The sequence below is a fragment of the Seriola dumerili genome, unplaced genomic scaffold (assembly GCF_002260705.1).
Source record: "Seriola dumerili isolate Sdu_G_001 unplaced genomic scaffold, Sdu_1.0 BDQW01000068.1, whole genome shotgun sequence".
In the NCBI taxonomy this organism is placed as follows: Eukaryota; Metazoa; Chordata; class Actinopteri; order Carangiformes; family Carangidae; genus Seriola; species Seriola dumerili.
The window spans coordinates 5,629,466-5,745,821 of NW_019174323.1; the positions used below are offsets into that span (position 1 = coordinate 5,629,466).

General features: G+C 40.7%; 7 protein-coding genes across 8 annotated transcripts; 5 read left to right on the forward strand and 2 right to left on the reverse strand.

Moving 5' to 3' along the window:
• Positions 1-4,607: 4,607 nt before the first annotated feature.
• Positions 4,608-13,777, forward strand: trim8 (tripartite motif containing 8). Its single transcript, XM_022743008.1, has 5 exons — positions 4,608-5,560; positions 10,711-10,806; positions 10,945-11,210; positions 11,348-11,463; positions 11,577-13,777. The coding sequence occupies exons 1-5, from the start codon at positions 4,955-4,957 to the stop codon at positions 12,275-12,277; spliced, it is 1,785 nt and encodes a 594-aa protein (XP_022598729.1). The 5' UTR covers positions 4,608-4,954; the 3' UTR covers positions 12,278-13,777.
• Positions 13,778-19,843: 6,066 nt separating this feature from the next.
• On the reverse strand, positions 19,844-24,260 carry LOC111219600 (ADP-ribosylation factor-like protein 3). The gene is made up of 7 exons (XM_022742315.1): positions 24,227-24,260; positions 24,055-24,134; positions 23,408-23,551; positions 22,637-22,753; positions 22,470-22,520; positions 21,089-21,274; positions 19,844-20,982 (listed from the first exon to the last, which is right to left on the reverse strand). The coding sequence occupies exons 1-7, from the start codon at positions 24,258-24,260 to the stop codon at positions 20,935-20,937; spliced, it is 660 nt and encodes a 219-aa protein (XP_022598036.1). The 3' UTR covers positions 19,844-20,934.
• A 4,306-nt stretch (positions 24,261-28,566) lies between these two features.
• sfxn2 (sideroflexin 2) lies at positions 28,567-35,474 on the forward strand. Its single transcript, XM_022742726.1, has 11 exons — positions 28,567-28,734; positions 30,621-30,791; positions 30,886-30,984; positions 31,825-31,900; positions 32,405-32,490; positions 33,082-33,142; positions 33,229-33,295; positions 33,386-33,435; positions 33,517-33,566; positions 33,685-33,732; positions 34,642-35,474. The coding sequence occupies exons 1-11, from the start codon at positions 28,580-28,582 to the stop codon at positions 34,739-34,741; spliced, it is 963 nt and encodes a 320-aa protein (XP_022598447.1). The 5' UTR covers positions 28,567-28,579; the 3' UTR covers positions 34,742-35,474.
• An 841-nt stretch (positions 35,475-36,315) lies between these two features.
• timp2 (TIMP metallopeptidase inhibitor 2) lies at positions 36,316-50,330 on the forward strand. Its single transcript, XM_022742844.1, has 5 exons — positions 36,316-36,719; positions 44,086-44,186; positions 44,283-44,391; positions 46,532-46,656; positions 48,174-50,330. Exons 1-5 carry the CDS (start codon positions 36,590-36,592, stop codon positions 48,369-48,371), a joined length of 663 nt encoding a protein of 220 aa, XP_022598565.1. The 5' UTR covers positions 36,316-36,589; the 3' UTR covers positions 48,372-50,330.
• Positions 50,331-62,478: 12,148 nt separating this feature from the next.
• LOC111219919 (cytohesin-1-like) lies at positions 62,479-80,653 on the forward strand. Its single transcript, XM_022742769.1, has 12 exons — positions 62,479-62,610; positions 67,982-68,064; positions 71,999-72,063; positions 72,798-72,864; positions 74,793-74,911; positions 75,515-75,708; positions 76,400-76,548; positions 77,175-77,287; positions 77,931-78,009; positions 78,138-78,209; positions 79,515-79,669; positions 79,745-80,653. The coding sequence occupies exons 1-12, from the start codon at positions 62,583-62,585 to the stop codon at positions 79,821-79,823; spliced, it is 1,203 nt and encodes a 400-aa protein (XP_022598490.1). The 5' UTR covers positions 62,479-62,582; the 3' UTR covers positions 79,824-80,653.
• Positions 80,654-82,678: 2,025 nt separating this feature from the next.
• On the reverse strand, positions 82,679-107,992 carry pgs1 (phosphatidylglycerophosphate synthase 1). Its single transcript, XM_022743136.1, has 11 exons — positions 107,877-107,992; positions 102,670-102,880; positions 100,856-100,933; positions 96,613-96,712; positions 96,341-96,530; positions 93,540-93,718; positions 91,719-91,918; positions 90,175-90,466; positions 89,589-89,737; positions 89,339-89,469; positions 82,679-83,300 (listed from the first exon to the last, which is right to left on the reverse strand). The coding sequence occupies exons 1-10, from the start codon at positions 107,990-107,992 to the stop codon at positions 89,350-89,352; spliced, it is 1,635 nt and encodes a 544-aa protein (XP_022598857.1). The 3' UTR covers positions 82,679-83,300; positions 89,339-89,349.
• A 3,240-nt stretch (positions 107,993-111,232) lies between these two features.
• Positions 111,233-113,546, forward strand: LOC111220086 (suppressor of cytokine signaling 3-like). 2 transcript variants are annotated; one of them, XM_022743045.1, is made up of 3 exons: positions 111,233-111,400; positions 112,255-112,600; positions 112,711-113,546. In XM_022743045.1, exons 2-3 carry the CDS (start codon positions 112,472-112,474, stop codon positions 113,266-113,268), a joined length of 687 nt encoding a protein of 228 aa, XP_022598766.1. In that variant the 5' UTR covers positions 111,233-111,400; positions 112,255-112,471; the 3' UTR covers positions 113,269-113,546. The 2 variants fall into 2 exon arrangements, with proteins under 2 accessions (XP_022598766.1, XP_022598768.1); XM_022743047.1 differs by lacking the exon at positions 111,233-111,400 and adding an exon at positions 112,140-112,151.
• The last annotated feature ends 2,810 nt before the right edge of the window (positions 113,547-116,356 follow it).

Consider the following 116,356-nt stretch of genomic DNA (forward strand, 5'->3'; position numbering starts at 1 on the left):
CTCTTGTTTCTCTTCAGATCGTATAAATCTTTCGCCTTTTACTAAAGATTTCCGTGGAGAGGAACACTAAGAGTTTTACCTAATTTTTTGATGCTCTGCTTCATGCGGAGCTTCCTTACCGTGTAGAAAAGCAATGAAATCAAATGCGCCATTTACTCTATATCGCCATGTGTGTCGTTTCGTAGGGATCTCTGACGTCATGCAAACGTACGCAGCGAGAACTTCACGAGATTTATGCAGCTGCAAGACCTCATGACCGGTAGTAGAAATTGCCAGGGCCCCAGCAATGGAGGAGGGCTCTTACGATGATAAGCAATTAGTACTGTTGGCTGAATGAATGGTTTCACAGTTGATTTTTTTTATCCAGATAGATAGATAGAGTTTCTGCTTGGAAGCTGTTTCTCATTGTTTTAATATTTTATGTAACATATTTTATGTAACATGGCTAGTTAGCTAATATAATAGGTAGCTTGCTGATAAATGTGTGTGAATAATGTGTAAACAAATGTGAATAATCTACTTCGTTTTTAGCTCCAGTGCTTTTATTTTTGACACTTAAAGTACATTTTGTTGATAATACTTCTGTACTTTTACTTAGGCAATTCTGAATGCAGGATTTACCTGTAACAGAGTATTTTCGTGATGTGGTATCACTACTCTTAAAAGGTTAGGGTTAGAAAGGATCTGAATACGCCCTCCACCACTGCGGGTATGTGATGTCATTTTGCTATTCAAGATTTCATAACGCACCTAATTTCTTTTCCAGCTTGTTTCCCTGTATCACGTTATTAACTGTTGTGACCATTAAGTGACCCCAATCCCTGCTAGTTTTAATGAACTCTAGACCCATGTCTACGGACTGCTCCTTTAAAGTCAGAGGGAACATTACAGGATTATTACAGTTATATTTCTTGCAACACCAACATGGACTACACACGCGCGCGCGCGCACGCACGCGCACACACACACACACACACACACACACACACACACACACACACATACACACATACACACATGCAGTGTTGTCCCAGAGGAACATGATGAGCGCCCAGGCCATTAACAGATGCAGTAAGCCCTTTAAGTATGAATCCCTGCCCTTCCTCCCCGGTTCATCCCTCAGCTCCTCCCGGTTAAAACGTGACACACATCAGTTGTGTGACAGGTCACGTGACGGCCGTAGCGTTGATCCGGAAGGAGGGAGGGGAGGGAGGAAGGAGAGGGAGGGAGGGAGGGAGTGAGGAAGAGGAGGAGGAGGAGGAGGGGGAGGAGGGGAAGGAGGAGGAGGGGGCGGCTGATGTTGCCGAGAAACTGCGTCAGGTCAGCCGGAGACAGCCTGAATCATGCAGGAAACTCTCCGCATAAGCTTCAAAATAAAGCTCAGAACAAAAGAAAAAAAAAAGGTGCTCAGCTTTGTCCCTAGTTTGTTTCTCAATCATTGGACTCATTGTCTTTTATATTTAAGATGTTAGTTTTCATGAAGGATTATATTTGAGTCACAGATATAAACCACTGTTTTCCTACAAAGTAAAAAGAACAAATTTGAAAAACCCAGCAGGAAGTCTTATTACTTTAGACCTCTCCAAAATCCTTAAACCTGCATTAATTAACAGGTTTGTATGAAATAACTTGTAAAGGAAGATTATATGACTGCACTGACAGTGAGTCATTAACCAACTCCATATTATTTTTGTTCTTCCTTGTTTAGCTCTTTGTTTCAGTCTTAAAAGTCTCAGCACTGTTCCTTGAAAAGCTTCAGTGGGCCGCCTTCTGCTTTTAATATATCCATTGTCTGCACAAATAACTGAATCAAAACACATGCATCTGTTGTCGTTATTAATGTCAGCAGTACTGCAGTGTTCATAAAGCATTTCACTCTGCATATTTCAGCCTCTTTTCTCAAAATACTCTGATTACAAAGTGAAACTTTCACTGTGAAGTTATACAACATTATTTCCTTCCATAAAGCTTTAAAAAACTTGAGGTCACAATCCATATGTATAAAAAAGGAGCATTAAAAAACAAGATTAAAACCTGCTATCACCCTCAAATTGATCGACTTGTCAAATATTAGGAGTAATATTACATAATGACTCTGAGTCTGAGTTATTAAACTTTTCTGACTTCCTGAGGATTTATTTCCATCAGTAATGTTTGTGAACACAATAGTAAAACTTTGTGAGTAAACTTATCATTTTTTAAAGAGTATTTAATGAGAAACATTGTACAATACAACCATCTAAAATTTGTATAATACTTATGTCCATAAAACATCCTTAGTGCTGCAAATATCTGCCACTAATACAGTTTAAAATGACCTTAAGTAACCGATCCACTTTATGAGTCCAGTCTGTCTGACATCCACAGTAATATATATGAGAGCCTCTAATATTGTTTATAGTTACATACTATTACGTATATGTCAAACCATTTAGTCACCCAGCAGTAATAGTTTACTTATAATACCTATAATAAAGTAATTTTCAATATTGCAGATAAAAACACATATTTAATTCCAGGCTTTTTGATGGCTCTCAACATGTTGGCATGGAAGAATTACCGAACAGGCCTACAAGGCGCAGGCCCAGTCTGGACCTGAGCCTCTGTATGATGTGATCGTTAGCAATTCATGTTTGACAGTCACAAGGCTAAAAGACAGTAAAATGATAACAAAGAGACAAAAAACAACCACAAACAGACACAAAACCACCATAAAGATATACAAAAACATCCACAAAATGACAAAACGACCACACAGAGCACTGGGCCTTCAGTGCTACTAGTCCCTTCACTATGACACTCGCCCTTATAACTGAGTATTTTTACAATGTGATATAGATACTTTTACTTTACTAAAAGATCCGAGTGCTTCTCTCAACACTACTATCTATCTGTCTGTCTATGACCACTGTATGTGCGTTCAAGCACGGTATTTTATTTTGAAAACCGTAACCGGATGTCCTGTATTGTACTGTCTTTCTTGACTCTGGTTTGGAGACCAGTCCAGCTCGCCTGCATTCCTCCTCTCTCCAAAGCCTGACCGATAGAGACAGAGAAAGAAAGGAGGAGGGGGGAGAAAACACAAATTATTATTCACAACCGTGTTGGATTTTTATGAACCACGGAGTCGACTCGCACCGGACGCACCGACCAGATCAGGCCACGAAAAAATAACCACGTCAAGACTGCTGCTTTGGACCTATAACACCGATTAAAAAGGCGTGTTTTTCTTTCATAATGACGGGACTTTGCATTGATGTTCCTGTGTAGGTCAGCTATCGAAAAGCAGCTTTGGTGAAACAGCCTACAGCCTTTCCACGGCGGATATCTCCTCTTTTTTTTAATGAGGATTTACAAGATGGCTGATGACAGCTAGCCCTAACAAGGACAGAAAAGCGACGTCCCCTTTAAGATTAGCAGGGTGTATTTTTGTATTTTTTATCAGTTAAATTTACAAATATGGCTGCTTTTAAAAATAATGACTGTAGCCTTCATTAGCAACGACCGTCCTTGTCGGGAAACGGTGCCAATCTAGTGTTTATCTGTACCTGTGCTGTGGTAGAAAATGGTGAGGTGACGTCTGAGGTAATTTACACGATTTAATCGAGATAAGGAAGTAGATAAATATGTTGTTGGCTAAAGGCTGAGGCGACAATAGGTGAATACGGTGGAGACCGAAGTAAAAAAAAAAAGAGAGGCCAGAGCTGAGTAAAAATACTAAAGATATTTGATAGATGTGTCGGAGGGGGGAAACCAAAAGGCTCTGCAACAGCAGCCAACATTCCTGCGGATCCTAAAACCCTTTGTTTTGTGCGCAGGAGCCGGACTCGACTATTAAAACGATTAACTATGCAGTAAACAGCCTGGAAATGATGGCCCGGGTATGATTTTCTGTTTAATGAGATTATAAAGCCTTTGTTGTCGACAGAAAACTGGTAGAAAAGAAAAGCCGAGGCCTTGTGTACAGATATGCGAGCTGTGCCACATAGCAGGCGTTATTCATCAAACAGAAATGTCGCTGTTATGTCAGATTGAAGGGCTGGAGGTGCCCGTGTTGTTGATCTGACCTGTGAGACAGTCTTTCTTGTCTTGTATGTATTATTAAATTGCTGGTGGAGGCTCCTCGGATACTTATTTATGATTCAGCGGACAAAAGCATTGCGCTGCGTTGTGATTATTCAGAGAATCAGGCGTCCTTGAGGTCCTGATAAAAACAGATTCAGGTTTTTTTCTTTAAAACAAACAAAAAAAAAGCTCCGTGTGTGTATGTGTGTGTGTGTGTTTGTGTGTGGATAGTAATCAGGGTGTGGACTCGAGCAGTCCTTTCTCATGCTTTTCATGCTTCGTTTGTTGGTCTGAATTGGTCCACAGTCAGTCATAATCCGACGTTGAAGTGAAGCAAGCTCTCAAGGTAAGGGCCTGAGCAGGCAGCAGAAAATGATCAAGTGTCTTTTCATGCAGAGATTGATTCACCTCATGATCATGTTAAGTAATTGTGTAGATATTTAGTTCTCTGTGCCTTGTTTGCATTTGATGGTTTACCTGTAGCTGACAGGCTTCCTGTAGGCCTATAAACACACAGAAGCTGTAAAGGCAGGCCCTGTGTGTGTGTGTGTGTGTGTACGATTTAGAGGAAATTAAAGCACCGTTTACTGTAATCTGTATAACGTCAGCCCCTGCTGTGTGTGTGTTGAAAACACCCAAGGTGTTGTCATCCTTGCCTGAAGCCTTCTCTGGTCAATTTTCTGGAATTTGCCTTCATGCTGCAGCAATAAGCAATACTCGTCATCTGTCAGGGAGACTCGTCTAATTTGGTCACAAGGGTTGAAATATACAGTCTGATCTTTCAGGACGGCATCGAGTCTGTTTTTATCTTTTTCTCAAGACTCACTTTGAGAGTGTCAGGTTTCCTGTGAGGCCTAGAGGTCTGGAAGAAGTGGAGAACAGTTAGTGTATGCCTGCCTGCACCATGATGGCCTCTGACATGGCTGAGACGTGGAGGAACTGTTTTGAGGAGGAGCTCATCTGCCCCATCTGCCTGCACGTGTTCTCAGATCCCATCCAGCTGCCCTGCAAGCACAACTTCTGCCGGGGCTGCATCAGCGAGGCCTGGGCCAAAGACTCCTCGCTGGCCCGCTGCCCTGAGTGCAATCATGCTTACACGCAGAAGCCCAGCCTGGAGAAGAACCACAAACTCTCCAACATAGTCGAGAAGTACAACGCCCTGAGTGTGGAGAAGGCTACCACGCCGGCGCTGCAGTGCATCCTCTGCCGCCGAGGCCCACCACTCCCCGCAGTGAAAGTCTGCCTGCGCTGCAACGCCCCATGCTGCCAGTCCCACGTTCAGACACACCTGCAGCAGCCGTGCTCAGCCCTGGGGCACCTGTTGGTAGAGGCGGAGGCGGTGAAGGCCTGGACCTGCCCGCAGCATGACGAGTACAGGCTGTATCACTGTGAGGCCGAGCAGACAGCGGTGTGTCAGTACTGCTGCTTCGCCCGCTGCCACCCCAGCCACGGCCACGCGGTCACTGATGTGGAGCTGAGACGCAACGACATTCGAGTAAGAACAATTAAATCTTGTGCACATAAATTAAACACAAATATACTTGTTCATGCACCTCTTGTTTCTGCTCAAGGCATAGTGGCCATACTCTCACAAAGGGGGAGAGACAGCCAGTGGATGTCGGAGATCTTCCAATAGAGCTGAAACCATAGTCGATTACTAAATTATCTGTTTTTTTTAAAGCAAAAATATCAAAACTTCTCTGGTTCCAGCTTCTCAGATGTGAATATTTCCTCTCTTTCTTCATCCTCTATGATATTAAACTGAATATGTTTGGGTTTTTGACCGTTTATCAAACTAAACAGGACATTTAGAGACTTCACCTTGGGCCCCAGGAAACTGTGACAGATTTTTCTTCTGTTTACTGACATTTTATAGACTAAACCATTAATTGATCAGTCGGAACATAATCAGTAATTTAATCAATAATGGAAATAGTCATTACTCCCATCCCTATTTGCAAGAATTTGTGATCAATAAGGTACCAAAATGTAGCTCTGTGCATTCACAACAGCGTCACACAAGCCAGTGAGGTAATTTTTCAGCCACTTTGTAGTCGTCAAGCAAACGTCACCAGAACAAAGGACATATTTTAATGTCATTCTTTGCCACATTAAAGACACAAAGTGGAGATTTTTTGAGTACAGAGCTTTCAGGACCTTTTCTCAGTCGTTTATGTATTTGCTTAATCACTTTACTCAGTCAACAACAGAATCCCCCATTTTAAGAAACAATTGCATTTTGAGTGTTTTTAGAGGCTGTGTTAGAGTCTATCTTGTGCATTTTTCAGTTGTGATCCACTCCAGCCTCCGTTCTCATCTGTTGGAATGACAAACAATGCAGTCGAGGGTGGAACAATGAGGGGCCCTCAGAGGGCCTTATCTCCCCAGCACAGGTGCATCCTAGCTCAGGGATCGCCAGTTGTGAAGGGGGGGTGGGGAGTGGAGTCGAGGGGAAGGGGGATTAAAGTGATTCGTCACTTGATTCTGCGGTCTACTTGGGTTTTTTTTATTTTTTTATTAACCTCTTCTCTTACTTGGGGTTTGGTGCTCGCAGTCATCATTTCGAGTTTAGTCAGAGAGAGGAAAGTGAAGGCTTTACTGCTGACTGACTCATGCAGTCCACCCAACACCCTGTTTAGGTGTCAACTGTGTCGTGGAAGGGTGCGTTTCCTGTTGGTAATGCTATGACTCAGCTTTATGTATAGTTAATCGGTCACCTGGGGCATAGGAAGGGTTGGGTGGGACCTGGTCTGAATTTAAAAGCTGCATTATCAAAATCCTTCACATCTACAGCTTTTACATCATTATCCATAATCGGGCTGGGCAATAAGTCGAGCCTGATTAATTCTGGATTTTTGACCCTGATGCAGCTATCAGTAATAATCTCTAAAAAGAAAAATCTCATGTGAAATCAGAAAATATTCATTTTTTGGCATAAACACGAAAGAAAAAGATCTTTTAAATTTTGATATAACAGACTGTGCGACCAACATGTTGAGTGGGACATTTTACAGTTGAAAAATAAACAAACTATGTTATGGCAACTAGGGCAGGGTCGATATATCAGCTGATATTAGCTCACCACAGATAAATCTCAGCCAGTAAGTGACAAGAAAATACAGCACAGACCCACAGAGAAGTCCAAGAAAACTGATGTACGTCATTCTTTTATCATCAATTAATCTGATTATTATTTCCTTGACTAATCAAATAAATGTCAGAAAAGAGGGGAAAAATGCTTAGTGTAACTTCCCACAGCCCAAGGTGACGGCCAACAGTCCGAAAGTCCAAAGAAAAGCATAAAATCCTGACGTGTGAAGCTGGTATCAGCAAATGTTGACATTTTTGACTTAAAAAAATGACTAAAATGATTATCAAAATAGTTGAAAATTAATTTTTTGGATTGAGCTATTGATCAATCAACTAATTGTTTGTTGAGTTTTGTTTTTAAAACAACCTTTGGTAATAATAATTATATGCAGATACTGGTATATAAGGCAAAAATGTTGGCAGTGCTGATCTGTCGGTCGGGCTCAAGTGATTACCATCTCTTATGGACTTTCAATGGAAATTGTTTCTTGATGACTAAATTCAGCCGTCCAAATCAATGCTTCTGAGGAATGTTTTTTGGTTTTGTTTTGTTGGAAGTAAGTTTTCTCTGATATAACAGGAAGGGGTGCAACTCACAATTAACTTCATTATTGAAACAGCCAAGTGTGAAACACAGTTCCTTGCATTTCACTTTGATCATTTAAAATCTTTCCTTCCATTTGCCACAATGTGATATAGTGCTTGTTTTACAGCCACCTCGTCCACATCCATTATTTGTGTATATGTCACAGATAAGTAAGAGTAAATTGCAGGTTTGAGGTAATTTAGAAATGTTATCACCATGTCACAATTACATAGTTAATCCATCAGAGAAAACTGAGTTTATTTTCAATGATAAAATTTGTCTTGGTCATAATGTTAAAAAAAAAATCTAAGGATTGTTTGTGAATGTTATGTGTTAATGTTAAAAATATTATATTATTATATAGCCTATATATCGATATCCAATTTTTTAAAATTCCCAAATGTCCACATCATTATCAGCCTCAGATATCCACCATCAGTCGGGCTATAACATTCACGACCAGCATAAAAATAAGTACAGTTTAATGAATTAAAAAAGATCAGTAAACCATATGAGTTGATTGATGAGCGGCTGTTGTGAGGTGATCGTTTACTAACTAAACTGACGACACTTTCCCTGGGGAGCTGTGTGTTTTGATATCAGAAAAATAATCTTATTGCACAGTGACATTGATTTAAGTCACATCAACCCAATCCATTAATTTGTTCTAGGTATTAGTCCTCATGGTAGTGATGACTACTAATGCATCCTCCATGTTGGATGTGATAAAGGAATGTAGAGTGGACCCCCACCTCCACACACACCATCCTCCAGCCACTGCTCTGCTCTTCACTTCCGTCAGCCCCCACCAATTTCACCTCACTCCTCACACCATCCACCAGCTACCCCAGGCAAGGACCGACCTTCCCTCTGGCCCTGCTCTCCTGCTCTGGTGCTTCTGATGGAAAAGACACTGTAGTGAAATGACAGCTAAAGAGCGCCCTCCCCTCTTTATACCCCCATCTCCCTCCCTCCCCAAAGGTATCCCATACATTCAGTTGCTCCCCCCTCTGGGAAGCTTCAGTTCCTTCGACCCTGTTTTTCCCCTGGCTTCTGCTCGGAGCCTAACTCAATCAATCAGCACAACCAGGTCACAGTCCTGGATCTAACCATGCCGTGTGTGTGTGTGTGTGTGTGTGTGTGTGTGTGTGTGTGTCTGTGTGTGTGTGTGTGTGTGTCTGTGTGTGTGTGTGTGTGTGTGTGTGTGTGTGAGAGAGAGATATCTAGGGCAGTGGTTCCCAACCATGTGCCTCTGCTGGGGCCCAGGAGTATGCAGGTTTTCATTCCTATCAAGCTCTACAGCAGCTGATCACACTGGGAACTAATGATAAAATCAGCTGCTGTTTGGTTGGAATGATTGGATTGTGATGATGATGACGGTGATGATGGTATGCGAACAGGCTTCCAGCCTGTGAAAAACAACTGATTATTGACTTGTGGGATTAATGGCAGATTCAGTTTTTTAAGCCACGCCAGCAGCTGTTGGTTTGCTCATTCCACTGTGTTGGTCCAAAGTGAAATATCTCAACGACTCTTTGATGGATTGGCACACAATGTTGTGCAGACATTCATGCTCCCCAGAGGATGAATCCCACTGACTCTGGTCTTCCCTTGACTTTTCATCCAGCACATCCCTCGAGGTTTACATTTTTGTTTTTGAATGTTTTAAAATGTCTCAGTCTGTTGGATTAATCGCCATGAAATCACTTCATTTTTCATCTAGAGCCATCATCAAATCAGAAGTATACTTTGTCCAATACTTTGCTTCAGAAAGGCAGTAATCATTACTGATCAATTAACTAATCAGTTAACGTATCTAAATGAAATTAATCTGCAAATATTTCAATAATCGTTTCAGGCATTTCACAAGAAAAACCGTGAAACATTTTTTGACATCTTTTAGACTAAACTAATAATTAAAGAGAAATTAATTGTCAGATTTATCATTAATGAATGAATAATTCATTGCAGCCCTAATTAGATTTACGACCAACTACCTGCACACGTACTGACATTGCCGTCAGCCTGAGCTTTACTTTGGAGCTAATTTTTTGTGCTAATTAGCAAATGTTAGCATGCAAACACACTACACTGCAAAATGGTGAACATGGAAAAGTTTCCACCTGCTTGGCCTCAGCATAGTCACTGTGAGTATGTTAGCACGCTAATGTTAGCATTTAGCTCAAGGCATTGCTGTGACTAAGTGCAGGCTCATAAAGCTTCTACCATGGCTGTAGACTCTTGGTGTTGTTTATTAAAATCTGTATCACATTATTTTGCTCTGTACCATCTAATCAGTATGTTTCTCTGTCATTAAATGTCAAGCTAGCATTGCTCATATCTCACATTAAATATTAATCACATGAAGGATTAGCAAATCTGTGTCAATGACATTCCTGCTATCAGACTTACACAACGCAGGGAGCGACATAAAGGATTGTTTTGTTTTTTATTTATCTTGGCCACCAGCTGCAGCCGGATGGGCATCTCCGTTTGGCCCGAACAGCATTTGCTAATGTTCACATGCCATCATCATCCCAAAAATAACAAGTGTTGTTGCCACAACATTGCCATAGCTCACAGAGCAGCCTCGACTCTGTGAATACATGTGCATCTTTTAGAAATGAAGTGTAGGACAGAGGAGAGGAGGTGCACTGAGGGGGGAGCAGAGAGAGCAGAGCTGCTGGAGCTTTTTCTGCCTCTGCATGCCCATTTATCTATCTCTGCTCACTGCCCCCAGCTCCCCCCACATTAGTCCTCACTCACTAAAAACACAAAATAGCTGTTGGTTGCTATGACAGCATCCCCCTCCCTCCTCCCCCGCGGGGGATTGTGTGTTGGATGGAGACTAAATTAGCCAGCTCCCGGATCCTAAGACCTCAGGCATGGGGAGGGGATGCTTGTGGCTAACAGAGGTCACAACTTCACAAAGCTAAAGAGTTTCTCTCTTTCTGTTTCTCACCTCACAGCAAAGCCTGTTGAGACAGCAGGAGCGCGTGGAGGAACGAGTGCAGGAGATCGAAGAACAGCTCTGCAAACTTGACTCTGACAAGTGTGTGGTGGAGGTATGTTTTTTTTGCGGCGCGCTCTGTGGGCGTAAATGCATCTACACACATTTTCAGAGGTTCTACACGGTGTTACATAAGGCAAGATCAATTTTGAGTGGATTGGTGTGTGTGTGTCCGTGTTTTGTTTCCCTACAGGACAGGGTGTGTGAGCTGAAAGAGGAGGTGCGCCTGCAGTACCAGCGGATGCACCAGCTCCTGGAGGAGGATCTCGGTCGGACACTGGAGGCTCTGGACCGGGCTCAGGCTCGGTTCTGCCAGGATAACGCTGCCCAGGTTTTGGCTCTGGGAGAGCAGCGCCACGAGGCTCAGAAGCTGCTGAGCTCCATCCACACGGCCTTCAGTAAGGCAGAGGAACTGAGCTTCATGAAAAACACAAAACCTGTTAAAATCCTCACAGACAGGTGAGAGACAAGTTGTTGTTGCTGGATTCTTAAAATGGACGTTGTACTTCTTTGTCTGAGGTTCTGTGATATGCAGGTGACGTTTCAAGGCAGACATCTTATCTTGTATTTTGCATGTCTCTTGGCACTTGCTACAGGTCTCAGGCATGTGTGGGCAGCAGTCTCCCTCCTTACAAAGTCGGGAATCTAAATTCTAAACTATTCCTTTCCGAAATCTCAAAAAGAGAGAAGAGCTTGAAGAGAACGCTGGAAGGTAAGGATCTCAAACACACTTAATAGGTTTGAAAGCAGGGCATGACAGTCATGAATGTGTTTTTATTTTAATCACCACTTACCGCCTCTTATTTCACACCTTGTCTTTCTCAGCTCCCCTCACCCCTCCCTCGACCTTCCTGCAGTCTGTTCCTGCGTATCCCAGCGGTCAGAGCTCTGGCTCTGGAGCAGAGAAACGGAAACATTCCACTGCCTTTCCAGAGGGAAACGGGAGCGTCGGAAAAACCGCCGCTCCAGGTTTCAAGGACTCCTCCTCCTCTTCGTCATCTTCTTCCTCATCTTTAGCTAAGCAGCCCTACCTGGGCTCTGGCTCGGCCTCCGGAGAAGGCCAGTCCACCAATCAGCAGCCGCTAGGCCCCTGCGGCCCGCCTCACATCAGCGAGAGCGGCGGGACAGGAAGCGGAAGCGGCTCGCTGACTAACCATCATTCAGGCTCCGTGTTCAGCTCCTCGCACTTTGCTCCTGGAGGCAGCAGCTCCTCGCACTCCTCCCAGCAGGCCGTGCTGCCTCAATACGGCGGCCGGAAGATCCTGGTGTGTACGATGGATAACTGCTACTGCTCCGGAGTGCCCTCGGTGTCGGGCCACCGCAGCCATCCCCCGTACCCACGCTCGGGCTCCTTCCCCTGGGTCAGCGCCCAAGACTACCCCCCTCCCCCCGGTCTGGCCTCTGGAGGTCCGTCCATGCAGGGCTTGGCAGTGAGGGACTGGATAGACGCCTCACAGACACACAGACATGCAGATTTCTACGGGCTGTATGGGCAGCCCTCTACAAAGCACTACGTCACCAGCTAACAGAGTAGAGACACACACACATACACGCACACACACATACACGCACACACACACACACTTGGATATAGAGACAGGCACCAAAATAGCACACCTTTACTGACTTATCAACTGGAAAAAACACAATGCAGTTATACTATACACACATTAAAATAAATGTTTATATCCAAACACAGACCTAGAGCATGTACACACATTCGGGGGCAGGGTTGATCTCTTTGTGTTTTTATTTTCTTCCTCTCTTTATTTTCAGTCAGTGTTTCATGTAGTGTATTATACGTAAAATGCATAAACAGCCAACCGCTCACTCTGGCACAACTCAGCTCAGCATTTTACACTCAAACAAGAAATAAGAGAGGCGCAAGAGGAGAGAATGAGATGCATCTTTTTATTTATAGAGCAGAAGATGGATTGAGAGAAAATGAACTTTTAATAGAAAATCTTCTCATGCCTTCGTGGCTTCTCACTGAGGCTGAACGGAAAACAGATAATACCGTGCAGTGTTGAGCTTTCCAGTTTAGCACCTCATGTTTCTCTGATATAATCACCCCTCCAGTTGTACTGAGGTCAGTTGCCTTATGTTGTTAGCATCATATTTTTTCTCTGCCCAGCTGACTTAGTTTGATAGATCCTTTAAAGAGGGGCCGCGGTCCCTTCATGTCTCTTGATTTTTATCATCATGGCATTTCTTCCTTTCTTTGCTGAGTTCAGGGATGGATCGTACGGCTTGAACACAAAACGCTCTTCCATGGAACACCCACAATGCACTTGTGGACGCCTTGTTATGCCTGGACTACAGATGCTTACCCACAGAGGGACACTAGAGCTGCGTCTGAAGGGCTGGTTGACCCAGGCCCTCCGAGTTTTCTGGGAATTCGCCCCTTATTCCTAGCACTCCTTTACTGCTGCCAGGCTTCCCACAGGACAGAAAATCTTCTGACAAAGACTGTTTCCATTTATTAATTACTATGACTTTGTGTTATTTGGTACAACCGTAGGTTTCATGATTGTCTAGAGAGACTCTGATTATGGAGAAAAAGACAAGACTGGACAGACCAAACCAATCAAGCATCTGGAGGATCTGATGATGCTGTAATTGTACTTCCTGCAGGGCAAAGATGTCACTTCCTCTCAATAAGCACACAAGCTCTTGGCTTCCTGTTTGCAGCTGAAAGCATGCAAGGAAGAGTTTTTTTTTGTTTGTTTTTTTTAAGCACTCAAAAAGAAGAACAATGGTGGAAAAAAAAACTGTATGCAGTTTTAAAATGAGTGTATGAAAGAAAAGAAGGGTGGGAGGAATTTTTTTCATGAACTTTTTCTAAAAGAACGAGACTGGACTGCGAGATGTAAGCAATGGTTCGTCATCCTAAAAAGGAGCTGTTACAACAGTCAACATAAAGAGAAAAAAAACAACATAAAAGTATCTTTTTTGTAAATATTTTGTGAAATGGAAAAATTACAGACGTGATTTGGAGAAGGGTTCCAAATAAACAAACAAATTTAAACCGGTCTCTGCTGTCAACTCTGTATGTGCAAATCCCATTTTCTCATGTTCTTTAAAAGGATAGAGGTGGCAATTGTCAATCTTTTTGTTATTGTCCCATGAAAAGACCAAAACTCACAATGCTTTAATACTTCCATTGGCGGCCACTGTGGCTCTCAGCTCCAAACCCAATGGTTTCTTCTGAAGATATAAAGTATCAAAAACTAGTCACAAATATTTTTTTAAAAGTCTCAGTAATTGTCTCAAATAGCTGAGAACTGTAGTTTTTAGCGAACATTACTCAAACAGGAGTATTATAGTGCATTTGTTGGGGACTATTTTCAGTTGCTGATTAATACATATTTGGCAGTGGAGAAGTTATTGTAGTGCTTTCTCCTTATTTTTAGTTCATTATCACAGTATCAGACTTTAAAGTGCAACATGGCTCTCTCCCACTGTGTACAGCTTGTGGACGCTGTGATCAATATTGATTTATGGCCTGCATCACAAATGTGGTATCGCGTCCTTTTTCATCGGATGGAAATGTTATGTGACCGTACATTGATGCTGCATTCACGTCATATCAGCATTATTCTGATTACAAGTTTTCCACTTGTAAATAGCAATCATGTCAAAATCAAACTCACCATTTCAAGTGGGAAACTGACTTTTCAAAAGCTCTGGGAAACCAAGCAAACATGGATGCCCCATACCAAACGAAGTCCATTGTTTGACATTCAGGAAATAAGCTTAATCAAATTGATCTAGTGTCATATTGTCATTATAGTCTTGCTGAATTACAGTGGCGACAGTACTTGTTAGTTGGATCAATTCATTGTTGGTTTTGGTCTTTTCATGGAATTTATTTACAATAACAAAAATCACCAAACTTATTTTTTGATATTTTCCACATTTCCACAAAAACAGCGTTTGTGCTCTGTGTTTGTTTTTCCGTTCTGCACAGTCATCTGCTTACTCTCCATATGACTTTCAAAAGAGAAAAAAAAAACGACATCCTCCTACAATCTCTGCCGTTCCTTCTTAAACATTAAAAACAATCTGTCAGGCTGCCTTTTTCTCAGTTTGACATTTCCTCTAATGGTGTATTTATTCATCTTAAAAGACACATTAATAGGCGGAAAAACCCATTTAAACAAACTTTTAAATATCTGTGTCCACCCAGTGCAAACAGGGCTCATGAGTATATGTGGGTGGAGGCCTGCAGAGAGAAAACAGGATGGAGAGAACAAATCTTGAGATGAGTAGTCAGTGTGTGTGTGTGTTCCCGTGTTCCCCTCAGCCTGATTAAGCTGTTGCATTACTGCTTCCCCCTACCCAGCACTTTGAGCCTCAACCCCATTCAGACTGCAAGGACGATCCAGTTGAGTGAGTGAATGGGGAATGGGAAATAAAACCAGTTCAGGTTTGTAGATGGAGATTTAAAATATGTTGATGAAATGAAGCTTTTTCTTTCAGGAAGAACATGTGACATGCTCAAAAGTTCCAGAGCAGCTACTCAAAGGAAAGGTTTGACATTTTTAAGCTGTTGAAAGCTCCAACACAGCTACTACATGAACTTCAACTCCTGTTTCCTAAGTCAAGAATTTACTTTCAATCTCAAGGTTTTTAGATGGTTTTGTGTGACACAGTCATTTACATGTGTGAGTTTGAGTTTCTGAACGCCAATTCTTTTCCTCTAACAACAACCAGTGGTTAATGTACACGTAAAAACAAACATTTTAATCATATTGCCTTCTCTCGCTCCACCCTCGTCTTCCTCCCACCTCCTTCCCCTCTCGAGCTGGTGGAGGCAGAGGTCTGATGTGCTGCCTTTTTTCTCACGTCAGCAAACCTCAGCAGAGACACAGGCAGCCAAGAACTGTGGGGTCGGAGGTGCAGCATAAATTACAGCGCTGCTTTTCTATCTTTCCCACTCTGACACACACACACACACACAACACACACATATTAACAAACACTCCCCCCTCTCTCCCTCTCCTGACACACACATTTTCTCACACTTGCACACACAGCTGCTGAACAGCTGTCTGATCCATGAGAAGAGAGAAAGTAATCTGGTCGCCTACGTCTCCGATATGTATCTGACACACAAACACACACTGTCTGGCTCCTTTAAATTACGCCCCCACGCGCACACGCGCACACACACACACACACACAGTGGGGAAAAGCTTTTACTAACTGATAAAACGACCACAGAACTTTTTGTTCTCTCATTTTGAGGTTTCAACAAACACATGTAGATAAAACATGGACCAGAAAACAAAATGGACTCTTTGACCTTGCAGACTATATGCTTCTCAAAGCTCTAATCCATTATACGAATGGTGCGGCATTATGGGAAATACGCTTATTTGCACTCTCACAGAGATAGATGAGAGAATCGATGCCTCTCTCATATCCGCTGTGGTGTAGCCCAAAAAATCTGGGCCCCTTCCCCTTTTAATACATCATAATAAAAAATATAAATTAACACCTGTACAAATACTTTAATGAACAAGTGACACATGCATCTGCAGTGGCTGTTAGGATAATCTATTATATTGGAGCGCCTAAAAGACTAATATTGTCATAGACACAAGAAATGCTCTGACAAACTAGCCGACAGTTTTGTATAGCTAAAAAATATTATAACAAAAATACAAGTAGAAAAAAATATAATTAAAAACAGACTTTTAATTCCAGGCTTTTTGAGGACCCTGCATGTCTGTAAATTAGGCTACCACTGGCAGCTGATTAGCCTAGCTTAGCAGGGGGAACGGTTAGCTTAGCTCTGCCTGAAGCCTGCTAGCACCCCTAAAGCTCTGTAATTAACACATCATAACTTTTTGTACAAAAACAAAATAAATGAGACATAACATGTCCATTAGTGAGCTTTACATTGGTGTCGGTAAGCAGCTATTGTTAGTGTGGGACTGTGCCAGGCTAGTTGACCTGTGTTGTTCAGACTGAAAGTTAATTCTTGACATTGGAAACAGCAAACAAAACAATCTGCCCGCTATGCCCATTAAATGACTAGTTCAACATTTTGAGAAATACACTTAGTCACTTTCTTGCTGAGTCAGATGAGAATATTGATAGCACATACGTCTGTACACTAAACGTTGAAATTACAGCTAGCAGCCTGTTAGCTTAATTTAGCTTAATTTAGCTTAGTGAAAAGATTGCAACAGAGGGAAACAGCTAGCCTGGCTCTGTCTGTATTTAGGCAAAAAAAAAATCTGCATTACATTGAATATTTAACATGTTATTTTTTTTTAATTCCCTACAAAAACCAGCGTAAAAAGACATGGTTGTGTGGGTGTCTGGGTTTAAAAGTGCTGGTAGGTGGATTTTGTTTCCTTTCAACAGAGCTAGGCTAGCTGTTTCCCCTCATTTTCAGTTCTTATGCTAAGCTAAGGTAACCAGCTGCTAGCTGCAGTTTCATATTGAGAGTGCAAACGAGAGTGTTATCGATCCTCTCATCTAACTCTCAACAGGAAAGTAACAAGCGTATTTCCCAAAATGTCAAACTGCTCCTTCAAATGCCTTTATGTCTTTAAATGTGACTCACAGGGTGCATCACACTTTCCATAGCGCTTTGTCAGAATTAACAGGGAGTTAAGAGCCACAAATGAGGAACAATACGAGTACATTCTGCCTCTGAGGAGAGGAAGACTGGACAATAAGAAGCTTTGTGAGAAAAAAAAGAAGAGGCCGTTTGCAAGTCTCTGAGGCCTTCTAAATCAGTCGCATACAATGTTACGCAAAGTAAAACACAGCACATCACTGTTCCTAGAGCAGGAACACACTGTTTGACATGTGACACCTCCAAATGTCTTCTTACTGGCAAATATTTATGACTTGAAAGTAATCTTGAGTTCACAATAAGCCTGTAGACGCAACTTTATGATGCTTCGAGAAGCTTTAAAATTATTTTTCAGCTGTAACACAAACAAATACTGACACATCCAGATAATAATCTGGGCCTGACAGACGTGGAGGATTGTTTGGTCTTTGTGGAGGTATGTGTTCTACTGAGTGCCATTCTAGTTGGTTTGTTAGTGTGAGAAATATTAAAATGTATGTTGCATTATTAAGAGAGTGTTGTTTATTATTTGTTTATTATTTGTTCTTTAGTATTATGATGATTACTGTTGCTATGCGTTGGGGAGCGCTAGGGTGAGACTCAAGGCAGTCACGCACACATAGGGAGACACCAGAAGAACAGGATGACAGGTGACCGCCTCAGATGTTTAAAGTAAGAAACAACTCCTAACAGGGTGAAGAGGCGGTTACAGGAAAAGGGAGAGTAGGTTTTTTTCTCTAGGTGAGGACAGCTCAGATGAAGGAGGCACTGTGCCAAGAGGCTGGGACCAGCCTGTGCACCAACGAAGGGAGAGCTGAGTCTAAACCATGGTTTCTCCCCAACCTTTTCACCAATCAGATAGTTACAAAAATACATACAAAACTCTGTGTAACTGCTAAGATAGACACTCTTCTCTGGGACGTTGGCCACAGCTAACTGCTTGCAGACTGTGGTTTTCAGATCAGAGGAGATCCATGTACATGCTGATTTTGATTCTTTAATAGCAAATAAATATTTGTTTAAATGGATAACTTTGAGTGGAGAACTCTTATTGCAAATAAACGAATGCGCTGACATTAGTCAGTAGGATTACACAAAAAAGTACTGAACCGATGGTGGAGGGACTCTGACCTGAGTTTGTAAGATGATGATACATTTTCTATGTAAAATTAAAGCAACTACTACAGGTGATAAAATGTAATGGAGTAAAACGTGCAATATCTCCCTCTGACGTGTAGTGGAATAAGAAGTGTGAAGTAACATGAAGTGGAAATACTCAAGTGGAGTACAACTAGAGTAAAGTGTACTTAAGTACAGTACTTGAGTAAAGGTACATTCAAGATATTTGATATGATCTGAGCTGCACAGCTTCTGCTGCTCAGCTGCAGACCATGAGGCTCTCACCCAGGCAGGAGGATACAACGCCACCTGTCTGAAACTCCAGAACAAACCAAAATTGTTTTCAAATTAAGTGTAGTGCAGCTTTTATTCTGTTATGCCTGCCTCAGAAAGAAGCTGGTACAATTTGTGATACAAAAATTAAAAATAACCCTTTAATGCACTGATGTGGAAAGTGCTGCTATCACGTCCATATTGGCTGATGTCGTAATCTTTTCTGATGCTGTTAAATGTTCACTTGCATCCATAATGTTTGGTAAGAAATAACTGACCTGTATTTAAGTTATGATCAGCTGACGAAGACACAAAACAATAATATGTCATTTAGAAGTTAAACTTTGTTTGCATAGGTCAGTGGTTCCTGACCTTTTCTGCCTGTGAGATCCTTTTATACACACTGATGTCTACATCTAAGAGTTGTGAGCAGTTCAAAGACTGATTTTCCTACTCAGAGTCTCAGATTGTCTAATTTGGATCATCAGCAGGCGTTTTAGGATGGAAAACTGCAGTGTGTTAAGTTTGTAGAGTTCATTATGGAGAAGAAATAGTAAAACTCTTGGCACAAGGTCCACTAAGAGCATATCATTAAAAAAACAAGTTATAGGTTTTGCTAATCTTATTTCTGCCTTGGAAATCATTTTCATCACGACTGGTAAAAGTGAAAATACCTGTCATTTATGTGTTAAATTTGCTTTTGACTGTTGACATATAGGATTTGTCAGTGAGACAGCATGGCCTTCACTTTTGACAAGTGTGTTTAGTTATTGTATAGAATGTGGCCTTTAATTGCACTGTTTTTGTGATTTATGTGAAGTGGCTGCTGCATTATTATCCATCTATTGTATCTATCTACCCATCTAAGCTCTGCTCTCTCCCCCAGCTGCTGTCTCCGACAGAGGCCTCTCCACACAGGCTCAGTTGCTGTCATGAACAGCTGACTCCACCTGCTACGGGTGTGTGAGCGCTAGTGCCTGGTTAGATTAACAAACAAAAAAAAGTTGCCCTACATGGTCTGAATGAACTGGTCTGTTAGTGCAGGAAGCAAGTTCATTCAATAATAATAATAATGAAACTTTTTTTTAATCTTTTTATTCACATATAGTACCTTCAATTCTGGACAGATTACATTCAAGAATATCAAAAGGACACGCCTAAAGAGTGAATTCCCTCACTAATCCAAAGAGCACAAAGAAATGCATTGGGACATACAGTACATACGGTATACCTCTGTTAAAAATCTGCCAGCATATATTACATATGCAAACATTATAGATTACACAGTACAGCAGGGTAACATATACTCTATAACATATGCATAACGTAACATATGAACACAGGGCCAAGCTATTTACAGTTGATCCAAAAAATGTAGTTCCTCTTAACCTTTTAATTTCATCTTTTTTTTTATACATATTAACATGTACAGTATTATGCTTTAGTGGGGAGAGTCGGACCTTTTCTCCAACATCCTTGAAATCACACACACCACACCAGTCGTTGTTTGAAAAGCACTCTACACTCTACTTCACCATAAATAAAACAATTACAAAAATATACCTCACTTCAAACAGAGCCATAGCAGGAAAAGCGCTTACAGCCATCATGGAATGATAAAAAATAAAAACAACAATACATGTCAACCTGTAGGAAGGAGATGGGAGAAAAAGATGATGGGAGATGGGAGGGGCGGTTGGAGGTTGGGTGGAGGAGGCTGGTTTCCTGGACAGCGAGCGATAGAGTTTAAAGAACAAGCTGGAATTCCAATCAAAGACAGCAGTTTAATGGGAATGTTTGAGGTGGTGACAGGCTGTGGATGGTGGCTGGGATTGGCTGGGACACTGATGCTGACGTGGGTGGAGTGTGGAGGAGCGGAGGGGGGTTGATTTCCTGGCATGGGTTCCCTTTGAAGGCAACCCCCCCCCCATCCCTCCCTCTTCTTTGTAGAGGCCAACGTAGGAAGATGTGTTGAGATTAGTAAACATCAGCGATACAGGAATGTAGGGGGTTAAAAACTCCAAGTCCATGTTGGATTAGTAGTGTGTTTACATTCACAGGTATATCCCATCGTACTAAGGCTCAGGAGGGTACAATGTGTGATAGTGTGTGTGTGTGTGTGTGTGTGTGTGTGTGTGTGTGTGTGTGTGTTTGCTGCTGCTGTTCCTCCTGAGTAGCAGAAGACTAGAAGCAAAGCTATTTTTTCTTGGCGTTGACGCTCTTGCAGACCCAATTCATGCCCTCCTGAAAGTGGATTTAAGAGGAACAGCAGCACAGTGAGAACAAGGGAATAAAGGCACAGAGAAAAAACCCTCATGTAAAAAAAAAAAGAAGGAAAAGCTCGACTCACCTGAATCCCCTCACCAGTGAGGGCGGAGCAGGACTGGATCTGCCACATGCGATCCCGGATGGTGTGCAGATTGAGACCCTCTGCGATCTCAGAGGCCGGGGCGGCTGTCAGCAGGTCCTGTTTGTTTGCAAAGATCAGAACTGGAACGCCGCTTAACTTCTCTTCATCCAACAACTCAGCCAGCTCCTGCAACACACACACACACACACACCCACACACACACACACACACACACACACACACACAGTCAATAACTGTCAGTTATTCATAAAGAGACACACACAAATACTATCACAGAGAAGAAATGACTTCAGCAATGCATGTTAATAAAGAACAGAGCTGCAGACTTGAGATGTGAAACTTAGATTCTAGTCATGGGCAAGTCACAACAACGTGATTCCTGTGAGACTTCATGAAACCTTGATTGGGCGTTAAAGCAAAAAAGATTCAAATGTCATCTTTTGATCTCGTAAAAAAACAATGAAAGAATAACAGCAACAGGTTTGGCCACACATCTTCATTGAAATGACTTGATTTCTCAGTTGCATAAATATCACCATTAACAAGTCTCACATTTGACTTGTAATTTGCTTCTAAAGACCAGAACCTTGACTTGGATTTGCCCCAAATGACTTCAAAACAGCTCTGATACCCACAAGGAAAACAAATATATGTGACAGTAAAGCTGTAACTATAATTTGATGAACACAAAATTAAGCAGCAAGAATTCAGATAAATCGACTAATTGTCTTTTTCTTTTTTCTTTTTAGCAAAAATGCCAAATCTTCTCTTGTTCCAGCATCTCAAATGTGAAGACTTTCTTAATATCTACTTCACAATCTTATTGACAGTATGAAAGTTATCAATGAAAACCAATAGGGATGATATAACCTTGAGTTATTTACACAGTGTGTAAATTTATTGACAACTACATCACATTTTTGTCACTACTTCCCAGCTGTATATAACAATAATTCAGAATAATATCATTAATCAATTATTAAACACAATCTCGATAAGCAGCAGAAACTGGATAGACAAATGGGTGGATGGATTAACCAATTATAAAATTACCTATTTATTTAATATATGAATTTCACATGAGGTGTGGAACAATAATACTGGAGAATTTTCAGACAGTTTTTGGTAAACTCACATACAAACAGCTGCCTACAACAGAGTACAAAAAATATATATTTGTAACATTTTTTAAAGACTTTATTATACCTATTTAAAGCCTTATAAGGCCTTTTCTACAGAGAACAAAATTCATTGCTTTTTAAGACTTTTGAGGACTTGCAGATATTCTGAAAAATTTGAAGACACCACCTTGCTCTGGTATGGAAAAAATCATTCATTCAGACACCATGCCAGTACATACCTGACCTGTTTCCTCAAACCTCTTTCGGTCAGCACTGTCAATGACATAAATCTGAAACAAATTGGACATTTTCTCTGTTAGTATGTTCAGCAGGTCCTCAGAGCAAATGTATAAAACAGTGACTTCACAGCTTCTTTGCTGTGTCTGGTGAGTTAAAATCCACTCACCAGCACATCTGTGTTTTCAAAGTAGTTTCTCCAGTACGGCCTGATCTTCCTTTGGCCCCCAATGTCCCAGACATTCAGTTTAAAACCCTGAGACTGGACGCTCTTAATGTTGAATCCCTGGACAGAACACAAAAGTGGATTAAGCAACTCCTGGTTCCAAAAAATCATACATCTGCCAAGGAGTGACGCTCCCCAACCTTGTTGTGTTATGTTTGCTCCAATAAAAGGCAGTATACAGTACTGTCCAAAAGTTTTAGGCAGTTTAGAAGTTTATTTTGTTATCCATCATGCAATCCCATCAGGGAGGTGTCTGATCGGTCTTAAATTTATTGTGCAGCATGACAACAGCCCCAAACATACAGCCAGAGTCATAAAGAATCATCTTCAGCAACAAGAAGAACAAGGAGTCCTGGAACAGATGGTCCGGCCCCCACAGAGCACTGATCTCAACATCATGGAGTCTGGCTGGGATTACATGGAGAGACAGAAGACACAGAGACAGCCTAAATCCACAGAAGACCTGTGGCAAGTTCTAAGAAGAACAACCTACCTGCCAAGTATCTTTAAAAACTGTGCACACGTGTATTGGAGCTGGTGCTTTTTTTAAAAGATGGTCAAATCTAATATTGATTTAATTTTTTTGTGTTTACTGCACCTTGTAAGAAGCTAACTGATAATTTAGAAATATGCATTCATTGAAAACATCATCACTTTACTTTAAGTGCTTAAAAGTTTTGTTCAGTACTCTTTGTGTGCGCCTTTCCTCCCCACCTGTGTAGGGGTGATGTGGCTGATGTCCTCGGATGCCAGCTGTTTGAGCAGGGTGGTCTTCCCGCCGTTGTCCAGACCCAGCAGCAGTATCCTAACCTCCTGGTCTGGTGTGCTCTTTAGCTTACGCAGGATGGACAGCAATCCCTGCCACAAGAGGTGAAATAGGATACAATGTTGTAGTGTTATTTTGCTGGAGGGGGGGGGGCACCATTGCAGAAATCTTCCTCCCGTGCACCCTGACTCCTCACTTACAGGCCGTGCAAGTGCATTTCTAGTCCTCACTATGGCTTTAGATGATGAGCAAGCACTCTCCTACCGGTGCCAACACATGAGAGCAACAACAGGTCCTGTGGGCATCCCGTCACATCATCTTTATTGTTTTTTGTGCCTCAAGGGGTAGTTGTTTCGAAACATGGCTCGCATATGGGAGCTAAACACAGCTAACGTGCTAAGCTAATCTCCCCTGATAACTGAACGAAGCAACAAGGCAGCTTTTGCAGTTGAATGCTTTTCTCGGTAAGCTGCGTACAAAGATAGTTATTAAACTGGAGATAAATGCAAGTGAACGACGTTTAATGCGAATATTTGCACACTTGGAGCTCGGTATTTACAGTTAAGGGCTAATTATTGGGATAAATTAAACTCACCATCTTGTTGCCTTCTCTCCTGGAGACGCCGCCGAGGGTTACTAAGGGGGGTGACGTCAGACGCACAGTTACGTACAAAACTCGAGCTCATGCTGCATTCACGTACTGTTGGCCAGTGGGAAGAAGATGAAAATAGCAGCTCGTCTGTCGTCCTGTCTGTAGTTTCTTTCACCAGATACTGTCGGTATCAGGGTTTCCCGAGACATGACGACACACTGTTGTCAGAAACTGCTGTCAGTTACAGCAAAATAAAATCCAATATTAAGACTATGTCGCCAATTTTTATAAGAGCTATTAAATGTTTGTTTGAATCTGGTTTCATTTGGTAAGGAACTGCTACAAATACATAGCACAACAAAAGAAACAGATTTAGACTAATTATAAGTTGTATCCACTTTAATGAATATAATGTGTGAACACACCCAAGTGGTTAATAATGGATGTTTTTCATGCTCTTCCCATTTTGGCGACATTGGATAACTTGACGTGAACGTTTTTCCCCACTAAGATATTCATATTTACGACTTAAGAGCTAAGACATGAAAGCGGCATATACCCCAAGTATGGTGGACAAGTTTAACTAGCTGCATGTGAAATGTTTCAAATGTTGGCTAAGAAATAGCTCAACATTTCATGTTCTGGGCTGTTCATGCCCAGGAGACATGAGTTATTGCTCATAAATTCAATACCATGCTACTCCATAAATTTGTTTAATTTCCACCTGAGACGTCGAACAAAGCCGCTTTACTGGCAAATAGTCCGTTTGCTAGCTAGTTAGTACAATAGTTACTAGCAGCAAACGTTGAGTCAACATGTGAACCGTGTCTCTTCTATGTTTTTATTTTAGTCCCTGAAGGGAACCTGGAGTATTCGTCAGCAGGGAGCTGCCCCGGCTCGTGATTGGAAGACGGCATGCCACGTGCACATTTCTTTACTATGCCACATTGAGAGCATTTGGTTTACCTGACAAGCTACGTTGCACTGTGTTAAAGCGTCCTACAAAAGGTAAGTGTTCAGGCTTTATCTGTACAGTCTGCAGCCCGTGTGTCGATGCTCTGGTTCGTGTTTGTTTCTTTCTGCTGTTTGCAGAAGCCGGCTGCCAACCCGAGTAATGTTGCATCACTCTGCCTGCTCCGACTGACATGTCTTAACTATCTTTTTCTTTTTTTATTGAACACAACACCTCACTCTGTCCACATATCTATCTGCTACATCAAATGCATACGTAAATTTACACCTTTTCTGCACACACAAGCTTAAATCCCCTTTTAACTAATCAGCTGACAGTTATCCAGATGTATTCAGATGTTAGCTTAGCTCTGGCCTGCAGATCCAGTTTGTCAACCTCAAGCAGCTTATGTTACAATAGTACTGTGCTTAAGTGCAAATCTGAGGCACATGTACTTTACTTGAGTATTTGCCACTTTATGATTTGAGTCCACATCATTTCACAGGAAAATGATCTACTTTTTATTGCACTACAGTTGTCTGACAGCTGGTGTACATACAAAACATTTGAAGAAAATATTACCCGTTGTTAGAGCTTATACTACCAGCAGTGTATGCAATTAGAGCTGAAACTTTTAGTTGATTGACAGAAAATTAATGGCAATTATTATGGTAATTGGTAATTTTTCATGTAAAAATGCCAAAAGTTTGATCAGCCACTCAGTTGTGATAATTTGCTGCTTTTGCTTTATTATTATTTTAATAATTGTTGTTCCTCTTAGATCATTTTGAGGTTTGAGCTGTCAGTTGGACAAAACAAGTATGAAGGTGCCAAGTAGGGCTGAAACTAACAATTTTCATTATCAGTTGATCTTCCATCTTATTTTCTCGATTAGTCAATTCATTATTTTGTCCATAAAATGTCACAAATAAGTGAAAATGCCCATTATAATTTCTCAGAGCCAAAAAGTATGTCTTCAAATGTGTTGTTTAGCCTGACCAACTGTTTAAAAAAATATCATGGATAAAATTACATAATCTAACAATAAGCAGCAGACCCTTATATTTGAGAAGTTGGAACCAATGAATTTTTAAAATGATGTAAAACGATTAATCAATTATCAATGGAATTGCAGATTCATTTCCTGTCAATCACCTTAATGTAGGAGTTTTGATGCCAAGTATTATGAAGGTGTAATTATGATCATGATGGCTTTTCTCAATATTTTCTGAACCAAACAATCAATAATTTAATCTAGCTGTCAATTAATTTTCTTTTGATTGATTGATTGATTGATTAATTGTTTCAACCCTGCTTTCCAGATTCCTGCATCAGTTTACTAATAATGCACCAGTTGACTGATATATTTTCAGTTGCAGGTCTGTGAACAACAAAGCAAACAACCTGCAAACTGTCAAATGTATCAGTCAAGGTTTGTTCATTGTGCTGAAACAGTTTGTCAACAGACAGAAAATTGATTTTGAAACTTTGAACTAATTTATTAAAGGGGATATTTGTGAGTTTTGCATATTGCTACACAGCCAACCTTCATGTCAACAGCTGTTTACTTACCAATTTTGGCAAGAGCTTCAGCCAACGTTGCATTTACAAGACGAGTTAATGATATGGGCCATCTGGACGCTACAGTGACTCGGTGTGAGAGAGTGATGAGACGGGCTGACAGGGCTAGCTGGATAGCATGCTAACTTCAGTAGAAGAAATGAAATGATAGAAATAGAAGCACACCAAAATGCCTGCTTTCATGCTAAACATTTGCTGGTTTCAGCTTTTCAAATGTGAGGATTTGCAGCATGTTTTTGTTTTTAATATCATTGTAAACTGATTATCTTTGGGTTTTGGACTGTAGTTTGGACAAAACAAGCAATTTTACAGACAAAATGATGAATCTGTTGAACAAAATCAGTATTCAACATGTTAACTGACAATGAAAGTAATCATATGTTGCAGCCCTACTACATCGGGGCTGCCTGTTCATACAGTGTTTCCTCCTGATGACCCAGTTTCTCAACAGGGAGCTTCATCCTATGCATCCTGTCCATCCTAGTCTTTGTTGACATATTGTTATGGATATGTCATGGTATTTAGGGCCAGTTTGACTCTTGGCCCATGTTCAGTGTTCTCCACAAGGTTCTGCAGGCCTTTACCCTACTTTCTAAACAAACAGCTCCAAGAACAATCCAGTTCCAGCCGGACTGAGCCTTCAGAGAGCACTGATATACTCCTCTCCTCTCCATGTGCCCTTTATTGACAGAAGATTAAACACCGCAGGACAGGTTTCTGTTGTTGTGAGATTTGTTTTCACATAATTCCTACAGTAAATAATTAGTAATGTAGTGATAAATACGTACAGTGGGATGTTAAAGCTGCAGTCAGCAGTTTCTGGTTCCTCCGGTTGGATAATTGGAAGCTAAATGCTGCAGCAGCAAAAACCCAAAATGACAAACTGTGGAACCATTTACCAGGAGGTGGTCAATGATTTCTAGTGGAAGTGATAATTTTTAGGGAGGAACAGGAGTTTATGTTTGTCTAGGGATATGTTGGATTTGAACCCAAGGGCGCCTGTTAGCAAACAGCAATTTACAACAACTTGGGAGGCAGCTACAGCCAAAAAACTACAACTTGGTGCGGTGAATAATATATAGAACAACAGTATCTCAAAGACCACTCTCACAGGGTTCATAATACTAAGAGCTGCAACTAGTAATTTTCATTATTGTTTAATCTACTAATAATGAATCATTAAGTTTATAAAATGTAAAGGTGAAATTGAAAATTCTTGGAACCCAAAGTGATGTTTTCAAAATGCTTGTTTTGACCAACCATCAGCCCAGAACCCAAAGATATTTGATTGACTGTGACAAAAAAAAAGCAGCAAATCCTTGGTGTTTTCATCTTTAGTGTTTTTCTTTGAGAAATGCCTGAAACAATCGATTCATCAAAATAATTCCCCCTTTTTTTTCTTTTCTTTAATCAACTAATAGATTAATTGACTAATTGTTGCAGCTCTAGGAATCCATCGAGTTCTGTAGCTCCACGAATTAAAATAAGCTGCCTTTAGGGCTGCACTGATTATTTTCTCAATTCACTGAGGAATCGTTTTGTATCATAAAATGTCAGAAAAATAGGGAAAAATGCTCTATATAAAAAAAAAAAATACATTTGATAAAGTAATTATTAGTTGCAGCCCAAATACCTGTTCACCTGGACTCCATAATTTTACTGTCTTCAAATTGAGGATGACAATATGGGGTTCAATTATTTGTTGCAGCTCAACACACACACCCACACACACACACACACACACACACACACACACACACACACACACACACACACACACCTTTGGGTAAGCCTGTGGGCATTGGAGTTCAAAGGTAAAGTAACCTGTCTCTCTCTGACAAACATCTGTTTTTTTCTCTCCAGGTTTTGACTGCAGCTGCCGAGTAACCTTCTGCAGAGTGAACAGAGGCCAACCACAGGCTTTTAAATTTTTAATGCATTAAGTTGGGACTCTTTGGAACTTTTTTTTTTTTTTTTTTTTTTTAAATAACCACAATGGCTTTGAGTTCATTTGACATCGATGCACCACAATGGGATCAGTCTACGTTTATGGGCCGACTGAAACACTTCTTCAACATCACCGACTGTCGAACAGCGCTCTTGCCTGACTCGCGCTTAGATGAAGCCAAAGCTTTAGTAGAAAGCTGCAGGTAAGAAAATGTCAAACAGATAAAATCAAACTGAGAATACTGTCACACAAACTGTAACTGTCTGATTGTTTATGACGATCCTCATGCACATGTTGTAGCTTTTTGAAGTCAATATAAAACTGAGTGTTTTTTGTATTTCCAACAAATCCAGCAGAGTGAGAGGTCTTCTTTCTAGTGGATCGATGGCTTTCCCCCAACTGAACTTTCATTCATGTCATACCAATAATTTAAGCTCATAAACTTTGTATTTTGGAACCATGATGTTCAGTATTTGGATCAAGAAGCTGATAAGAAAAAAAGGTGTGTGAGATCAACTATTCTACACTGTTTAATCATAGTATGTGTGTGGGGCAGTGTGCGCCCTACTGTCAGTGTGGATGGGGTCAGGGTCAACATTGTGATGACTGTCAGCCATCAGCAATGGACGATGGCATCGGTGATTGGCCGAACCCTAGACAGACATACAACAGAAGAGCAACTGGTGCATCTGTTTACAGCGCAGCCAAACAAACTCATGTTGTTTTGATAAAGAAGTCAGTCAATCATAATAGAGTTTCTCAGTAGGAGGAACTATTTATGGCGCACCTGGTTCTGGAAGTCCTGTTCATTCTTCCCATAGAAAATATTACATGACTCACAATTGGAGTTCAGTCCTCATTCCGAATGATTAACAACTAATTACAAAATATCTGATTTCTTGGACAAAAAGTCAAGGCTACACACTTGTGTACATAAAATTTTCAGTGAAGGAGTTAACTAGAACTCCCATGGTGTGTTTGGTGTGATATACCACAGCGATGGCTCCTGAGGTTCATGGGTATTGTAGTATTTAAACCATGTCGCCTTATCAAAATGACAGACAAAACATGATTTCTCAGAAACAAAATTAAAATAATTAAAATGGATGGCACATAAACATATAGGCTCATTACATTATCTGGGACTGGGAGCGTCCCAGGATACTGTGTTAAGTAACATTAAGGATATCAATATATGGGGATACAGAACAGGGTAAAAACACTTCTGGGACTAGCAGCCTCTCCCCCTCTGTTGCATCTGTGATCTGATTACATGCTGCACACTTCGCCTGCAGCTCTTCATCTAACAGCTCACTGTGGCTGTTCCTTCTTGTTTTATTACTCCCTGCAATATTTTAAACTGATCTGCTCTCAAGGAATGCAAAAAAAAAAGAAAAAAGAAAGATGTCTGGTTTCTGTAGAAACATTTTTGATGATGATGAATGATTGCAGTTGGTTCTAACTTTGATAACATATGTCATTTTTCCTGTGATTGATTCAGAATAAAAGCCAACCTGTGTTGCGCCTGGTTCAACGCTTTTAGTGAAGCAGTAGCAGTAGGATGCTGGATTTGCAATAACAGTAACAGCTCTTATACGGTGCAGAGAGAGTGAACAGTAAACAGTGAGGCTGACGTCAACAAGCTAAAATTAAAAAACAAAATGCTTGATTTCATGCTGCATTGTTTGTTTGTGAAACTTTTGTGCCCATCTAGGGAATTTTAATCCTGTGTGGGAGTGTTACAGAACTCCATTACTAACAATAGAGGATATTATAAGGAATTACAGAATGTAAAAACATTTAAAGATGAAATGATTTGCTATAGACGAAACAATCTGATCAAATGAATCCCCTGATTAATTGATAATGAAAATAATCAGTAGTTGCAGCTCTCGACAGAGGCATAAAAAAGGTGCAAAGTAAGTAAAGTCTGTTGCAGGGTGGATTTTCCCTGGAGTCACCTGCAAGATTCAACATGAAAAATGAGCCAAAACTCAAAAAACAGGCTATGCAAGAACGTTTCTGCAGGTAGTTGATGGTATGAAAATGTGAGGGGGTTCACTTAGGTGTGTTTTTGATGCTCTCCAGGGCAGGATCCATCCCTCCCGGCACTACAGAGGAGCAGCTCCACTACGCTAAGAAGCTGTACGACTCGGCCTTCCACCCTGACACAGGAGACCGCATGAACCTCATCGGCCGTATGTCCTTCCAGGTCCCTGGAGGCATGGCCATCACCGGCTTCATGCTGCAGTTCTACAGGTGGTGAAGAGCAAACAGGATGAGCTGCATTTTACCACATGCTGCAGTTTCACAGAGGAAGCTTTTGAGGTTTCATAACTGTGTGTGTTTTTAGGACAGTTCCTGCTGTGGTGTTCTGGCAGTGGGTGAATCAGTCCTTCAACGCTCTGGTCAACTACACAAACCGTAACGCTGCCTCCCCGATCACTCCCAAGTAAGACCCAGTAAGACCCCATCAACACTTGTAACATTAAGTGTCTCTTATCTAGATAAAAATCCACATGATCCACATCTTTCCTTTTTCATTTACACATACATACCTCTCCATTGTTTATCACAAATTGCAGTCAGCCTTGGTTTTCCTGGACTACATACAAATCAGGGTCGGCTGCTTGAGCCCAGGGGCTGTTGGTAATGTACCAGAAATTGTTTAGTAAAAACAAAAACACCAGAAAAACAGGAAGTTCAACAGTATTTCTTCTTGTTTTTACACAAATAACATAAAGTGAGGTGCTTCAGGTTAGCAGTGATGAGTTCCTACCAACAGTCCGAGGACATTAGACATTAGACAGGGGTGGTCATAATGTTCTGACTCAGTGTCAGTGTGTCCTATCCCTGAGTGAGTGTCTGCAAAGATGACCCACTTGTAGTGCATCCATAGGAGTCACCTGTGTGTTACAACACTGAGGCTAAACTGCTTGTGTTGTTACTGAACTGCTGAAGTGAAGTGCAGTGAAGTTATCATTCTTCTTATGTTTTTCAGCCAGTTTGTACCAAACAGCTTCAGGCGCATTACCACCACCCTCTGGGCTGGAGTAGAACTGACTCTGATTTGCATGTGAAAACCAGCTGATGCAGAAACATATATGTGGCTAAATATAAAATAAATGTTCATTAAATCTAATCTGGATATGACAAGTGTGAATGGGTCTTTACTGACTGTATGATCTCTAAGCTCAGTGTTTACATTCAGTGAATGTGGATGCTTTAGGAAAAAAAAAAAAAACATAATCTGAAAACAGCTTTTGTCCTGTGTCACTGTCGTGTCTCTCAGGCAGATTGGAGTCGCCTACATTACAGCAACCAGCACAGCGTTAGCAACAGCAGTCGGACTCAACCTATACACAAAGGTACAAACACCCGCTTACTGTTTCCTGCACACGGTCTCCTGAGAGCTTAGTGTTTTTAAGGAGTCATTCTTCAAATCTAATTTATCACCGAACTCATCGGGATAATTAGAAACAGTTAATCACGCAGGTGTGTTTCCTGTCTCGTGTTAGCAGCAGGAAAAGTGCACTGAAAAAACCAGGGTAGCACAAAGACCAGATCAACTGATGTTGAGCTGGAAAATTCATTCTTCACCTTTAAAAACAGTCTGACTTCAGGATCCACTTACTTCCTCTTTTCTGGAGCTTTTGCCTGCATCTTATGGTCTTCCTCAGCAGATATAGATAAGAGGGGCTACAACATACTTGTAAATTTAGAGAATATACATAATATAATATATTATATATATAATATTTCTTTGGGATGTTTTCAGTGCCGGTCTGCCGTTTCATCCATATTTGGATCAGGGATTGTGTCGTTTACACCTGCCTTATGTTTCTGTTTTCTGTCTCCACTTTCTCCTGCAGAAAGCTCCTCCTCTTGTGGCTCGCTGGGTCCCGTTTGCAGCGGTGGCAGCAGCCAACTGTGTTAACATTCCTATGATGAGGCAACAGTGAGTCTCTCCTCTTTGAACTCCTAAAAAATATGTATATGTGCAGGCAGGGATCACTGTACGTTGGATGGTGCAGATTTCCTTAGTGAAATCAAAGTGAGTCTCTCAGAGCAGCCGTCCTGGGCAGCCCCAGTCACAGCACACGGTCGCATTTCCTGTGTTAGATGATGAAACGAGGTGTTCATGAGGATTACTGGGCTTGAAATAGTGGTGAGACACGTTTGGCACTGAGTAGGTGTTTTTCTTATTTTTAGGGCTGTAATTGGGTGTGTGTGGAGGCCAAATCTGTATATAACGTCTCCAAAAATAAAATAAAGTTAAACGTAAATATAGGCTTTTTCTTTTTTTAGCCACTCAAGCGGCTTGGCAACGTTAGTCACTTGATCATGGACATATAAGTATACATGGATGTACCTTTTTTATATACAGTGTATACTCGTGTGTGAGACTAAAGGGGCACTCCACCAATTTTACATGTCAAAGTCAATGTATTAGTCATAGGGAATACTGAGACTGTAATGACACCGCAAAGTTTTGTTTTCAGTTTTCCTTCGATTTTCTGTTCAATATCATTTTCTCTCTGTTTCTCAGGGAAATTCTGAACGGCATCGCTGTCACAGATGAAAACGGGAACAAACTGGGTCACTCTACGGTCAGCACTCTTTGTTTTTTATGTATTTAAAATAAATGTACAAGCATTTTTTTCTTCACAAAGTCCTTTGTTTATCTCCTCTACAGAAAGCAGCAGTAAAAGGCATCACACAGGTGGTCATCTCTCGGATCACCATGGCCGCACCAGGAATGAGTACGCAGAGAATTTTCATTTCATGAATATTTTATTGAATTCTTCAAGTTATCCTTGTCCTCTCTTAACGTTTCTCTTCTCCTCTGTCAGTTGTCCTCCCCATCATCATGCAGAGGCTGGAGAAGTACAAGTTCATGCAGGTCAGACCTTTGTCTTCACTGCTCAGATCCTCAACATGAATATGTGCATCTGTTATTAAGTCTTTTTCTGTCTCTTCACAGAGAATCACTTTCCTCCACGGACCAATTCAAGTGATGATGGTTGGCGTGTTGTAAGTAGAAAGGGTCACAGCGTTCACAGGAATTTTAATGTCCTCACAGCATTTAACGGTAGAAAAAAAAAACTAACTTTGTTCTATGGTTTTGTTTTGTTTTTTTTTCTTTTTGAAGTCTGATCTTCATGGTGCCGGCTGCCTGCTCCCTGTTTCCTCAGAGATGGTAATGAACCTGTTTCTGTGCTTTAACCTGCTCACACATGTAGCTTATAAACTTAATGGTGCATTTAAGTCACACTGGTTTTCAACAGCCTGGCTTCTTTTTCACATATAAGTTTGAGTGGCACAAGTTATCTGTGATTTTTTTTTTTTAATTCTACTATTTAATTTGTTTTATTCTATTTTAGGTTATTTTTATCTTATATTTTACTTTGTTTTAATCATATGTGTCTGTCTTTATTGCCTTGTGTTTCTTTTTTTTTAATCTCATCTTAATGCCTTTATGGCTTTATATAAAGCACTTTCAATTGCCTTGTTGTTGAGAGGTGCTTTACAAACAACTTTGTGTCGTCTGACTGAACCGAGGTTTAAAGACGAAAAGATTTAGCTCATTTCTGATATTTGCATTTTGGAATTTAACTTTGTGTGGACATAGTCTGAGATGTTTGGGAAGAAGAAGATTAGATTATTGTCCGGTCGAATAAGAGTCAATTTGTAAATTAGTTTAAAATACAGTGGCGTCCAAAAGTCTGGGACCACTTTCCCATTCAAGTGATTATATAGTATCTTGTAGTAATGTATAGTATCTTATATTTAAAATTTGGATTTTGGAACACGAGCTGATGGGGTGCAGTAATTTGGTTTGTAAACCTAAAAATGTTTTTGAATGGGTTGAAGAGACTTTACTGTGTTTCCTAATTCTACTAATGGATGTAGTCTGAGAAACTCATGTCCTCTCCAACTCATTAGTAATGATAAGGACAGTTTGTTTAGTCTGAAGCATTCTGTGTAAGCAAACAAACCAGCATTAGTTTGTTTAATCTAACTAATTCTGACTGTGCCCCCCCCCCCACTCCCCACTCCCCCTCTCCCTCTCTCCATTTTCCCCTTCCTCACAATCTTTCTCTAACAGCTCTATGGCCGTGTCGAAGCTGGAGCCGGAGCTGAGAAACTCCATCGTGTCTCAATATGGAGACAGCGTACAACAAGTTTACTTCAACAAAGGCCTCTAAGCCTGAGAGCGATGATTACTGTGACCTAGTCGACACACAAGAGCACATACATGTGTGTTTGTGTCCTTTGTCGTGTTTTTCTAATTGTTAGTCATGATGAAATACTTATTAGCTTCGTTATCATCAAAATGGTGCTTATCGATCAGTGGGATTTTTGATCTTTTTTATCTGATTCTACTTCTCTTTCTTTGGGGTCAAATGTTTTCTTACGTTAGACATGACGGATAAAAGGGGCATTGTGTACTCCTGTTGAGAAACCAAATGATCTCCTCTCAGGAACAGCATGTTTCTTTGCCAGATTAGATCTCTGTTAGTTTGTCTTTCATGGTGTGACTCCTCTGTAGTTGTTTTCTTTGCCTGTTTAGTGTCTCAATGTTGGAAAATGCTTCTGTCTGCCAAGCCTCTTTACAATCTGTGCCTTCTACATAGTGGCAGGAGCAACAACGCTGCTGGATTTTCTGTGTTTTTGTTGGTTCATTGGTTCACTGTGAAACCAGATAAATACTTCTATGCACAGATTAAGTCTGAAATTGTCATGCAGTGTGGTGTGAGAGAAACCGTCAGATGTTGTAGTTGTGTGGTTAAAGGTGGAGGATACTGCCCTCTTCTGCCAGAACAAAGGTAGATGTTTGACTTGTTTGCATGATTTATCTCAGAGGTTTGCCATTTGGATCATTTCATCATGTAAACTCTGACTAAGCAGGAATAAAACCACACAAATATTTGGAATATAGAAGTCTGTAGTGTTGTTTTCTTTAATTCTGTTTGTGATAAAAATGAAGCACATTAAGTTTTGGCAACATTTAACAAGGGTGAAGAGGTTGTCAGGTTTAATTTTAGGTTGTTTTTGATTAAACCTTTGGAGAGACTGAGTCATAATTTCAGCAGCTCCCAGACAGAATAAGGGAAAACGGCAAACTCAGCATCTGCAGTGACTTGACTTATGTGAGTCACATGGACGTTGGGACCATACTGGATGTTGATGCAGCTTTAACACTGTAACAATAACCCGAAGAGCTCTGCATATCCAGTCAAATAAACACTGTTGCTACTGATCCACAGAGAAGACACAAGTACAGCATGTCCAGATGTGCATTGGACATTTACCCTTAGGTAAAGGACACACAGGTGTGTTATCAGTTTATCCTGAGAAGGTCATGTTCATGGATGGAGAGGATGCAGGTGGAAGTAACTTATGTGCAGAAATGTAACAATTGAATTCACACTACATCTACTTCACCTTTTAAAAATGAACATTTGACATTATGTAAAAACAACCCAGGTAACAGGAACCTTTAGGGAACATCTTTAAATATTACAGTTTGGTTACCTTTATAAAAAAAATAAATAAATAAATAAAAACAATTTAATCGTGTATTTTAGTCGATTTAATTGATTTTATTTTTTGCGAACTTGCTCTAAAACAGACGTCAGTATCAGGGACCTCTTGGCCCTCAGACTGAAACGGCCCAGCTCCGGTTGTTACAGACGGAGGACGCAGCGCCCTCTTCCGGTCAAGCCGTCACCGCCTGGGGGAGGAGTCGCGCGGGCAGCTTTATAAAACCGCCTCGACCCCAGAAAGGAAAACACTTCTGAAAAGACAGACACCAGCTGACACTGACCAGAACATCTCCGGGGCCCACTGAGCTCACCGTGTAACCTCACCTTTACCGGAGCTGACCGAGCAGACAGTCCGGTGCTGTTGACGTCGCCAGGTCTCTGTCGGTTAAAAAAAAAACTAAGGGAGGGGGACGCTGTTCCCTGCCACTGGATCTAGACTGCAACGTATCTGCGCAGCACACAGCAACGACGAGGCTGAAAAAAACATCGCATCAGTGTTTAAACAAAATGCCGTTTTCCGTTAACGGCATCCTTTGCACGCTCGCGCTGCTGGTCCTGTGGAGGGCGGAGGAGCTCGCGGAGGCTTGCAGCTGCGCTCCAGTACATCCGCAACAGGCGTTCTGCAACGCCGATGTAGGTGAGTACAGCACCGGAGACTGTTGTTGTTGTTGTTTACCTAGCCCATGTTGCACCAGGCTCCGGCACGGATGACCGGAGCTACAGCGGTGGTTTGCAGCAGCTCGGCCCGCCTCCCGTGCTCGCTGAATGGGCTCACACTGGCTGCTGGAAACCGCTGGAAAGCCTGAAGGTGGAGGGTGTTGCTCCTCAAGGCCATAGCCCAGACAGTTTGCATTGCATTCAGACTGCACACTTGCAGACACGCATTTTTTGTCATGTCATGTTGACAAGAATAGACCTCTAAAATACCCAAGTAGCCATTTGGGAAACAAACATATTTTTTTGCATGCTTTGAAGGGACACACATTCACAAACACATGCTCATTTCAATGTAAAGTCCCCATAACATTAATTTTGACATAACATAAGGAGTTCAAATTCCAGCCAGAGTGCTCACTGATAAGTTAATAATGACCTAAATGAACTTTATGGTAATTATCTCATCTGATTTCACTGTAATATCTCAGTTTAAACCTCTACAATCCACTATAAGGGAACTACATTGTTGTATCTCAGGGTGTAAGTGCACTATGTTTGTGTAAGCCAGTGTAACAACCAGGAAGGAGTCTGGTACCATCACTGTACATAATGTCTCAGCTCTCAAGCAGAGTGTGTGTTTACCAGGCTTCACCCTCGGCAGCTCCGGGACGAAGCAGCAGCGTTCCTGGCTTTCGCAGGGCAACGTGGCACAAGAGAGGAAAAGAGACAAGGAGGGAAAGAGCAGAGAGGAGGACAAGGGATGGAGAGAGTGAGGAGAAATTTCAGGAGGGGGGGATTGAATCTCAACCACAGAATATGTCACACCGCGAGCTTTCCTCCTCCTTTTTTTTTTTTTTATTTCCATTCCTGCCTTGTTTCTTCCTGCGAGGGGTGGTGCTGGGAGGAATTACAGGAATGCTGCTGGGATTTTCCCAACTTTGGGACACGCTCACACACACACACACACTCACACTCACACTCACAAACACACTTTCACAGTCCTCATAGACAACTGTGGGCCTGCTGCCATGCATGGTGCACTCTCTCACACACACACAGTGACATCTGGCTGTCAGTTCAGGGCGTGTTTCAGAGGAAAAAGTAATAAAAGTCACGGTCGAAGTCAAAATATGCATGGTATCCTTGAGAATGAGAGAGTTCAAGACCACACTACTCTGGCTGCATCTTCCCTTCCTTCTTTTACACATGCACAAGTGTGTGCATGTGTGTATGTGTGTTTGTGGATAAGATGTATATCTGTGTAATTTCATATTGCAAAATGACACCTTTGCTTTCAGGTGTGACTCAATCTCTCGCTGAGGTGGCAGGTCATCAGAGACAGGATGTCTCACAGCAGAGGTGTATTTGTGTTTCATGTGTGCTCATGTTGTTTTTAAAGGGTGTGTGAGTCAATAAGGCTTTCGTCAGCTCTCACAGAGATGAGCGGAGGATGATGCGCATTAAAGGCCACGCAGACCACTAAAACGGCAACAATGGCAAATGTCATTGTCCGGCGATGATTTCAGGGCGGATCTGAGGATGACACCGTGGCTTTGGCGGGACTGTGGAGAGAGGAAGGAGAAGCAGGGCTGAGATGGGTTTAGCAGGTTTGCGAAGAGCAGAGAGTCAGAATAGAGTTGGTTGGTTGTCTGGTTGCCCAGAATGTGCATGTAGGCAACAACAAAGCGACACTGTCAACAGTTATGTGGCCTGACAATTGAGATTTTGTTTGGGTGAAATGGGATCCCACTCATTGCTTGTTCACACACTATGTGTACTTGCAGAAACAAGCAACTTGTGTGTGTGTGTGTGTCTTAAGTGTGTGTCACCTTCTGTTTTTCATGCTAGCCGATGCTCTAGGTCAGACCACAGGCCGTAAAAATCGAGCAGTGTCATACACTTACCACACAATTACACACGCACATATGTACAGAGACAAACATCCTCTTTTCATATAAAGCCCACAAAGGGGAACTTCCCCACAGCCCTGCCCAGTCAGACTGTCCTGAGGCTGGGCACTGTGGAAGACCAGCGTCACCCTGCTGTCTGCAGGAAAACAGCAGTGGACATGCAACAACACATGCACACTGACCCTGCATGTCTATATTTCCATAAATGGAGACATGTTTTCTTCATGAAAAGTACTTAGCATGCATCATAAGAAAAACAGTGTCTCGAAAAACCAAAACCTCAAGTTGCTCTGAAAATAAATCAGACTGTTTTGGAGGGTGTTTGAAGGAGCCTGTTGGATGCAACTGGATTACTTTATATCAGCTGGTATATGTATTTGAAGTGTGTTCGCATAGACGTTTGTGCAAGGTTCCCTCCAACACGGTTCATAAAAACTTGTCAAAATGACGAAGGCCAAATATACTGTATTTTACAGTTCATCAATAAACTTGCTTATCAGTGAAAACAGTGAAAGGATAACAGTAAAACTTGAACAGTAAACTTGGAAACTGGAAATTAAAGCTACACTCTGATATTTTTATATCAACAATGAGTCAGATGTGCAGGAGATCAGTCATAGTGACAAACCCACAGATAGTTGTTATGCTGTTGCATTTCTTCTCAGGTCTATGGAGCGCTTTTGGCATCTTTCGGCTAATTGTTTTTGTTTTCCAACCTGCAAATGTACTAGTTTGATTCGTTGTCACCGCTCTCATCGCTTACGTTTTCAGTAGCAGCAGCAGCTGTTCTCAGAGAAAAACCCACTGTACACTGACCGCTCAGCAACAAAGAGCAGACACACACAGCTGGTGACTAGCTGGTGAACATAGCGGAGCATTTAGCAGCTAAAGAGCCAGATATTTCCCTCAGGAGTTAGCAGAGACCAAAACAGAGCTAAAAAAGGAGAGTGGATATCATACTGAAACTCGTCAGGTTGCCTGTAACACAACTTAATGCTTACATTGCTCTGTAACTGGCCTGTGTACATAGGCAACTTTTTGCACATCAACTTAAAAGGTGGTGATATATCAGTGTTGTGTTTACATCTTGTTCCACTGCCCCCAAGTGGCCAAAAAATCAGTTAATGCTGCTTTAAGTATTACCGCAGGCTGAACAGTTAGAGTAGTTGATGTACAATGAATTCACAACAATTTTAAGTAGGCGAGAATGTCAGACATTCAGTAATTCCTGCTTCTCAGATTCGAGGATTTGCTGCTTTTCTCTGTTTTGTATCATTGCAAAATGAATACACAAACACATTTTATAGAGCAAACAAGTTGTACATTAATCAAAAATGGAAATAATTGCTAGCTGCAGATCTATAATATTATCAGTAATATAAATAGAAACACAAATAACAGTATATTACACTTAACTTATGAAAACTAAGGAACAAATAAGCACAAAAACACTTTTATGCCTTTTTGCCAAAATCAATATATCTGTGAAAAGTTAATATTGGTCGATAATATTATCCTGTTGATGTGCTGGTCTGACTCTTAACCGCCCATCATCTTGGTTGTCAGTCCGTCTCCCCTATACTAACAGCAGTGCAGCTCCAGTACCTGTATCACGAAGACCTCACGGAGAAAACCAGAGCTGTCTTTCTTCTCTGCTGCACAGGTCTTCATACAGATGTTGCCAGAGGTTCACAAGCGCCAGCCGAATTGTGTTTGAAGGCGCTTCGTCTCTGTTCAAATGACAGGTTAAACAGAGGGCCCACATACGTCTGGAGCTCAACAAACCACACCAGGAAAGTCGGAGATGATTTGGTGGTCGCTGGAGTATGAAAAAAGAAATGGATAGTCATGCGGTGGATTGAACTGGGGGGGGCACTTAGGATGTGGTGTGTGTGTGTGTGTGTGTGTGTGTGTGTGTGTTCATATGGGGTTTGCATGGAAAACATTGCGTAGTGCAACTGATACGCATGTATAAGTCATTAAGCGTCGCCCTGGTCGGGAGGGTAGGGGAACAGGCGAAATTTGGGTCAGCTGGTGGTTTATGGAGGGGGCTCCTGGTTGCTGATTGACTGCTGGTGATCAGACGACTTCGGGATCAATCTGCGGTGAAACTCGGCCGCCTGCAGGCCCCCACGGTAGTCGTGCTATTTTAGCATCACGCTGTGTAGTCTGCTGTCTCCGCAACACGCTGTTTAGACTGCACAGGATCATCTGCTCTGGCTTTATTGCAGGGGGAAACTGAGAAGTAAACATGTCTGCAACACCGAGGTAGACAGATAAGCTCTCATAATAGCAATCCATTGTGAATAGCAGGGTAATTTCCCCTCAGTATTGTGTCCTGCTGCTGATTCTTTGCTCATTAGTTTGTGGCTCAGAATGAGGTCAGGAAATGAGAGCGGAAAAACTGAGAGGAATGCAGGAGAGAGCGCCAGCCAGGTATACTGCTGCGTGTGTGTGTTTATGTGTGTACTCTGGCTGCTGCTGCATATTTGCATAAGCATCAGAGTGGAACCTAAATGCAGAGGTTTGCTTGTGAGAAACTGGGGTTGGTTTCTCTGAAGCACTGAATTACTCCATAAATCCATTTATCAGCGCTGATAATGGTTCCATTTCTGTATCCTCCCCCGAGTTAATAAAAAAACCTGGGCGTGTTAATCTCTGTATCAACTAATGACTTTTATCTCCTCCTTTTTACTAGAAGTAAATCAAACCTTCAGTTAGTCATTTGTCTAAACTGTAATCTGTTTTAGTTCCTTGACGTTAAGTTGTTTATAACTTTTGTTACTAAACCTGGATTTTAAAAAAAAAATGTTTTGCCACTTGGGGGCAGCACAACAAGCTGTAAACACAATATTGACCAATTATCACCAGTTATCATCAGTAAGTTGAAAGAAGTTTAGACCAGCAGCAGACTGGAAGCAATATTAGCATTCGTTTTGACTAGTGTTTGTGGGCACCTGATGAATATAAGGGACAGATAGAATACATAAACTAATGTTTATAGTTGTTCCAAACAGCCTCTAAGGCAGAGCGATGGAGAGGATGGGGACGCAGCATTGTTTAAATATGGAGATAACACTTTTTCTAGCAGGAAGACATTCATAGTGTTTCATTAGTTTTTCACATGTACAGTTACAGAGACAGTTGTGTAACAAATGTTTCAGAAAATTATAGAAATCATGTCGGGCACCTTCCCTCCAATCTGAAGTTGAAAGCGGAATGGTGAAAGCACTTCTGCTGGAGTACACTGGCATCTTCATTCTTTTTTTAGCTCTGTTTTTGGTCTCCACCACCAGCTTCTGAGGGAAATATCTCTCTCTTTAGATGCTAAATGCTCCGCGGTGTTCACCAGCTAGTCGCTGACTGTGCTTGTTTGGTGCTGAGCAGGTGGCGTACAGCAGGTTTTTAGAGCCTTTTCTCTGAAAACAGATGTCTGCTGCATCCAAAGAGTGAGAACAGACTAAACCAGAACAGTGTCAGGCCATCAAACCAAAACAAGCAGCTGAAAGACACTAAAACACTGAGAGCTAAGAGAAACTGCATTTGGGTGATAATTCTCTGTAGGTTAATCATTATAAGTGACCCACTTCACATTACATGCAGTCATTTCATTCATTGTTACTTTGAAAATATTGATTTAGAGCAGCTTTAAAGCTGCAGAATGCTACACCTCAATGGATTCAATTAAGAATTCAGTTTCAGATTTGATCAAATTCAGTTTCCTGCACTGCTTCAATAAAGACCATCTCCAATAATTAAGTTATTAGATATTTATACATTGTGTGACCAAAAACGTTATTTGAATGTGTATTGGAAAATAGTGATGAGCACTTTTCACCTATTTCTGGATTGCTGTTTTATGTCAAAATGAATACTCTCTGGGGTTTTGGTTTGTTTGGCAAATTTTTTTCTGGTATTTTATTGACTAAATGATGCATTGATAATGAAAATAATCATTAGTTCCAACCCCAAGTGCTGCCGTAGTTACTTGTGCAGAAAAGCATGCATCTTGGACCAGGGGGAAGAATGACAAAGGGAAAAGGAAGTAAAGAGGGAAGGAGCAGAAAAACGAGAGACGTTATAAACTCTGGGAGCCATGAACCCCCATATTTGTGTCTGCTCCAAACCATAAACTGAACCCAAGGGTGTAAGAGCAACAGCAGTAGACTGTGTGTGTGTGTGTGTGTGTGTGTGTGTGTGTGTGTGTGTGTGTGTGTGTGTGTGTGTGTGTGTGTGTGTGTGTGTGTGTGTGTGTGTGTGTGTGTGTGTGTGTTTATCTACGTGTCCTCTGTTCCTGCTTATTTTATGTTTTTTTTTTTTTTTCTCTCTCTATTGCTCATATTTTCCATTCTGAATAAATGTCCTAAGCATAGCTGAAGCTTGATGTAGTCTGTCAGGCCATTTAAACACACTACACACACACACACACACACACACACGGTGAGAAACTTGCCTCTGGCCAAGTCTTTCTCTGTATATCAGCTTCCAAGTTGTATTCTTATTCCTTAATTCTGCTCCTTTGACGGTTTCCTGGTCATGTTTGGAAGCAGGACTGTTTGTGTTGCAGGCCAAGCACCAATGGAAACCTTTAGTTTGGGTTTTCATTGACTGGACTTCTGTAGATGCTGAAGCTCATGTTGTTGTCAGTGCCATGCCTCAATGTGGTATGTGCACATGAGACTTCAGGCAGCTCTGGTTGTTGTTGTGGCTGCTCTCCATCTGCCCTTTTTTTAGCCTGGGAGGTGGTGGATAAGAATCTGGGGCCTTGGTGATGATTCACCATCCTCAGCTCTCAGTGGAAGCATGTCATGAGGTTATGATCATATCTTCAGAGCGCTAATGATGAGTTGAGTCGGGGCGCAACTGACGAATTGTCTTTGGTTCTGAACTGTTGGTCGGATAAAACAAAACATTTTGAGACACCAACGTGCGGTTTGGGGAATTGTGACGTGATTTTCACTATTATTTGATTCTCAACCAAACAACTGATCAAACAGGAAAACAATCTGTTCATGAATCAATAAGGAAAGTAATTTCTAGTTCCAGCCCTGCGTATCTTATTATATTTAAGGCTGCAACAATTAGTTGAACGACAGAAACACAATGATTATTTTTTATAAACAAACCACTGTTTAAGTCTCTTTTTAAGCAAAGCTGCCAGAAAATTGCTGTTTCAGCCACTTAAATATGAGAATTTCCTGCTTTTCTCTGTTTGATATTTTTGTGAACTGAATATTTTGGGGCTTTTGACTGACGGTCAGACAAAACAAGACATATGAAAATGTGACCTCGGACATTTAGAAACCCGAATGAATAATTTTTCATTATTTTCTGAAATTTTGCGGACACATTGAGAAAATAACCAGCAGACTGACGATGAAGGTGTTTGTTAGCAGCAGAGATCTGACACCATGTTCCTCTCTGTTTCCTCAACAGTGATTCGAGCAAAGGTGGTGGGAGAGAGAGAGGTGGATTCAGGGAATGATATCTACGGGAACCCCATCAAGAGGATCCAGTATGAGATCAAGCAGATCAAGGTAAGAACAGTAGTAATTTAGTCAAGAGGGTTTTATGTTCAGACTCTGACTCCTCCCTCCTGACCTCTGACCCCCCTCTCTGTGGTTTTGTTCCAGATGTTCAAGGGGCCTAACCAGGACATTGAGGATGTCTTCACTGCCCCTGTGTCTGCTGTCTGTGGTGTCACCCTGGATGCCACTGGCAAGAAGGAGTACCTGATCTCAGGTCTGTATATAATAAATATTTGTTATAATTTGCATCAGCTTCTCAAATGAGAGGAATTGCCGTTGGTTTGCTTTTTGACTGTTAGTCAAAATAACAAATATTAATGCGTTACTTTGGGCTTTGGTAACATCTGATTGGTAATTATTAATTTCTGACATTTTGCATCTTAAGCAAAGAACTGACGTGTCTGAAAATGCTCAATTGAAGAAGTGTCCTGGTTGTCCAGTGGTCTAGAATGCAAACCATGTTAACTGTAACACGCCTGGTTTAAGGAGATTGTGACGTTAAAATGTGTGTTTTAATGTCTGATCAAGTAAATGGGAAAAAAAGTAAAAGTAAGATTCAACATACAAACAAAAAGTGAGAGAACAGATAGACAGACAGATTGAAAAGCATCAGAATTTCACAGACAGATAATCAGATATGGACCTGCAGGTATAAACAGCTGGGCAGACAAACACGAGGTTGTATAAAGACTAGCGTGCCATTTTGTGTGTTGGAGGAGTAACTGTTTATGTTATTATGGGTAATGATACGCTGCCGACTACACTGTGGAAACTGGGAGTGACCTTGTCTGTCGTCTCGGGCTCTCGGGAGATGTAAATGTACGAACGGTTTAGCTCGTTCTCCCTGCTCGAGGTGAGGTGACCGTGAAGTGAAAGTATAATATTTCACTCTGCAAGATAATACCCTGAAAGAAGCATTTTCTAGTTGTCTGTATGTGCTGTGCCTTAGTGACTGTCTATGACCTTGTATTCACATTTACTTTCACAGATGTATTCTTGAGGCTGCCTTTTTATATCTGCATAGCCTTTCTCACACTCTACTGTGATTAGTCGTATGAGCCATTTTTGTTAAGTAACCTTAAAGCAGCTGTAAGCAATAATTTTATATAAACAATAGATAGCTTTGAAGCAAATTTTGCCTCACTCCCACCACTCTCATAGCATCATTTTCAGTCACAGTAGGCAGTTGTTTGCAAGGAAAAAGCTCCATTAACCCACTGTACACTACCTGCCGAACAGCAGAGAGGCAAAGTCAGTGGCTAGCTGCTAAACAGAGTGGAGTATTTAGCACCTGAAGAGTAAAATATTTCCCTCAGGAGTTGGTAGAGACCAAAAACAGAGCGAAAAGCGAGTGAATATAGGTGATTGATTCATGAAGTGGGGAAAAACACAGCTCTAAATTAATGCTGATGTTGCTCCATATTGACTGGATGTGTAAAAAAGCAGCTGTTTGCTCGTTTCATTTTGTTTGGTAGCACCGTTCGTCAACTGAAAAGGTGATGATCTGCCAATGTTCCGGCTCTCCACCAGAGGGTGAATAATCAGATTTCCAAAAATGTCGGACTAATCCTTTAGCACTTGCACGCTAAATCTGGCTGGTATTGTGATTGGAGAGCAGCACAGGCCGTCAGCATCAGAATGAGACATAGTACAGCCAGTAGAGGAGACACAGAGGACCATGATGTCATGCATGCTCTGGTTTCCCCATCGCAGACAGAGATGCACCCGCAAACACTCGCCCCTAATTACATAGAGTTGTAAGGAGAGGAACTGCTGAAGCCAGCATTTCCTGTCTCTCCCAGACTCTTTTTTTTCTCAAGATGTAGGACAAGGGCAGTGAGAAAGAAAGTTAACTTTCTGCCGAGCAGGGCATCTTTTGAAATGACTCATCCTCTCTTTAGTTTGAAGGGTTAACAGTTGGAAGGCTTGCAGTGAAACATGAGTCAGTCCCGTCTGGGAGGACATCCTGTGAAGACTTCAACATGTTGAGAGTTGCTCTGCAGAGAGATAGTGGTGAAGTGAAGTACAGAGTAGATCTGTAAACCCAACTCGAAATATCTTCTTGTTTTGACTGCTTCGACCCGTGCGTGAAACATAAACTCCAGTTTTTCATGAGGACAGGTGGTCTGTGTTGATGCCTGTAGGCACCAGTCTGAGAAGTAACAGATTTTATCAGTTTTACTTGTGAATCTAATCTTTATATTTTGTGACCTTTTGTCCAATGAGAACATGTCTATTGATGCATCAGGAGCTGGGTGTTGGTGTTCTATTGTATGTATGATCTTGTTATGTCTGAATTTTCTGTCACATGTCTGTCATTGTGACGCTTTTATCGTTGTTTTGTTCCTCTACAGGCAAGGCCGAGGCCGGTGGGCGCATGCATGTGACCCTCTGTGATTACATCATGCCCTGGGACTCCTTGAGCACCACCCAGAAGAAGAGCCTCAGCCAGCGCTACCAGATGGGCTGTGACTGCAAGGTAAGGCGGTGGAAGGCCCTGTGTGTGTATGGTTTATCTCCCAGACTCAAAAAAGAAAAACAGGCTCCAGTTATTTCCCGTCTGGGGCGCAAAACCAGACATAACAGTCGAAACGAGATGAGACATGAGGCAGAACAACAACAAACAGCCATCTTTTATTCAGTCAACATATACTTCTAGGGACTATTTCTTGACCCAGCGCAGCAAGTGGAGACCTAATAAACATCCAAGAAACCACAACTTGTTTTTGCACTTGTGTTTTTGCGTAGATTACACAAACAAGATACAACATTTTAATTAGCTCTAGGCTCTGGGGAAAAAAATTGAATGAGCAAATTTCTCAAAATGTTGAACTACTCCTTTAAATCATAATTTTGACAGATATAGATGGTATTTTATGTTCCTGTACATCAGACAACAATTAACATTTGAGAACTTCTTCCAATAAGTGACAAAAATGTTTTTTTTGTTTTTTTTTTTTTAGAAAAACATGTAATTTCTTAAAACTATAATCCATAAATCCTTTCTCTCTCTGGTTGATTTGGTGATACTCGTGGTTACTGGTGGTAACAGCGTGCCTGGTTAATACAACAGCAAACACCTTGAGCAGCACTTTTGTGAGAAATACAACTGTAGAACAACGGGTGTATCAGTTTACAGTGCAGCCAAACAAATGAATGTTGCAGTTGCAGCCAGCATTAACAAATACATTGTATTTCCTGTGGTTGTGTCACAATAAAAGCCCCCCATGGTTTTGTCAGTTAAGCGCTTTCAGTGTGAAGCAGCGACAGTAGAATAAACCATTTGAATTAGCAGTAACACGTGATTGAGCAGTAAACAGAGAGGCTGTTCTATGTATGAGATCTGTGAGAGAATTATGCTGGGTTACATTCGTGCTTTAGTTTCCTGTGAATCCTTGGTCTTCGGTAGGCAATCTGAATCCATCTCCACCTTTACCAATGAAATTATATATAGATAGATAATTAATCAATGTAAATACATTGAATGGCTATTATGGCAACAAAGCAGACCATAAATAGTAACAAAAATGGCATTTGATTCCATGAAAGTTTTGAGGATTATAACTTTAAAGTAAGGTATCAAGGTCGTCCTGTGGCCTGATGGTTAAGGCACATACCACAGCTTGATTCCTGGCGGGTTGACCTTTTGTTACCTGTTTTCCTGTTGTAAATCAGCCATGATTTTATTCGATCACTCAGAAAACAGTCAGCAGAGGCTCTCTTCTGACCTCCAGAGAGACGCCTGAGAGAGGAGATGTAAAACTACACTGAGATGGTTTTTTGGTTCTTAAAACTACAAACATATCTTCGTATGGATCAACACTTGAAATAAAACACAGGAAATGTGTAAAATAACCTTTAAAGTCCTAAATATTTCAAACAATACCCAGCCTAAACAATAAAAATGAAATACACTAATGTCAGTGCTCGACTTAAAGTCCCTGAGCAGGTTATACAGTATACAGTATAGGGACATTGTTTTGTGTGTTTCTGCAGATTGTGCGCTGTCCCTCTTTGCCCTGCGAGATCTCGGCTCCCGAGGAGTGTCTGTGGACGGACCTGATGATCGAGAAGCAGGTGCACGGGCGCCAGGCCAACCACTACGCCTGCGTGAAGAGGGCGGACGGCTCCTGCTCCTGGTACCGCGGCGTCGCACCGCCCAAGAAGGAGTTCCTGGACGCAGAGGACCCTTAGTCGCTTGACGCATGCCTGACTGCCCACTGCACAGCCTGACGAAAATAAATGTAAACGATTCCATTGAAATGAAATATAACAACATCAGGCAAAGTGATTTTTGATAAAAAAAAAAAAAAAAAGCAAAGCTAATGTAACTGAAATTACCCGCTGGTCTGAAAACAATCTCTTTGTATTTGTTGTCTGTAAGCATTTCAGTCAGTTTAAGCAACATGAAGCCACTTTCAACCTCAAAATTGCTCAACATTAACTGACTGAAGAGGCTCAGAGGTTGTTCTCAGACACAGCGTCTCTGTAAAAAAACAAATAAAATAGCATCATGAGAAATAGACTGGTCGAGTGATGATGTAACTTCCTCCTGAGGCTGGCGTCAGGAGGATATAAATTCTCGTTGAGACAGAGCACTTCCTGCCCGGCAAAGCTCTTTAACAGCTCTGCTCTCCGACTCCGCAATCAATCCCCGATCTACGATGACGATCATTCGTTACCCATTGTGTTTCTACTTTTATTACCTCATTCTCCATTTTATTCCAAAGCCAAATTCCAAGTTGCCTTTTTTTAAATGATTGTCTCCCTCTCTGCGAACACTATTAGTTACTGCTTCTCTCATCTTCTCTGCTGGGAACTGTTTGGCCGCCGGTGACATCGGACGCCCACGGCATGTTTTTTACTGTTTCTTTAAAAAGAACATGATTCATCTCGCATGGCTGATATGTTCTGGTTTCATTCGGTGAAAATCTTTTTCTTGTAGTGTTTTCTTTTTCTTTTCTTTTTTTCAACAGCAGCCTGTGACCGTCACAGGCCTCACTGGACCAGTCTATGCTGTGTGAAGATGAGCGCTCTAAATTTAAACCTGCTCGTGAGGTAAAAACAACACCTCGCCACTTGCCCCACAGTCCAATCAGAAACATCCCAAAATTTCTCACTCTTCCTCCTCCTTTCTTCTTCTTCATATTCTCACCTCTCTCCCTTGTTATCCCCACTATGTAGCTGTACAGTACCTATGCATATACTTTTGTTGTTACTTGATAATTATTATTTACTGCATTAGAACTAGATTTGCACTTTTTGAGGATGAGTTCCAGTAAAGACAAGAGCCTGAACACTCTGATGTGACAGTTATTATCTTTCGCCCAGACCGACAGATCCACCTCAGGTGCAGATATTTCGCCTATTTTGAGTGCTTTTGGTGATCCATATCCACAAACGCAAGCTTATTCTTGCTATCTTTGTCATAACAGATCAAATAGTATTTGCAGTGAAAGAAAAACAAAAACAAAAAAAAAGTGGCGTGTGCGAGGTTCGGATATAAGGGATCTTTTTGCAGATTTTATGTGTGAAAGAGAAACAAAAAGAGCTCGTGGGATGTTATTTCAGTGTCTTTGTATTATCTGTTGATTGTAAATGCAAACAGCAGTTTTCATGATTTGCCAATATACTCTCGCAGACATTTCATCTCATGAGTAATAAGGTCTTTACACGCTTAATGTTAGCTTTGACTTGTCTTTCCTGCTCCTCCCAGTTATTAATGAAAGCTTTATCGCTGTCCTAGAAAGCAAGTTACTCAATCAAAGTTTACAGTGCTGTTTTATACACCTCAAGCTACATTAACAAAAAAATATATATATGATGGAGTATTAGAGGCATAATTTAAAAGTAAACTCTTTCCATTTTCCATTACTTTGTATTTTTTCAGTGTTATTATTATACCTGTCATGATTTTTGTGTGTTCTCGCTGTCTATGTCTACGATGTCTTTAGCTGTAGTGTTGAGTTGAGAAGGTCCTCTTGCGCTGGAATAACGTGAGAGTGAGAGAGATTAATCCTTTTTGGAGAGAAATGAGAAATGGGTACCTTGTGTGAATAGAGGACTGTGCATGTGTTTGATGCTTTGTGTAAGTCCGGGCGAAGGACAAAAATATTCAGTATTATCAAATAAAAACCACACGTTTGAAAGAATCAGCGCTGGCTGTGTGAGTCATTTGAATGTTGGTGTTCGCTGGTGCGTTTTGGGTTTTGGGTGAAGTGATGCAGGCTTTGTTTTTTTTGGGATCGCATTCACTCCAAAAGACCCAAAATAACTACAATAGCACATCATGAAACTAATACTATCAATGCAGACATTTGTTTTTATTATGAAATGTTATTTCACACTGCTTCTTTTTTACAATAAGAGATTATTTCTCGTCATGTTTGCAGCTCTAGGGATGGCAGTGTCAGTCTGTCCGTCACATCCAGACTGAAATACCGTTCGACTGTTTGCCTTGATTTTCTTTTCTTTTTTTTTTCTTTTTTTTACAAGCATTTATGGTCCCCAGGCAAAAATCATAATGATTTGGTGATCCCCTGACTATTCCTCTAGCGCCACCATGAGGTTGACATTTGTGGTATCAAACCAAAACATTTATTAGGATGAATTGTAATACCTCAGGTGATCCTCTGCTTTTGTAAAGTCAATATTTCAACATGTCCAATACTTTAAAACCTAAGCCTTGAAAACAAATGAGATTCTCATCAGCTGTACTTAAATGCTAATTACCAAATGTTAGCATGTTGATAGACTAAGACAGTAAATATTATACTTGCTAAACAGTAGTATTTAGCTTGAAGCAATGTTGCAATCTCTTATTGCATGCAAGAGGCAGCACGTGATTGGCTGCAGCTTTGCTTTGAAAGCATTTAGTGAACAATCATGATTGACAATCAAACCGTGATGAACATAGTGCATTATATATTATTATCTATACAATATAGTGGCGTTATGAAATAAAATAGTCACCATGGAAATTTGTGGAATGACTATCTGACAGGCCACAGAGCCATGCCTCTAGCTGGCATATACAATGAACTCTTATTGTGAAAAGAAGCAGTAAGAAATAACATTTGATAGTGATGAGACGAGTTTAAAAAATACATTGGATTATTCCACTATTGTATGGTGTATAAATAATAACAATAAAAGTAATATAAATGCTGTACTTATATAATTATTCATTCCATAATGTCTTGTTTATTTTAAATCTGCACAATAACAACCACTATAATCCTTAATGACTTGCAGTAATAAAAAGTTCCTGCCCACAGAACACATCCTCTGGAGGACAGTTTCTTAATTTTTCACATTTCATGGCATGTCAGATTTGACCTCCAAACTTGTATCATATTGGTATGTTAAGCATTTGAACTTGACCTTCATTTGGATGCTGTTAATTTCTCACTTTGGATGTGAGAGCGGAGTGGAGAGGCTGTGTTGGGAGCAGGGCAGACAAATACGCTTAAATAGATGTGGTAATCGACTCAACTAGGAAAATATTTGAGAAATGTGCAGGCTGAGCCCAGACCGGGCGGTTTTGTCATCTCTGTTCATTCTCTCCTCAGTAATGTCAAACAGGATCATAATAATCATCCGGTGTCAGAGGGGAATTCACTTCTTCCTACATGGAGCTTTAATTTGGACACTCTGAGGTCAGGTCGTTGTTGTCATGAGGGAGAGTGTAAATTAAATCAGAAGTATATTTAGGTGAAGTGGACTGATGCAGGGTGTCGACGGCTGCCCTTTGTCACTTCTCTTAATATGTTTTTGACTTCTCCCTTTGTGTATGAAACCAGTTGGGAAACTCTGATTACGTGAGGTCCCTGAAGCGTTGCTGCAACCTCTGATTTGCAATCTTGGTTGCCCAAGACAGAGACGGCAGACAGGAAGTTTTCATCCACACAAGCGCAACAATTGTGAACAAATGAATTGTGAACCAAAAAAAAAAAAAAAAAAGTAAACCATTATCAACATAATGTTTGACCAAAGGCAGCAGAAAGTCTTTATGACAATTACTCCCCTGTATTCATAAATATTTAGCCGTTGATATATCTGGTGACATGCTTCTGATGAGCTGAATGAGGAGATGAAGTGAGTATGATGTTGTATTACTGGGTGGTGACACCTTTTAAGTAGTAAAGTAGAGCCACATGTGGCAGAAAAGGATGAATTTGACCATTTAACACCTTAACATCAAAATAACTTTAAAGACTTTAAAGAGTCATATTTGATGGTTTAAAGACATTTTATTTTTCTATATATACCATGGCAATAGCAAGACGATGCAGTTAATTAGGCTACTGGTAAAGACAATAGAATTTTGAATGATAGAGATGTACGATGATGTGACATGACTTGGTCAAAGTTTTTGCTAAAATACTTAGAGGCAATAATGGACACAGGTACATTTATGGCATAAAGAGTTTGAGGACAGTGACAGTGAGAATTATCAATTTAAATTAAACTAATACATGATCAGAAGGCTGAATCTTCCAAAATATTCCCCACAAAAAGCATAATTCATACAGCAGAGATTTAAAGCTCATTTCAAACTCACAGGATTTCATATTCCCGTACTAAACCATAATGCATCGGTTGTCTTTCTAACCTGCTGACATAAAAGCATATCACTCAAATTTGGTCCAGTATAGCTGCACTGTTATGTTCCTGGTGTAAGTAATTTATACATTTGCACAAACACCGTCCCTTGTAGTTTTGATGCCGCCCAGTGGCCACCAGAGGACACAGCAGCTTCTTCAAAACAAGGTTTCTTCTGCTTATCTGACCCCACGCTTTGAAACAGGAAGGTACAGCAGTTGTATTAATGTAGCACATTTAATTACAAGAAAAGATACAACATAGCACAGTACAATACAAGGTAATGCAACAATAACAAGAAGAAAAACGCAAGAAATCTAGAAACAAATCTTAACCCTTGAAAAAAGTTAGACACAGCTGAGACAGATCTCAGGTCGTTGCCGTTTGCTCCATAATTACAGGAGCAAAAAAGATGAAAAGTCTTCACAATTCATCCTCTGGGGACCATGACTAACCAGGTTTTCATCCAGACATAGTGCTAATTTTAACCGAATTTTGAGAAAAATCCGCAAAAGAAAATGTGAATTAATACATTGTGTGCCATTGAACCATGGTAGAAGAAGAGGATACAACAAGTTGACGTAACTAAAAGAGTGCCAGTAAAACTACAAACAGTGGTTCATCGTCTACCTCCATCTGTAGTCTTTAGCTCAGTCACACGCGTCATATATGTCATGATTTTACTTGCTAAGCCTGTTGCACTTGGTCACATTTTGCTTCTGTGGACACAATAACTTTTCCATCTCAGCCAAGGATAAAATAAGGATTACATTTTTCTTTGGTGATATTTCAAGCTGTTTCCACTCAGGGTTTTTTCTTATGTACAAATTGAAAAAATGTGTAAAAACAGGTGGATAGAAACCCACTTAATGTCTTGACCAACCTTTCACAGCAGTCCACTCAGTAGTTAAACATGTTGGTGCAAGAACTCAGAGGAAGTCAGTAGGATTCATCCTCTGGGGACCATGAATGCCTGTACAAAAATTCATGGCTGTCCATCCCTCAGTTGTTGAGATATTTCAGTCTGGATCGCAGTGGTGGACAGTCCGACCAACATTTCCATCCCCAGAGTGTTGTTGGTTAAAAACACTTAACTGATAATAAAGTTGTGATGTATACAACATGTGGCTGATCCCACCCACAATCTCTACGCCACATTTGCTGCAGTTCTCAGGGGTTTAAACAAGGAGCACAGTCATTCTTATGAGATGTTACTAATGTGAATCATAACTGAAGCAGCTGTCGGAGAAAGAAACTCCCCACATTACACTGATGTCTCCAGATAACTGAGCTGAATTTTCCTTAACTTGTGAGTCTGACTGTCATGTGGAGTCATAGCTCAAGGATGCATCACTACACTCACAACACCTAAGGAATTCACACAATAAAGGTCAATAATTTAAATATGAGGACACACAAATTGGATCATTTTGTCTTGTTAGTGATCCAACGGCAACAGTCTAGTTCCTCTCATCACCAGATCTGGACTTTTAATACACTTCAATCTAATGGATTACCATGAAACTAGATTATTATCTTTTTCTATGTAATGTTTTTGGGTTCCATTTTTCTCTTACAAGGTCCTTTGCCTCCAATCCTCTTTTCTTTATATTGTCTTGAAAAAAAAACATGACTGAATGTAATGGAAAACACTTAAGATGTTTCAAAGGCCAATTCAGTGATGCTTTGCCTCACTTGTTAAAGTTTGTTTGAGATATTTTTCCTAGCCAAAGGTTTATTCTCTTAGATACCTTCAGGTCAGGACACTCCATGCTATATCAAATACTACAATCAAATCTCCTCTTTTGAAAGCATCAGTCCTCTCATTGCTTTGAAAAGTGAAATGTTCTCCCTTAAACACTAAAGCAATATTACCTAAAATGTATAATAAGTTATCATAATTCTAGCTCTCAGTTATTGAGACTTAGAAGGATGGTTTTCAAACCTTTTTCTCAAATATCTGTTGGTGAAAATACACTTGATCTCCTGTGTATCAGTTTAATTCATTTTATTTGACTTGCTGAGAAAATATGAGATGTGGGCAGCAGTTCATGAGCCTGGAAATCAGTCTAATGGGTTATCTTAAACCTGAAAAAATTCGCATCATGTTTAGCATTCTTTGAGAGTTTACATTCTGGTTTCGACCTTGTCTTTTAACTCTGAATTCCTCTCACCAGACTCCATGGCAGACAACTTCTCTCCTGTTATCTGATTCATTTTAGCCAAGCTAGTGGCTAAAACTTCACGCTTACATTTGTGGTTTTCAGTGAAATGTTAGCTAACTCTGGTACTGTACATTAAATGGTATGTTTAATATAGTACATGGTTAGCTGAACTGCATATTCCTATTTTATTATTACTAACTGAATAAATTTGTTTTAAAGAAAACAGGGTATGTCAACATCACCTTTTAAATAGAGGCAGACGATACCACAAATTTTATGCGTAATACTATGGCCATAAACACCCATACTACTTTTCATTGTTAAAAATAGCTATTTACTAACAAGTAAGGGAGATAAATATGTTATATATGATTTATGACGTGAATGCATTACTTCTGAATATATTTTAACTACCACCAAATAATTTACCAAACATGAGGGATTTCTTAGAGATCTTACATGATGAATATATTTGTTTGTTTGTTTGTTTGTTTGTTTGTTTGTTTGTTTGTTTGTTTGTTTGTTTGTTTGTTTGTTGGCTTGTTTGTTTGTTTGTTGGCTTGTTGGCTTGTTGGCTTGTTGGCTTGTTTGTTTTTGGTTGGTTGGTTGGTTGGTTGGTTGGTTGGTTCCCAAACAAGATTTTATGTGGGTAGTATTGATATTTTGGGGATCGACCTGCCCACCCCTACTTTTCAGTTAATACGGCATGTTAGCAAACAGTTACTTATTTACACGTCCAGCAGCTAAGCAGCAACATTATCATTCATTTGGAGTCATGTTTGCACCTGATGAATGTAACATTCATTCTCTTTTAACTCTGTTTTTTGTCTCAACCAACCCTTGGCAGCTGTGACTGTCTGATATTTTATAATGATGGTTGGTGTTTAGAGCTTTTTCACATGAAAACAGTGTTAAATTGACACCATGAGAACAGTGATAGTGGACCAAAATAGTGTGGCTGTGGGCCAGAAAGATCTTTTTTTAAACAGGGGATTATACATGTATATTTTTATACATTTTGATATCACTTCCCACTCAGTGAAACGGAAGCTGCCTCCTGCATCAGTTTAAATAATGAGCAGCAGCAGACAGTGCAACACAAGGAACTTTAACCCAACTGCATATATCATCAAAATATATCGGAAAGGTCCATTTGTGGGCAGTTTGTCAGCATCACTGCCCGATGAAGCCTGATGCTGTGGAAACACACTTCCTCTCTCTTTTTTTTTTTTATTTCATATGCAAATCACATGAAAGTTCACTGGCGCTACTTACATCGTTCCACCTACTCTTCCTCTGTTTGTCAGCACCACCTGCCACCTGTGACACTAGATATACTCATGTATTTTTATAAGTATACAGTGGGGTCTAAAACTCTTCCCATTTAAGTTGATAGGAAAGTAGCCTGGTCAAATAATTTTGGACCCCACTGAAGCTCTGTATTGTATTTTTGAGTTTGAAACTTATAAAGCCACAAAATGCATCTTGTTAGTGAGATTAGGGAAACATTATGGTCATGATCTCAAATGCAAGATGTAAATTCATCTTGTAAAATTGCACATAAATATAATTTTCTACATGTATTTAATTTTGTTACATTTGTCATAATAAAATAATACTATGTGTAGTTTTGTATAATTGTTGTTCTCACCTAGAGACAGAAAGAACAGACGCTCTGGGAAAGATGAAAACACTGTGGACTGAAAAGTGGCTGAAAAAGTTCGAGAGTGGAAAGGGTCAAGTGCAACGGAAAGAGGTCGGCTCTACAGAGAGGGAAGGGGGGCGGAGGGGGGGGTGAGGATCAAAGACACAAATAGATTTAATGAGTTAAAGAGAAAGCGAGAAATCCAGTGATTCTCATGGGAAATGTAGCACATGTGAAGGTGTGGGGGCCAGCGGAGAAATTCAAAGAACTAGAAGGGAAGTTGTATCAGAAGAGGGGAAATGTTTCCACACTCACTCACACACAGTGTTTGCCTGAATAGTGGCACTGGTCCTTTATGGCAGATGCAGAATATATTTAGCTCTAGAAGCTGTACGCAGGCCTATAGATGAGCCTCTCTAACAACTGCTAGCATTCTTCACACCTTTTAAACAGTAAGTTGTTATACATGACATGAAGATCATGATGGGAAACCCTTTCATCATAGTTACTGCTTCTACTACTGCCACTGCTGTTAACTAAATGGCTACTGTTGACATTACTGCTACCTCTTCAGAATACTATTTAGGAAATATCATTGACCTTAAATAAAGCACTGTGTACTGGGGAAGAGCTGTGCAATATGTTTTAAATTTGATGGACTTGTATTGAAGCTCACTCCAGTTGGCTCCTTGCTGTCTGTGCATTCTCAAAGTAAAAAATTAGCTGTTAAAAAAGATGATAAAAATGTTACTGCCATGGCTGAATTAACATTCCTCCCACTCTCTCCTCATTGTTTATGGTGTTTCTATAATTGAATACTGCCTGGACCCTGGTGTGGTGTGTGGTATTTTCAATATAACACTGAAAGACAAAGGGACCCTCTTCAAGAGGAGGCCTTATGACTAGAAAATAAAACAGAGGACCCACATCAAGGCCCTCTCTTGTCATGTCAGTTGATACGGTACTGCTGCATGCTTCCAATGAAAAATAAAAATAATTTTAAAATATCAGTCAAATGACCACAAACCAGCTGACACACAGTGAGCCTTGGGATTTATGAGGCTGCGGGACAGTTGCCTAACGTGCCCAGTCGGCCGCTGCTACTTTTATATTGAAGGCTACCACGGGTATCATTACTGCTACTGCTGCTATTATTAAGATCTTTAACTGCAGTAGGTGGAATTTTTTTTGTTTGTTTTTGTTACATGTCACTTGAATCAGAATCAGCTACACTGGTCAAGAAAGTATTAAGATTATACAGCATATATAGTATATACAGTAGTATGTTTTTCTACTAGTGATACTAACTGATAATTGATTGTTTCTTTCTCTATAGGGTCCATCTATACTGTTTAATGTTTGTACTGAACTTGTTAATGACAAATTCACATAAAATTGAACTTAAATTAAATACAAATACGTTCACATACATTTTCATTGAAGGACTTTTGCTTGTTAATGAGTATCTTTAAACTGTACTGTTACTACTTTTTCTCACTTAAGCGTATGAATATATGTGATATGTGATATGAAGTAAGTGTCTGCATTTGAATGAGTGTGTGTTTGCTCAGCTCTGACTAAATTAAACTGGGCTCGGGGGGGTGTGTGTGTGTGTGTGTGTGTGTGTGTGTGTGTGTCTGTGTGTGTGTGTGTGTGTGTGTGTGTGTGTGCGTGCGCGTGTCTGTGTGTATGGGGGCGTGAAGCAGGAGGATACAAGGTTGCGTGCATGTGTGTGTGCATTTGTCATCACTTCCAAGAATACATCAACAACTGTTCAAAATAACACAGCAGTGGGTGTGTGTCTATATGCAGTATGTCTGTTCTTTTATGTGTGTATTTATGAGCATTTTTACGTGGAGAATGTTTTTTTTTTTTTTTTTTTCACTTCACAGACATCCATCAACAAGTGTTTCAAAGTGACAGTTTTTTTGTGTGAACAGTAGTGGTAGTGTGGAGTGTGTGAGGCTGAATTCAGGAGTGAGGTCAAGTGTGCGAACATGAGGCAGGAGGGAGGAGAGAGAGTGAGAGTGGAGAGTGTTTTTTTTCTGAGAGTCTGTCAGAGTCTGGTGGCAGTCGGAGGAGAAAACACTGAAGCTCGGCTTATTCAATCAAGCTTCTCCCTGTGACCAGAGCTGGAGCCTGCGGCTGCTTCGGTCTTCTTTTAGTCAAGTGTGATGCCGTCTTAAGGGGGAGTAAAAGAACAGAGATGCTGAGAGGGTACTGTTAGCCTGAAATGCTTGTTTTGTCACAAACTCCTGAATTCACAGTGTTGTGATGGGGACTGTCAGTGAGCTGTGTGCCTCTAGTTTCCAGGCATTTCTCTGTCCTACTGTACGACCAGGGGCACCTGCTGCAGCCACAGGTAAGCACTCTTAAGAAAATACACTTGAGCTTATGAATAATTCTGGTATACCTTGATGAGCAGAGTCATTTTTAAGCTGTTTGAACAGGCTTTCTCTTACATTTGTATTTAACTCTCTGTCTTTAATTCTTCTCTAATCATATTGTATTTGTAGTAACATAACTTTATTTATAAAGCAGTAGAAAGTGTTGATGTGACACAGTGACACAGTCTATGTCTATAGACCATCACATTTTTTTAAAAAGAATTTCTTAAAACCTTGAATGATTAATATTTTCAGTCATTTACAGGCGTACAGACTTTCAATGAAAAATGACTTGAAATAAAAATCACTTTATATGTAAATAGAACATATTATAGTTACATTTTATACATATTTCTGCTGCATTTGTGTGTGTTTTTTTTTACAACATTGAGCTGTTCTGTAATAGTATTTTGAGTTATTGTGAAGAAAGCTTTGTGAATTTTTATAGACGCCTGTGTTAAAATTCATGTGTTTTGGGTCTCTAGCAGCTTTATACTTTGTTAAATTGACTAAAGGAGAGGTCAGACTTATAGCTGAGTTTGTGCTGAAAACAAGGATACCACGCATGTGGGGTACAGGAACGGTTTAAAAGGCAGAAATGAATGCACGGAAAGCCGTCAAAAATTAACCAAGAAGGTTGAACTTCTAATCACTTATCATCATTTTTAATTTTACAAGTCTTTGTTGGTTTTATGTTGCTTTTGTGTGACTCTTGACGGCGTATAAATGACAGACAAACACAGCGAGACATGGAGAGCAAGACTGGCACAAAGTGCTATCAGTGTTCAGTTGCCGTGGTGATTTGTAGTTAGGTTATCAAGACACAGAGCGCTGTGTAGTTTGTGTGAGTTTGTGTGTGTGTGTGTGTGTGTGTGTCATGCTGTGTTTTTGACATTTCTCTGGTCATGTACACACATGAGTCAAGCAAACTGTGTGTGTATGTTTGTGTGTGTGTGTGTGTGTGTGTGTGCGTGTGTGTGTGTGTTTGTGTGAGATGGTGGGCTTGATTTGAGAACATGACGCACACCCATCATCCTCTGGTCCAGGATCCTCCTCTCCAGTGGGTGCTTTAGTGACATAATCTCCATCGCTGCCCACTGTTCTCCCTCTGCGCAGGTGCTTTCGTACTGTATTTCATACTGCTCATTCAAAAGCCATCGTTACACAATGAAAGCAGCCAGGTTATTACCATTTGCAATACCGCTTCATGACTTTTCTTTCGGGAGCTGGGCTTCCCCTTCTCTCTCCATGTAATTTCCTTTGCTTTCTTCTTTATTGTTTTTAAGCCTCAAGGCCTCAACAGCAACAGTGATGTTTTTCATAGATGAGCCCTTTAGCTGTGAGGTATAGATTTCCTCGATCGGCTATAGTGGCTTCCTTTGAGAATGGTTAACAGCTCTACATTCACCATTTATCTGGAAACGTATCGAAGCGCTGGTTCAAGTTCTCACTCATCTTTATTCGTGCAGATAGTTTTGGTTTAATTTGCCCAGGTTTTGAGATGCCTCCACCCCTATACAGTGGGGGTGGAGCCACTTCTCTTTCCATAAGCAATGTTATTCTGGATAATCCACAGACCTCACTGTCAACAGTTTTCATTTGAACTGCTTCCTACCAGGGAAAGGTCGCCATGAAAACTGTTTACGGGTTGATATTTACTAAAAGGGGAAAAGAAACATGTCTTTTATGTGGGTGAGACGACCCTTTAAACTGTTAAATTGCAACCGCTCTTCCTCATCCCTCCCATCCTGTTTTCGGTGTGTCCAAACTCTGAATAAAGCAGTGATTCAAACGCGCAGCTGCAATCCTTTGCCCTCCTTTCCTCTATCCTTCCCTACATCCTCTCTTCTCCCTTCCTCTTTCCCCTCACACACAAGCCATCCATCTCTGATCTCAAACCTGCTTCCTCAAGTCTTCACACCCATTTGGATAAATATGTTTATCTTCAGCAGGTGGGGGGATATTATTTTAGAGATAATTAAATTTAATTTCACATTGTGTCATGTATCCTCTTCCTGTTTGAAGGGAGAAACTTATGTTGCTGCCAAGTCTTTCATCATTTCAACAGGGTGGAGTGCTCAAACCTGAATCATTTACACATATTTGCAGGCCAAAACACATTAAAACTAAATTTATGAGATGATACACATACGCAGAGAAATACACACACACATCTATAAAAACAGAGACGTACTGATTTAAGCATGCAAACTCATAAACACATTTTTTTTCACTTTCTATTTCTCCTTTTCTCTCTACACACATATGCTTTCACCATGGTATTAAAAATAGCCAGAATGAAATACTAAATCAAAAATGATTAGATTTTCAAATTAGATATTAATTGAGATATTGAGATTTTAAATCAAAATTATGACTTGGTACTTCAGAACTGGGAGATAATAAGACGTCATTTTGAGTTAAAAGGCATAAAATTGACTTAAGAAGTAGAAATTTTGACTTTATAGTTCAAAGTTTTGTCTTTCAAAATTGTGCAAACACATAAACACATTTTGTGCAAGATGTTGACAGTTGAAAGTCAAAATACTGCAAACTTTTCTTTACACATGCTTATTGAAACTGTGTCTGCCTTAGAGTAAAAATAGCTGAGAAGTTGACAGTCAAAATGATGAAATACTACGTCAAAATTACAAGACATGCTGGCTGAAAACAACATAGCAGCCAGATACCACTCCTATGAGATATTCAGTGTTCAGAGTTATCATAGTGAATTCTAATATATTTATTGGCCTAGTATATTTGCATTCTATGCTGCCTCCTCCTTTTGGTTTTCAGAGGCAAATACACTGTTTATTCCATTACATTTATTTGGCAGCTATGGTAGCTGGTTAATTTATATTACAAAACATCACTGCAGATGAAACTAACAGTATATAAAGAGATAAAAATGAGCTCCACCTCAACCAGCCACAACAGTCATGTAGTAAGCTAAGTATCCAACTACTGTGGGGGTCTTTTCCTTCTTCATCTGGGAGTTGTCATCCACTCTTCTGTCAGGTCTTCAAGTTCTAGGGGTATTTTTAGGCTGTCTAGCACACACAGCATGTTTATGATCTACCCACAGATTTCCAGTGATTGTTCAAGTCAGGGGACGGTGAGGTGGATTTTGAGGTCTGCTTTGGACCTCTTTTCAATGTCAGTTTCTTGACTGACTGCATGACATTTGCATTCAAAATTTAATGAAATCCATTCTTGCATTTCCTGTGCCACTGACTGCCACACAACCACAAAGCAGAATATTTCCATTTCCTTGTTTAACAGCTGGCAAAGGGGGGTTACTAATCTGTTTGCTGCAGAAGTTGTGTTGACTTTCTTTCACTTCAAAACTCAACAAAACATGTAATGTTTCCAGGATAGATAGATAGATAGTTTGTTGGCTGCTCTCTGATTGGCTGCTACTGTGGAAGCCACGCCCACGCCATCCTGCTCCAGCACCGGCTGTCTCTGCACAGACAGTTGTCATTAACTGCCAGTCTAACGGTAACTGACTGACAAAGCACCGAGACATTTCGACCTTTAAAGTTACTTTAAAGTGGAAAACAATAACGTTATCCTATTTCCAGCGTCGCCCAGCAGCAGAGTCATGGTCTTAAAGTCGGAAGACGGAGTTGGTGAGTTGCCTGACCCGCTTTAGTTACGTTACAGCAAGTAGGGCTAACTTAGAGGCTAACCAGCTAACGTAACTTTAACTAATGCTACGTAACTGAAGTAAGCACGTAGATGAATAACAGGTAGTTTCGTGTGTTTTGGCATTTAATTACCTATATAAATAGCGTAAGCAACAAGTCCTCATCTGACTGATTTGTTAATGCTCTTTGTCAGTCTTCATTAACTGGCACAAGGGATCCATTCTTATTAATCTGGATTGAGGCCAGACCTCATGGGGGTTTGTGCTTATTGTGCAGCACTTAACAATTCATGTGTCTATAAATACAGTCAATGCACCCATTTATTGGTCAGAAATGAAGGAATTGCCCTCTTAAATGCTTAGGCGGTTTAGTTGACTTGGGTGCAGGGACTTCTGTGCTCAGTTTTCTAATTTATGTGGCCCAAGAGTTGGATACTGTCAGCGGTACGAGACTCCAAAAGGTCACCACAGAGAGGGAGAATTTGCCACAAAAAAAAAAACCCATAACTAACTTTAGTTCGGCTTCCTCACAGCTGCACTGGTGTTTCCTCTAACATTTTGAACCACTCTTACAGGATGTGCTTTTTCACTGAGGTATCTGATTCTGTCAGCTGGGAAATATCTGTCAAAATAGATTACAAAATCTTTTTAAAATGAGAGTCAGGTGTGAAAAAGTTAGAAATTAACATATATTGGTTTTAAGGTAAATTGGCAAAATATCAGAGCTAGTAGTACAGATAGCTTTTTCCCCACTTCCCAGTGAGTGGTGCCTTATTTTTAAGCATAGTTCAGCCCCAACACTGGTTTTGTTCGCCTTTTCCCTGACTGATACTGTCTTCACTTTCTGTCCGTCACATAAGGATATTTTCTGTCTCGGGGCACATTTTGTTCTCCCCGTTTCATCCCTTGTTGGATTTGTTTCAGCTTTCTTGCTTATTGGACTTTTGAGCCTTAAGGCTGTATGAATGCGATCAGTCACCAGGGAGTTTACCATAACCACAGGATTATATCACTTGGTTGAGCTTGTTATCCTCAGGCCAGGGAACATTGGAAGGGACAATTATCGCTTTGTAAACACTGAAGTGGACAATTATTGCCTTGTTAATGGTGCCAGAAGCTGAAATTCTCCATCTGTAGAAGGACAAATAATTTTCTAGTCATAACCACACTGCTTTGCCTTGGGTCCTGGGTCAGCTGCCATCCTGTTGTTGGTGTGTGTTCATTCCTACAAGAAAACACGTGTGATGAGCAGAGAAACAACTACTGATTTAATTCTTTACCATATTTCATTTTGAAGACGTCTTCACCGTATTTAATTTTGCACCTCCCCACCCTCTTTCTCCCTTGGACACTGGTGGCCACGTGGGGGAGCCTGTGTTTGATGCTCTGCTCATTGATGGAGGCAGGAGGGAGGAGTCAAGATGGACAGTGGGCGGGGGGGGGTGAGAGAGAGAGAGATGAGGGTTCAAGGGTTTCCCCCTCACACACACACACAACTAACACACTCAGGAACACACTTGTCCTCATCCTCATTTAGCTGCAGGCCTGCTCCCCTCCTCTTCCCTCTGCTGGAATGAGTGCCTGAGGATTAAAGAGGCAGGGAGACCAGAGGACCACAGGATTGGGATTGGGATTGGGAAGATCAGGCTGGACTGGATTAATACTGTGCTGTTGGAAACACGAGGCTGGACTGCAAGAAAGAGGCTGTTTTGTACTGGAACTGGTGACTGGGTTAGACAACTTTCTGGACTCTGGAGCTGGAGTGAGACTCAAACACTGACTACTAAAAACTAAATTAATTGAGTGTTTTCGGCTGCACTGGGACCAGTGAGACTGCTGGTGAAGCTTCTCAGCGCACACACGCTTTCTCTGGTATGAAACTCAGAATTATGACACAAATGTGTAGGTGTTCAGTGCGTCATCATTACTTCTGCATTAGAGCTATTTTGCAGAATGTACCCTGAATGAGTGCCCGTGTGTGTGTCGTCATGTCTTCCTCAGAAACCTCATGAGAGCCGGAAACCCAGTCAGAATGTACGCTTTGGTAACTGCTGATAGATCAATATGGTTAGGTTTTTTCCGTATGCCATTACATTTTTCAGAGGATGTGATGTGTTGCATAACTTACAAAGCGGAGAGTGGAAGTAAGATAGAGAGTGAACTGTAGGTCTGGATATGTTGTTTGCCCTGAGCAACTGGTCATCAGCAGTATTGCTATGACAAGGTGTCCCATTACTTGAGAACACAAACACACACTCTGTGACCTCTAGACTATGCAGAGCAGCTGATTGAGGAGCCTGAAGACGCATGTTGTCATTTATGTCAGAAAGGGAATGTTTTTGTGTTTGTTTGCTTGAGAGAGATGATGATATGACAGTGTTTCATGAATCCACTTGCTGTTATTTCCTCTCTTGATAAAAAGCCAGGGGGAGGAAGTGAGGGTGAATGCCAGTTTCACTGCCTCCCTGCTAACAATGGTGTGTTATATTCTTGTCCTCGGGTTTATAATAAGAGCTACTCCGGCCTACTTAAAGCTTTCTCTCTGGGCAAGGGGCATGTGTGTAATGAGCGAGTGCGTCACTGTCTGTGTTCGCAGTATGTAAATAATACCAGTATTCAAGGCTTCAGCACCTGTCACGCCACACTGGACTTTACTGAATTTGCCTTTAGTCAGAGGTGGAGTACTGTAGTAGGAATAATGAGTTTTCTTATAGATATCCTTTTTTGGGTTGGAAATTCACCCTTTTGCACAGACCTTTACCCAAAAAGTTGCAGTTTTTAATTAACAAATTAGTTTCAGGATGAAATATATCATTCTAAATGCTCAAGTTGACCTAAAACCCTTCTTAATGTCTTGATAAACCTTGATACATTTGATTTGATTTTATTGTTTTTTTTTTCACATGTATGACGAGTTTGGTTTGATTTGATGCATAAAATGGAAATCAATGGTAGTGCACTGCTTTGTTTTAGGGCTGCAACTAAAGATTATTCTCATTATAGACTAATCTGTTGATTATTTTCTTCGTATATCCATTTAACAGTTGGTCTACAAACTGCCAGGAAATAGGGGAAAACCCTTGAATCATTTCCCCAGAGCCCAAGTTTATGTTTTGAAGTTTCTTGTTTTGTCTGAAAAAGTTTCCAAAATCCAAAAAATATTCACTTTCCACTAATAGAAGACAAAGAAAAGCATTGGAGGAGCTAGAACCAGTGAGTGAAGTGGGGACGTTTTTGAAAAATGACTTGAAATTATTAAATGATAAGGTAAATTTTTGATCAACTAATTGACTAATTTGGCTTCTACTCAGTTTGATAATTTTATTGTATATGGGATTTTGCATATATTAAATCTGCAACATTGTGATGCCTCAATACTTTACCTTACTTGCACCTCTTCTTCTTTAATCCCTTTGTTTCCCTGAATTGGTCTAGAGGTTGACACTGAGTCACTTGGTCATGATGGCAAAGTGAAATGAACAGTTAACTTGAATCCCTCAGCGTGACTCCTCTAATGAGGCTGACAAACAGCAGCAGCAGCACAGCTTGACTCGCCCTCTGTGGCTCCTTGTTACTTTAGCATAAATTTTGCCTTTTCTTCATGTTTATCTCCAGTTATATAGCATTTAATATGCTTAAGAAAATAGCCATAGAAGAAGCTTTATCATGAAGCACCCAGTGGAGAGGAGCTGATATTTATTGTCGATAATGAAGAGGTATGATATTTGCAAATAATCATATGTAAAACATGAAATATGCAGATCAGCTCACTAACTCTTTGGACTGCGTTCCCTGTCTTATCGTTCTTTCCTTTTTTTTTCCTCTCTCATGTTTTCATAAGAAAAACCACAAGCCAGTCACTGACAGATCTGCATTTCCCTCTTCACCTTATCATTCCTCTGCAGATATTGTGTGTGTGTCAGGGCACATGAACTTCTGTTCTATCAGAGTTCACACTTGGTCATGTACAGTTATGGGTGTGTTTTATATGGAGGGTGGAGGGCGGCATGGATATTTGAGCTTAACAGATACAGTAAGATATCAAGTCTAATGTACCATTTTATATTATTCATTTGATGTTGCTTTTGGTTATTGAAACCAATGAAATCTAGCTGTTAATTCAAGCTGTAATGATTAATTGATTAGTTGTTCGGCAACAAATTAATTAGCAACTAAATCAATGAATCATTTATCATTTTTGTAGTAAAAATACCAAATCCTCAAATTTGAGAGTTTGTTACTTTTACTCATCATAAATTACAGTAAAGTGACTAACTTTTGTTTTTGGAGTGTTAGACAAGCAAGAGCTATGTGACATTAGTTTGGGCTTTGAGAAACTATGATGGGTATTTTTCACATTGTGTTTTATAGGCAGAGAGATTAATCAGTAAAATAACCGACAGAGTAATTGATTACGAAAATAATAGTTGGTTTCAGCCCTGCAGGTAATACTGAGGCTGATCATTTTCAACAAATGTAAAAATGAATTATATACTTTTAAAAAGTTACATCATTACACTAGATATGTAGATTTAATATCTGTAACTATGTTTTAGTCTTTTCTTCTTCTTTTCTCTTTGTCTTCATTCATTTTAAAGTCAGATACAAAAATCTTTTATTGCACTTTGTCATTTTCTGTAATGTAGTTTGTGTACTGCACTGGCGTAATCTGCTTCATTGTTTTGCAGCTTTGCACCGAGCATATCTAAATTGTTAAGTCAGTACTGAAGCAAGTAACTGTATTGCTTTAGTCCTAGTTAACACTATAGTTAGCAGCACCTTTTACTCTGATAAAAACACTCAGCCAGTTTTATTTAATCCTTTCAGAAGTTTTCTCCCATTCTTTCAGAGAGTTCAGTCTCTCAGTGTCTCACACCTACATGTTCTCTGTCATTAATCTTAAGTGTTTCAATGGCCTCGAAAGCTGCCTCTGTTCTCATAATTGCTACTTAGTTATGGAAAATATGAACGTTGCTTTTAGCAGTAAGAAACTAAAATGGAGAAGATATTCATTGTTATTGTTTCCTCCTTCACTGTGAGCAATGATATTGTGGCCAAAAGCTGTTATGTTTCAGCTTGTTTGTGTGTGTCTGTACATCTGTATAAAGCAAAGGGGGTTGATTTCATCCTCTAGTTTGGGGTTTGGATGGTGCGGTTGGGGTGGGGGGGGGGTTATGGTTGATGGATCAAAGATTGCGTTGCCATAGTGACCCAGAGCAGTGGGACTCTCAGGTCTCTCATCTTCCTTTGTACATGTGTGTGTGTTTATGCAGTGTGTCTGTTCTATGTGTGTAAGAGAGAATATTTGATCTTTGTGTTTGAGTGCTACATGTACTTCTCTCTCTTCTCCTCAGTGCCTGATGACCTCAGTCCAGAGGAGAAACAGGAGCTGGAGAGCATCCGCCGTAGAAAACAAGAGCTCCTGCAGGACATACAAGTAAGAGCAACACTCATGCTGACTCCCTTACACTAGAGATGTCCTGAGCTGATGGCAGGGCTGTATTAGGGCTCGGGATGGGGTTCGATAGCATTTTGTTGAATCTGAATCAAGTTCAAAATCTTAAGAATCCCTTATTGAACCTTTTCAAGTAGTTCGTTTGGTGCTGATGAAGAGATCTTTTTGTAAAAGAAAAACAAAACAAAACTAAAAAAAATAGTTAATTGTGATTTAGGGAAAAAATGACCAGACAAGTATGGCACTGACACTAATTGAAACTATGATACTTAACAATCAAACCTGAACCATGGACATGATACTGTATTGAAGGCTTGTGGGGCTTTCATCACATATTTTGTCACTGCTGTGTGACGTTCAATAAGCCTGTCCTGACTCATTCTTCCTTTTGCTGCATTTGCTCCTCGCAGACATACTTTACTGCAGCAGCTTCAGAGGTCATTGTAGCCAAAGTGAAAACAACACAGCAATAATATGAAAAATTATACTTCATCATCCAGTGAATATAAATTGAATAAATCACAGACATTTTGCATGATGGGTCACAGAATACAGTGTAACACTGGCGGTAGGTTAAGGCCGAGCACTCATTCCTCTCAAGTTAGGGTTCGTGTTCGTCATCCCATCACATGAAATATCGCTAATTAAGTTGTTTTAAGTTGTTTTTTGAGCCGGTCCATCGTCCTGTGTGTTCACAACAGAGTCACTGTTGAGTCGTGTGTATTTGTTGTTTGTATGTTTCATTAGTCTTTTGTTTCCTTGCTGATGCCTGTTGTGTCAGAGAGAGGTCAAATAAACATGAAGCAGAACTTGAGCTGAATTTATCTGGAGTTCAGCTTCTTGACCTTCATACTATTTCTGTTTTCTGTCTTCTGTGATTACTGCTCGAACAAAATACTTTCTCAACAGGGCAGCAATGAAAGGGAGTTTGTTTTTGTCCCTGCTGTGACCCTGTGGTTTTCTGGACTGTTGCAAGTCGTTTTTCTTTAACATTACATTTTTTTAAAGGACAGTTTCACAAATTTTACAATACGGGACAAAATCCACTGTCCCCCTTCTGTGTAAAATATAATAAAAGTTTATCTGAAGTGAATATGAAGCTCAAGCTATCTGAGTTAGACAGATCAAAAGGGAACCTTCCAAAGTTAGTATAAAATTTCCACTTTGTGTTTCCCTGGACAGTTTGTCTCTGTTGCATTGCAGAAGAGTCACAAAAAGAGGGAATTTGGTACAAAAACACTGGTTTTGGAAGATATCCACTTGATTTGTCAAATATATTAACTTCAAATAAACATTTTTATACAGAAAGCAGATTGTGGATTTTATCACACTTGACCTGTAATTGACATTCAGAAAGGATATTTTAATGGTCAGTATGTACAGGAGGGAAAACAGTTGGGCACCTGACTACTGTTTTGAGACAGACTTGAAAAAATGTGAACTTATCCTTTAAACCATTTTAATTATTTCAGACTGGGGAATTGCATGAAAAACAAAATCACACAGTGTATTGTTTGCTTTTCCATTTTTTTACTCACATCACATTGTTCAGGTAGTTCTTTCTTCTCTCTTTGTCCTTGACTAGATTTGTTCCTCCATGTCTAGACCAGTGAGCCTAGGGAGGTGTGCTTGTGTACATATATATGTGTGTGTGTGTGTGTGTGTGTGTGTGTGTGTGTGTGTGTTTGGAGGGGAGGGGGGTTATGGGGATATGACCACCGGAGCGTTACTGTATGCATTCAAGACAGATGATCCTCTTTGTGTTAGGATGCATGTGTATGAGGGGGGTGCACCTCTCTCTCTCACACACAACCACACACACACACACACACACACACACACACACACACACACACACACATACATAATGCCTTCTGAAAGTATTTACACACTTTCAGTTTTTTTCACGTTTTGTTATGTTGCAGTCTTGACAAAGTGAAAACAGAATTTTGGAAATGTTTACCGTGGTAACAGAGGTGACCGAGAACTCCAGGGATCCTGTGTGGAGATGGGAGAAGCTTCAGGAAGGACAACCAGTCTTAGACGTCATGTCTGGTTTCCTCCCGACATGACGTTTAGAATTGAGGACAAACAGTTCAGTCTTGGTTTCATCAGACCAGAGAATCTTGTTTCTCACAGTCTGAGAGTCCATTAGGTGCCTTTTTACAAACTCCAAGCAGCTTTCATGTGTCTTTCACTGAGGAGAGGTTTCATCTGGCCACTTTGCCATAAAACCCAGGTCCTTGGAGTGCTGTGCTGCAGTGACGGTTATTTATAGTTATAGTACGTTCATTTAAACAACACATGTAGAACATAAGATTACTGGGCTTTTATTTAACGTTTTTAACATTTATTTGTCAGGGTTTTTTGTTTATGATGATAAGAACAGCTTTATCCCCCATCCTGCAAAATAAATTTAATAATAATACTCAAGCAAAAGAGCTGATGCAAACAGTCCTGCTAATTTATTTAAGGTTGTGGGGTGAACTGATGCAGGGGGTTAACCTGCCCCTCCAGGCAGAGAGAGCTAGAGGACACGCACAAAACCCAGACACTCACCATGCCCCACTCAGTAACAAAATTCAAGGGATCCCTATCAGAGGTAAATGAATATCTGCCAATATATTGTTATCAGATTTTCTAAACCCTCAAATATCAAAATTGTCACTAGCCTTAAAATCCTGTATCACTCAGGCTCTAAAGAAGATGACAGAAAGACTCGATAAGGGATTCTAAAGAATTCAGATTCAGTAACTGGATTCAGATTCAATAAATGCTTCCAAACACCATCCCTAGTCCTCAGTCAAAACACACACTCAGAAAAACACAAAGACACACAAAAAGAAAAAGCACACCCTCAGGCTCTTGGTAGATTGATGGAGTTTATTACTGAGGTAAACTCTCGCTCTGCGTTTCTGTCCTCTTTGCCCCACCCCTGTCTTGCCCTGGGGGCAGATGGGTAATGAGCCATGAAATATCCCCGTAATGGAGACAGAGGATGCTGTTCGTTTATACAGGGTTGTAGCCATGGAAACGCACATGGAGGAATCCAGACAACTGAAGTTATTTACCTTAGGTTAGGGTGATGTAGCCTGGTTCATATTCACTGAGGAGTTGTAGATGGTTCTAACTTTAATCTAAGACTCCGGCCTTCTCTGCTTCTGCTTCCCTTCTATTATTATCTTAGTTCATTATCTTTTCTGCTGGGCTCAGTGTTTCTCCATCTGTTTCCCTCCTCTTTTCTTTCCTCCTCTAAACCTCTGCCCCTGAGCAGCTTTGCTAAGCCAGTCAAAGTCTTTGATCCTGCATACTCCCGTCTCTCCACCCGTGTGACACTCACACAGACCAGGGAGGGTGTCAGGGGGGAGTGGGCTGATAAATCTAGGTCAGCACAGGGGAGAAGAGAGGAGGAGCAGGGAGAGGGAAGCGAGGAAAGGTTGGTCGGCTCTGACCCCAGAACAGGTGCTACAACTCCCAGAGAGGATTTTGTGCAGAGAGCGGCTGTTCCACATAACTCCTGCCGAGAGGAAGAATGAGTTGCACTGAGAGAGAGAGAGAGAGAGAGAGAGAGAGAGAGAGAGAGAGAGAGAGAGAGAGAATCACGTCTGCTTCTTTTAGGGGTTTCTTACTGGGTCATGTCTCCACTTAGAAGTGCTTGTCTGGGAGTGTTGGTCAGTGAGATATAGCTGGAACAGACAACCATGTGTAATGCATTCTGCTGATGCTGAGATCAAAGCACCCCTAGGGGTTAATCAAGAGTCAGACATCACACAAATATCACATGTATGTATGTCTCTGCTTGTTTCGTTTCAGTTCTCTGCTCACAGGCGAAACAGAACAATCAACCTTTTTTTTTTCCTTCCTCTCTCTGTTTCTTCCCTCTCCTTCTTTCCCTTCTCTCCTTGTCTTCTCTCAGAGACTGAAGGATGAGATAGCAGAGGTGACCAATGAGATTGAAAATCTGGGCCTTACTGAAGAGAGGTAAAGTATCTTTCAACCAACATTTTCTGTGCATGTGTGTAGACGGCTATAGTCCACTCAGCCTTTGTTTTAGTCCAAATGCATTCATGGAGAAAGCTGCAAAAATGACCAGAAAAATCAGCCTGACACTCAGAACATAATTTACTGATTTAGGACCACAACTTAACATTGTTAAGAAAATTTTATCTAATAATCATTTAGTGTGAAAATCCAGAACAACACCCTCACATTTTCCCAGAACCCAAGGTGAAGTCTTCAGAGGTCTTATTTTGTCAACAGTTGAAAACCCAAGGATATTCAGGAAATACGCAAGGTCCATTTACTTAGCTGTTAGCTGAGCTTTCAACTGTATTGAAAGCTTCACTGTTTTCACCTGAAGGAGGCTTGGTGAAATGTGTCTTCAAGGTTAACCTTGAGTGCCCACACTATTCAGTTTATAATTATATATTATATATGACTGATACATAACAGAAAAATAGTAAATTGTCACATCTGAGAGGCTAGAAACAGTGATGGTTTGGTATTTTTGCTCAATTAATAACTTCAACTTATCAAAATGGGTGTCCATTCATTTTCTGTCTATCAATTAATTGATGAATCAACTAATCCTTTCATCACCAGTGGGTATTTTGATATAAGTGCATTTGCAAAGCAGTTCATTGGGGTTCTTTTTTATTATTAATTATTAATTATTTTTATTATTAATTAATAAATTATTATACATTTGTTTTTAGGAAAAGCATGCAGAGGAATAAACAGATGGCCATGGGCCGAAAGAAGTTCAACATGGACCCCAAGAAGGTGAGAATTAATCAACATCACATCCTCATAGGGCTACAACTCATTAATTTCAGACCTGAGAAAATGATGAACAATTTTTCCAGTCCAAGGCAATGTCTTTGAATATCCTGCTTTATCTGAACAGTCCAACACATTCAGTTTACAATAATAATAAAACAGATAAAAGAAGAAAATACTCAAAAACAAGGAGCTGTAACCAGAGAATTATGTATTTTTTGCTTAAAACTGACTCAATTAATGAGTGCCTTTACGTGCACACTAGTATTCAGGTAATAACCAGTATCCTGGTTATGTTTGGCACATGTAAACATCTAATCCTGGTTTCAGCAACTTGGATATGCTTCTCTGAGTACTCTGATAGAAACTGTAATGTTGTGGCATGTAAACATCTCATTCAGGTTTTTGAAGATTCTTTGTTGGTGCAGAGCAGAGTGATGGAATATTTTGGGAGGACAGAATTGTCCCTACCAATATTTGGTGAACTCTTTCGCACTATCTTTGATGTAAACTCATATTAGATCATTCCAATGTGCCCTCCAAGAGGCTACGTCTCCAAGGCAACCGATTTAGGCATGCGAGCATTTGATTAACTCAAAGGGCGGAGCTATCTGAAGGCTCACATCATGTGAGAATATGACAGTGGTACCTAACGTCACCAGAAAAATGTCAACTGATGTTATTTAACCATGTTAGCTAGTGTTATCTAGCAAGCTAACCCTGGCTTCTGTCATCTGCAGGCTAGCAGTCAGGTTGCTAGCAGGAGTAAACATAAAATGGTGGATATATCAAATTATGAGTTTAATTGCTGTCGAAAAATCCCATGAAAATGTCACCATGAATACTATGACATTTTTATACCTTACTATACTATGATGTTTTAAGCCTTATGCTCAACAGTTAGTTGCGACCATGTAATTTGATTGGAGGAGAGGCATCCCATGAGTGCTGATATAGAGTATAGCAGTACTGGGACCTTTAACTACGTGTATCACTCTGCTTCACAGGTGTAATAATTGTTAATTAGCGTTATAGTAACGGTTGTTATCTATCTTACAAACTTTGCAAAGATAAATATATTTTCAGAAATACCCTTTGAATTAAATGATGTATGGTCATCAAAAGAGGATGAAGGGAAGACGCTTGGGTACCTCAGCGCACACCTGAAGTAACGTGTAAACAAAGTAGCAAGCTAGTGTGCACTGTGCAGGTCAGGAAAATGTTTGTGTTGCTAGCAACGGTCTAGTACCAGTTTAGTTGTGGAAGTATTTGTGTTGGTGTAGCCAAATAAATAATGAAATAGACAAACAAATCATAATTTGTTGTTTTTTTTAACTAATGTGGCGCTCATAGAACTGTTGTATGAAAGCAATATCACGCATGGCTGTGATTTGGTCACTAAACTATGACTTTTTCTGCCCTGCTATACCATGTCTTTTTTTATGCCTTACTATACGATAACATTTTTATGCTTTACCATACTATGATGTTCTCATTCCTTTCTAAACGAGGATTTATTTATGGGGCAGCTTTCTAGTGCAGTAGTTAGAACTGTCACCTCACAGTGGGGGGGCCTCTCTGAGTGGTGTTTGTGTTTTCTTCCTGTGCCTGTCTGGGTTCTCTCCGAGTACTCCGGCTTCCTCCCACAGTATAAAGACATGGTAATTAGGTTAATTGGTGACTCTAATGCCTTACTATACATGCCTCTTTATGCCTTATTATACTATGATTCTTTATGCCTTACTGTACTGACATTTTTATACTTTAGTATACTATGACTCATGACATATATATATGACATATATGTCACCTTCACATTTGATGTGATCACTTGAGTTTGAAGTTGAGCTCGGATCTTCATATTCAGTGTATTTGTATTGTCCTGTGTATGACGCTCTGTCTGATTTGCTTGTTCTGATTTCCTCCCTCAGGGAATACGTTTTTTGGTGGACAGCTCGCTGCTAAAAAACACCAGCGACGACATCGCCCAGTTTCTTTACAAGGGGGAGGGGCTTAATAAGACAGCCATTGGAGACTACCTGGGGGAGCGGTAAGTGCTGCTAATTATATTCCTTCAAACTAATAGGCCTCTTTCACTGCAGGCATTTTGCCTTGTCATAGCTGGAAAAGCACTCAGTAATATTCAAGTCATGACAGTGTGCAGAGTGCGACAGTGAGGCAGCATCAACAATACTAGGATCCTAAAACCGAAGCAGCTAAATGTTGTTCAATGATTGTTAGTTTTATTATTTACAATTGTGCTTTACTTACTGTACATGTCAAAATGTCTTTGTGAAAAATGTCTATTTCTTTCTCATCAAAAGTAATGATAAAAACCCAATCTTAAAAAAGGATAATCCTGGTATTTTCTGTGTGGACTTTTTCCAGAATTCTAAATATCAGGCTTTATCAGTCCCCTATAGTATACTGTATATATGAGCTTATGGTGCATTAGCAGTTCCAGAAGATCATCCCTTAATCAGTTTTTATCTGATTCGTCACAGTTCATCCATCTCTCTCAGTTGCCAACTCAGTGAACTAAACAGAGCTGCAGTTCTTGATCCTGTTTTTGTTCTGTTTACTCCCCCCTCGTGTGCGTGTGCATGTGGGTGTGTGTTTTTTGTGTGGGGGGTTTTATTCTTGTGTTGTGCAGGGATGACTTCAACATCGAGGTTCTGCACGCCTTCCTGGAGTTACATGAGTTCACGGACCTGAACTTGGTTCAGGCTCTCAGGCAATTCCTGTGGAGCTTCAGGTTGCCTGGCGAGGCTCAGAAGATCGACCGCATGATGGAGGCGTTCGCCCAGCGATACTGTCACTGTAACCCCGGAGTGTTTCAGAGCACAGGTACAGGAGTGTGTGTTTCTTAGAGAGAGAATAGCCAAAACACGTTTATAGTCACAGTTTTAAAGGAGGAGTCAGCGGTAATTCTTCCTCCCAAAATATCCTTTTCACAGCGTGCATTCTAGCCACATACGTATGTCCTGCTCTGAAATTTACAGACTCACAAAACACATCAGACAATTTTAACTCCTGTTATGTTGAAATCATCACTTTAATTCATATTAATTGCACATTTCTGTCTTGGCATCCATCACTTGGTGTCACTGAAGTCAGAGGAAATAAAAAAAATAATACTACTGAACTTTATTAATGCAGCATTTTACAAAACAAAGTTACAAAGTGCTTTACATGGTTGAACCAAGATTTAAACATTTCAGGACTGAAACGAGGCAGATAAAATCAAAAAATTTTAAATAATACAAAAGTAAATTGGAATAAAACTCAACAATAATTTAAAAACAAGGAAACAGATAAGACATGTTGGAAATAAAAGTGTGCTAAGATAAATAAAAACATTGACTCTCTAAGCCTCAGACATCAACTCAGATACCCTAAGCTTTTCATTTCAAAAATAAATATACAAAGGTCAAGAAATAATGAATAAAAGATTAATGTTCCAGTTGAAATTTTGAACTGTGTTTATTTTAATAGTCAGGTCTCAAATATTTATTTATTTTTTAAAACTTCTTTACAGATACCTGTTACGTGTTGTCATTCGCTGTGATCATGTTGAACACCAGTCTACACAACCCTAACGTGAAGGACAAACCCTCGGTTCAGAGATTCACAGCGATGAACAGAGGAATCAATGACGGAGGAGACCTCCCAGAGGATCTACTCAGGGTGAGAGAAGTCAATTTTCCTAAAACAACTCTTTCTGACATTGGGAGTTTTAATTTCATTTTATTATGCAGTGATGAATTTGTTTTAAGGTACAGGCAAGTCTCATTATGTCATCAGTTGGTTTTAGGCAGAATCAGGCGAATTAAACGTGTAACTTGGGTACAAGTTACTTTTCACAGATTCACAATCACAATTTAGAGTTTCTGGAGGACATTTAAACTCCCACACAGAAAGAGCCCAGCACACCGGGTCAAGGTTAAAGGACAGACTCATTTTTTTTCAAATCCACTCACATACTTGCATATACTTTGCAAATTAAAGAGATCCTCTCTTAATGTGATTCCAGTGCAAGGGATGGGGGACAAAATCGAGTCTTAGTTTGGTGTAAAAATATGTTCATCTGAAGTTAATGTGAGGCCTCAGTAGTCTGAGTTAGAGAAAACAGATTACAGATTGTAATCTGTGGAAGTTGGTGTTTTTCTCTTACGTGTGTTACCAATCTGAAACATCATGCCATTCATATCAGTGAACTAGTGATATATTGCAAAAAGAATTTTTGCATCTTAAGTAAAGCCCAGTAAACCATGTAACATTTCCACATCATCTTTATCTCTCCTTCTCTGTAGAACCTGTATGACAGCATCAAGAACGAACCCTTCAAGATCCCAGAGGATGATGGGAACGACCTCACACACACTTTCTTCAACCCCGACAGAGAGGGATGGCTTCTGAAACTCGGTACGTGTGTCCGTTTGTATGAAATAGTGGATTTCATTTTGATTTCATTCATTCAGTTGGACAGCCCTCTAGTGGACTGGATGTGTAACAGCTTCTTTAACATGAGGAAGATGAGTCACGTTGACATTCAGAACAAAGTTGACTGTAATTTTTGACACTTCAGTTTTTGTAATGCTCATATGTTGACGTTGTTTTTGTTTGTTTGTGTTTCATGGGTTTTGACTCCAGGAGGTATGTACCCTTAAACTCCCCAGCTTTAATGCACCGCTTTGCCTCTGAGCTGCCCCCTCCCCACCTTTTTACCCCCAGTGTCTGCGCACATTCACCTCCACATCACAAGTTTAGTCAGAATAAAGATAGCTCATTCATTTTTCTATCTGATTTCACACTGTGCTTGATGTGAAATAGCCAATAAAGTTGTTTCACATCTGCTTCTAACTGCTGGACTCCTTGAACTGGCCACTGACCCAAGTTTTAACCTCAGCTGCTGCGATCAGTAGGGTTTATTTAACCTGCTGATTTGTGTCATCAGTGTGCTTCAGAGTGTCGCTGTTGTTGTATGAAGTCCGGTTTTCTGCTCCGGCTCTAACAGCTAAAGTTTTCTGTGTTTACTGAAGCAATTAGCTCACCTGTAATTTCTCCTCAGGTGGACGAGTTAAGACCTGGAAGAGACGCTGGTTTATTCTCACAGATAACTGCCTCTACTACTTTGAATACACCACTGTAAGTAACTCCTATTTTGACTGTATGGCAAGAGAAAGAACAGAAATATCTTCTAAACCGAAGGCTGAAGAAAGTTATACTTAGATCTCTCACATTGTAATTTATTTTCTCTCTGCTGTGTTTACAAGGATAAAGAACCCAGAGGAATTATTCCACTGGAAAATCTGAGCATCAGAGAAGTTGATGACTCCAAGAAACCGGTAAAACCTTTTATTCGCTCTTCTTTCTGCCACATTTTTGTCTGAGTTGACCATTTCTGCTGTTTTTCTCTCCACTAGAGGACACTAGCTTAGTGTCATGTGTGGAAAGAGACATCGCAATGACACGTTTCGATATATTAATCCTGAAGAGAGAAGTTGTCAAACTATGTAATTATGTTTTAAAAAATATATTAATACTGAGTTAGGTATACCTAGCTAAATCAAATGCAGTCTAAGCCAACAGTCCTGCAGTAAAGCCTCCTTTTTTAAGGTTATAATCAGTTTTTGTTCAAACTGAGACGTGTTGATTCATTTATAATTTTGGAGGCTGCAGTTTGTGGTGCTGTTGAAATGTATTGCATTACAGTGGCACAATAGTATTTCTATTAGTTTGTCCATCAAATTAAAAAAAAAAAAAAAAACACCTGTAAAATGTAGCACAGGTCCTCAGCAGCACAAACTACATACCCCCAAAATTATAATAAAGTTGGGTTTTTTTTAAGTTATTTTTTTGGGCATGCTTTGCCTTTATTTGGATGGCCACAGTGAGCAGAGTCAGGGGGAGAGAGAGAGAGGGAGGGGATGACATGCAGCAAAGGGCCACAGGTTGGACTCAAACCCCGGCCACTGCAGTTAGGACTCGGCCTCCATGGTACGCGCTCTTATCAGTTGAGCCAGCGAGGCGCCCCCAAAAATTATAATAAAGTTAAATCAACACGTCTCAAAGTTTCAAAACTGAAGATGCTTTAGTTAGTTTTAGCGATGTGTACCTAATAAACTTGCGGCTGAGTCTTTATCACCTTCATCCCCCATTAAAAGGAGCTATTAGTAAGTTTTGCTATCTCTACATAGCCAATGTTAGCATCAACAGCTGTTTACTCACCAGTCTAGAAGTGTTGTGAGCTCAGCATTAAACTTTAGCCCCAGCCTGTCTGGTCATTTTCCGATAGCGACTCATTGTGGTGTTAGGTGACAAAGAAAACTTACAAATAGCCCCTTTAGGCATTGATGTATCCTATGTATCTTGTACCCATTGTGGTTGGATATCCATTAGCTGCCTCATTAAAAGGCCACCAAGTGTGTTTCTTTAAAACATGTTTAGTCTTTGCAGATACGCAGAAAAAAATGCTCTTTTTTCAGCACCACAAATCAATTCTTTGTTCCCTTTTCATATCCTCTGTCGTCAGGAAGTCTGTTTACTCCCTCCAGCTCGAAACGCACCTAATTTGTGTTTTTGTACTTTTCAAACGTTTCCTGTTGAGATAAGCCTCCTGACTCATCTTGTTTGTGCTGCTCTTTCACCAGAACTGCTTCGAGCTCTTCATCCCCAACCACAAAGATCAGGTGATCAAGGCCTGTAAGACAGAGGCAGACGGTCGCGTCGTAGAGGGAAACCACACTTTTTACAGAATCTCTGCCCCGACCACAGAGGAGAAGGACGAGTGGATCAACAGCATCAAGTGAGTCACGTCTAAACTCCCTCTCTCTCTTCTGACTGGAAGCCTTGTATCTAACCCTCCATCTTCCACCTGCAGAGCTGCCATCAGCAAAGACCCATTCTACGAGATGCTGGCTGCTCGGAAGAAGAAGGTGTCGTCTCTGAAGGGGCTGTAGAGCTGCTGAGGATTCAACATTGAAACGACAAGTACAGTTTTGACTCACCAAAGCAGCAGGCTGGACGTGGACCTGATATTCCTGCTGCTGCAGACACTTGGACCTGGTACAGAGGATTCAGCTTTTAAAGAGGCTCTTATTTTGACAACCCTCTCTTTACAGGTTTGACCTTCTGTTGAAAGTTTCATTTTCCATCTACAGATGAAATAATTCAATCATAGACCTTTTTTTAAATCACTTCATACAGACTGTTTGTGTTTGATACACTGAGCCTCAGCTTCTCACACATTTCACTGGAGTGAAAACATGAAGAAGAGAGCGAGAAATGTTTTCATTCAGATTGGAAATGTAATCAGTGTGTAACACTGAAACCTAAATAATGGTGAGGAAAAAACTATTGTGATGGAAATGCTGGACAGTTACAGTATGAATCATATACTGGACATTATTGTGATTCAGATACTTTTCTAAAATTGTATATTTTAGTTAGTTTACAGCCAATCTCTGTTTTGATCAGCTGAGCTGTTTTCCTGATATGGATTAAACCTGGTCCTGGACTGAACTGTAATGAAGATATCTACTGGAAAAACTTCTTAGTTTGGTCTGGTCTTAGTCCTTGTCTGGGTCACTGGCCTCTGGACTTCAGTGTTTAGTTTGTTGCCATATAAAAGCTTTTTTTTCTAAGCCTGTTTTCTTACTGCTGTTGCTCTTTTGTCGAAGCACTGTTAATGGACATGAAGGCAATGCATAAATAGCTAAATATTTATTTATCCAGATTTCTTGTAATTTATTGTTTTCAGTTTTTGTCTCATTAAAACTTTGCAAACCAATATTCAACTCTGATTTGTTTTTTCTTTCTTACAGCTTTCAAACCAGGGCTGGAAAATACTGTACGTCTGTTTATCGATCTTTACTGTGATCACTTTGCATTTAATTTAGAGAAAAACCAATTGTGAGAAATTTGTTTCCATATCAGTCAACCCTGATCAGACTCTTTTTAAAAACTCCTCTGGATTCAGGTTTGAAGCAGTTTGACCAAAGAGCTACTAGAATAGGTCTGGTTTACGTTTTGTTATTGGTGATGACTTTATGCCACTTGGACCAAATCTTAACCACAAAATCTAGAAGACAAAGACAACTGCGAATGAAATACTGACATTAAAATATTTTTAAAAAGCTTATTGGTTTTGATCGATGAATCCTTTCGTCAGTAAAATGTCAGTTTCTCACGTTCTGAGGTCCAACACAAGATTTCAAATAATATTAAACAGAGAAAAGTGGAAAATCTTCCTATTTGTGAGGCCGGAATCAGCAAATTTTGTTCTATCTGATTGTGAAATCATGTAAACAATCAGATCTCAAATCATTTGCAAATTCTTTTCTTTTTTTTTGTCAGTCAAGCTGATTAAGTGACTTATTGTAGCTCTGGAAATGCTTATCTAATCTTTATCAGATGTAACCGTGCTGCTACAACACAATATTTTAACACAGTGTTGATGAATTCTATCACTGCACTCAATCAGAAAAAACAAACTACTGTATCTTATGTACACCAGATGTTTGTTGTCACACACATCGACATTTTCCCCTCCCAGTTACTTCCTGCTGTTCTTATCTACATCTGATCATTTCCCCACTGTTGTCAGGTTTTAAACTCTGATAAGGAGATGAAAGCGTCAGTGTCGAGGCCGAGCAGATAACAGCATGTGCTACAACTCGAGAGGAACAGTCGATCAAATTTAATCAAATCACACCCACGGTCCTGATGAAGCAGATTAGCTGAGTTCTTGACTCACTAAATAATACCTGAATAATACCTGCTTTTCCAAATCATAAATATATAAGTATTATAAATGTCTTCAGGAACTTTAAAGCAGCTATAATCAATATTTTTTTATAACAATGTGACAAATGACAATGTGAAAGTTTTGCTTGTAGTCATGAATCTGCAGCATCAGATACAGAGCTCTATAGCGAGTTTCAGCTCAGTTTTTAAGTCTCACGTTCACAACTTCACCATCTTGATTAACTCTCTCTTTTCTCTAAAAAAAAAAAATAAATAAAAAGCCAGTGACTCCACCTGTCCAGCACCAGACAACAAGCTTGTTCACCAGCTTGTGGAGCATTTAGCAGCTAAAGAGCCAGATATTTCCCCTCGGGAGTTGGAGGCTAAAACCAGAGTGAGTGAATGTTGGACTTAAATTCATCAGGTAGAAACAAACGACTCCAAATGAACAATAACATTGCTCTGTAACTTCTGGATGTGTAAATAAGCAACTGTTTGCTGACAAGTTTGCCTTATCAACTTTATATCGTTCTGTATAGATGACCTTTTGAGGATGTAAAATTAAATTAAGTTTACCTGACACCGGAATGTACTGCTTATTCAAAAAGTATTTCCTGTTGCTTTAAACCTGCAATAACTGACTTTTTGGCCACTTGGGGGCAGCAAAAAAACTGTAAACAAAGACATATGTTTTAAGTTGTTATGGTGAACTTGTTAGGAAAAGAGTTACCTATTTATCTATTTATACAGCAACATTTAGAGTGATTGATTTGGTTTTAGAACCTTTTCACTAAATAGAGACCTGTGGGAAGCAAAACAGTAAAGTTCCATGGCTGGAAAACCAAAACAATGAGCTGAGAGATGCTAAAAAGCAGAGAGGAACTACAGACTACTATGAGCGACCCCTTTCACACTCACATTTTATAGCAAAAATATTGATTATATCCAGCTTTAAAACAGGATTCTTTGGCGTCTGTATTCCACTATGATCTACACTTTTAAAATAATATGTTGCTACGACGACGAGGGTAAAAATCGCCCATTGCACTAAATTAAAACTCACACATTTGAAGTCGTTTTTAAAAACTCACCACATCATCCTTTAATTTACAAAGATAATAACACATAGACGCTGTACAGTTGAACTTTGATTACCGCTGCGGGCAGAGCTGTAAACACTCGACGAGCTCTTAAAAACTATTATTAAGGCTCTTTGAGGAATCATAATGCTTCACCACACCCGTCTGTTAACCATCAGGGACACTCACTGATGAAGTCTCTATTGCTTTTTATACATGCAACATGTACCTGTAGAGATGTATGTACAATAGTAGAAGTAGATATTTTTAAACTGCTTGTAGTCAGTAATACAAAACCAGAAATCCACAGTGTAACGACGCCAAGTCTTAATATATAAACAATCTAACGGAGTAAAAGATTTTGTATGCAGGATCTGGAGCTTGAATTAAAATCAAGACATTTTACCTCCTGAATTCACCACATATATCTGCTTCTGTTAGTGTGCGTGTGTGTGTGTGTGTATCACTGATGAGGGTTGTAGCTCGGGTGAAGCTGAAGAAGCAGACTCCCAGCATGCCGAGCGTGTCCAACTGTGCCGTCTGCAGGAGCGGCCCGACCTCCACCAAGACATCACCAACCTCAGGGCCGAGGGAATCTGCAGCACCTGCCTCCTGCACAACGGGAAAACACAAACGCAGAGAGAAGTGTTCAGTATTCAGTCGAGTCTTTATCGATGGCACCACAGTGTCTGGTATGAGTGAATGTGTTGTGGTTATCATGAAGGACGTCATGTGACGGCTCCAGACTGGCAAAAAGGACATGACACGGCGCCGTTATGTTTAGTCTTAGTCAAGTTATGTCTCACATAACTGTTTCTCTTTCAAAACCCAGGGTGTCGTTAAGCGCTGCGACTTATGATTATCGTCTTGATTAACTGTTTCATAATCAAAAAATGTTGGAAAAAAGCTCAAAACACAAAAATATGCATTTTAATATCATATATGATCCTGCCGTTTGAAAAGCTACAACCTGAATATGTCTCGACTAATTGATCAATCCACTACTCGTTTCAGCCCCAGTGTCTCATCATCACATCACATGCTACAGTTTCAATGACATTCTCAAACACCAACCTGCAAATCCTGTTTGTGTGATTGAAATGATATTAGATTTCGAAAGATCTTGGTTTAGTTTAATAAATACCTCAAACTTGAATCACTGTATTAGAGGCACACACAGGGGCTAGGTTCCGGTTGGCCACTAGAGAGCAGTCAGGTCAAAGCACAACCACATGAGCCTGTTGAGCCAGGATTCATGCTGTTGTTGGGACATCAGCTGTGTTTTAACCCTGCTGACCCAGAGCGGACCGTTTAACATGACTGTGAAAACAGTTTGGAGAGGCTCCAACCTGTTGTCATTAGTTTCTAACAATAGACGGCCTGCGCTGCCGATAAGGACTTTTTTTATCCTTTTAACCGGCAAAGCTATTGTTGGAGGGTTGCGTTTTGTTTTTTCCTCTGTCAGGAAAAAAAGAGATAAGCAGTAATGTACACAGCTCACAATGCTGGACAGATACAAAACATGAGGGAGTGTGAACAAACTGCTCTACGGACACTCCCAGTGGACAACATTCAGAGCGGGGCAGAGGTTATTTAATCCACTGCCTGTTTTCCATGAATGTTACTGTGCTGGCGAAAAAGTAGGAAGAAATGATCCCAAAATATGGAATTTAACAAATCACAGACCTGTTTAAATACATGGGATAATACAAAGACAGGGAGTAAAATAATAGTAAATATCTAATTATTTCTTTCATATATTTTGTGTTAAATTTGTGATAATTTATTTTTTTCATTTAATGGTTTAATAGGGACTGGTCACGAAAACATTTCTACAAATGCATTTGATTTTTTTTTGATCTGTAGCACTGGTCGTCCTAAAAAACATTTACAGTTACATTTAAAAGCATGCAGAGCAATAATACAAAGCAAATATTAATCTATACCTTATGTTTTAAAGTAAATGTATTTGTTTTAACCCAAATAAAAACTAATCTGTTGTGAACCTCAGGAGCGTATGTTGTTCATTTGTAAATTAAATGTCAGGTTGACAGTTTCAGTTAAGGCAAAGAAAGAGATCCTGACAGATATTATAGATATAAAATAATACAATATGTTCAAGATTATAATTCAACAGAAAAAACTCTGTGTTTAGTGGTTAGTGTTTAATAAAGATCAAAAACTTCTGGCCTTTCTCTCCTGCTGCGTGAATTTAAAACAGATTTTCCTTCATAAATCATGTTAATGACAAAAATATGGACTAAAACTGCTGGAACTGATCATTTATGTCAAAGGCGTTTCTCTTACTGTCAATGAATCCTATTAAAAAAAGAGAACAACAAGCAAAGCTTTATCTATTAATACTTTTTAGACTTCCCTGCCTGTCTGTGGCACTCAGCCCCAAACCTCTTAGTTACAGGATAAACCTTTGGAAACAGGTCACAGTAATTTCCTCAAACAGCTGGATGCTTTAGTCAGATGGCTCTCAAACAAGAGTAAACAGCGCATTTGTTAGGGACTATTTCCAATCATGAATTAATACACATTTGGTGCTCTTTCATCAGTGGAACAATCCATCAGAGTTTATCAGAACATCCCTGAACTTTTAGAAAGCAACTCTTAACGAGTCGCAGACAGATTTAAAGCCACTCTGACAGAGTTTAGAAAGTTCATTATAACAAGAATAGAGCTGGGAAAAAGTTTGGTTCTATATTGTGTTTGTAAACTGGGTAATTAAATCACAGAAAGTGCTGTACCTTGTTTTATTTAATGTGTATGTATTAATGTATGTGCATGTGCATAAACGTGAAATTCATGGTTATTTTTGAGCACTGCTAATAGCTAATGGAGAAACAAATAAAGTAAATGGGACTGAGTCAGAGTAAACTACAACGCCATGTTCAGCGTAATGAAGGAACATGTCAGCCAGTGCAACGGTGGCACAGAGGAAAAAAGGTACATCAGGCTTTTCATACATAGACAATACTTTTGATGTGAATCAAATCATCGGCGGTTTTGGTCTTTTCATGGGATTTGTTGACAAAAAGAAAAATATATACAATCACCAGCCTTATCCTTTTAACAAAGTTTCTCCTCCAGACTATGTCTTTAACAATGATCCTGCCGGAAAAACACAAGTAACTTTAAATCAGCTCCATCAGAACTAGATGGTTAGACGTGCTGTCCAAAAACAAAAGTGTTTAAAGTTTTTCCAAAGAGCCACACTTGAAGGTGGATTGAAAACCGACCATCACAGAGAGCGAGGAGACACAATATAATTTTTTCAGACAGTCTCTCCTGGAAGACTGTCATAGTGTAGCACTTGATTGTTAATGTTAAAATTGGCAAGAAAAGTTCAAATTGTGTGAAGAATTAAAAATGAAAAACCTCGACTCCTTCCTCGACTCCACTGCTGACCAGCATAGCGTGGGTGTGAATGTCGGATTGTCAGTTTCGGAAAGTTACAGAAATTATCGGAAAGAGACAAAAACATCGGAAAGGGTTAGGGGGTGGGGGTTTCCTGAATGATGGAATATACCGGCAGCTTAAATCAGCGTCAGTTAGCAGCAGGTGAAGGAAACAATTCTCACAGCGTCTTTCAGCCAAAACTCTGACACCTGTGCTTTTTAAAATAGATAAATAAGAACTCAACACTTCTCTACTCTGGTGCCACGTGAATATAAAAAAAATAACTAAACAAACATTCAAGAATCGGCTTTAAAAGAAAGAAAAAGAAAACTTTTTTTTTTTAATGTGTTGAGCTGTTTGTTCAGACTGATTTGATTTTAACAGTTAGTGAAGGTTGTGATTAAATATCAGCGGTTTGTGTATCAGTGACACTGAAGACGGCTTTTCTGTTGTTAACTGAACATTTCAGAGGTCAACACGACCTTCAGCCCGAGGCCTCTGTGGAGTCTCACAGGGGCCGGCCCCTGTGCGTCACCCTGCCAGTAACAAGAGGACTTCCACACGTCTTTCCAACAATGGGTCTAAACGTGTTCGTGTGCTGGTCATGGGTTGAGAGGTATTCTCACCTCGTCCGTGTGCACATTTGTGAATAATGCTCAAGTCCTGAAAGGTGATTTATTTACAACCGTTTCCTTCTGGCAACAGATCACTCGAGTGTTTTTTTTTTTTTTTTTTTTTGTCCAGGTAACGATAAGACACCGCCCATTTACCATCATTATCCAGCCCGTAACGTTTCCTGTTCTCAGAAACTTAAACAACAAAAAAAAACTGCTAAGTGGCTTTCCTCCAATCTGACGCTGAGATCTTGACAGATTTCTCTTTGCCCAGAACTTGAGTTTATAAACTGAAAATATCTTCCTCTCAGAGCGAGTACTTTATGTGTCTCTATCTCTCCCTCAAACTAAAACTTCACCCCCCCTCAACATGAGCACAAGTAGCCTCCTGACTCTGCTTCAGGGTGAACCCTCTGACACCACCTCGCCAAGTCCTGACAGGACCCACGGTAACACAGACCACACTGACAGATCATCATCATAACACCGCGCTGACTCACTCCATGACAGGAGTGAATCAGCCGACACGCAGTCCCTGCTCTCACTTTGGTGATTTGGGCTGCTGGGAAGACGAGGACGGGACCTGTGATTTGGGACTCACCACAATGACTGCAGACATTTCTACGAAGCCACAGCCTGTTTTACTGTGTGTGTGTGTGTGTGTGTGTGTGTGTGTGTGTGTTTCTGTACAGTATGTTCAAGGCTGTATATTTTGTCTACTAAGCAAAAAAAATCACAGACAAAATCTGAATAAAAACAATGGAAACAAAGCAGGGATGCACGTCCTTTAAAAGGAAAACCCCTCCTTATTACAAGCAGCACGGTTTTATGCTTTGGCCTCTCTTTGTATCGGTTATGATAACTGTGATTAAACATATTCACTCATTCATTCAGGAGACAATTCAGTCCATCAGCTACTTTGATAATTAACTGAAGTCATTTTTCAAACATTTCCAGCTTCTCTAATATGAGGATTTGCTGCTTTTCTTTGTGTGACAGAAAAATCTTCTTCTCACATGAAGCAAGTTATTTAAATACATCACCGTGGGCTCTGGGATTATATTATTTATTGACTTTAAAGACATGCATAAAAGTAATTGTTAGTTGCAGAGTGACTTCCAAATTAGGATTATATTATTAAATTATCATCATGTACAAAAGGTGACAGTGCTGTGAAGCTGTAGGGCTGCAACTAACGATTATCTTCGGACTATTTTTCTAGTAATTGATTAATCGTTTTGTCATTTCCCACAGACCAAAGTGACAAAAGCCCAAGATGTAGTCGGTTTAGTTTCATGTGTGACCAAGAAGAGCATCAATTCTTCACATTTGAGACGATAGAAACATCATTCAACATTATTTAATGTGACAGAGACAGTGAGAGCGTGACAGGAAAGTTGGGGAGGAAAGAGGGAATGACATGCAGCAAAGATCCACGGGCTGGATTCAAACCCGGGCCGCTGCGGTAAGGACTGAGCCTAAGTGGTACCGTTACAATTACTCAATTATCACAATAGACGCCGATTAAATTTGTGTCAATCAAGTAATCGATAGTCAAGCAGTTTTATTGTACCAACGTGTGGGACAATGTAGTTTTAGTTAAAGAGACAGAGAAGTCTGTGAATCAAATCAAGCTTTAGACATTGAGCTACAATGGACCGCCGTGATGACACGTAACTTGTGTTAGGATGAGAAGCACCTGCCCTGAAATTATAATCCATAATTCTACAAATAAACCCTCTTTTAATGTTTTTTTTTAATTTATTAAGTCAATGGAAGACGAGGAGTTAAAAGGGAGTCAAACCTGAGTCATACCTGTAGTTGAAATCTAGTACATCAGTCTCAACATTTTAGTTCCCACAGTAACGAAGACACAGCGAACGCTCAACAACAGAAGTTTGCATTCATCCCTCATTACACAGGAATTGTTTGTGTGCAGGTACGTTACATGCTGTGGGTCAGAAGTTAAAGCCGGTCTTTAAATAGACGTTCTGAGAGAATAACCTGTTTTCAGGTTTGTCCTTACGTCCCTAGTGTTTGAGTAACCTCGAGGTTTGTTTAAAGGAGCATTCATTGTTTGTTTTGCCACACAGGGGCATCACAAAGAACTGAAAGCACAACACTGACATATTATCATTTTATACATGACTTTGCTTTACAATCTGACCTTGTTAGCGAATCGTAATGAGTGTGTGTTTCTGCATTTTTGTTTACTTTATTTCTTGTTTGGCAAAATCAGGTGGATCCACCCAAAAGTCAAATTGTTCCTTGTATATTAAAAAAAGAAAACAGTGAGTAATAAAAAATTGAAAAGGCTGGAATCAAGGCGAAATCAATGCTCCACTATGTTCACCGGCTAATTGCTGACTGTGTCACGCTGCTTCTGGAAAGTGGAGCTGCAGAGTTGGGTAATTACTCTTGTCAGGTTTGTCACTACGAGCAACTCCTTTCACATAACAACATAAAAATATAGTTAAGTGTAGCTTTAAAACCTCACTGCTCATGTTTCTGGCGCAATTTGATTTGTTTCTGTTTTAATAAACCAGAATTGTCCTTTAACAAAATAAATTGAAGGTTTTTTTTTTTTTTTAATGTTTCGTGAGTGTGTACATGTCCGTGTGTTTGCACCTGATGGCGTCTCAGAAGAAATTCTTGATGAAGGGGGTCACTAGTTTCACCCACAGCTTGACGTGGCGGTCTGGCCGCTCGAACGTGGAGCTGGACACCTCAGTGGAGCGCTGGTACAACATCTCCTGCTCCTGAGAGACGGAGTTTGAAACACAGGTGTGTGTTCAGTAAAGATTTACTCAGTCATTCATCATCACTTCTCACTGTGGTTAGATAGAAAAAAAAAAGAAAAAAGAAAAAAGCAGCCGACCTCCTGCAGCTGGCTCTGCAGCTCCTCATTCTCCGTTACTATGGCGATTTGGGCCTCCAGGTCACGGTGAACCGAGCGGTAACCGAAATTAGGGGAACCAATTAGAGTGAGGCAAGGCCGATCCTGCCCCTGGAGGTAATACCACAGACCTGTAGCGGGTAGGAGAAGCGGAGTGAGCCGGTGAGGAGGTAATGCTTCAGAGAGCCGCTTCCAGCAGGGATTTCTGTCGGCCCAAACCACAACTAAAAGGAAGCACATGCAGAAATCCCCAACGTAGATCCAAAACCCCAAAGTATGAGAGAGAGTGAGTGTACATCCTTGTCCTGAGGCCACGAGAGAATGACTGTACAAGCCGTCGTCTCTCACGCTACATACCGCCGTGACCACAAGAACAGCAGAGCAGGGAGAAGAACAGTGAGAGTGATGTGTTTTTATTATTTTCACTGAGCCAAACACAACTAATCTGGATGGTGAGCCCTGGTTTAGACTGTAATATTTCGTAAGACATGTTGAATTGTGGGAGTTTGTGCTGGAATAAGTGATCCACAGAAAATTAGTGTGTTTGTGCCCTTTTGTTTCCTCCCACCTTTGGCGTGGAAGGTCCACTGTGCTCTGTGGTACTCGTGCAGGTGTACCCTCTCCTGTTGGCCCAGCTGGCACACCCGGTTGTAAAACTGTCTGGCAATGTGGATGTAGGCCGCGGGGATCGCTCCGGCGACGCCCTTGGCCCCGAAGAACCCGTTGACCTCGGGGGAGGCGGTGAGGATGCGGTAGCTGGCTCCGGCCCCGAGCACCAGCCGCATGTAAGCCCGGGTCAGGTTGAAGTAACCTGATGTTAGAAACACAGTGGAGTCTGGCCCGGCGTCTGTCAGCAAACGCTGGAGGTTCGGTGCGAGACAGAGAGTGAAGAAAAACGAGTCACAGGCTTGTTTCTAATTCCTGACATTGTAAAAAATAGAGTTTGTTGCTATGGTTTCACTGTGGCAAAGAGTTTTATTACAGCTTTACACATGAGGGTCGTTATAGAGCCGGGCAGTGTGGTCTGATTTCTATATCATATTGTCAATTTAATCATTAGCATGTTGTTCAATACACCAGGACATTTCATTTCTTTCTTCATGTTTGATTTTTTTGTCTGAATTAATTCACAGTATGACAAGTTTAAAATTATGGATTTCTTGACTGGAGTTTGGGCTGAGTGAACTGAAGTTTTGTCAGTTTAATTATATGATATTCAGATTATTTATTTCTCAAATTGAGTAAATGTAGGTCTGTAAAGGATCATGATGTTGGATATTTGATAAATTGTCATTATTTTTACTTTTTATAATTTAAAAATCTGGAGTTTATTGGTATTCTTTCTCATAATTAAAAACAAGTGAAAATCGGATCGTCCCTGTTTCAAAACAATTGTGATTTTCAAAAACGTTACAGCTTTCAATGCAACCACTATGAAGTTGAAAATAGTTTTATGTATTTCTTCACTCACACAAGGAAACTTTGTTCTCTGTAAACTACAGTGGTCAGCCTCAACAACATCTGAGTGCATGGGAAAACAAAATCTGGTTAGAATTTTAAACAGATTTACTCCTTTTAAAAACAAGCTAAATATCCCAAAACCGAAAAGTGATGAGTCTTATATGAAACGCTGCTTTAACACCTAAACAATTTACAGGAAGCAAAGCAGCACAACGGCTGTGTTTAAGAACAGCTGCATCATCATCAGTTAGATCAAAGCAACCAATAAAATCAGCTACAAAATAATGTAAATAAATACAACACTCAAAGTCTCCTCTTGAAATGTTTGCTGAGACAAATAGTGCTGATTCCAGTTTGTGCTCTTGTATTGAATTACATTATACTGCACTGGTGATCATGTTATTGCGTTCATTCCCAGAATATGTGACTAATAAACCCTGAATTAATGTTCAAATATTTATCCATGGTTTATTAGTCACACTGCTTTGAGTAAGTCACATGTTTAACAAGTGATATTTATTACTTGTTGCTGAGGAAAAATAAGCATAAGAGCAAATTCAGCAGCATTACGCAGCCAAATTTGTGTTTTTGTTGATTTTAGCTCCAAATATGACTCAGCCAATCAGAGGTCGTCATGGTGTGGGGACTCACCTGTGTGACCTGCTCGTCCACCTGGATGCCCAGAGGTTTCATCTGGACCAGAGGGAACACCCAGGTGTCGTCCTCCCCCTCGCTCATCCCCTCGTCCTCAGAGTCCTCGGAGCGGTTCAGCAGCCGTTGCCTCATGTGAGCCGTGTTCATGACCTCCATGATCCGCTTCCGCGCCACTGCCGAGAAGTCCTGCCTGTTGCCTGGTTGCCGTGGAAATTCAAAACATGAGTATACACATAGACAGAGATAAGTCGGTACACTGGGAGGTGTCACAGTGTTGTGGGCTCTGAGTAAGTGTGTGCGAGGATGGTACCACTATCTCTGTAAGGACCAACTTCGGTTTTAAACCACGGTAACGAGGACATTTTGGCCTGTTCTCGTTATTCGAAGGACAATTTGGAGGTAAAGTTCTGGTTTTAAGGTTGAGGTGAGATTTAGGTTCAGGTTAGGGGTAGGGTTGGGAGTGCTTTAGGTTAGGGGCTCAGGACTGCATTATACCAACGAGGGTCCACACAAGCATAGTGTGTGGAGACGCATGAAGCAGACGTACGACCTCAACTAAAGAGCAGCACGACAGCTCAGGTTATCAGTTTAACCATCAGCTTACTGTCATTTCAGCCGACCGGTCATGGAGACAGTAGAGCCAGACGGAAAACATGTGGCTCCACTCGGCCACCAGGACGCCCCGAGAAACGACAACTCTTTAATCAGCATATTTTTGTTTGGAAAAAACTAAGTTAACTGCTTCTAGCACCTGCAACATCCATGTCAACTAAAAAATGACTTCAGCAGGACGAATTTATCTCTTGTTCCTGATTGGTTAGGACCAAATCAAACATATAATGATAATCCCACAACAAAAATCGCTGAATAAATAATGTGAAGGAAAATGTCTGGAGAGTCTGCTGATCAGACCTGATACCACTAGAGATGAGTGAGAAAATGTGTGTGTACTGACTCTTTAAACTACAGGTAACTGCACAGCATCAGTACTTTGTGAATGAATGAGTTCATGGTTTCTGAGTCTGTGTGATGCAAGTTTTATCAGCAGCCCGACTGTAGTATGAAAAGAAGCGTGTGCTCAGCGAAGAGGCTGCACAAACCATTAAGTGGCCTTAACATTGCCTCATGTGTTATTATTGTACATCAGGACACCTCATTGGTTATTATCAGTTACAAATCTTCTCTGTCATCCCCACAAATTAGATTTCATTGGAATTTCACCAGTGTGTGTGTTTCTGAACTAACCATGCGTGTGTGTGCAGTTCTCACTACATATCGTCTTCCAGCAACACCGTGACATCACAACTCTATTCCTGGTGTTCGTTACCACGGCGGACCGGTCCTGCAGACATGATGTCATTCATCCCTCAAACTAACATCCTGGCAGTCTGCGCTCGAGTTACGGACACACTGTCCGAGTGTGAGTGTGTGTGTGTGTGTGTGTGTGTGTGTACCGAAAAAAATCCTGACAATTTCACATCCGGCTGCATGACTGGCCAACCGCAAGAGCTCTCTACATCTTTCTTACTACACACAAACGCAAACACACACACACACACACACACCCACACACACACACACACACACCCACACACACACACACACACACCCACACACACACACACACACACACACACACACAGTCCGACCATCATTTATTTGCCTGTCTAAGCTTTCAAGCTCCATTAGCGAAATCCATCGGCTCCTCTTGCTGAAAACCGGGCAGGTGCCACCGTAACTGAGCGTGGGGTGTCAAAACATGTTGGGGGTAAACATGCGCCTGTGTACACACACGCGCGCTCGTGTTTCGTTTCTTACCTTTGTACGGGTGCACCATGCCCTCCAGCATGGTGACCGAGTCGTCGGGCTGAAGCTGCAGGGAGACGTCTCCCACGGCGTCCACCAGCTCGGAGAAGAAGTCGGCGACCTCCCTGCAGTTCTCCAGCAGCACGTAGCGGTCCTGTCTGTTGGTGAAGTAGGAGTCGCTGAGGTTGGCCCTGAAAAATGGACAGGTTTTAAGAAACAAGGGAGCAGAGGAAGCATTTTGGGAAAAGGAGGAAAGAGGAAAAAGAGGGATGAAGGCGTGTTTCATAGCACATTCCGTGTTTGCTTTCTAAAAATTTCTAAACATTTCTTCTGAAGCCAGGTCCATCTGAATAAGAAGATCTGATCGGTTCAAACTCTGAACTGCAGCTGGGAAAAAAATCATGCATGTATGTTATTGGTAAATGCCTCGTGGAAACATGAGAAGACAACAACATTCAAGACATTTTTCTTACACTTTTTTGTGCTCATGCTCTTCAACCTTACAAACATGGGTCTATGTGTGTTAGAGCAGGTCTGACCTTGAATCCCTGTTTGCCCAACAGCAGCAGGAAGTGTAGATGTTGTGCTAGCACTTCTTGTTGTATTTAAATTGTACGGTTGCTGAACTAAAGGGTGAAGTTAAACATGGTAAAACAATGTCTGTTGAGGTGTTGTGGCTAATTTGAATCTTTTGACTTTGCTTGCGAGTGTTGGCAGAGACAGTACGACCTTTTCCATTTGAATCTAGCCCTGAGAAAACCATGTAAACAACATGAGGACCAAACATAAGACTAGACAATTACATTTTACTCACAACATCAGACTGTTGCTTGAGCTTTTTGAAACTATTTGTTAAACTATGAATGTCGTCACAGAGGGAGACTGCCTGGAAATGTGTGCTGTTATCCCCCTGTTTAAAAACTGTCCATCACAGCTGGCTTTTCCCGCCACCTTTGAGTGTGGCTCCTCGGATCAACTATAAACACTTATCAGAGGTGGTCGGACAGCACGTCTCTTCTTTTCTAGTATAACACGGTCCAAACTGACCTTACAAGGCAGCTGTATCTCTCGCAAGCGGGAATCCATCTTGCCAGGCTCCAAGCTATTGGCTTGTGGCCAAAGCGCAGTGCTTCTGACCAATCAACGTCCCATGAGGGAGGAAACACTGGCAGCTACAGGCGTGACTGCTAACAACAATGGCGGCTCCTAAAGACGTTAGAATAGATGCTGCTATAGCATCAGTTATATCAGAACTCGGGGGTATTTCTTCATCGAAAGAAGAGCACAGAGCGGCACTGACGGCTTTTCTTGATGGAAAAGATGTTTTCGCTCTTTTCCCAAGTGGCTTCAGCAAGAGTTTGATGTGCCAAGTGGCTTCACAGGAAGGATGCAGAATCTGATTGGTTGAAGTTAGCACGTGACGGACAGTCATAGACAGACAGGTCACCTGACAAGTACCAAGTACTGAAGGTCCCTGCCCTTTTCCAGTTTCCAACAAAGTCCTCTCAGATGACTGTGTGTAACAAACCATGTGGCGTGTCAGGTTACGTCCAAACATTTACCCCTTCAAGTCGATTTAGTGTCTTTTAGAGTTAGTCAACCATAAGTCCTTTGTTAGCCCAGTTTAAAACAGCACGGACTGATGGCCGTCGCGGATGATGAGCACTAAAAGACAGTCTGACAAACTAGCAAGTTAGAGTTTACAACTATGTGTGTCCAGACTCCGTACCAACATACATAGTGAAGACTGAAGGAATCAAATCAAAAGGTATTAAGTGTATTTTTTTTGATTGTGATATAAAATTTATTTGAATTGACTTTAAGTTTTGTTTGTTTGTTCGTTCGTTCTGCTGCATGTCTAATGTATTAGTGAGGAAGTCAAATTCCTTGCATGTGCTCACATGCTTGGCCCATAAAACTGATTCTGATAGAACACAAAATTGGAGCCATGACAGGCGACAAAGCTTCACATATGGACGTTGGTGTGACGAAGCTACAAATTCTAAGACATGGAGGCTTTGTAACATGTGATCTGTGCAATCACCACAGTGTCAAGTGTTGCTGCAGAACATTGTGATGTCACCGTGACCTTGACCTTTGACTTTTAACCATCAAAATCTAAATCGGTTTGTCCTCGAGTTCAAGTGAATGTTTTTTGCCAAATGTGAAGAAAATTCCCTCCAGGCGTTCCTGAGATATCACCGTCACCAGAATGTGAGCAACAACGGTCGGCTGCTATAAAAATAACTTATTATTGTGCTTTAATTGTTTTATTTCATGTTTCCTTTTACAATAGAAAACTCACAGATGACGATTCTCTTCTGCTTTGACCAACAGTATCTCAGACAAACAGGACTAGTGTGACAGTGCGTCGCATCAATTGGACAAGGGAGGGGTCGTCTCTATTTCTGGACGATACGGAACGTGTTTACTCGTCTCTGTTGTCCGACACACGTGGTATATTGTTTACTTTCCCCACGAGCTCTCGGCTCGGGTCAGTTAAAGCGGCGTGTGCCATTTTGTGTGCTGAACTGAAATGGAGTGGAAACCACAGTCGGAGAGCACAAACCGGCGCTGTGCCCACTGGGTTTGGAGCGCACCCACTGCTCTCCATTTTCTCTGCATACGTCGAGATGTGCGCCGAGAAACATTTCCGAGCAATGACATTAACCACCTGCACTGTGAGAATGCAAATGTACCAAGGACCAGAACAAGATTAAACAAGGGTGAAAGCAGACAGTGGCGAGGAGGAAACGGTCACGCTGACACGAAGGTGCAGCCAGACTAGACTTTCTGTCTAGGAACAAACATACCCGCTGATGATTATGCTGTCATCAAACAGGTAGACTTTGATGTGCTGGACCCCGATGGTCTCGTTGAAGCGCTGAGGGACCAGCAGCCGCAGCAGCCCCCTCAGGTCTGGAGTGTGGTACAGAGAGACCCGCATCTGAGAGGAGAAGCGCTGCAACAACGGCAGCAGCATGGTCCTGGAGTTAATCTGCCCTGCACGTTAAACATAAGGATGATGAGCGTGGCGCTCTGCGCTGAACAGCTGCAAAAAGATCTCATGGAAAGCGGCAACAACCTCGTGACCCGCGGGTGTAGTCCAGCAATACGGAGACCTTCAGGTCAGGAGAGTGACTGTTGTCCTGCGAGCGTTGTAGAGCTTCCTCCATACAGTCCACCTGAATGAAAACAAAACATGATTACATGAGTGCAGCACTGACTCAGCATTGTGCTCCTATAACACTGCTGCCAGTCTCAGGATGTACAGTTAAAAAAAAAAAAAAAAAAAAAAAAATGGATCAGAATTTCACAGCATTTCTGGAGCCATAAAAGGCTTTATACTTCTTTCACATATTCATTAGAAGTGCAGACCTGTAAACAGACTTTGATGTCAAACATTCGTGGAGTTCCCCAGATTACACAAAACAAATTGCTGCATTGTGGGAAAGTTTCTCAAAGAGACGATCTGATTATAGCTTCCATCTGACAGATAAGCTTCAAGTTAAGTGTTCAACCATCCACTGCACAAAGTGGTCTTGTGCAGAACTACTTTTACAGAGCTGAAACAACTAGTTCATTATTCAATTGACAGAAATTAAATCAGCAACTATTTCAGTTTATCGTTTCAGTCATGTTTCAAAGCAAAAATGTCCGGCTTGTGCTGTTGTACCTTCTCAGATGTGAGGATTGTTTATCTCTGGGTTTTGTGCAGTTGGCTGTACAAAACAAGACGTTCAAACATCTCACCACAGGCTCTAGGAAATTATAATTTTAGGCTTTTTCGTAATTTCCTGATAATTTGTAGCCAAAAAGATTAACCGATTAATTGAGAAAAACACTAGAAGCTATTCTAATACTCAATTTATCATCTATCCAACGCATTTATTGTTTTTAGCCTCTCAAATGAATTGAATATCTTCAGGTTCTGGACTGCTGTTTCAGGCAAAACGAGATGTCACCTTGAACTTTTGAGGTGCATGATTTGACCATTTTCTGTCATTTTATACACAAATCAATTAATAAATAATACAGAGAACTTTTATACATACAGCACATGATAGTCATTAGTTGAAGGCCGGCCGACTAATTTTCTCAGAATTTTGGGTAAATGTAATTTTTAAGACTCCAATCAAACTAAAAGATCTTCAAGCTGCTCAGCTCTTTTCACTCAAATGGAAAACTTCTGTCAACACGATTTTACTTGGAACAACCAGTTGACAAAAAGACTTCCTGTGGTCTGCGATCATGTTCTCACATCTTATTCTACAACAGTGTTCACAAACCACAAACTGAGGTTTGTACATAGATGACACTGACTGTCGGCTTTCAGCGGGCGTCATCACTTGTTATTGCAAAAGAAACAGCTGACAGACTCGGGACTGGGTAGCTACGGTTACTAATCTTAATTTCTGTGGAACTCTCCAACTTGCAGTAACCTATAGTTTAAGTGCAAAATGAACAGATCCAGTAGATCTGGTTTCAGGTAAAGCCTTGTGTTTTCTCTCTGTGTCTCACTACATGTGTATCTGTGAACAAGACTGAGCCACAAAACAAAGATGATTATTGATTACTTGGCAGTGGCCATCACTTATCAAACACTGGCCGTCTTTTATTATCTGTTTACTGAGCGTGGGAAAAGCATGACTAACTACTCCTCACAACAAGGAAACTGGTAGCGACAGTAGAGTCTGTATTTGTGGCACTTGGCGATTGTTCCCCACCTGATGTCAAACCAACGCTTCTTTTCTTTTTACTCCGGATAAATTGTGCATCTGGTGCCCAAATGCATTCATTACACGTCACCCCAGAGTGCCTGTTTATGTGCCAGTAAAACATTTCTTCTTTCCAGTAGAGAGCTCTTTGGGGATGTCTGCACCACCGGCACTTCCAGCTCTGGAAGTTTCCTCTGGAGCAAATCTGACAATGAGTGGGAGCTCTGAGGAAAAACTGTTTATCTCTTAATGCAGAGAAGCAGCATTCAGTCTTAATGCTGTGCAAGATTTGTCTGAAGTGTTGGCGGTAAATCTAGATGGAAAATGTTTGTGTTCTCTTATTACTTCTAAGTGAATCTTAAGCAGGAGTCTCAAACTCGTGGCCTGGGGGTCACATGTGACCCACAACATGATTCGCCGAGTAATTTAGAGTAATCATTTGAGTTTCTAACAAGGCTGTAAAATCAGAGCATAAAAACTGGTTATTTCATTTTATATCTAACATTAAGCATGAAATTTGTCAGCATAAACACTCCAATTTACTGCGGCACACCATGCACCAAAACGTCTCTTTATAAACATAAAAGAAATTTTGACCTGGAGGACAGAGTTTCAACAGATTTTTTTGTGGAGTTGAATGTGAATACTTCGTGTCTCATTTGTAAGGATAAAGCTGCAGTAATCTCCAACTAGAAGAAAAAATGTGGCCATATTGATATATCGGCTGATATTGGCTTATTGCAGATAAATCTGTGTCCGTCTACAGAGCAGTAAAGCTTCAGGCAATTTAGATGATTGGATTCTTTAGGTGTCTCATCAGTCCAAAATTAATTCTGCAGTACGACAACGAGCTCAAACATACAGCCAGAGTGGTAAAAAAACAAGAGGAACAAGGAGTCCTGCAACAGTTGTTCTGGCCCCCACAGAAACCTGATCTCAGTCTGGGATCACATGAACAGACAGAAGAACTGTGTCCAGGATGCTCGGAGCAACCGACCCCCCCCCCGCCAAGAACCTTGAGAAACTGTGCAGGTGTACTGAGGAGGGCCGCTGCTGTTTTAAAAAGGCAAAGGCTGGTCACAGCAAATATTATTGAGATTCTTGTTACCTGTTTAATTGCACTTTGTATTAAGTTAACTGGTAAATAAAAACTATTCATGACATTATTTCTGAAAGCAGTCACACTTTCAGTGCCTAAACGTTTTGGCACAGTGCTGTATATGTCGACCAATAATTGACAAGAGGTTGCAATACAGAAATGTCCAGCTAGGTCTGAGGTGACTGATAAGTTGATTTCTAAACCATACATTTGCACAGTCAGTATGTATATCTTCGCCAAAAACAAAACAAAACAAACAATACCATAGGGCCGATATATCGTAACCACATTTTCTTTCCTTTCTAAATATCGATATTAGTAAAGGCCTGAAAGATCTAGCATCATTCAAGCCAGCACGCTGCTACGATCTGCAGACGTCTTCCTCTTTCCTGCCTTTTGTTGCTACATCACTGTACTTCTTGGCACATTACCGCGACTTGTAGACCAGACGGTGTGAAACTGTTGACAGGAGTGTTCATCATAATCTCGGGTGTGCACACGTGCGCCGTGCACTTCACTGTTACTAGTAATAAAAAATGAATAAAAAAAAACTCTGCGGGTACCATTATTAATGTCTTTATTGTCTTTTATGAAGTAGTATGAGTTGCCTTTGGATATAGTTTTCTCAAAATAAACATACATTTTCAGATTATTTTCATTGCCTGCACCTGCACTTAAGTAAATACACTGCACAGGTGTGGCTGTCAGTATCAGTCCAGCATTGTGTTCGAGCCTGGGATCCCGGCTTTGAGCTGAAATCACACCTGCAGTTTTCATTCTTTAGTCTAAACCGCAAACCGTGCTCACATTTTTCTACTGAATGCAGTCGAGTTCATTGTGTCCAATTACAAGCGAACCTGGTTTTTAAAATAAAGGTCACATGGACTCGCTGTACCTTAATGACTCACATTTCTTGTAATCCATCATCCTGTGAGGTTGTAGAGTTTGAGAGCAATCAAAGTCGATTCAAATGCTTTTAAATGTAATTAAGCATGTTTGACTCGTCTCTGCCCTTTTCTGTAATTCTGCCTCTCTGCTGCTCGTACCAGTTAGAGAAAAAAAAAACCAGCAGAATACGAGCATCAGTCCAGACTGTGGTTTACTCTGGGTTAATGTTGTTATGCTAGGCTTTCCAAGCATGAAGAACAGCAGGCCATCACATGCCAACACTGGTCTCCTTATACCCATAAACCCTTGCATTTTGAGGTCATTCCTTGTAGCTGGCCTGGAGTGCATTTTCATTCTGAACAAACCACACTGCGGTTCTCTTGGAAGAGGACTCTGACTCACATTTTCTGGCATCTCTGACCAGTTATTTGGCACGCGTCTGTGTTTAGATGGCATTGTTCTCACCTGACCGAAACTACACAAGTAAAATCTCCAGAATTGTAAAACAATGCACTTAAATCTGAATCTGTCAAGCATACAAACACACACACACACACACACACACACACACACACACACACACACACACACACACACACACACACAAACACTGTTTTTCTCACCAGCTCCTGCTCCAGCTGACCTGTTCCCAGATACAACGAGGCCATCACCACTCGCCTCTTTGCGGTCTTGATTCGTGCCTGAAGTGACAAGGAAGAAAAACAAAAAAAAAGCAAACAATCATGACAGAGAATGAGTGTGCTGTAGGTTTGTATGCGGGTGTTCGAAATGTGGTCACAAAGAAACAAAATGAAAAACTTTTAACAGAAAGTACATTTACTGCCAGTAACAGCACAAGACATGAGCAAAGTGAGCAGACTCAGGCCACCAGGGGCCCCTAAACAGCAAACAACAAATCACTGTTTTCAGGTTGAAAACTGAAAAACATCTACTTTTCAAACACTAAAAAAAAAAGTCTTTTTGTCATATGTTTGGTACTTCAAAGGTTTGAAAATATATTTTCTCACACGGGGATTTTTTGCCACCAGTGGAGGTGAAAGACATTTAGATTGTGGTTCTCACAGGATTATAAAGTTTCTTCTTCTTATTATTATTATTAAAACTTCAACAGAACGTAAATAAAGTTCTCTGGATAATCCACAGAACATTCAACAGTTTTCATAGGCACCATTTCTTTTGGCAGAAAGAAAGGCGTGTTTTTGAATTAAATCTCATCTTTCAACAGCTTGAGCATCAACTGCAACTGACATTATCGATTAATCTGCCGATTACATTCTTGACTTAATCGTTTGGCTATAAACCCTTAAAAAAAAAAAAATGTATATTTCCTAAAGCCCAATTTGATGTGTCTGGGTTTAATCCATCCAACGAAATTCATTCAAAAAGAAATGAATTGTCTTTTCATGTAAGACGGGAAAAAGCTGAAACTTCTCACATTTGAACCATCAAATGTTTGGCCGTTTAGCTTGAAAATTTACTTGAGCAATCCATGATCATGTGTGGACGTGTGGACGTGTGTGGACGTGTGTGTACGTGTGTGTACGTGTGTGTACGTGTGTGTGCCAAAAGTGATAAATAAACACAAAAAGCCATTCAATTGCAACCTTCCCAATTTTCATAGGTATGGGGAAGTGTTGATAAAACAAATCACATGTTTTTTTCGAAACACACCCAGTCACACACGCTTGTAACTCACATTATGATTCAAATAACCATGAAAAAGAGGTTATACTATATGTAGTGTTTCTAAAACTCATCATGCGCAGCAACACAAATACATCAGGGACATACATCAACACTTGGAGGGAGATTCCTCTGAAATTAACTATAAATTAACTTAACTCTAACTCTTTCTGTCTGAGCTTAAACAATGGTTCTGTATGAGGGAAGCTCCTGCCTCTTTCCCGGCACATCAGCTGAAGCAAATTCCTGTTTCGTTGTTCCTGGAGCAGCTGAATAGGCTAAAGTTAGAGGAGGCATGAGAGGATTCCAATGTGGTGACACACAGCAGGTGTGGGACCACATGAAAAAAAAGGAAGTAAGTTTATACTGTAAATTCACTCACCTTTTTACTGAGTCACAAAGAAAAATAAGATTTTCTTGAAAGATTGTTGTAACTGGTACAAATCATTTCTGGGTGTTAATTTCTCCAGCAAGAATTAGATGTAAGGTAGAAATATAGAGAAGTCATTTTAGAGCTGAATAATTACTGTATTTGTTGTCAGCTGTGGTGTGCTACTCTTTCAACTCACGTATTTGACAGTTAATCAAAATCTGATGGGAAAATAATGCTTCCTCAATTACAGCAAACACTTTTGCCAACAATCAGCATTAGCAGATATCAGCCTTTCGATTCCTCTAACTCCAGCTCCCTTTGTTCCAGAACCAAACATTTTATTTTGACAGTGACACCGACCTTCATGGCCTGGTAGAACTGGTCGGGTGATGTGAGGATGTGGATGTGGGTGCCCGGCACCCGAAAGGCAGGTACATGCTCTGCCATCCATCGAAAGTGGGAGCAGAGGCCGTCTGTGCCCTGAGCTCCGGCCGACCCGGTGGGCCTGGCGACACGACATGGGGCTGGGTCAGCTTCGGCCAGCAGGGGAGCCAGCAGCAGCACGGAGGAGCTGGAGGGAAACAAGGGGAATCGCAAGAAATTGTTTGAATGATGGGGGACAGAGTAAAAAATATTGGAGCTCTATCACTTAGTTGATTAATAGATCAACAGCGAAAATAATCGAGAAACCGGTTTGATAATTGTTTTAATTATTCTTACGAAAATGTCTAAATTATCTGGTTTCAGCTTCTCAAATGTGAATATTTTCTGGTTTCTGTGGTTTTCTGTCACAGTTAACTCTAAATGACATTTAAAAACATTTGGCACGGACATTTTTCACAGTGTTCTGACATGTTATTGACCAAATGAATAATCGAGAAAATAATCGAGAGATTAATTGATAGAAAAAAATTATCATTAGCTACAGCCCTCAACGTAACACCTGCTTAGCATCAGCGTGTAAACAGTCTTGTTAGTAGAAGAACTGGACAATATTTTGATATTATCATATTTCAGTTTTCAGTGGGATCGAGATGATTCAGAGCCAACTGTAACTAATAACTAACAAAATAAGTTATTGCAGTAATTGTGAGTTATTACAGTGGCACACGGTTCACAGCACTGAACATCATTTTAATTGGTCAACACAACAGTCTCATCACAAGATCCATTTAGTAGCTGCTCTGGAGCTTTCGAATATGTCATATAACTGCAGATTGACATTGTTGCTGTTTCCAAGGTCGAGAGTGAACTGATTATTTTACATATAATTATCCATACATGTAATTGTTAACTTATTCTTATTGATAGTGATGTTATTGTAATCCATTAATGCAGCCCTAGCTTGTATCTGTTACTTTCTCTGGTTTTTGTCACCAATTACCAGCATTTTATTTTTCACCCTCACATCTTTCCAGACACATAAGAAAATATTTTTCTCCCACCCAAACAGATGTTCTTACCATTTCTCCCATTTAAAAGTCTTAACAAAAACCCAGCTGGATGTGTGGGTTGACTGTAAGCTCTCCAGAATAATGAATTCATGCGAAATAGCATAGCTCTACAGTGTATAAACAACACAAAAAAGTCGACTGAAAGATTAATGGTTGGATTTAATCTTTAAAAGGACACAGATCCATGAGAAGATTTGACAATGTGTCTGGTTTTTCTTTGTCAGCGTCCTAAAATTCACCCCAACACTACAGTCATTGCTCTACTCTTTGTCTCTGACATAAAATCACACAATCTGGTCTGACAGTGCAGCCACATTAAATAAAGACAGGGCAGAGTGTTAACCTCAGACATGACTTACAAGCTGATTGTCACAAGTCATTCTTCTGTGTATTCATTACTGCGTATTCATTCATTCATTTCATTCCCACACGGACACACACACACACACACACCACACACACACACAACACACACACACACACCACACACACACACACACACACACAACATTCTATTATACATTCCCGTTTATGTCTGGGTTTGGATTTGACCCACAAAGGGCCAGTTACAGTAAGTTGCAGGAAACACAGCTCAGGGCTTCTTTCCAAAGCCACTGTGCTGAGTTAGATCTTCTGCAGAAAACACGGACGGGGGATTTCCCTGGTATTTGTGAGTCCGATCATAGACACAGCATTTTTTTCATTGAGCCATAAAACTGTAGCATCAAAGATAATCTCCTCGTTTACGCTGAAACATCTCTGCCTTTTATGGCGGTGCAAATTACAAAGGTTGTCTGAGGAAGTACATCGAGCTTGGTACAATGAGCATGTGTAATGTGATGGTCCTCGGCTGACCCTCAAGCCTTTACAATTTTCTGTAAGCAGTAAAAGATAAGAGAGTGTGACAGGAGATAAGGAACACACTTTGAAACTAGAATGGCACTCAGTTCAGCGCATACCTCTGCCAAGGCCAATTGATTTTCTTCCACCAGATCCGGATTATCATCTGGATCTGCAACAAACTGTAGAGACTCATAGATCTCAACGCCATGAATATGTCTGGGTTTTTTTTTTTTCACATTATTATTTTACATTATGATTCAAATACTATTTCCTGATAAACTGACAAAAAAGTGAGAAAAAATGCCCCATCTTGCATTGTTAAGGAAATTGATAAAAGAAATTCCTGGCTTCGCCTCTTTAACCAGATCTGCACCAAAATGTAATCGGTTCTTCCCTGGTCCACGCCCCATCCCTCCACCAAGTTTGGTGCAAATCGGTTCAGTATTGTTGGTGTAATCCTGCTGGCAAACAAACAAACCAACCAACATACAAACAGATAAACCCATAATTAGCTCCTTGGCGGAGGTAATTATGTGCCCACTGTTCCTGCTTTTCATTTCAGGGCTGAGACGATCAATATAAAATCAACTATTACCTCAGGCTACACTGAGATACAATAAAAGCTTCCATAAAACGAAGATAAAGTAGATTTGTTAATCGTGAAACAGGGTGGAGTTAGTTTTTTTTTTTTTTTTTTCCCGCTCACCAAGTATCAACATACAGTAATAAGGTCTATTTCAACAGTGTTGCAAAATACAAGCGCGGAATATGACTGTAACTGAGATGGAGTTAACGTCCTTACAGTTTGATGAGGTTAAGTTAATAAACTAAAGCTTTAACTGGTAATTGTAATGAATGGAGGAGCTGTTTACTCTGGTATGTGACTGTACCACATCCCCCGTGATTTGAAGCATGTGACAGGAGAAACTGCTCTGTCTGTCCGTCCTCATAATTCCTCAGAATTTCCCGGCTGGGAAACTGTGTGATTGTGTTGCATCCTTCAGAGATTTAGGTCCTGATTCTTCTCAATGGATGTAGAGTGATTTGTCAAACTAGAAAACTGATTTTTATCCGCTTTTATAGTTTATGATCTAAGAAACAATTCAATATTAATACCATCTTATTGTTGATTACTACAAACATATTTTAATATAGTGATTTAATAAAATGTATTCTAATGACAAGCATTTACATTATATGACCAAAAGTATATGGACACCTGAAAATTACATGTGTGATTGTTGAATATCTCATTCCAACACAGTGGGCATTAATATGCCACTATAACATCCTCCACTCCTCTCTGGGATTTTTCCCCATTCCCCCACAAGAGCAGCAGTGACATCCAGCACTGATGTCAGGTGTAAGGCCTGGCTCGCGGTTGGCATTTCAGTTCATCCCAAAGATGCTGGATAGGGTCACGGTCAGGGAAGTTCTTTATGGACCTGGCTATGTGCACAACAGCACTGCCATGTTCAAACACACTTTAAAAGGGTCTTCCTCCAACTGTTGTTACAAAGGTCCACGCCTATTATTGCCTTAAATATAAAAAAGGTATGTGTAGCATTAAGAGTTCACTTAATTGCAGCAAAGGAGCCCAACACAACCATGAAAAAGAGCCGCAGGGCAAACGTACATAAAAGACAGGTGTGTCCACATACTTTTGGCCATACAATCTACCATCTCACAATATTAGCAATCTACCTGTTGACACGATTCACAGGCAGAAAGCATTTTGTAACTTTGCTTTGTGCAATTTTGGACTTGTGTAGATTGCAGAGTTAAATGTGGGAGGAAATTATGCAAAACAATTACAGTATCATGAGAAAGATGAGATAAGATAATATGATGATGACAGATTCTCGCTTCAGGCTCCAACAAGTCTCAATGCCCAAACTTTGTTTCCTTTTCGGAAACAGGGGCTCTACCCAGAAACTGCACTTCACACTAATTTCCCGCAGTGGCAGACCCTTCCCAGTTATCTTAAACACTGGTGAAGACAACACCCTTGGTTTTAAGAATGATAAGTTTAATATTAAGTCTCTGAACCGTGATGAGTTGAAACAAAAAGGCATCTGGTTTGTTCTTCACATGGCAGACAATTTTAGAACTGCAGCCAATACTACTATCAGAAAGTACTTGTGACAAAATATCTAAAGAATCTAAAGCAGCTATCTTGAGTTGTTTATCACCCGAAGCCACAGAAGTATATTTTTAGATTCTAAAGTAGACATACCCCCGCAAATGAATTGTTAATAGATGTTTCAATTTAGATTTATATATGTTTTACCTTTGGGTTTTGGACTGTTAGAAGGTCTGTGGGAATTTATAGCAGCATTTTTTTGGCATTCTTCTGGCATTGTGTAGATAAGACATTGAAAAAATTATCAATATAGAAATTTTAATGTTCCTTATCTTTTCTAGCATATTCTGGTGAACTTTTGTTGAATTCTGCGTCTCTTGAAGTGCAGGTGAAATGTGGAGTGCGAATGTGGATGTTGCTGGAAGCTTGTCTGCATCTACTGTGATGACCTTGGTTCTCTTTCCCCATCTCTCTGGGTCTTAGCCGGGTGTGCATGTGCTTCTCTTCTGTTCTGCTGCACTGGACTTCAAGTTGAGCTCTGCCTGTTCTGATTGTATATATTAACTTGGGATCTCGATTGGAAAGTGAGGATAAAAAACAGGACAGAGATCATTAATGTTGTTAGTTAACACCTGTGCCTCAGCAACTGTCTGCTGAGAAAAATGTCAACAATCAGCTCTTGCTCCATGTAGCACACAGGTGTTGCACACACAGTTATTGTAACCTGTGATATCACCTGTCCATTCATGCTCTTCTTGGGAAACCTCTGAACTCTGAGTGTCCCAAGATGGGTGTCGGGTTTCAGCTTTGGTAAAATGACAGCCACTGTTACACAACATGAAGAACATCTTGTACAACCTCTGAGTGAGTTTCCTTGAAGGTGAGTTGCTGTCTGTTACACTTGCAGCCTCAGGAGGTGCATTTCTTTGCTAACTCTGACGATAATTAGTTAGACGTAGCTGTAAACATCCTAACTGCACACAAATAAGCTCCAACCCGGTGGCTAAAAGTGCTAAAATATCAAGGATAGGCGTGTCGTTCATTTTGAGTCAAAACACGACGGTGAAAAGACGTGTGTCCGATAATGGACGCATTAGCATATTTAGCTCTGTAGGGTGCAGACATTGCAGCAAAACACGGGTTTGACCCTCGTTAGTGTGTTTCCGTGGGTGAACCGTGTCTCTTACCCTCCTCTTCTGTCCCGGACACGGAAGAGCCGGTCAGATATTCGGGTAAAAACCCCGGTGATGGCCGGTGAGTACACGGAGTACACCAGCCTCCTCCAGGACATGGGAGCCGCCATTGGTGCAGCACTGTGACTTTGAATCAACTTTATTGACACACCAGAGTTCACAGACAGTAGTAGTCGTGGTACTTCAGAACACACAAGTCCAAATGTTAGGTACTTGTACTTCACTTTTCATGCCTATTTATACTTCTACTTCAGTACATTTCAGAAGGAAATTTTGCACATTTCACTCCACTACATTTATATAACAGCTTTAGCGACTACTGCTGCTCCGAAGTACTACTGTACCTAAACACAAGTACAAATTAAAGTGCTTGTACTTTACTTTAGTATTTCCATTTTATATTCATTTGGGAGGTTTAGTTACTATTAACTTTACAAATTAAGATTTTTACATACAAAACATAAAATGAGCTTATGAAGTATGATGCTTTGTTATAAATTAAACTACACGTGTATATATATATATATATATATACACGTAGAGCTGAAACTTTCAGTCAATTAATCAATTAGTCAGGAAATTAACTGGTAACTGTTTTCAAAAATCATTTGAGTACATTTTCATGGAAAAATGCCAAACATTTCATACTTCTATCTTTTCAAATGTTAACATTTGCTGCTTTTCCTTTGAATTATTTAAATATTTTTTTATATATTTTCAATTTTTCAAGGTTATACCCTTTAATGGACAAAACAATCATAGTGAAAATGCCACTTTGGGCTCTGGGATAAATGTTTTGATTCTTTTACAAACCAATCAATCAATGGATTTAGAAAAGTATCAGGAGATGAATCCATAATGAAAAATGAATAATGAAAAATAAAATTAGCTGCATCTCAACCGAGTACAACAGTAAAATCCTGCTTTAACATTAATGCATCTAATTAGTATAACAGTAACATGGGAGTATGTTTCTGCATGAAGTACTTTTACTACTTCAAGTATATTTTCCTGTTTATACTTACATTCATTCACTTTAATGGAGTATTATCACACCGTGGTATCAGTACTTTTATTCATTTATTTACTTAATTATTTTTACCCACAGCAACAAATAAATAACTCAGAAAAATAATATATTAGTGGTTTTCTTTACCATTTTAGTTTTAGGGGATGACCTCTAGTGGTCAACCTGCAAACTACCTTATAACCAGTTATGTGCTCAGGTAATCTCAGTTAAATATACCCTAAAATAACAATATGTGTGCACATCTCTTCAGATGCACACACAGCACAGAGTGATTGTCAGCCCTGCCTTTTCTCCTGTTTCATTACACTTGCTTGATCTTTGCTCTCCATGTTACCAGTCTGAGGTGTGACCTCAGCTGTCACTGCAGGTATTCAGTCATGTGGGACATATCATGTAGTGTATGTTTTAATGAGTTTTCTTCAGCTAACAGGTGATCTTGTGACATTCTGTAGCTCTCCTCCGCACGTGAGGATCGTAAAACTGCTGGAACCAGTTGATTGTCATTATTATACTCTAGTGATACAACTGCTTGGCTGGTTTAGTAGCAAGGGAATAGGATTAATTACTGCTATAAATGTTGTTATTGTAGTTTTTATAGTAGTTATTGTTATTTTATTTCTTCCTAAATAACGGAATATAACGGCAAGAGCCCTGTTATCTTTGTTTACCATTGTGGTGTACTTCTCTTTGATAGTGCAGGAAGGTTTTTTGATTTTGCATATGTCAACAGTGGTGTAAAATTACTCATAAAAAGTAAAACTCTGACATACTTGTACTTTATTCTGCCAGTGTATACTTCTACTCCACTACATTCAGAGGGGAATATATACTTTTTACTCCACTACATTTCATTATTTGACAGCTACAGTTACTTGAAAGATTTTAAAAGCCTGTAATGGGCATATAAAATGCAAAGTGTTGCATACAGTAGACTAAACTACCTGACAGTAAGTACTTAATGAATGATTTTATTTGCCTCACTGCGGTCTTGAAATGTTTTAATCCTGGTTCAGCTATGTAAAGCTCTTTGCAGCTTTGTTTTGCTGTATAAATAAAGTTTATTAGTCATTAATATCAATAATAATAACATCACCCCATTAATTATCTGAATACCTAATAATAGCTCAACCAGTCAAAACATTTAAATGCTGCTTACACATAAATGTACCAGTAATAATAATAATAATAATAATAATAATACCACCATACAAAATATGATGCTATAACAGTGGCAGAGGCCATTCTGCATAATGACTACTTTTGATACCCTCAGTGCATTTTGCAGATAATACACCACACTTTTTCTTGTAACAGAGCATTTCAGGTTGGGCTTATTGGTAGAGCAGCCCAGCAGGTTGTTGCTCAAGAGCACTTACAGTAAGTCAGATGCTTCCTGACACGCCATGAGGACCTGAGGGACCTTATATTTAAACATTAGTCGGGTTGCAGCAGGTCAGATGTTCATCATCTGTCATGTTGACGAGAAAAGGTATAAAAAAAAAATGAAATGGCTCGTGTCAATGGTTCATGTTAATCCTCATTTGGCAAAAACACATGTTCTGTGTTGCACTATACGTGACTGAAGATGTAATTGCTCACTCATTCATGGTTGAATTAAACTATTGTTATGGTCAGATAGGCCAAATCATAATATTTACCTGTGTTATTTAGCATTTAAGTTATTATTCTTAGACCTCATTTCAGCACCAAGCACTGTTAAAAAAGATGAAATGTGTGTATTAGATGTGACACAAGCTCATACTTAGTGGGATTTGCATGAGCTTTGTGCTGACATGGGTATCTACAATAGATTTCAGCTTTCATTGGGAGACCAAGTAGCCTATTCTTGGAGGGGCAGATTTGGCCCATGGCTTCTATTTGCTAACCACTGCTCTTTGTGTTATATGGAGGTCTTTATGCTGCACACACACACACACACACACACACACACACACACACACACACACACACACACACACACACACACACACACACACATCATAATTTCACTGAATATGATTTTATATTGCGCCATATGCCGAGCTTTTAACTTTTTCACCTTGTCGAGAAGGGAACCCACCAGTACCAGGAAACAGCCCGGCAAAAGATCACGCTGATTATTTATTGGCAATCTGCCAAGAAAAAGCGCGAGCACGTGTTCTTGTTCTTTGCGTGCGCGCGCGAGCATGCGCGAGCGTGCGTGTGTTTACTGGAAGAACCTCTGAACGGAGGAGGAGGAGCCTTACGGCTTACTCACTGGAAACAACCTCCAGTAACCTTCCTCCACACACGGACAGGACTCCTCCGGCAACATATCGCCGCTAACACATTCCTCCGCTCAGGAACGAAACCCACACACTTTTTGGATACTTTTTTTTGGATTTTAATGCCTGAGTTAATAATTAATCTAGCACTACTTTCGGGTAGTTTGCATATATTTTCCTTTGGCGACGAGCGGCTGCGGTGCGGGGCTGAACATATCCGCAAGGTAAGTTAAAAGACAGTGAAAAGACATTTAAAGCGGGACGTTATACATCACTGAAGTGATGGAAATGACAGAGCAAAAGGGGGCTACAGTGCAGACTGAAGCACAGCAGTTGTTATTTATCTCCTTGGGCTCCTGATGCAGTGCAGCCGACGGGACTGGAAGTGTAATTTGGGGGTTTTGCAACATTATGAATAGTGGACCGACTTCCATCCCAGCGGCTCTGTGGCGGTTCTGAATCATTATGATCATTATGGCGCCTCTTGCTTCATCCGCTACCCCTCTGCCCCGCTCTGTCCGGTGAAGCCGACTTTAATTCCCCAAGCCTACAAGGGGATCAGAGCAAACCAGACCAGACGGGACACCTTTTTAGTCACAGTGAAACCAGAGAATGGGGCCTCTGTGGCGCGGCCGAGCCGGGAATAAGGCGTAATTTAGTGAAAGAGGGGGAGTAGAAAGCGCGCCGGACTCTTTCACAGTGACCCCGTTTCTGAAATCCCTTGTTGCGGTGCGCCCGATCGAAGACAATTGAAAGCAATCAGGATCCAGTTGCTGTCTGGCTGCTCGGTGCAGCAGCAGCTGCTGCAGCGCGAGTTAGCGAGGATTCATTTAAACTAAATATAACCTGCCTGCTGCTGCCCACTCCTGCTTTATGCATTTGTCATAGTCGCCATAACTGCATTTTATGGGGGTAAACCGAGAGCTTCAGTGTGGCGAAGCGGTCGTTTGTTTGTGTCACTGCTGATGAATAAGTGTAAGTTTCAAAGGAGCCTGTGTCACTTAAGTGTTGCCAGCTTTTGCATGCGTGCATCAGCCTGTATACTGAGGGAAATGCCTCATCTGTGCTCTCTCTCCAGCTGTGTTTAGGTGCTCTCTCCCAGCCCCTCTCTGGATGCATCAGACTCCTCTGCCCCGGGGCCCTGGACCCGGTGTGTGACCCCGCCACCTTCACCCCATTCACCCTCTTTTTCCTCTCTCTCTGCTCCAAACTCCCTTCCACCTGCCTGCCTCAACGCTCCTGTTCTGGGCCCCCTGCCTCTCGACCAGCAGGCAGAGGCAGGGGGCCATGGCGCCATGGTAACCTACGGCGGACGCAACGCCTTCGCCATGAACAGCGTGCCCCCTCCGGAGGGCAGGGTTCAGGGGTCCAACTTTACCCCACATCACTACAAGCCCTTCAGTTCGCACGCACACTACCAACAGGTCAGTCTCACCTGAGTTTTCAGAGAAACAGCTGTGTCAATTGTTCAGGTCTAAAGCTTCAACCTTGCTGATGACACATAATGATGGAGGTTTCTCTCTGCCTATTTCAGGTGATGCGTGCATTGCGTAAGCTCCAGGAGAGTGGGTTTTACTGGGGGGCTGTGGGAGGTCGGGAGGCCAGCTCCCTGCTGCGCTCTGAACCGCCTGGCACCTTCCTGATCCGAGACTCCTCGGACCACCACCACTTCTTCACCCTGTCTGTCCAGACGGCTCGAGGAACCAAGAACCTGCGAATTCACAGCGAGGGAGGCGGCTTCTTCTTACAGCCAGACCCCCAAAGCTCCCAAGAGCCCCCACAGTTTGATTGCGTGCTGAAACTCATAGCGCACTACATGGGGAAAGGGCCAGAGGCTGGAAGGAGCAGAGAAGGGGCATGCGGGGGCAACTCAAGAGGGGCAGAAATGAAAGGGCGCAACGTTTATCTGATCCACACCGGTGGAGAGAGGATCCCCCTGGAGTTGCGGCGACCCCTCTCAACCTCTCTCTCATCCTTGCAGCACATGTGCAGGAGGACCTTGAACAACCAAGGCCTGGGGGGCTCGGAGAGAGCAGAGCAGCTCCCGCACACACTTAGAGACTTCCTGGAGGAGTACGACGCTCCCATATGACTGACAGGGACTGCACAGGTCCCACTACATGGACCAGCTGCCTGGAGGACAGCACAGACCAGGTCTCAGTGCATACGTGAATATGTGCACCATCAGAGACTGACCTGAGTTAGCCTTAGATGCCAATGTGAGGTCTGTTTTTTTCAGAGTGGCCAGAATCAGCTGATCCCAGATCTGTTGCAACACTGACTGACACCACCGATGAGGAGTGCGATTTGGGTAACCAATGTTTACCTCATCTGTCCTGCCTTTCAAAAAAAAAAAAAAAAAAAAAAAAACTGACCACTAATGTGGGTGGCAGATGAAGCCAGAGGTCAAAGGTCAGTGTTTATTATGACTGACTTAGACGCAGAGCAAAGCCTCGTAGAAGATTAACCTGATTGGTCGATATTAACGATGACAGTGACGGCATGATCAATACACCACCGGTGATCCCTGTAAGGTTTAATTTCCTTAGGAAGAAACCTCTCCTCTCCTCTGTCAGTCTGACATTTACAACACTTTGGATCACTGGACAGAGAGAAAGGCGACAAAGAACAGAGAGGCTCAGAGGGGGTGAGGGAAGGACAAGTTACAGAGAAAAGGCAAAGTCCAAACAAGGGGCCCAAAGCAGAGAACTTAGTATTTGTTTGTCTGAGTGTGTGTGTGTGTGTGTGTGTGTTGTGGTGGCGCACACATTTCCATTGCTGCTTCCCGCAAGTGTTGCCTCATTGAGGGGAGTGGGGCGGTCATGCACGCTAGCTCCACACACACACACACACACACACATACACACACATACACACACATGCACACACATACACACACATACACACACATGCACACACATACACACACATACACACACATGCACACACATACACACACATACACACACATGCACACACATACACACACATACACACACATGCACACACATACACACACATACACACACATGCACACACATACACACACATACACACACATGCACACACATACACACACATACACACACATGCACACACATACACACACATACACACACATGCACACACATACACACACATACACACACATGCACACACATACACACACATACACACACATGCACACACATACACACACATACACACACATGCACACACATACACACACATACACACACATGCACACACATACACACACATACACACACATGCACACACATACACACACATACACACACATGCACACACATACACACACATACACACACATGCACACACATACACACACATACACACACATGCACACACATACACACACATACACACACATGCACACACATACACACACATACACACACACGCACACACACATACACACACACACACGCACACTCACACACACACAGGTACAGGCCCACATGTAGGTTTTGTTAGCGTGGGAACAAAAGAAGAAGAAGCATTACAAAGCATCTTCTCCCTCTCCTCCTGTTTGTTTCTCGTTTCTCCTCCATTACCCATTCCCTGCACCCCCTTTTTTTTTTTTTTTTTTTTTAGTTACGGGAGTTGCATGCGTGCTTTGACAGTGACAGAAAACAGACTGCTGTTGCCGAGACAAAAGCCTGTTACTGAGACAAAAGCCTTGGCACGGGACCAAACAAAACATCAGAACTTATTTTTATCCAGACTGGCTGGAAAAATGTCAGCGACACTGTAAAGCTCCTTGGGGAATGACAATGATGATGGTGATCCTAGAGATTGCGGGGGGTGGGGTGGGCTGGAGAGGGTGAGAAGAGGGATTGAACGAAGGAGAAAGAAGAGCGGGAAATGGGATTAGGAAAGGGAAATTGAAGAGGACAGAGAAATGGGGAGGGGGGCAAGGGTGGGGGAGAAGGGGGAGGAGACATACTGGTATACAGCTAAACAAAAACATTGACTGGATTGATGTCCCAGACTTAGAGGAAATGATACAGCTCAACAGGACGCTGCTCTCGCAAATATAAACCCCAGGTTTGCCAGGACGCCCCATTGTGAAAAAGAAAGTTTTGGCTGAGTCTTAATTCTGTTATTTTTAGATGCTCACAGTAATTTCTTCTTTACATTATCATCTCGATCTTATTTCTTTTTGTGAAAACGTGTTGGTGTGTTTTGAGTGTGTCTGCTCTCTCTCTCTCTCTCTCTCTCTCTCTCTCTCTCTCTCCCTTCTTGGATTTCAAGAAGGAGATAAAGTGAGGCAATGGAATGTTTCGTGGACGGTTTAACCCCTTTAACTTCAGAAAAGTTTCTCACCCCGTCTACCTTCCATCGTTACCTCTGAAGCAGGAGCAGGCAGTTGGGTTTTGTCTGTCTGAATGTCAAGGGAACACAGGACTCCCCTGAAGTGATTCTTAACATAAGCCTTTTGTATAACACAGTATAAGACTCAGATTTGATCAAAATGTTTGTGTTTTTTTCTGTGTTTGACCAGTGCTCATACTTACCTGTGATCCATATTGGAGTGATAGCCTTTTCACATCATAAAAAAAGTTTTGTGTGATCTCATGTGGCCACTTGAGACAACAGCGCTGAAGTATACTGAAGTGTAGCGATACACTTTTTTTTTTTTTTTTTTTTTTTTGGTCAAATCTCGGTCTTATCTTCTCCCATCAACACCAAGTTTGTACATGTGTTGCACCAGTGGATCACACGTGTATGTGAATCATTTGTCTTTTATAAAGACTCTGTCGCAAAAGGCTGGCCACTAGTCTGGCAGAATACAAGCTGTACTATCTGAAATGACAAAGCATTACAAAAAAAAAAATAAATGAAAAGGAACGTTGCACATATTTATATTTCTAAAATATTTCAATAATTTATATTAAAGAGCACTATTTTTACAAAAGTCAATGCATTTGCCCTGTGTGTTACTTCACTGTTTCTTCGCCTGCTGCTCTGCTCTGCTTCTCTTTTTTCTCTCTTACTTCAGAGTCAATATTGACTGGAAAAACTCGAACTTACCGTAATGTATTGTATGGCAGTCTGTATTCCAGCAATGCCTGGCCTCAACAGCATTATTTATTGACAAATGGGATTTCCTAGTTAAACAAAGCAGTGTTTATTCAGTCAGCAGACCTTTAAAGAGC

Bases quoted from the DNA above. Each gene is read 5' to 3' on its own strand.
- trim8 (XM_022743008.1), top strand. From the start codon at position 4,955: ATGCCTGCCTGCACCATGATGGCCTCTGACATGGCTGAGACGTGGAGG. The intron at 5,561-10,710 runs GTAAGAACAATT...CTCACCTCACAG, and splicing joins TGAGACGCAACGACATTCGA to CAAAGCCTGTTGAGACAGCA. The intron at 11,211-11,347 runs GTGAGAGACAAG...CACTTGCTACAG, and splicing joins GTTAAAATCCTCACAGACAG to GTCTCAGGCATGTGTGGGCA.
- LOC111219600 (XM_022742315.1), bottom strand. From the start codon at position 24,260: ATGTCTCGGGAAACCCTGATACCGACAGTATCTG. The intron at 23,552-24,054 runs GTGAGTTTAATT...CTCTTGTGGCAG, and splicing joins GGAGAGAAGGCAACAAGATG to GGATTGCTGTCCATCCTGCG. The intron at 21,275-22,469 runs GTATGTACTGGC...TGTGTGTTGCAG, and splicing joins GGTTTGAGGAAACAGGTCAG to GAGCTGGCTGAGTTGTTGGA.
- sfxn2 (XM_022742726.1), top strand. From the start codon at position 28,580: ATGGCTTTGAGTTCATTTGACATCGATGCACCACAATGGGATCAGTCT. The intron at 30,792-30,885 runs GTGGTGAAGAGC...GTGTGTTTTTAG, and splicing joins TTCATGCTGCAGTTCTACAG to GACAGTTCCTGCTGTGGTGT. The intron at 30,985-31,824 runs GTAAGACCCAGT...CGTGTCTCTCAG, and splicing joins GCCTCCCCGATCACTCCCAA to GCAGATTGGAGTCGCCTACA.
- timp2 (XM_022742844.1), top strand. From the start codon at position 36,590: ATGCCGTTTTCCGTTAACGGCATCCTTTGCACGCTCGCGCTGCTGGTC. The intron at 36,720-44,085 runs GTGAGTACAGCA...TTTCCTCAACAG, and splicing joins GTTCTGCAACGCCGATGTAG to TGATTCGAGCAAAGGTGGTG. The intron at 44,187-44,282 runs GTAAGAACAGTA...GTTTTGTTCCAG, and splicing joins ATGAGATCAAGCAGATCAAG to ATGTTCAAGGGGCCTAACCA.
- LOC111219919 (XM_022742769.1), top strand. From the start codon at position 62,583: ATGGTCTTAAAGTCGGAAGACGGAGTTG. The intron at 62,611-67,981 runs GTGAGTTGCCTG...TCTTCTCCTCAG, and splicing joins AAAGTCGGAAGACGGAGTTG to TGCCTGATGACCTCAGTCCA. The intron at 79,670-79,744 runs GTGAGTCACGTC...TTCCACCTGCAG, and splicing joins GAGTGGATCAACAGCATCAA to AGCTGCCATCAGCAAAGACC.
- pgs1 (XM_022743136.1), bottom strand. From the start codon at position 107,992: ATGGCGGCTCCCATGTCCTGGAGGAGGCTGGTGTACTCCGTGTACTCA. The intron at 102,881-107,876 runs GTAAGAGACACG...GTTTCCCTCCAG, and splicing joins GTCCGGGACAGAAGAGGAGG to CTCCTCCGTGCTGCTGCTGG. The intron at 89,470-89,588 runs GTCGGCTGCTTT...TCCGTCTCTCAG, and splicing joins TGCAGAGCCAGCTGCAGGAG to GAGCAGGAGATGTTGTACCA.
- LOC111220086 (XM_022743045.1), top strand. From the start codon at position 112,472: ATGGTAACCTACGGCGGACGCAACGCCTTCGCCATGAACAGCGTGCCC. The intron at 112,601-112,710 runs GTCAGTCTCACC...TGCCTATTTCAG, and splicing joins CGCACGCACACTACCAACAG to GTGATGCGTGCATTGCGTAA.